The sequence below is a fragment of the Oncorhynchus kisutch genome, linkage group LG19, assembly GCF_002021735.2.
Source record: "Oncorhynchus kisutch isolate 150728-3 linkage group LG19, Okis_V2, whole genome shotgun sequence".
Taxonomy (NCBI): Eukaryota; Metazoa; Chordata; class Actinopteri; order Salmoniformes; family Salmonidae; genus Oncorhynchus; species Oncorhynchus kisutch.
Genome location: NC_034192.2, coordinates 9,093,644 through 9,237,088, shown reverse-complemented (window position 1 = coordinate 9,237,088; position 143,445 = coordinate 9,093,644). Strand labels below are relative to the sequence as shown.

Here is a 143,445-nt window from a genome sequence, read left to right as displayed (position 1 = left end):
GGAACTCATCAGACTGAGACTAATGCCGTGACTCCATGCGAGACTACCAACGTTCCACAGCTGCAACTTTAGACAGCACTGGGCCGAGAGCAGAGGACAGACAGAGAGGGACTATAAGGACACTGACAGACAGCTCTCTACCTCAGGAGTTGAACTAGTGCCTGTTTGTTCCTATATTTGAGCCATAACCTGGTCACATGGTGTGGTTGATAGATGATGTGTTCTATACAACCTGCTTAGATCAATACAACTGACTGTTAATCACTTTGAGGAGGCAGGCTATCACGTCAAGCTGTATTAAATCACTGTATTAAATCACAATTGGGAGAAGCAAAACAGTGAGCTAGTTCCCTTGTTCAGACATACTTGATCTTCTCTTTATCCAGCTCCTGTTACTATTTTTTGGGTGTCTCGAAAACCCCCTCAGACTAAGGACAAAATATAGCACAGGAGACAATTTCTTCCAGCAAGCCCAAGTCAGACAAAGGAGGAGATGGTTGGTAAATTACTCAGCACGATTTAATCAGCACATTCCCATCAAAGCCAGCAGGAGGGAACAACAAACAACTCATTCGGAAATACAATCGGATCCATTCAAAACACAGCAATTTAAAATCCATAATCAGCTTCAAATTATATCCACAGTAAAAAAACAAACATTAAAAGGACATTTAAAAAGCACTCTACAACATGCAGAGAAATATACACCAGAAAGTCCAATAGCACCAGCAGCAGTCGCTCCCTATGATGAAGACAATGATGAAGGTGACTGTAAGTGACTGAGGACTACAGCATGCCGTTGAGGAACTTGGGCTGCTCGTCACCTCGAGGCTTCAGCAGCTCCCCAGCTATCTCTGTGGACAGTAGTAGTCAAACCCGGGACCAATGGGAGAAGGAAGTGCTTTGGGTCCATCTGAAATCCAAACCCACTAAAACGCGACACTTACCTTCAACATGCCGTCTCTTTCCCATTTGAACAGGACACAGTTACGGCAATAGAGAACGCAGCATTAGCATATCTGATGAGCGCAGTAGCACATGACCTGCATTGTGTTTGAGAGTGTACGTGTCTCACCTGCAGTGTTTGTGTGGCAGGCGGTCCAGTGCGATGGCTCTCTGTCCACAGGGGCCCTTGAAGAAGCATTTGGTGGCGTCGAGCCACTGCAGCTCATGCTTCTCCTCCACACAGCGATCAGCAGGCTTGAAGTATGTGTACTTACACTAGAGACAAGACACAGATAAACACATACAGTGGGGCAATGTGGTGTGGCATTGTTGACCAGCACAGCGAAGGTGACCCGAGTCACACTCCTCCAGTTTCTCCCGGGCCAGGCGCTCAGGCAACTGGGAGAGCCGAATCAGCTTGCGGTCGGCCATCTTACAATCCATCTCCGTGGAGGACACACGTGGTCGCCTGAAACCAATGAAACATTCAGAATCCAGATCTGAGCTTCGGACAAGAAACCTTGGAGTGTTTGTGTGTGTTATAGGTAGATGAGTGCGTGTGCGAGAGAGGTGTGTGTGTGTGCTCTGAACTCAGCCGCAGTCCAGAGTACTTCTCGATGGCGATGTCTTTAGGGAGAGATGGAAGGGGATTGGCCTGTCGTACGGTGGACAGAGCTGCAGCCGCATTGGACTGGGAAGGCAGCGATGAACGTACCGTACTGTTGGTCCTACTATGGCTGCTTGCTATTGGCTGGAAGGAGCTGTGAGTCTTAATCTCCACCAGTGGACCTCTGGTGTCTGTAGCAGCTGCTGTAGTGCTGGGCTGGACCTGGTGAGCTGTCCTTTGACCTTTGCGTTTTGAACAGGTCAGCGTTGTTGAGCTGAGCGGTGAAGTCGGAGGACTCCTGTAGCTTGGTGCCGTCTCCTCGGTCTGGGGCAGACGAGGGCTTCCCCTCTGTCAAAAACAACAGATGAAGAGATTCCTTTAAAACACACATCCACCACCCTCACCTATTACACTTTACACAGATGCTCCTTACATGACATGGTGTCACCAGTGTTCCTGTATGGTCAGCCTTGACTTTGATGGGAATACATTCTGAAACTCAAATCAAATCAAATGTATTTATATAGCCCTTCGTACATCAGCTGATATCTCAAAGTGCTGTACAGAAACCCAGCCTAAAACCCCAAACAGCAAGTAATGCAGGTGTAGAAGCACGGTGGCTAGGAAAAACTCCCTAGAAAGGCCAATACCTAGGAAGAAACCTAGAGAGGAACCAGGCTATGTGGGGTGGCCAGTCCTCTTCTGGCTGTGCTGGGTGGAGATTATAACAGAACATGGCCAAGATGTTCAAATGTTCATAAATGACCAGCATGGTCGAATAATAATAAGGTCGAATAATAATAAGGCAGAACAGTTGAAACTGGAGCAGCAGCACAGTCAGGTGGAAGTTGAAACTGGAGCAGCAGCATGGCCAGGTGGACTGGGGACAGCAAGGAGTCATCATGTCAGGTAGTCCTGGGGCATGGTCCTAGGGCTCAGGTCAGTTGAAACTGGAACAGCAGCATGGCCAGGTGGACTGGGGACAGCAAGGAGTCATCATGTCAGGTAGTCCTGGGGCATGGTCCTAGGGCTCAGGTCCTCCGAGAGAGAGAAAGAAAGAGAGAAGGAGAGAATTAGAGAACGCACACTTAGATTCACACAGGACACCGAATAGGACAGGAGAAGTACTCCAGATATAACAAACTGACCCCAGCCCCCCGACACATAAACTACTGCAGCATAAATACTGGAGGCTGAGACAGGAGGGGTCAGGAGACACTGTGGCCCCATCCGAGGACACCCCCGGACAGGGCCAAACAGGAAGGATATAACCCCACACACTTTGCCAAAGCACAGCCCCCACACCACTAGAGGGATATCTTCAACCACCAACTTACCATCCTGAGACATGGCTGAGTATAGCCCACAAAGATCTCCGCCACGGCACAACCCAAGGGGGGGGCGCCAACCCAGACAGGATGACCACAACAGTGAATCAAACCACTCAGGTGACGCACCCCCTCCAGGGACGGCATGAGAGAGCCCCAGCAAGCCAGTGACTCAGCCCCTGTAATAGGGTTAGAGGCAGAGAATCCCAGTGGAAAGAGGGGAACCGGCCAGGCAGAGACAGCAAGGGCGGTTCGTTGCTCCAGAGCCTTTCCGTTCACCTTCCCACTCCTGGGCCAGACTACACTCAATCATATGACCCACTGAAGAGATGAGTCTTCAGTAAAAACTTAAAGGTTGAGACCGAGTTTGCGTCTCTGACATGGGTAGGCAGACCGTTCCATAAAAATGGAGCTCTATAGGAGAAAGCCCTGCCTCCAGCTGTTTGCTTAGAAATTCTAGGGACAATTAGGAGGCCTGCGTCTTGTGACCGTAGCGTACGTGTAGGTATGTACGGCAGGACCAAATCAGAGAGATAGGTAGGAGCAAGCCCATGTAATGCTTTGTAGGTTAGCAGTAAAACCTTGAAATCAGCCCTTGCTTTGACAGGAAGCCAGTGTAGAGAGGCTAGCACTGGAGTAATATGATCACATTTTTTGGTTCTAGTCAGGATTCTAGCAGCCGTATTTAGCACTAACTGAAGTTTATTTAGTGCTTTATCCGGGTAGCCGGAAAATAGAGCATTGCAGTAGTCTAACCTAGAAGTGACAAAGGCATGGATTAATTTTTCTGCATCATTTTTGGACAGAAAGTTTCTGATTTTTGCAATGTTACGTAGATGGAAAAAAGCTGTCCTCGAAATGGTCTTGATATGTTCTTCAAAAGAGAGATCAGGGTCCAGAGTAACGCCGAGGTCCTTCACAGTTTTATTTGAGACGACTGTACAACCATTAAGATTAATTGTCAGATTCAACAGAAGATCTCTTTGTTTCTTGGGACCTAGAACAAGCATCTCTGTTTTGTCCGAGTTTAATAGTAGAAAGTTTGCAGCCATCCACTTCCTTATGTCTGAAACACATGCTTCTAGCGAGGGCAATTTTGGGGCTTCACCATGTTTCATTGAAATGTACAGCTGTGTGTCATCCGCATAGCAGTGAATGTTTACATTATGTTTTCAAATAACATCCCCAAGAGGTAAAATATATAGTGAAAACAATAGTGGTCCTAAAACGGAACCTTGAGGAATACCGAAATTTACAGTTGATTTGTCAGAGGACAAACCATTCACAGAGACAAACTGATATCTTTCCGACAGATAAGATCTAAACCAGGCCAGAACATGTCCGTGTAGACCAATTTGGGTTTCCAATCTCTCCAAAAGAATGTGGTGATCGATGGAATCAAAAGCAGCACTAAGGTCTAGGAGCACGAGGACAGATGCAGAGCCTCGGTCCGATGCCATTAAAATGTCATTTACCACCTTCACAAGTGCCGTCTCAGTGCTATGATGGGGTCTAAAACCAGACTGAAGCATTTCGTATACATTGTTTGTCTTCAGGAAGGCAGTGAGTTGCTGCGCAACATCCTTCTCAAAATTTTTTGAGAGGAATGGAAGATTCGATATAGGCCGATAGTTTTTTATATTTTCTGGGTCAAGGTTTGGCTTTTTCAAGAGAGGCTTTATTACTGCCACTTTTAGTGAGTTTGGTACACATCCAGTGGATAGAGAGCCGTTTATTATGTTCAACATAGGAGGGCCAAGCACAGGAAGCAGCTCTTTCAGTAGTTTAGTTGGAATAGGGTCCAGTATGCAGCTTGAAGGTTTAGAGGCCATGATTATTTTCATCATTGTGTCAAGAGATATAGTACTAAAACACTTGAGCGTCTCTCTTGATCCTAGGTCCTGGCAGAGTTGTGCAGACTCAGGACAACTGAGGTTTGGAGGAATACGCAGGTTTAAAGAGGAGTCCGTAATTTGCTTTCTAATAATCATAATCTTTTCCTCAAAGAAGTTCATGAATTTATCACTGCTAAAGTGAAAGTCATCCTCTCTTGGGGAATGCTGCTTTTTAGTTAGCTTTGCGACAGTATCAAAAAGGAATTTCGGATTGTTCTTATTTTCCTCAATTAAGTTAGAAAAATAGGATGATCGAGCAGCAGTAAGGGCTCTACGGTACTGCACGGTACCGTCCTTCCAAGCTAGTCGGAAGACTTCCAGTTTGGTGTGGCGTCATTTCCGTTCCAATTTTCTGGAAGCTTGCTTCAGAGCTCGGGTATTTTCTGTGTACCAGGGAGCTAGTTTCTTATGAGAATTTATTTTAGTTTTTAGGGGTGCAACTGCATCTAGGGTATTGCGCAAGGTTAAATTGAGATCCTCAGTTAGGTGGTTAACTGATTTTTGTCCTCTGGCTTCCTTGGGTAGGCAGAGGGAGTCTGGAAGGGCATCAAGGAATCTTTGTGTTGTCTGTGAATTTATAGCACGACTTTGATGTTCCTTGGTTGGGGTCTGAGCAGATTATTTGTTACAATTGCAAACGTAATAAAATGGTGGTCCGATAGTCCAGGATTATGAGGAAAAACATTAAGATCCACCACATTTATTCCATGGGACAAAACTAGGTCCAGCGTATGACTGTGACAGTGAGTGGGTCCAGAGACATGTTGGACAAAACCCACTGAGTCGATGATGGCTCCGAAAGCCTTTTGGAGTGGGTCTGTGGACTTTTCCATGTGAATATTAAAGTCACCAAAGATTAGAATATTATCTGCTATGACTACAAGGTCCGATAGGAATTCAGGGAACTCAGTGAGAAACGCTGTATATGGCCCAGGAGGCCTGTAAACAGTAGCTATAAAAAGTGATTGAGTAGGCTGCATAGATTTCATGACTAGAAGCTCAAAAGACGAAAATGTCATTTTTTTTTTTTGTAAATTGAAATTTGCTATCGTAAATGTTAGCAACACCTCCGCCTTTGCGGGATGCACGGGGGATATGGTCACTAGTGTAGCCAGGAGGTGAGGCCTCATTTAAAACAGTAAATTCATCAGGCTTAAGCCATGTTTCAGTCAGGCCAATCACATCAAGATTATGATCAGTGATTAGTTCATTGACTATAATTGCCTTTGAAGTAAGGGATCTAACATTAAGTAGCCCTATTTTGAGATGTGAGGTATCATGATCTCTTTCAGTAATGACAGGAATGGAGGTGGTCTTTATCCTAGTGAGATTGCTAAGGCGAACACCGCCATGTTTAGTTTTGCCCAACCTAGGTCGAGGCACAGACACGGTCTCAATGGTGATAGCTGAGCTGACTACACTGACTGTGCTAGTGGCAGACTCCACTATGCTGGCAGGCTGGCTAACAGCCTGCTGCCTGGCCTGCACCCTATTTCATTGTGGAGCTAGAGCCCTGTCTATGTTGGTAGATAAGATGAGAGCACCCCTCCAGCTAGGATGGAGTCCGTCACTCCTCAGCAGGTCAGGCTTGGTCCTGTTTGTGGGTGAGTCCCAGAAAGAGGGCCAATTATCTACAAATTCTAACTTTTGGGAGGGGCAGAAAACAGTTTTCAACCAGCGATTGAGTTGTGAGACTCTGCTGTAGAGCTCATCACTCCCCCTAACTGGGAGGGGGCCAGAGACAATTACTCGATGCCGACATCTTTCTAGCTGATATGCACGCAGAAGCTATGTTGCGCTTGGTGATCTCTGACTGTTTCATCCTAACATCGTTGGTGCCGACGTGGATAACAATATCTCTATACTCTCTACACTCGCCAGTTTTAGCTTTAGCCAGCACCATCTTCAGATTAGCCATAACGTCGGTAGCCCTGCCCCCAGGTAAACAGTGTATGATCGCTGGATGATTCGCTTTAAGTCTAATACTGTGGGTAATGGAGTCGCCAATGACTAGAGTTTTCAATTTGTCAGAGCTAATGGTGGGAAGCTTCGGCGTCTCAGACCCCGTAACGGGAGGAGTAGAGACCAGAGAAGAATCGGCCTCTGACTCCGACCCGCTGCTTAATGGGGAAAACCGGTTGAAAGTTTCTGTCGGCTGAATGAGCGACACCGGTTGAGCGTTCCTACAGCATTTCCTTCCAGAAACCGTGAGAAAGTTGTCCGGCTGCGGGGACTGTGCCAGGGGATTTACACTACTATCTGTACTTACTGGTGGCACAGACGCTGTTTCATCCTTTCCTACACTGAAATTACCCTTGCCTAACGATTGCGTCTGAAGCTGGGCTTGCAGCACAGCTATCCTCGCCGTAAGGCGAGTACAGCGGCTGCAATTAGAAGGCATCATGTTAATGTTACTACTTAGCTTCGGCTGTTGGAGGTCCTGACGAATCGTGTCCAGATAAAGCGTCCGGAGTGAAAAAGTTGAGGAAAAAATAAATAAATATATGAACGGTAATTAAAAAGTGAAAACCGTAAAGTTGTCAGGTAGCAAAACAGGTTGGCAACAAAACGCACAGCAACTCGAAAACAAGCCTGCAAGTTGTGACCGGAAATGACGTCAAAAGAGGACTACGCCAAATGGAACTACCTGGGCTAAAAAAACGTATGAAAGTAATACCTGCTTGGTCTTCTGTGTGGGACGAACTGGCTTGGAGGAGCTCTGTTTGGGGGGACTCTGTGAGGGAGTGTTAGCTTTAGAAGGTGCCTTTGTTCCTGGGATGCTGTTTGGGGTAGAGGTGGCTGTAGAGCTCTTCTGGGAGGCCTCTAGCTGCTGCTGCAGCCTCTGCATCTGCCTCAGCTCCTCTGAGAACACACAGAAACACAACAAATATGATTACAATCAGAAAGCTGCCATGAATGAAACAGAAAACATTTACTGTATACATACTACAGGCGTTGATGCTACACTACAGCGCTATCATAATCATTTTGATGTACTGAACTCCTGCGGACAAACCTTGTAAATCGTCTTGGGATTTATTGAGGTTGTCTGGAGCCTTCCCTCCAGACGGCTGTGGTTCAACTTCCTCCTCCTCTTCGATGCCATCCGCATCTCCAAAGAGAGCAACGGCTCCATCCTCTTCCTCCCTGTCCTCACCGTCCCCCTCCAATACTCTTCATCATCGTTGTCAAACAGGTCATCTAGGTTGTCCTCTGCTTCCTGGCTAGCCTGCTGCTCCTCTCCAGCCTCGTTCTCAGCCAGCAGCTCTGTTAGGTCATTGTCATCATCACCTGACACACACACAGTGTTATAGAGTTTTGTTTTGATCAAAGCCATATATTTCCCACAATGCTTATACTCGCAACAAAGCGTACAACAAGCTAGCAAACAAATGATGCATATGATCAGCCTCCAGTATTTATGCTGCAGTAGTTTGTGTCGGGGGGCTGGGGTCAGTTTGTTATATCTGGAGTACTTCTCCTGTCCTATTCGGTGTCCTGTGTGAATCTAAGTGTGCGTTCTCTAATTCTCTCCTTCTCTCTTTCTTTCTCTCTCTTGGAGGACCTGAGCCCTAGGACCATGCCCCAGGACTACCTGACATGATGACTCCTTGCTGTCCCCAGTCCACCTGGCCATGCTGCTGTTCCAGTTTCAACTGACCTGAGCCCTAGGACCATGCCCCAGGACTACCTGACATGATGACTCCTTGCTGTCCCCAGTCCACCTGGCCATGCTGCTGCTCCAGTTTCAACTTCCACCTGACTGTGCTGCTGCTCCAGTTTAAACTGTTCTGCCTTATTATTATTCGACCATGCTGGTCATTTATGAACATTTGAACATCTTGGCCATGTTCTGATATAATCTCCACCCGGCACAGCCAGAAGAGGACTGGCCACCCCACATAGCCTGGTTCCTCTCTAGGTTTCTTCCTAGGTATTGGCCTTTCTAGGGAGTTTTTCCTAGCCACCGTGCTTCTACACCTGCATTGCTTGCTGTTTGGGGTTTTAGGCTGGGTTTCTGTACAGCACTTTGAGATATCAGCTGATGTACGAAGGGCTATATAAATACATTTGATTTGATTTGATATGATCACCACTCCAGGCAGTGCGAAATCCAGGGTAGCAACGTCAACGTAGCAAGCAGTGAGTGTGTGTCACACGGCAAGCAACAATGTTATTTTGAGGTAATGAAGGTCACTTCTGGTCAAATTACGTTTCGATTGTATACTTTTTGTGTAGTGACCAAGAAAACGACATTTTCTTGCAAATAATTATGTCGTTCATCTTATTTGATGGTTTCAGTCACTTCTCTAGGTAGCTATCTTCGTTTCTTCAAATTACTACGGAGAAAGAACTGAAATCTGGCGCCAAACGAAGGACCCCTATCAAATAGAATAGCGGCTACTATTTCGCCTGTCCAAAGAATTTGTGGTATAAGTTTCCTCTCACAGATCACCAGGGATGGAAAAACGACCCAAATGTCATACTTTAGTAAAAGTAAAGATACCTTAAGTATCGAAATCATTTCAAATTTCTTATATTAAGCAAACCAGGCGGTTTGCTTACATTTACAGATAATCAGGGTCACACTCCAACACTCAGACATGATTTACAAACAAAGCGTTTGTGTTTAGTGAGTTCACCAGATCAGAGGCAGTTGGGTTTACTAGGGATTTTCTCTTTAAGTGCGTGAATTAGACTATTTTCCTGTCCTTCTAAACATTCAAAATGTAACGAGTACTTTTGGATGTCAGGGAAAATGTATGGAGTAGAAAGTACATTATTTTCTTTAGTAATGTAGTGGAGTAAAAGTTCCCCCAAAAACTACTTTACACTGCTGCAAATTACTCGCATATCGCCAATAAAATCATAAATGTATCCCTAGTGTATACTTCATTTACATTTTTTGTAATTATTATCCACATTATTTTATACGTTTATTTCATTTTATTGACTGGTGTCTGTAAAGTAGGCATGGCTCATTTATATATAGGCAACAGCCGCTGTGCTAATATATACACAAAGGTGGTGAATGTCAACAAACATGGTTTGTGCTATCCGGGATCAAGACCATATTGAATTTGAATGGTGAAGGTAAGAGTTAAGAGGTCAGTTACGGTGAGTCCCAAAGAACCCGGATTGCATTGACGGAACAAACATCTGAAGATATTTAACCTTTACTTAACTAGGCAAGTCAGTTAAGAACAAATTCTTATTTACAGTGACGGCATTATATATATATATATATAAAAAGAGACAAAACAAGAGAGACAACACTACATGAAAAGAGATTTAAGACATCGCATGGCAGCAACACATAACACAACATGGCAGCAGGACATGGTAGCAGCACAAAACAGGTTATAAACATTGGACACAGACAACAGCACAACGGGTAAGAAGGTACAGACAATACATCACGCAAAACAGCCACAACTGTCAGTAAGTGTCCATGATTGGGTCTTTACGAGATTGAGATAAAACTGTCCAGTTTGAGTGTTTGTTGCAGCTCGAGCTGCTTTATCCCATAGATATAAAGCCGATTCTATATCCATGGTGGGTACTCTCATGTTGCATTTTTTCAGGTGGAATAAGAGTTTTATATTCTAGATGTGTGTGCAACAAAGAGACAGAAACAGCCTACTGTACCAATAACCTTTATTACATATGTTCATAATTATTTTACAGAATCACAGGATTTGTGAATCCATCTGGATACAGAAGTTAGTAGTTAGCTAAAGCAGTACACTCCCTTGCATAGGCATACATCCTGCAGGCTACATAGGTTTAATTATAAATGTACAAACCATGATGATGGATAAAATGTATGTGCAATATACATTTACAAAAAAAAAAAACTGTCTTGGGCATCCTTCCCTCCGTTGAATTTTTCAAAAGGAAATGTCTATGCTGTAATCATAATCTATTCATAACCTTCATCGAAACAGAATTACAGCTGGATTAAATTAAGCCACCCGAAAATACATAATAAGCATTTAATAAACCAAGTCGTTTCTTGCTAAAGAGTTCATTCTAAACTATGTGACAGACAGCTGTCATAAGAAAATAAACGAGATACCGAAATAAAAATACAAATTCCAGTTCTCCATTTATCACCTAACAGTATATTAAACGTGATACATTTTACAGGATGTTTTTCGCCCCTCTAACAAAAAAAATGGTGTCTAGTTGTGCACTGTAAGAATACATTTTATATTATAGTTATATGTTCTAAAACATAGACCAGAGCAACATAGCCGTGAACTGCAAAATAAATGCACTTTTTAGAGCATAAAGGCTGCATTTCACTCTGCCATAAATGGGATGATGATGATGAAGTAGAGGAAGAATCAGAGTTAGGTGCATCTGCGGCAGTTGTCTTTGTTGTTGCTGATGACTATCATGAAGGCTCAGATGATGCAGTCCATGATGTGAATCTGCAGGCTATCCAGGTCTGGTAGGATCTCGTTACACTTAGGGCAGACGTGCTCCGGTATATTCCCCTGCTGCTGCCAGTCCCTGGCATCACCACCTATCAGACACACAGTGGTATGGTAACGATATTCCCTTATATACAGTCGTGGCCAAAAGTTTTGAGAATGACACAAATATTAATTTTCACAAAGTCTACTGCCTCAGTTTGTATGATGGCAATTTGCATATACTTCAGAATGTTATGAAGAGTGGTCAGATGAATTGCAAAGTCCCTCTTTGCCATGCAAATGAACTGAATCCCCCAAACACATTTCCACTGCATTTCAGCTCTGCCACAAAAGGACCAGCTGACATGTCAGTGATTCTCTTGTTAACACAGGTGTGAGTGTTGACGAGGACAATGCTGGAGATCACTCTGTCATGCTGATTGAGTTTGAATAACAGACTGGAAGCTTCAAAAGGAGGGTGGTGCTTGGAATCATTGTTCTTTCTCTGTCAACCATGGTTACCTGCAAGGGAACACGTGCCATCATCATTGCTTTGCACAAAAAGGGCTTCACAGGCAAGGATATTGCTGCCAGTAAGATTGCACCTAAATCAACCATTTATCGGATCATCAAGAACTTCAAGGAGAGCGGTTAAATTGTTGTGAAGGCTTCAGGGCGCCCAAGAAAGTCCAGCCAGCACCAGAACTGTCTCCTAAAATTGATTAAGCTGCGGGATCGGGGCACCACCAGAACAGAGCTTGCTCAGGAATGGCAGCAGACAGGTGTGAGTGCAGATGCACTCACAGTGAGGCGAAGACTGAGGAAGTTCTGGTGTCAAGTAGGGCAGCAAAGAAACCACTTCTCTCCAGGAAAAACATAATTGACAGACTGATATTCTGCAAAATGTACAGGGATTGGACTGCTGAGGACTGGGGTAAAGTCATTTTCTCTGACGAATCCCCTTTCCGATTGTTGGGGCACCCGGAAAAAATATTGTCCGTAGAAGACAAGGTGAGCTCTACCATCAGTCCTGTGTCATGCCAACAGTAAAGCATGCGGAGACCATTCATGTGTGGGGTTGCTTCTCAGCCAAGGGAGTGGGCTCACTCACTAAGAACTAAGAACACAGCCATGAATAAAGAATCGTACCAACACATCCTTCGAGAGCAACTTCTCCCAACCATCCAGGAACAGTTTGGTGACGAACAATGCCTTTTCCAGCATGATGGAGCACCTTGCCATAAGCTAAAAGTGATAACTAAATGGCTCGGGGAACAACACATCAATATTTTGGGTCCATGGCCAGGAAACTCCCCAGACCTTAATCCCATTGAGAACTTGTGGTCAATCCTCAAGAGGCGTGTGGACAAACAAAAACCCACAAATTGTGACAAAGTCCAACCATTAATAATGCAAGAATGGGCTGCCATGTGCCCCAGAAGTTAATTGACAGCATGCCAGGGCGGATTGCAGAGGTCTTGAAAAAGAAGGGTCAACACTACAAATATTGACTCTCTGCGTCAACTTCCTGTAATTGTCAATAAAGCCTTTGGCACTTATGAAATGCTTGTAATTATACTTCAGTATTCCATAGTCACATCTGACAAACATATCTAAAGACACTGAAGCAGCAAACTTTGTGTCATTCTCAAAACTTTTGGCCCCAACTGTACACACACAGCATAAATTATGTCATTATCATTGTTGTAAATCATTTGATGGGGTGAAGAGGAGCAGAGTGTTTTCGTCATAAAATAAATACGAGAACATTTAATTGGCAGAAAACAATATGATGTGCCCTGGCTTGAGCCCTGCTCTCTCAGCAAGGTGAATGACTTAAAGCATTGTACGGTCCTGTACCTCTGGCTCCCTGCATGTTGCCTCCACGTGGCATGTGTCTTCTCTGCATATCGCTCAGAGATTGCCTACAGAAACCAGTTGTAGTCAGGCGGTGGATCCAAAATGGCAGTGAACGTCACCTAATATGACCAGTCTGTGGTCATATCACCAATATGTAATCTGATGCGCACCTGCCCAGTGAATCTATCTCGTCCTGTAGCTGAGTGTTCTGTTTCTTGACAAACTCCAGCTGAGCAAACAGACGTTCCTTCTCCTCGTGAATCTTCTCCCGAGCTGCTCGCTCCGCGTAGAAGTCAGAGGAGTACACCTCCGCCTGGACAAAAAAAATAAAATAAAAACACACGCACACAATACACATTATTAAAAATGACACATAATCACAGAAAAACATTTGTCTATACGTGTCAATGATTACAAGGTGTGGCTGTATTGTTGTACAGATTCATGTGAATGCCATCAACAGAATGTAGTGTTCATGTTCAATGTTTAAATTGTTGTAGAAGTATGGAAGCGCCAACCAATAAGCCCCTGGGGAATAAAATACATTTTTTAAACCATAAAGAGGGATAATTTATGAAAAATGTCAGTTTTGCAACATTTCTCAGAAACAAAACTTGGAATGATGCCAGCAATACAAACAACAATTACCAAAGTACATGGCCCAAGAACACTGCTTGGGTGTGGCTCTATAAATTGATCATTACCCTTGCTTGTGCTGTTGTGTTAAAAGACCACACGTCTCAGAGAAGCCATGAATTGACCCAATTTCTATATTCTGCTTCTTGCTGGTGTCTTGGTCAACGGGCAAGTTATGCTGTTGTTTTAAGTTGTAGGCTGAAGGAAGTGTTCATTTCTTTGTGTAAGAGGTTGGTTATCAGGAAAACATTTATAAATTGGCTTACAGCCGAAATACATGAAGAGTGAGTAACCAAAATGTCTAGGAGATGCAGACTACCATTACCATATGATTATGCCTTTTGCGTAATTTACATAATAACACGATTCAGTTATTGTGCCCTTGCTTGTGTGTTGCAGGCCTCCGATGGGAAAACCAATTTGACCAGCCCTTACATTTTAACTTCCCTTGTAGACAATCCATCTCTTATATAAAAAAGGTGAGAAAAGGCACTAAATTAGCCTACTATCAATATTCAACCAAAGTGGCCTTTCTTTTTGCATCAGCACTTTCACTGACTGATTCCCAAAATGAAACGTGTTCTCTAATCGTTAGTGCTGTTCTACTTTTCATCAATTATGAACAAAATGATCTCATTATGCTGCATAGACCAGTAAGTGCCAGTGTTGTGTTCAAGACCACCTAAAGCGAGACCGATTCAAGACATAAGGGAGGGTGGGCGAGAGAGTCAAGACCGGAAAAATGCGAGTCCAATTCAAGACCATGGTTGTAATTGTGTCAAATCACCACCACAAGAGTTCAAAATGTCCCGTATATCTGTGTTCATATTTCAGAACAACATATAGATTCTTTAGACATATAGAAAAGTTTTTTAAAAATGCATGCTGAGAGAAAATAGAGCCGCTCTACAAATATTACTAACCCAAACACATTGGAGAACAATGGCCTTCTAAGCCTTTAGACAAGGGCTAAGGATTTATAAAATAATAACATGATAATTATTATTTTCTAATTTAAATCTCTTCAATTTTTGTTGGAAAGGTTTAATACTAAATAGAAAAGATCCAATCTGGATTTTTCTTTGCTGGTCTCTAAGGGAGATCTAGCTAGCCAAGTCATCCATTCCTATGCCATCAGAAGCTAGATACCTGCATATACCCTGCACTACACCACTGGCCCTTCGTGGTTTATAAAAAGTCCACCCTCCTACATGAGTGCACTGATATTACAGTTGCTGTCCTTTCAGAATCACCTGTCACACACTGAAGACCTATAGGTTCACCACTGTACTAACCTGTCACTGAAGACCTATAGGTTCACCACTGTCACACACTGAAGGCCTATAGGTTCACCACTGAAGGCCTATAGGTTCACCACTGAAGGCCTATAGGTTCACCACTGAAGGCCTATAGGTTCACCACTGAAGGCCTATAGGTTCACCACTGAAGGCCTATAGGTTCACCACTGAAGGCCTATAGGTTCACCACTGAAGGCCTATAGGTTCACCACTGTACTAACCTGTCACACACTGAAGGTCTATAGGTTCACCACTGTCACACACTGAAGACCTATAGGTTCACCACTGTACTAACCTGTCACACACTGAAGATCTATAGGTTCACCACTGTACTAACCTGTCACACATTGAAGGCCTATAGGTTCACCACTGAAGGCCTATAGGGTCACCACTGTACTAACCTGTCACACACTGAAGACCTATAGGTTCACCACTGAAGGCCTATAGGGTCACCACTGTACTAACCTGTCACACACTGAAGACCTATAGGTTCACCACTGAAGGCCTATAGGGTCACCACTGTACTAACCTGTCACACACTGAAGACCTATAGGTTCACCACTGAAGGCCTATAGGGTCACCACTGTACTAACCTGTCACACACTGAAGACCTATAGGTTCACCACTGTCACACACTGAAGACCTATAGGTTCACCACTGTCACACACTGAAGATCAATAAGTTCACCACTGTACTAACCTGTCACACACTGAAGGTCTATAGGTTCACCACTGCAGAAACATGTCTATAATAGATATAAAGACTGTCTTAATGTTTCCAGAAAGGAATGTATATACACTGCTCAAAAAAATAAAGGCAACACTAAAATAACACATCCTAGATCTGAATGAATGAAATATTCTTATTAAATACTTTTTTCTTTACATAGTTGAATGTGCTGACAACAAAATCACACAAAAATTATCAATGGAAATCAAATTTATCAACCCATGGAGGTCTGGATTTGGAGTCACACTCAAAATTAAATCCAACTTTAATGTAATGTCCTTAAAACAAGTCAAACGAGGCTCAGTAGTGTGTGTGGCCTCCACGTGCCTGTATGACCTCCCTACAACGCCTGGGCATGCTCCTGATGAGGTGGCGGATGGTCTCCCGAGGGATCTCCTCCCAGACATGCACAACTAGATGGAGCACACACACACACAACTAGATGGAGCACACACACACACACACACACACACAAACTAGATGGAGCACACACACACACACAACTAGATGGAGCACACACACACACACACACACACAACTAGATGGAGCACACACACACAACTAGATGGAGCACACACACACACACCTAGATGGAGCGCACACACACACCTAGATGGAGCGCGCACACACACACACACACACAAACTAGATGGAGCACACACACAACTAGATGGAGCACACACACACAACTAGATGGAGCACACACACACAACTAGATGGAGCACACACACACAACTAGATGGAGCACACACACACACACACAACTAGATGGAGCACACACACATACACAACTAGATGGAGCACACACACACACACACACACACACACACACACACACACACACACACAACTAGATGGAGCACACACACACACACACACACACACACAAACACTAGATGGAGCACACACACACACAACTAGATGGAGCACACACACACACACAACTAGATGGAGCGCACACACACACACACACACACACAACTAGATGGAGCACACACACACACACACACAACTAGATGGAGCGCACACACACACACAACTAGATGGAGCACACACACACACACAACTAGATGGAGCACACACACACACACACACACACACACAACTAGATGGAGCACACACACACACACAACTAGATGGAGCACACACACACACACACACAACTAGATGGAGAACACACACAACTAGATGGAGAACACACACAACTAGATGGAGAACACACACAGAAAACCTACCTGAGCCTGGAACACAGAGATGGTCTCCAGTTCCTTCTCCTTCTGAAAGATCTCCTGCTTCATAACATCTATCTGCTGTTGCTTAGCAGCCAGGGCCTTCTCTGCTGCGTCCAGTCTGGTCTGCAGGTCTCCCACCTCCTTAGTGACCAGTGGCTGGAGGCCACACAGAGGGCAACGGTCAGATTCATCACCTTCACCATGCCATACCATTTTGACAAAGGACAAAACAGTGCAATGTGCCAAATTAGACTGATTTCTGTTTAACAGAGGCTAAGTAGTGTGGTCACCTCTCTGTTCTTGCTCTCTTGCTTCAACTCATTGTAGTCCTCAAATAGCTTGGTGTAGGCATCCTTCAGCTGGGTCAGGTTAGTCCTGAGGAGGGGAGGAGGGGCAATTGACTCATGACGACTAAGATATTATTTAGATATAGAAACTCATGGCCTGTGAAAACCGATAGGGGGGAGTGGGATGATTTCAAAAGAGGAGCAGGGAATTTATGTCCCAAGACCCCACCCAAGGGGCCCAATAGTGTCAGATGGAGTAGGCATATGTCAGAGTGTGTGCATGCTTGACTGCCGTCCCACCTCTCCTCTCCAGCCTTCCTCTGCTCTAGCTGGTTCTGGGCCTTCATACTGTCCACCTGCAGCTTCAGTCTGTCATTCTCACTCTGTACCTCCTGCTTCTCTACCAGCTGGGCTTTCAGAGTCACCACGTCACGCTCCACATCCCTACATCTATAGAGAGAGGGAGGGATGGGGAGATAGAGAAAGACAGAGGGATAGAGGCAAAGCGAAAGGGTGGTAGGGGGAAAGGGAATGAGCAAAGGTTAGCATAGTTTGCACATTTTCATTGTCTATGTAGCTCTCCCTCTCACCGTCTCGCTCACCTGTCCTGCAGGTTCATCTTCAAGCCCTCTGCCTCATCCAGTTTGCTCTGAGCCTGCTGTAGCTCATTAAACAGGGTCATCATCTGATCCTTCAGATCCTCCACCTCTGACGCAGCCTGACACAGAACAGGCAACAGTCCAACATACTGACAGTTCTGATCAAGAAGCTAAGGGTTAGGACATTGTAATGGGGAAATGTAGGATGAAAAGTTAATATCCAGTTAAGAGTAATTAACAATGCTAAGCATATTTATGTTCTCGTTTTGTAATACACATGATTTCCAGTGTTTTATTTGGGAAACTTTCTGGTTGGTGGTCACTAGACTTGATACTGAATGTCATGGATTGTTCATATCTGATAGTGATTGACACCAGACTGGAGGTATGAGGACAGGGGACGCTGATTGTTATTGTATTCTGGGACACTGACTCTGTAGCAGCTGATGTTGTGACTTCCTACAAGCCTCTCGGAGGGTGTTTACAGAACATTGGTGCTGTGAGATTAGAATATAAGGTCCTGCTTCTCTGCTTCTCTGCTGGAGGTGTCTCCCTGTTGCAACTTGTATTAAACCACATTGATTTACTTTCTCTGTAACTTCTTTAATTCACCTGGAAAATCCCTGTTACATATTGTACATTAATACATTTCAATCTCATTAACTTCCCTGTTCTTACAGGGTGAGAGACAGGCTGGGTAAGAGCTTATCTGTGTATCTACCTTATCCTTCCCAGAGTTCTGTTGGGGCTCCTCCTCTGGTTCTGGCTCAGTACCACATGCTGTGTTGGCTAGTGCTGGGGAAACCACCTCTGGCAGTAGTGAGGTCTGTGTGGAGCTCTCTGTGTTAATTTCTTTCTCCTCCAGCTCTGTGATTCTGAAAGACATAGGAACATCAGTCTTCGGTTCCACCCAAACATAAAGTCCAGGCAGAAATGCGGCCTACCTGGATCTGGTAGCCTGGAGCTCGATTTGTAGTCTCTCTACCCTCTGAGTCTCCTTCCTCAGGGACTGGAGCAGCTGGCTGACAGTCAGCTCCTCAGACTCCTGCCTGGATACACTCATGTCATACCTGGGGTCCCTTTCATTATGATACAGGTCCTTTCCAGTATCATCCCTCTATACACACACACACACACACACACACACACACACACACACACACACACACACACACACACACACACACACACACACACACACACACACACACACACACACACACACACACAGCAGTGCTAAAGTCAGGACACACACCCTTATAATATGGATGGATGGATGGAGTGAGTGTTACTCACAGCAATCCTGATCTCTATGAAGGAGTCGTCCTCTGACCCCTGACCTGTCTTGAGCTGGAGTTCAGAGTTCATGGCCACCAGGTCACTCTTCTCTGCCTGCAGACGCACCAGCTGGGCATGCAGCGCCTCCAGTTCTGCATTCTGATTGGTTGTCTCGGCCTGGAGGTGACACAGCACAGATAAGACAAAAGTCTGCCCAGCATTATACCCATACACACACACACACACCACACACACACGTGTTTGTACACACACACACGTAAATAAATCAACACTCCATTGTTATTTTCCAAGTCTCTTCTTTTGTTATACAAAATCTAGCTAAAACTACAGACAATCATTCATCCTCCAAACATTCATTTCTCTATTAATAAGCTGATGTCTGGTCTAGCCAGAGAACTAACCTTGTGAACATTAGCCTTCCCTTTCTCTCACCTGTCCCTTCCCTTCGCCCTCCAGCTCCTCCACCTTCATGCTAAGCTCCTGGTTGTGCGAGGAGAGGGCCTCCACACGGCCACGGGCCTCATCAAGCCTCTCCTCCAGGAACTCCTTCTCCTCCCTCTGCTTCTCCCTCCACACAGACAAACCCTCGAAGCGCTCCTTCATCGACATGTTGGTCTGCTTCAGTGCCTCTACAGGGGAAGATACACAGAGTACATTACTGTAAAAACACACAGAAACACACACGGACAGAGCAGTCAATAACATCATCCGCCATTGCAAGACAATCAGAACCTCATATGCCGTAACATCCTAATGTCTCCGACCCATACAATAGATTCTCAATGAGCTTTAAGGCTGAACCACATTCTGGTCCCCTCTCCATGCCTCACCCTTCAGGTCTCGGTTCTCCTGGATGAGGCGGTTCATCTGCTGCAGCGTTTCCTCCAGGGTGCCTGTGGTGGGGCTGTGGCCGGGGTGGGAGCTCGGACCACGGGAGACGTCCCCGTTCACCATGGGGGAGCTGGACGCCATCACTCTACAGCAAGGTGAGTCGGTGTGGAGACATGCAAGTGGACAACATATTCTCAGACCATGGAATACACTAGAATGAGAACAGGGACTCGGATTCGAGGGAAGGCCCATGCTAGGACAATCACGCTCTTGTCAGCAAACACCACACGCCTTGTCAGAGGTGTGAAGGAGTACTATTGCCCGATGAATCATGTACACTGGGCAATATCCGTTATTGAATCATCTTATCAGCAGCTGTCATGTGTTAGGCGGCTCCTCACAGCGCCAATCAGAGAGAGGCCTGCAGCCTGCCGGAGTTGGCTGGCCACTTTTCATGTAATTTAATAAATTGATTATCTATTGTTGCGATGTTAAAGCAACACCTAGCGAACTCTTCAAGAGGTTCAGACCTTTTGGTGTAACTCACCTGTTTTCCAACCTCGGTGGATGTGTTCGTTTCTGCCCTAGCACTACAGAACGGATTCAAATAATCAACTAATCATCAAGCTTGTGCACCCCTTTGGGTTCCAAGGATCGAGTTTGGGAAACACTGGTTGACTGTTAAGGCACGTGTCAAACTCATTCCCTGGAGGGCCGATTGTCTGCTGGTTTTCACTTCTCCCTTTTACTTGATGAATTAAGGTCACTGATTAGTTCGGAACTCCCATCACTTGGTTGTAGGTCTTAATTGCACACAAATTGAAAGGAGAAACCAAAATCCAGCAGTCACTCGGCCCTCCATGGAATGAGTTTGACACCCCTGTGTTCATGTTCTAATTTAAGAAATGAATCTCTCCAGAAATAAGTCTCTCACTGTTGCCGCCTGTTATAGACCCCCCCTCAGCTCCCAGCTGTGCCCTGGACACCATATGTGAATTGATTGCCCACCATCTATCTTCAGAGTTAATTCTGTTAGGTGACCTAAACTGGGATATGCTTAACACCCCAGCAGTCCTACAATCTAAGCTAGATGCCCTCAATCTCACACAAATTATCAAGGAACCCACCAGGTACAACCCTAAATCCGTAAACATGGGCACCCTCATAGATATTATCCTGACCAACTTGCCCTCCATATACACCTCTGCTGTTTTCAATCAGGATCTCAGCGATCACTGCCTCATTGCCTGCGTCCGCTATGGGTCCGCGGTCAAACCATCCCTCATCACTGTCAAACACTCCCAAAAAACACTCCTGCGAGCAGGCCTTTCTAATCGACCTTGCCCAGGTATCCTGGAAGGATATTGACTTCATCCCGTCAGTAGAGGATGCCTGGTTGTTCTTTAAAAGTAATTTCCTCACCATCTTAAATAAGCATGCCCCTTTCAAAAAAATGTAAAACTAAGAACAGATATAGCCCTTGGTTCACTCCAGACCTGACTGCCCTCAACCAGCACAAAAACATCCTGTGGCAGACTGCACTAGCATCGAATAGTCCCCACGATATGCAACTTTTCAGGGAAGTCAGGAACCAATACATGCAGTCAGTTAGGAAAGCAAAGGCTAGCTTTTTCAAACAGAAATTTGCATCCTGTAGCTCCAACTCCAAAAAGTTCTAGGACATTAAAGTTTATTTCCCCCTGGCTACCCCAACCCCAGCCAACCACTCCGCAACCCCCGCAGCTACGTGCCCAAGCCTCCCCAGCTTCTCCTTCACCTAAATCTAGATAGCAGATGTTCTGAAAGAGCTGCAAAACCTGGACCTGTAGAAATCAGCTGGGCTAGACAATCTGGACCCTCTCCTTCTAAAATTATCCCCCGCCATTGTTGCAACCCCTATTACCGGTCTGTTCAACCTCTCTTTCGTATCGTCCGAGATGCCTAAAGATTGGAAAGCTGCCGCAGTCATCCCCCTCTTCAAAGGGGGTGACACTCTAGACCCAAACTGTTACAGACCTCTATCCATCCTTCCCTGCCTTTCTAAAGTGTTCAAAAGCAAAGTTAACCATTTCGAATCCCACCGTACCTTCTCCACTGTGCAATCCGATTTCCGAGCTGGTCACGGGTGCACCTCAGCCACGCTCAAGGTACGAAACGATATCATAACCGCCATCGATAAAAGACAGTACTGTGCAGCAGTCTTCATCGACCTGGCCAAAGCTTTCGACTCTGTCAATCACCGTATTCTTAACGACAGACTCAACAGCCTCGGTTTCTCAAATGACTGCCTCGCCTGGTTCACCAACTACTTCTCAGACAGAGTTCAGTGTGTCAAATCGGAGGGTCTGTTGTCCGGACCTCTGGCAGTCTCTATGGGGGTACCAGAGGGATCAATTCTCAGACTCTTTTCTCTGTATATATCAACAATGCCGCTCTTGCTACGGGTGATTCCTTGAGCCACGTCTACGCAGATGACACCATTCTGTATACATCTGGCCCTTCTTTGGACACTGTGTTAACAAACCTCCAAACGAGCTTCAATGCCATACAACACTCCTTCCGTGGCCTCCAACTGCTCTTAAAACGCTAGTAAAACTAAATGCATACTTTTCAACCGATTGTTGCCCGCACCCACCTGCCCGACTAGATTCACTACTCTGGACGGTTCTGACTTAGGTATTTGTAGTTGTCTGGCTAGACTGTAACCTCTCCTTCCAGACTCATGTTAAACATCTTCAATCCAAAATGAAATCTAGAGTCGGCTTCCTATTTCGCAACAAAGCCTCCTTCACTCACGCTGCCAAACATACCCTCATAAAACGAACTATCCTACCGATCCTCGACTTCGGCGATGTAATTTACAAAATAGCCTCCAACACTCTTCTCAGAAAACCTGATGCAGTCTATCACAGTGCCATCCGTTTTGTCACCAAAGCCCCATATACCACCCACCACTGCGACCTGTATGCTCTAATCGGCTGGCCCCCGCTACATATTCATCACCAGACCCACTGGCTCCAGATCATCTAGAAGTCTTTGCTAGGTAAAGCCTCACCTTATCTCAGCTCACTGGTCACCATAACACCCACCCGTAGCACACGCTCCAGCAGGTATATCTCACTGGTCATCCCCAAAGCCAACACCCCCTTTGGCCGCCTTTCCTTCCAGTTCTCTGCTGCCAATGACTGGAACGAATTGCAAAAATCTCTGGAGTTGGAGACTAATATCTCCCTCACTAACTGATTGCTGCAGCTGTACACAGCTCATCTGTAAATAGACCATCCAATCTACCTACCTCATCCCCATATTGTTTTCATTTACTTTTTTGCACATCATCATCTGCACATCTATCACTCCAGTTTTAATTTGCTAAATTGTAATTACTTCGATACTATGGCCTATTTGTTGCCTTACCTCCCCACGCCATTTGCACACACTGTATATAGACTTTCATTTTTTTTCTTATTGTGTTATTGAGTGGACGTTTGTTTATTCCATGTGTAACTCTGTGTTGTTGTTGTTTGTGTCGCACTGCTTTGCGTCATCTTGGCCAGGTCACAGTTGTAAAATGAGACCTTGTTCTCAACTGGCCTACCTGGTTAAATAAAAAGGTAAAATTAAAAAAATGTTGTGGGGGCGAGGTCAAATCATGACGCCAGTGATCTTAAGGTTCGGGAATTCGGCGCTCTAGAAAGAGGCCCGAGTTCCCAACTCCCGAATTCTCCGTTGTCATGAAAGCGCTGAGTTCCCAGTTGGTTTGAACGAAGCATAATGTGTTGGCTTTCGCTGGACCTGGGTTTCAGTCCTAGTCGGGACTAAGCCCCAAATTCTCTAAAATAACGTGAACGATCAAAACAGGCTAGACTACCGACTCAGAACATGGGTTGACTGACATCTGACAAGGCTAACCTCCTTTTCTCATATTCCTTTCACATTTGACATTCTACCTACATTCGACAATAAAACAAGGTACCATATTTGGCTACTTCTTCAGCTAGCTTGGGTAAAAACAGGGTGAAAACGAAATCGTAGTTCCAGTGCGTCACATTACACCAGGGCCTAACAAATTAATCGTAATTTCAATACTCACATGTGATTAAAGTACACCTCGAAAGAACTCGGATACTTCTTGTTGAAGATCAGACCTTAACACTTCTGTATCGTTTTCTTCTGACTTGTTATTGGTTTACAGCATTTCCTTGTCTTAACGTCACAATAAAGTGTGTGTAAACATTGTATCACCTGCGGAAAGGATCAAATCTCCAATCAGATGGATGGGCTTACGGTGATTTTCCTTCAAAAGCCGTAGACGCATCTATATATTTTGCAAATCAGTGAATATGCTGCGTTAGTGACGTCCTCGAACTGGCCTACAAGAGCGTACAGAGCAGCTGACGGTGACGTCATGTAACTGCAATTCCAGCGGGTTTTCCCTTTGGGAGTGACCTTGCACTTTTGGGAAAGGAGTGACATTTGCCTGATAAACCCAATACATATGAGATCAGAAAGCCGACTCCCCAGTCATTTATTTAACAATTTCATTGGAGAATTGAGAATTTATTCAGCCTATATTGTAGACTATTTTCTCATCAGTCTAATCAAATAGAAAAACCTTTTGCCTAATTTCCCCACCATCCGCCTACCGCACTATGGCACTGTATCAAAATAAAAACACAGAAACTGAGTAGTAAAATGAGTGTATGATTATGAAGGATGAGCGGCTATATGGGCACCCCTGAATGAATAATACAGTGGGGTATAGTTGGCTTGCTTTGGACCACAAACTAATGTTTTTGGTTTGCAGGTCATTCACATGTCCACTAGATGGCAACATTAACTTGGAGAGAAAAAATGTGTATGGAATGTCCCTGCAGCAAAGTAGGCTCTTGTCTCTTGTGCGCCATGCGTTCATCCACGTGACATGGGTGTAAATCAGAGGAGACTGGTGGGAGGAGCTATAGGAGGACGGGCTCATTGTATGGCTGGAAGGGAATCAATGGAACGTATCAAACATATGGAAACCACATGTTTGACTCCGTTCAATGTATCCATTCCAGCCATTTCAATCCCCCTATAGCTCCCCCCCACCAGCCTCCTCTGGGTATGTATGTTTCGCCATATGATATTAAAAAGTAGGCCTACATTATGTCATTGGCTATTTATTAACAATCACATATTATCCGACTAATGCTTACACACATTTGGTCAAGCAAGCATTCCTACTATTCTTTGACAAAGACTTTAACGCACAACATAGACAAGAGTACATGCATTTGATTTGCCTAAGAAAGCACACAATGCTTGACGTGTCAAAATGAATAAACAAGCAACAACAACAACAGCAAAGGCTTTACGCAGACTCGAGCGCATGCCTGCATTCCTCCTCTCCATTACAAATATGTCTTTAATAAGCCTATAAAAACGTTGTTGTAGTAAAACCGGGCGGTTCAATGATTGGCTGTGTAAACTTTGGGTCAGTCTGATTGGTCGGAGAGATCTTTGCGAATGAAGGGGCTTTGAGGAGCCTTCGGGAATGTCTTTGAATGGGACTGGACTTGCGCTGCATCGGGCAAAAAAAAATGCACACTTAAACACGGGATCATAACATTGGATTATCTGTCTGTGGATATACTTGAAGTTCTCTGTCTTTAACGGAATTAACAGTTGACAAACGTATGCCACTGCTCAAGGAGACCCAGATTAAAAACCGGGAGCAGGTCTGTTTCGCTCTGTGTGTGATCTGTCAAATAGTTTTCATCCAACATTTTACTGGAACCAATGAAGTTTTAACTGACTACAATTCAACGGTACGATAACAGTGCCGTTATCATATGCCCCTATCACTGGATATAAATGAGCTGTACTTTTTATTGTAAAAAAAAGTATGATTTATTTATAGAATAGGTTTTAACGGATTTGTGCCCTAGAGGAGAAACGAATAACAGGAGTACCCAAAGTGAAAGACAATAATTACGTGCATACCAGACATGATGATCTTTGCGCCCTTGTTTCTCGCTCTTGGCTACATGGCGAGCTTTGCGCACGGGTGCCAACTGCCAACCGAGTGGCGTCCACTGAGTGAGAACTGCCGTGCGGAACTGGCGGAGATCATTGTGTACGCCAAGGTGCTGGCAATTCACCGGGAGCAGTACGGCGGGGCAGAGGGCCTCCACAACTCCCTGCCATTCCCGTACGGGTATGGTTATGAAGGCGCCGAGGAAGGGTTGCTCTACTCCGCAGAGGTGGAGCTCATGTGCGACCAGGCGTGGGGCAGCATGCTGGAGGTGCCGGCGGGCTCGCGCCTCAACCTGACAGGGCTGGGGTACCTGTCGTGCCAGTCTCACACCGTGATGGAGAACTACTCCTACATCTTCTTCCTCCGGTGAGTCAGGATGACCTGGTGAGTCAGGATGACCTAGTGACCGGGAACCTGTGTACAGCGCACAGAATCACAAATACATTAAAAAGAGCGTGATACATCATAAACACACACAAAAGCATGACAGATTTGATAGTATATTGGCCTACAATATTTAGCTCCTCTATGCTCTCCTTTCTGGATGTACTGGGTGATATAATACCGACTTGAGCCCCTTTAGCGGTCAGGTTTTGAACCTATAGGAAGCATGCACTCATTCACTCACAGTGTTTGTTTGTTTACCTCCTACAGGATGGATGAGAACTACAACATTCTGCCCCACGGGGTCAACTTCCAGGACGCCATCTTCCCAGACACCTTAGAGAACCGCCGTACGTTCTCCAGCCTGTTTCAGTTCTCCAACTGCTCCCACAGCCAACCCCTCCAGACCTTCTCCCCAGAATGGGACCCCCAGGAGGACAGCAGGGTAGGACTACTCAACACACTGTATCCACTGTACATAATGGGGGGTAGAGAAAGAGGCGGAAGGAGTGAGAAAGGAAGATAGAGGGAATATGGGTTTGAGAGGGATAAAGACAGAGAGAAAGGGAGAAAAGGGTAGATGAATGGAGTGGGCGAAAGAGAAAGAGATGAAAGATAGAGAAGGGAGATGAATAGAGAGATATGGAGAGAAAGGGTCAGGAAAAGAGAGATGAGAGGGCAGGGTAGTGTCCTCTGGGCCTGAACAGCTGGAAATATAAGTGCTACCTGCTTGTAAAATGGCAACAGACACCCACATGTGCACACACTCACACATACAGTTGTGTAGCAGAGCAGGGTTGTAACTAAGGCCGGCCATGGGAACATATTAAACTCTATGCTTTACAACCTTGTTGCCCCTGGATACAGCAGGTGCTCACATGTAGCTCCCCTCTCTGTGTACATCTGCAGCAATCATCTCACTGACCTTCACCTCTGAGCCACCATCATCCTCAGACACTACTCTGTTGTGTGAGGTGTATTGGCGTGTCTCCTTAGCTATAGAGACGCAGTTAAAGACCCCCCCCCCCCCACACGCAGTTTAAGAGTCAGACACAGAGACCGCACCAACACACAGACTGCCTGCCCAGCTAGCCGTGTGTTTGTGTGTGTCTAGGTCACGCTCCTTAACTAGACTTTAACTTGACTCTGAGATCAAAGCAGTCATCGATTAAGTCATGTGACCTCCTCTGATTCCCTAGGCATGATATTAATGTCAAAACACACTCAGCCATGCCCAATGGACCACAGACTGTCACTGACCTGGCCACATGCTCATAGTCATACCCCTTCAGTGTTCACAGGTGTTAGCAACATGCTAGTAGTTTCACGTGACCATATTTTCTATTTATTTAACTAGTTAACTAGTTAAGAACATATTCTTATTTACAATGGCCTACCGGGGAACAGTTGGTTAACTGCCTTGTTCAGGGGCAGAACGACAGATTTTTACATTGTCAGCTCAGGGATTTGATCCAGCAACCTTTTGGTTACTGGCCCAACGCTCTAACCACTAGGCTACCTGCTGCCCCATATATATGGCTTACACCTCCGTAGCCATTGTTTTCAGACCTGCAAACACTGAAATGGAACAGGTCTCTGGGAGACTGGAGAGGAGGGGTGATGCCATGTGAAACCTCAGAGGTACAGTGGTCAGGTCTTCTCCTCTTCCTGTCTCTATCCCAGAGAGCCTTACTACGTCGGGTGTCGGGTTTCTGATGGGTTAACAGGTTGAGAGGTTAGAGGTTAAGGGTTAAAGACACTCTGCGTGGCGTGAGCGCAGGTGCTGGCATGCAGGGTTTGCAACCTTAGGAGGGCTGTGTCCATGTGGAGGAGCAGATGTGTGTGTGTGTTGTCAGAGTTTACGCTATAGAAATATAGACAAAGTTAATAGGAGGAAAACAGGCTTAAAAATGACACTACAAACCCTGTGGGAACTGTACAATGGAACCAAAGCTCACACACACCCACACACACACGCAGTGGTGTAGTGGAGGGTAAACGCAACACACACACAACCTCTACATGTGTGTAACGTGTGACTGAGGCTCTCTCCAGTGATGTGTTGGGCAGATGGAGGTGGTTAGTTAGGGAATGGCTGGGAGAGGCTAGGATGATGAGGCTACAGTAGTCTGCTCTGGAGTTTTCCTGTGGGAACGCTGAGGTTGCAGATGGACATCCCATGCAGGCTGGCCCTGCTGGAGGGGAAGGAAAGATGAGAGCGCCTCCACTTACACCCAAACCCCCAATTAGCACTTGATTAAACCCCTTCTTATGCACCCCAGAGCGGTTCCGGAGCGCCAAAACGAATCCATGGACACTTTGTCCTCAGAATTCCTTCCCTCCTTCCCTCTCTTCAGACTTCTTCTCCTTTATTGTAGAGAAAAGCCTGCAGGGGTTGATAAATGAGAGATAAATGGCGACCAGTAGGAGAGAGAAAGAGGGAGGGAGGGAGGGAGGAAAAGATAAAGACAGATAGGAGAGAGAGAAAAGAGAGGGAGGGAGGGAGAGAGGGATAAAGAGACTGGAGTTATAGGGAGATGAAAGACAGCTGGGTCTCTGATATGAACAAATGCCCCGTACCTCAATGCTTCTCCAGCCTAAATGCCGCATCTTCATAACAGTCAGTGTGTTCTGTGAGTCAGCTCTGAGTCGCTACCTGATGTCAGGAACTGTAGTAACAATAGTGTAATAACCCTCCCTTTCTAACCCCTTTTAATGGAAGTTTAATTTAGTTGAATTCAGTCACAGCAATGGGAAATACTTTGTCATCTAATGCACCCTAGCCTTCTTCCCTAGGGCATGGAAATATCAAATTAGACCCCCCCCCCCCCACACACACACACAACTCCCCCACACATGCTCTCAGTGGAGTATTCACAGTGTGTACTCTGCCAAACAGAAGGACAGTGTTTGCTCCATACTGTGGCTGCTGCACTGTAACTCAAGCATGTATACATACCAACCAAGAACCAAGGTGAAATTTGACGTCCATCCAGGGAGCCAGGAAGTCGGGAGAGGGCTTAAAAACCTTCCACTAGGGGCAACGGTGAGCACCATTACCATGAAGTAGCTTGCGACTTGCTAGGGTGTTGTGGACGGGAGTAAACTGTGAGCTCTGGCTCCAAGGGTCGTGTGTTCAATCCCAGTGTAAACTGTGAGCTCTGGCTCCAAGGGTCGTGTGTTCAATCCCAGTGTAAACTGTGAGCTCTGGCTCCAAGGGTCGTGTGTTCAATCCCAGTGTAAACTGTGAGCTCTGGCTCCAAGGGTCGTGTGTTCAATCCCAGTGCAATCCTTAACTTAATCATTCGGAATGAATGCCTAAATGTAACTGTTGTTGTTTCTTTTGTGACTGTAACCCTATCCCAAACTTAACTGCCAAAATTTGACGTTTGGATACATTTCGAAGTGTTATGTTAGGAGAAACGGGAACAAACGTCGGAATCTGAAGTCAAATTGGTAAAACAGTGAGATCTTGTTGCACATTCAGTCTCACACACACACACACACACACACACACACACACACACACACACACACACACACACACACACACACACACACACACACACACACACACACACACACACACACACACACACACACACACACACACACACACACACAGTTGGATTACTCACACACACAGACGGTGTTTAGATGAAGGTTTTACAGCTGTTCAGAGACTGTAAGAAGGAGGACCTCAGTTCAGGTCAGAGGGGAGACTGCTGTGTATGTTTATGGGTTTGTGTGTTGCTCGGTGTGCGTGTGTTTCTGTGTGTGTCTGTGTGTGTGTCTGTGTGCTGGTGTGGCTGTTTCTCTAAGTGGTGTTTACACAGATGATCCTCCACAGCAGGTAGGTAACACCCGGATGTTTTGACAGCTGGTGCTGGGTATAGATGGGTGGATGGTTGGGAGTTAGCTTTGGATAATGTCCAAAAGTACCAGGTCTCTAGCCCCGCGACTAAGGTACACAGGGAGGGAGAGTCGGATTGCGTGGCCGTGCATCTCCTCCAGGACTGCCGCGCAGAAGAAATGCCAGACTGCACAGAGAAGCACTAGAACTTCACTGAGTTCACCCCATTAGTTTGCACTATATAGATCAACGATCATTCTGTGATCGAATCAACATTATATCAGCCCCTTTTCAATGAAACAAACCAAAACAAAACTAACTTTGTAAGACTGAGTCTGTTATCTTGTTGTAGGCAGAGGCAGAGCCAGAGCGCAACGAAGTAGAATTCTACTGGCAGGGGTAGCCCATGAGCGATCAGTTCAGATCAGAGCACAGAGCCATGGTGTGCACATTTGTTGATTCTTTGCTAGTTAGCGAGTTACTAGCCCAGTTATAGATGAGTATAGGTCAGCAATGGGGAGAACTTCTTCCTACAAGAGCACAAACGTGTGGGCTACATTTCAAGCTGTCTTTGAAAAGCAAGTTGGTAAAAAGCTTATGTCTTAATTAAAGGGCCAGTGTTGTATTTTGACACAGGCTTGAATATACACATAAGCCAATAGGCAGAGGGTTAGCTGACAATGTCTAATTCTCTGTATGGTAATAATAATGAATTTTATTTTGAAAGTTGTTTCTTGCATCATACAACACAATACAATGCAAGTTACAGCCATCTATTTGTCCCATGGTGTTACAGACCAAGTAGAGAAAAACAACTTGCACACTGCTCTTGCTAGTATCACTGCTCTTTTATTAAGCTTTGCGTATCGACCTGAAGGCCTTCGTCAGAGTCGAGGGAAAATAAACATGAAAACCTACTTGCTAGGTTGATGTCCTCGTTGAGGTTTTACGGACGTGTTTAATACGGTTTATGTACACACTTTATTTGAATACTTATGAAATGCACATTGTTCTATTTGGTAACACATGTTTATTTTCCCTCGACTCCCACCCCATTCAGATGCACTGAACGGATGTGGGTGGAGCAATGTCTACACAAGGGTGCAAATTAAAAACACTCACAAAGCTCTGACGAAGGCCACGAGTCCGATATATAAAGCTTAATAACAAGCAGTGATACTAGCAAGAGCAGTGTGCAGGTTTCTTATTTTTCTCTCATGTTATTCAACTGGTACCGTGCACCTGCAATAAAGACAGCTCGGACATGCGAGTGCCTTTTGAAATTTGAGTTACAGAGCAAGTAAAAATCATGAATTCATGTCAAGCACTTCATAATGTATAAACGTTTTTAAAAGTCTAATGCTATGTAGGCCTGAATTGAACACCACATATTAGGCTGTATCATAGAAATCACAAGCTATTTCCATGTTAACATGTTATGGGATTTGCTCCATTGGTATTGTTGGTAGGCCTACATTATAATCAAGTAGCCACAATAGCTTATTGGCTACTATCTAAAACTGTAAGGGTACTGTAAGTGTCCACTGTAAATGTGCGGCGGAAGTTGCAGAAAAATTCTCACAACGTTCAAGTTTCCGCTCACAAGACCAAAAATTTGCTCAGTGCCCCCAAAAATGTAAGGGAACATTGATTGGGTGGTTTAGTTTTTCTGAGGTAAACTATCACTACACTCTAAAAGAATGCTGTGTTGTTTGGTAACCCAGCGCTGGTTAAATATTGAACACATGCTGGGTTATCTTTACCCAGCCAGTTGGTTGGTGTGAATATCCCAACATGTTGTGCTGTTTGGATTACCCAAACATTGGTTAATTTAACCATCAGTTGGGTTTTTATTCAGTTTTATGCTGGGTTGACCCAGCAGCTGGGTATGCTATTTTCAGGAGGCGTGGCCTATTAGGGGTGTGTCTTTCAGGGTTCTTTTTTGGCCACCCGTGAGAGTAAATGTCATTACAGTTAAAATTTCAATGTTCCTTGAATATTTTTGCACATTATGTTCTAATATACAATTAACAACATTATTATTTACATATTGTAACAAAGTGGTAACTATACAACTATATAACTCATAGCTACAAAAGTGGCATTGTTCAACCTTAACATGTGATGACAATACAACAGATGAACCGGAATTACATTTACACTTACAGGTGGCCAAAAACAACTTCCTGAAAGCTACGCCCCTACTAAGCCATGCCTCCAGTGTTCTGATCTGACCAAATCGGTCATATCTCAATAACCCAGCATCAACAACCCAACTAAATGACCCAATACCTATAACCCAACATTTGGGTCATTCAAAACAACCCACATTTTTTTTAGATTGCACACTGTCCGCACATTTAACAGTCAGCACTCTAGTACTGGACATTAGGAGTAACAGTATAGAAGAGATAAATTATTTTAACTATTCTGTTTTTCCTTCCAGATACCACTCTATGTTTAAAGGGAGATGGGATGCTTGTTAGGGCAGAATGGGGCCCTCCACAATGCCGACCTGTAGCCTAACGTAGCATTAGGAAGGGAAGTCCCACAGAGAGGTCTCGCCCCGCCAATGAGCTGGAAAATTGTGGCCCCTCAGAGCTGTCATAACTTCGGGCGAGATGACAGGGTACTGTACTCGACAGAGGCTCCAATGCACCTTGATTCACTGGAGGGAGATAGGAGGAGGGGGGAGAAGAAAAGCACCAGCCAAGGAGAAGTAACTAAGGCAGTGGAGTTAAACGAACAAAAATAACACACACTGATGGGAAGATGATGTCACTGGGGCTCACACACTCTCCTCCTGATGCCAACCGACAACATACTAACTGGCATGCTTTATTCTGCCCCGTATTTTCTGAATAGCCTCAGCTCAATGTCCCTGTTGCGCTATGCTCAGATAAATACTCAGAGACTGATCTCACAAATTGAGTGTCATGCCTTTTGAAAAGGGCGGGACACAAGTATCATTGAGTTGTACACTAAAAAGTTCACCAGTTAGTGAACCCCATTTAAAATAATTAGGTGAATGACACTTCTGCTAATAGATATTCCAATCCAATGTTGATTTAATTTCTCTCTCTCTCTCTTTCCCTCTCATCCCCATCTCTTCTCTCTCTCACTCTCTTCCTCCTCCCTCCCCATCCCCTCCAGCTCTTGTGCTCCTCGGTGCAGGGGGCTCTGTTTGAGGAGGAGGAGAAGAGCAGGAAGCAGCAGGAGCGCCTGGGCCAGCTGGAGAGGAGGAACAGGCAGCTGAAGGAGCGCGTCCGGAAGGTGAAGCGCTCCCTCCGGAACGCCAGGAAGAGCCAGCGCCAAGCGGAGCAGGAGAGGCAAGGGCTGGAGGAGAGGCTGAGGTCAGCGGAGAGACGGGCTGGGCACCACCTCAATTCCATCACACAGGAGGCTACTCCCAGCAGATACCAGGAGACTGCGTTACACCGCACGCCACACACACCGCTTTAGTCTCTAGACGGGATGTTGTTAAAGACTGCTGGGCAGTCTCTCTAATTCCTGTTGTTCACAGGCACGCACGCATGCATCCACAAACACACACAATACTCATTTAGTGTCATATTCAGCCATACATACTGTAGCTCCTACACATATTACATAGAGAGGGCATCCAGTAGCCCTCGAATAGCAGACAGAGGGAATTAGTATTAGTGAATGATTAGAGAGAATGAGAGAGATATTGTGTATAGTTCCTATTAATACACAGCACTGTCATACAGCTGATGGCTAGACAGATGACATGAATTTAGAGTGAGTATATGATGAGTGAATGACTAGAGTGAATGAAGAAAGTGAGGTTACTTTCTGGTAGGTGTGTCTGTGGGCATTTGTGCCATGTGTTGTCTGTTGCTGTCCTCGTGCCAACACCACCAAAGAGAATGTCCATGAGGCATTGGGATCATTATATATGAATGTATTACTGAAGCTGCATATAAACTCTAATCAGGCATTACTAACGCTTGGGTGTTTTATTTCCAGATTACACAATGTGTTGTTTTTGGCCAAACAAACTAAACACACCAACTAAAATTCCATTCTCGGCAAAGAGAGAGGTAAAGAAAAGAGAGAGTGGGGGAAGAGAAAGAGAGAGAGTTGTGGGTTGCTGTTATGGGCTCTTCTTAATGGGTTTCCCTCTCTCATCCAGGCACTGCGGGACAAAGCCAGATGTGCCACCCCCACAGAGACACACACACACACACACAGAGTCTTTTCTCCCCTCCTCCTTTGCTGGAGTTCGTGTCCTAAGACTTGAACCTCATCACGAAGACCCCTACAGCCTCAGACTAATACCTGCAACTGTAGGGGACAACACACTCGACACATGCACAAACACAGATCCCCACTCTTCTATAGTCTGTCAGTCTATGCTAGGGACACAGAGCAGAATGGAATGTGCTTATGTGCTTTGCTGGGCAGGAGAGAGGGAGAGACAGCAGGACTTTATTGAAATATTTATTTCATTCTGCCTTCAAATAACCCCTGGATCGCTGTTGTTCTTTTTGATGCTCTATTAGACTCTGGACTGGCCCTGAGAAAAACACCAATGCCTCAGAGACAGAGAATATGGAGAGGAGAGAGTGACAGCAAAATTAATGAACAGAGTAATACGTTTCACAGATCGTCACCTGCATACCAGTTTAGATCCATCTACAGTTAATCAGATGGACCTGCTGCTCGCCATGTTCTAGAAACCAGAGATGAGGAAAGTGACAGAGACGAATGAGGAAAAGGATGAAGAGGTGAAAAAAGGCCCCCTATGGAGCCTATGTAGGAGAGAGTGGGAGGGATGAGGGGCTGTGTATCTGGGCACAGAGGAGAGAGAGAGGGAGGGAAACACTTTAAAAGGCAAAAATATCAGTGAACCCCAAACCTCGGTCAACTATCCACCCACACCATGACCACTCATCCAACAACAGCAGCCCCCCCACCCACACTTACCCCCACTGAGTGGCTCAACTCGCTCTGAGAATGTCACATTGTGCGTGTGTCTAAGTGTGTATGGTGCTTTGAGTTTGTTAACGTGTATGAGAGAATGATCTCCCTGAGCATTCCTCTGGCAAGCCCTGAGCACAAGACAGACGGAGATAGACGATGTAAACAAGAAGAATGGGGAGGAATTTGCACACTACTCAGAGTCCAGATCCATTGTACAGGTTCAAAGGTCAATAACTGTGAGAGAGGACAGAGGCTGACGTGCTGGGAGTGAGTATGAGTGGTGCTTAATGTGGCTGCAGTTTGAATTGGGCCCCAGTGCCAGAAGAACTTCAGGGCAATCTCAGACCACTTTCACCAATTAAGTCCCAACAGCACTTATCTGTAATTACTGTCATACCTTAACCCAGGAGCAGCTCAACAATGGAAAAAACAATTACAATCACGCTTTGCTATAAGTGGCGAGTTCTAAATATATTAGTGAATTAACAGTAATTTGCTATACAATTAGAAATAATGTGTATTGGGACAACAACGTTGATGTCTGAGGCAATTGTTCGTGGAATGTTTTATGATGTGATTATTATTATACGACCATGCTGGTCATTTATGAACATTTGAACATCTTGGCCATGTTCTGTTATAATCTCCACCCGGCACAGCCAGAAGAGGACTGGCCACCCCTCATAGCCTGGTTCCTCTCTAGGTTTCCTAGCCACCGTGCTTCTACACTGGCATTGCTTGCTGTTTGGGGTTTTAGGCTGGGTTTCTGTACAGCACTTTGAGATATCAGCTGATGTACGAAGGGCTATATAAATAAATTTGATTTGATTTTGTGAGCATGTAGATCAGGGTCTTCACATTCACTCAGACACAGTGTCATGGCTGGACCTGAAGTGGGTGTGTGAGAGTAACATCTGGCCCTACATCTGCTAAACGTCTGTCAAATGTGTCTGATGTCTGTTGAGCATCCGGGGTATGCGTCGTCTTTTTGAAGTCACGGTGTGTGTATGGAAGGGTTATGGAGGGACGCAACTCCTTTCTAATCTTTCTCTGGTTGAACGGAAACTGGTCAGGGGTCAGCAGACAAGCCAATTAGAAGTGGAAATCAATCTAAGTGCAAAAACAAACTTTGAATGGCTTAAAGTGTAGCAGTCCCTGCACACACAGACACACGGAGACGGTTGCTTTATGATCGTTCAGGATTTATTTCAGGAGAGAAAAAAACAACTCAGTCATTCTGGCTTCTGTCGTCGTCATGGTAACTGATATGTGCACATGATTGTCGAAGGCATCGGATATACAAGCCCCATAACAGAAGGTCATCACAGCACAGTAAGAGTGGCAGGGCAACTCACTCTGCCACACAAAATGGAAGGAGGTGTCTGCTTAACGAAGTAGGACGAAAGTTGCCCCTTACCACTGATACAAGGTCAGATATTTTCTCATCCCCCTAATGGCTTAGGTTCAGATCAAAGGAGGGTATTCTGATCCTAGATCTACGGTTGTAAGTATCTATTGATTAAGGTTCAGATTTAGGGAGGATATTTTGATCCAAGATCTATGTTTATGTTAGTATCTAACGGTTAAGGTTTAGATTAAGGGAGAGTTTTCTGATCCTAGATCTGTGGTTAAAGGGAACATCTACCAGGAGTCGTTAGTGAGAGACCGCCACACAAGATGGACGTTTGTTTTGGTCACATGCAGAGTAAATAAGGCCCATTCCCCGGGCTCTGGACCTCACAGGAACCCACAGGGAGATGCAGTGGTCCCCAACAATACTCTGCTCTCTATGGACACATTGATCTTCTTCTTTAGATACAGATACAAACATCATTCAATGGCATATAAAGTTAATGCAAACACTTGTGGAGGTGGATTTCTTTAAGCACTTTTCAACATGCTTTGCATTTCATCTTCAGAAAAACCTTGTGATGCATTGTGGGATTTTTTTTTCTCATGACAGTTGATCATGGGCATGTGTTTAGGTGTGTTGTGATGCCTGTTGCCGAAGTGTCAGTGAGCAAGAGGGAAAAGTGGACGACCGATGACTTAGGCAGATACGTGTATAAAAAAAAAGAGGAAAAAAAAGCACAGCTCCATAACAGTGGATGTCATATCAGTCAAAGCTTCAATGTTTACACACATTGCAAACTAAAGCCTGAGTTTACTTTTACATTTTATTTTATTTGATCAGATATTGTTTAGAATGCTGATGGCGTTATCTCCATGGTAACTCTGTAGATGGCAGTTACTGAGTGTTTGGTACAGTATGCTCTGAATATTGTGGTATCAAAGCCCAGTATGGTGTGGGATGGAGGGGTGAGGGGGGGCTGTAGCTCATTTAAAACACATTAAATATTCCAAAGAAAATACAATCAACCCCCCCACACACACGCCGGCACTGCACAACATTCGCAAAGGTTATCTTAAAAATTATCATTCACAATTTATTTACAAGACGTTTTCAACAAATATATTCATTCATATCAGAAAACAAAATGTTTGCCTCGATAAAAAATAAATAAATAAACAAAAACAGACCCCTAAAGTAAAGTCTACCCACCCCCTAAAAGAATCCAGTCCATGACATCACTCTTAATGATGGTTGACCCAGCACCACGAAGCCAGGTAATAATACTGCATTATGACCCCTAAATGTAGGCTATATGCATGCTGTGTCTGGCCATTGTCTGGTTAGGGGACCCTGGTGTCGTGAGCGTAACAGTCCCAATGTTGGGTGAAACTTCTACAGTATACAGTGAACTGGTCTTAAAGAAACTAGAAAGGAAAAGAGGGAGGGAGGGTGGGTGGGACAGAGAAGAAAGGAGAAGGCAAGGGGTAGAGACATCGAAAACATCTCGTCTTCGGTCATCTTTCTCCAGATTATCAGAGTTCAGCCCTTAAGTTTCAAAACAATCCATTTCTCAGTGGGGATCGGCCAGGGTTATAGGTCTAGCTCATAGCTAACCATCAGTTTTTAATCGGGTAAAATCAGTTTGTCCTCATGTTCTGTTTCAAGACTGCTTTGGCTAGACATTACAATGACATAAAGGGATCGTTGGACTTGCATTTAACAGAGGCAGACCACTGGACACTCTGTAGACAAATCTGTGCTCGCGAGCGGTTTCTACAGCAACAAGGGTCACCATGGCGCCCAGTCCAAATCCCTGAGAACTTGTGTACTGGGTGCCGATTGATGATGTCATCATGATGATGGCTCTTGTGGTGAGGTCATGGCTTTGTAAAAGGGATGGGGTTAGAGACAACAGCTCCACCATCTTGGATCGTGGGAAACTGATACTGTAGGTCAGGGGTTCCCATGCTTACACGACACTACAGAAATGGCTGCTCTTCTACATGGACTTTTTCTGAGGCCCATTTGGAAGTGCCTGGTTTCCTACCTGTAGCCCCTGATCTTTAGGGTGGGAAACCCCACATGTAACTGGTGATGGTTAAAACTAACAGCACTCTCCAACTCTATCCTAAACCTGCAGTGCGTTTCATAATATACTGTATATGCGTCCCCTATAGGATGGTCGTTATGAAAGTCTTCTAAAGTAAGACAATAATTAAACATTGTGCATGTTTCCCTTGACAAAGATGTTGTACAATGCTCTGACCCCATTTTGGGCATTTTACAGTTTACATTCTCTATTCTCTGTCTGATAAATTCACGTAGATGAGGAGTCTAACTTGGTGGCTGTACACACATTATCTACGTCTGAAACCGCGTCCAAACCTCATGTGCAAATAGATAAAGCGCTTACTCATGAAACATCACTCAACAGTCTTATGGTACTTTTAAAGCACGTCTTAAACATGGACGCAAACTAAGAGAAATCAACATGAACATGGAAAAAAAGCGCAAGAAAATAGAAATGAAAAATGATCCAGTTGGTAACTGTTAGCCCAGCGGATGAAATATAGAAAATAAACAGCATTTTAAAAACTCACAAGTAGAACCTTATAGAAGATGTAGGAAAAACTAGTGGGAAATTGAGTTTGACTGACATAGACAACACCCAATTCGACAGAAGCTTCTGAAAACACACCCACTTCACTCATCATGGTCTCTGACAGAAACAAACACTCAAAGGTAAACCAATCAGTAATGCTCTCGGAGTGGGTGTGGTTCCACAGAGTCGACACAATGGGCGTGTCCAAGGTGAGTATGGCATGTTGTTATTGGTGTAATGGGTTTAGAGTCCTCTGCTCTCCCAGTCCTCCCAGATGCAGCATGGGGGAGGGGCAGGGCAGGGGGCAGGCTGGGAGGGGGTAGTAGGGGCACGGTAAGGAAAGGGAGGGTGCGGTTTTCGCTCCGCTCTCTCTCTCACAGCGCCGTAGCCTCCCAGCTGGTCCCCCGCGGGACCTGGCGTCACTTAGTCTCTGTTAGTACTGTGGCAACAGTAGAGGGGTGGGGCCGGGTGAGCTCCGTCCCCCCGGAGGGGGAGGAGGAGGCTGCAGATGCCAGGCTGCAGGGGGTGGGAGTAGCTGGGGCACCTGGAGGGAAAACAGAAGCTATGAACACACAGTCAGAACTAACAAACTGGTAGTTGGTGTTTACTAGTTCATGGTTTGTGTGTGTGTGGATGCATACATGTCCACTTACAGTCCTTGTGAGGTGAGTCCACAGAAAAGCTCTTCATAATGGCTGCATTAGGGTTCTGGCTCCGAGTCTGGCTTGGACTCGGAGAGGGTTGAGTAGAGCTCTGGCTAGGGATCTGGTTGGGAGTCTGGTTGGCCTGGTTCTGGTTGGCCTGGTTCCTTTGGTTCTGCATCTGTGCGGCCCGGCTGTTAGGAGGGTGAGGGTGAGAGCTGTCCATGCTGTGGCCCATACTGCTGCTCAACTGCAGTCTCCTCATGTGTCGCACCACTGCAGTGGCATTGAAGGCTTGCTGGAGAAGGAGAAGAGAGAGAGAGAAAAAAGGGGAGAGAGAGAGAGAAAGAGAGAGAGAAAGGGAGAGAGAGAGAAAGGGAGAGAGAGAGAGAGAGAGAGAGAGAGCAAGGAAGAGAGAGAGAGAGAGAGAGCAAGGAAGAGAGAGAGAGAGAGAGAGAGCAAGGAAGAGAGAGAGAGAGAGAGAGCAAGGAAGAGAGAGAGAGAGAGAGAGAGCAAGGAAGAGAGAGAGAGAGAGAGAGCAAGGAAGAGAGAGAGAGAGAGCGACCAGTATATGATTTATAAAATCTACATGAAATAAGCAATCACTCAGACACTTGAATGACACTCAGACATTTATTACCATACATGCAAACGTACCCTCCATTTGCTCTTAGCAAAGTTTTTTCTGATCTGTCTGCTCACAGACTCGTGGATGTTCTTGCAGAGGGCTGTGTCCCCAGCGATCCTGAACACACACACACACACACACACACACTCATGTGGGTATTATGGGATGTTAATGTGTGTGTGTGTGCGCATTTACGATCAGTGTGTTCTCTCACCATGGGTGTCCGAGGGCCTGGTCACAGGTGAAACGCTTCGCCGGGTCTTTCTCCATCAGACTGCCGATAAAGTCTTTGGCTGTGAAAAACAGAACAGTTGCTCACACTCATCACATCATACACAAACAGTTTCCCACACTCCCTGGTCTGTGTACTGAATACCTGGACGAAGGCTCAGCTCTCTTTCCTGTAATAACTATTGTTGTTTTACGGTTTACTGGCAGGCAGGGGGAATGGTTAGACTGGTGCCAAACTGGAGAATATAAAGTTCACAGATCATGTCTGTGAAGAACTCTTAAAACACCCCTCCCCACCCACCTTTTGGCAAATCTGACCATGACTCCATCTTGTTGCTCCCCTCCTATAGGAAGAAACTAAAACGGGAAGCACCCGTGCTTAGGTCTATCCAACGCTGGTCTGACTAATCGGATTCCACGCTTGAAGTTTGCTTCGATCACGTGAACTGGGATATATTCCGGGTAGCCGCAGACAATAACATTGACGTATAGTCACTCGGTGAGCGAGTATATAAGGAAGTATATAGGAGATGTTGTGCCCACTGTGCCAACCTTCCATAACCAGAAACAGTGTATTGATGGCAGCATTCGCGCAAAACTGAAATAACGTACCACCACATTTAATCATGGCAAGGCGACTGGAAACATGACCGAATACAAACAGTGGAGATATTCCCTCCGCAAGGCAATCAAACAAGCAAAGCGTCATTAGAGACAAAGTGGAGTCGCAATTCAACGGCTCAAACACGGACGTATGTGCCATGGTCTACAGACAATCACGGATGACGACAAGAAAACCAGCCCCATCACGGACATCGACGTCTTGCATCCAGTCAAATTAAACAAATTCTTTGCACGATTCCAGGACAATACAGAGCCACCGACACGGCCCGCTACCAAAGACTGTGGGCTCTCCTTCTCCGTGGCCGACGTGAGTAAAACACTTAAACGTGTTAACCCTCGCAAGGCTGCCGGCAAAGACGGCATCCCAAGCCGCGTCCTCAGAGCATGCGCAGACCAGCTGGCTGGTGTGTTTACGGACATATCCAATCCATCCCTATACCAGTCTGCTGTCCCCACATGCTTCAATATGGCCACCATTGTTCCTGTTCCCAAGAAAGCTAAGGTAACTAAACTAAATGACTATCGCCCCGTAGCACTCACTTCGGTCATCATGAAGTGCTTTGAGAGACAAGTCAAGGATCATATCACCTCCACCCTACCTGATACCCTAGACCCACTCCAATTTGCTTACCGCCCCAATAGGTCCACAGATGATGCAATCACCATCACACTGCCCTATCCCATCTGGACAAGAGGCATACATACCTATCTAAGAATGCTGTTCATTGACTACAGCTCAGCATTCAACACCATAGTACCCTCCAAACTCATCATTAAGTTAGAGTCCCTGGGTCTTGACCCCGCCCTGTGCAACTGGGTCCTGGACTTCCTGACGGGACGCCCCCAGGTGGTGAGGGTAAGAAACAACATCACCACTCCGCTGTTTCTCAACACTGGGTCAATCAAGGGTGCGTTCTCAGCCCTCTCCTGTACTCCCTGTTCACCCACGACTGTGGCCATGCACGCCTCCAACACAATCATCAAGTTTGCAGATGACACTACAGTGGTAGGCACTACAATGGTAGGGTCATCAAGTTTGCACCCTTGTGGGACCCCAGTGTTGAGAAACAGCGGAGTGGTGATGTTGTTTCTTACCCTAACAACAACAACAACGAGACCCAATGTCACAGGAAGGCAAAAAAGATCAAGGACAATAACTATACGAGCCACTATCTACAGTTGAAGTCAGAAGTTTACATACACCTTAGCCAAATACATCTAAACTCAGTTTTTCCTGACATTTAATCCTAGTAAAAATTTCCTATCTTAGGTCAGTTAGGATCACCACTTTGTTTTAAGAATAGGACATGTCAGAATAATAGTAGAGAGAAAGATTTATTTCAGCTTTTATGTCTTTCATCACATTCCCAGTGGGTCAGAAGTTTACATACACTCAATTAGTATTTGGTAGCATTGCCTTTAAATTGTTTAACTTGGGTCAAATAGCTTCCAACACTCTACTCAGCAAACTGGATGCAGTTTATCACAGTGCCATCAGTTTTGTCACTAAAGCACCTTATACCACCCACCACTGCGACCTGTATGCTCTAGTCGGCTGGTCCTCGCTACATATTCGTCGCCAGACCCACTGGCTCCAGGACATCTACAAGTCCATGCTAGGTAAAGCTCCGCCTTATCCCAGTTCACTGGTCACGATGGCAACACCCATCCGTAGCACGCGCTCCAGAAGGTGTATCTCACTGATCATCCCTAAAGCCAACACCTCATTTGGCCGCCTTTCGTTCCAGTTCTCTGCTGCCTGTGACTGGAGCAAATTGCAAAAATCACTGAAGTTGGAGACTTTTATCTCCCTCACCAACTTCAAACATCTGCTATCTGAGCAGCTAACCGATCGCTGCAGCTGTACATAGTCTATCGGTAAATAGCCCACCCAATTTGACCTACCTCATCCCCATTCTGTTTTTATTTATTTACTGTCCTGCTCTTTTGCACACCAATATCTCTACCTGTACATGACCATCTGATCATTTATCACTCCAGTGTTAATCTGCAAAATTGTAATTATTCGCCTACCTCCTCATACCTTTTGCACACAATGTATATAGACTCTTTTTTTCTACTGTGTTATTGACTTGTTAATTGTTTTACTCCATGTGTAACTCTGTGTTGTCTGTTCATACTGCTATGCTTTATCTTGGCCAGGTCGCAGTTGCAAATGAGAACTTGTTCTCAACTAGCTTACCTGGTTAAATAAAGGTGAAATAAAAAAATAAAAAAATGTTTCAGGTAGCCTTCCACAAGCCTCCCACAATAAGTTTTGGCCCATTCCTCCTAATAGAGCTGGTGTAACTGAGTCAGGTTTTGAGGCCTCCTTGCTTGCACACGCTTTTTCAGTTCTGCCCACAAATTTTCAATAGGATTGAGGTCAGGGCTTTGTGATGGCCACTCCAATACTTTGACTTTGTTGTCCTTAAGCCATTTTGGAAGTATGCTTGGGGTCATTGTAAATTTGGAAGAACCATTTGCAACCAAGCTTTAACTTCCTGACTGATGTCTTGAGATGTTGCTTCAATATATCCACATAATTTTCCTACCTCACAATGCCATCTATTTTGTGTAGTGCACCAGTCCCTCCTGCAGCAAAGTACCCCCACAACATGATGCTGCCACCAATGTGCTTAACGGTTGGGATGATGTTCTTCGGCTTGCAAGCCTCCCCCTTTTTCCTCCAAACACAACGATGGTCATTATGACCAAACAGTTCTATTTTTGTGTCATCAGACCAGAGGACATTTCTCCAAAAAGTACGATCTTTGTCCCCATGTGAAGTTGCAAACCGTAGTCTGGCTTTTATGGCGGTTTTGGAGCAGTGGCTTCTTCCTTACTGAGCGGACTTTCACGTTATGTCGATATAGGACTTGTTTTACTGTGGATATAGATACTTTTGTACCGGTTTCCTCCAGAATCTTTACAAGGTCCTTTGCTGTTGTTCTGGGAATGATTTGCACTTTTCGTATGACGGCTGCGTGGTCCCATGGTGTTTATACTTGCGTACTATTGTTTGTACAGATGAACGTGGTACCTTCAGGCATTTGGAAATTGCTCCCAAGGATGAACCAGACTTGTGGAGGTCTACAATTTTTTTTCTGAGGTCTTGGCTGATTTCTTATGATTTTCAAATGATATCAAGCAAAGAGGCACTGAGTTTGAAGGTAGGCCTTGAAACACATCCACAGGTACAATTCTAATTGACTCAAATTATGTCAATTAGCCTAATTGAAGCTTTTAAAGCCATGACATAATTTTCTGGTATTTCCCAAGCTGTGTAAAAGCACAGTCAACTTAGTGTATGTAAACCTCTGACCCACTGGAATTGTGATACAGTGAAATAAACTGTCTGTAAACAATTGTTGGAAAAATGACTTGTGTCATGCACAAAGTAGATATCCTAACCGACTTGCCAAAACTATAGTTTGTTAACAAGACATTTGTGTAGTGGTTGATAAACGAGTTTTGATGAATCCAACCTAAGTTATGTAAACTTCCGACTTCAACTGTATCTATTCTTTACTATCTACTGCATCTTAGCTGCTCTGTCACTGCTCATCCATATAATTATATTCATATATTTATACTTATATACTCATCCCATTCCTTTACTAGATTGTATGTATTAGGTTTTGTTGTGGAATTGTTAGATATTACCTGTTAGATACTGCTGCACTGTCGGATCTAGAAGCATTTCGCTACACTCGCAATGTCATCTGCTACCCACGTGTATGTGACCAATAAAATGTGATTTGACAATACACAAATTGCAAGAGGACGACATCACAGCATAGAGAAAGTAGCCATGGTGGTGTGGTGTCCATATGTGCCAGGTGGGAGGTGGAAGAGGAGGAAGGTGCTCTGTCTGAAGGAGATCCTCACTCCATCACCCACAGCTTACCTGAATCAGATATGTCGTCCCAGTACGGTGCATCAAACTCGTAGTCTGCTTTGAGGATCTGCTCAAAGAGCTTGGAGTCATTTTCATCATAGAATGGAGGATAGCCACACAACCTGCAGACAGACAGGAAGTGAGCTCATAAAACACATGCATTCACTTCCTACTTCAAGAAATAGTTTACTTTTAAGATGATAATAGAATACCATGAGGATGAATGAGATAAATGCTTAAACAACTATTCAATTGATAACAATAAACTGACAAGGTTAATGTAATGTATCCTAAACCTTTTCTCTGTCTGCTCTCCTAACCTAATTCTGGATTAATTGAACTTCTTCAAGTGGCAAAACGATTTCCATAGAAAACATTAGCCGCCATTATGATCAAACCTCATTAAAATGCCTTTCTCCATCGAACTCTGTTCTGCCTGATGTGGTCGCAATAAGCTTTTTGTTTTTGTGCTTTCACATTTGGTTAAAAGACTTGAACGTCATTCCCCCGCAGGAGCCCGAGCGATTATTCCACCTGATTACCTGATGCGATCGCTTCACACCTGAGGAGAGACCCAACCAGGCATGCCAAGCCGGATTGTGTTGAGGTGCTCAGGATCGGCTAACGAGGTCCGAGGCCTGTTCTAATGGTGCTAATGGCTAAATGACAAGACGGGAGTAGCTCACTGATCACTGGGAACTCACTGTGGCAACATCAGGGGTCTACCATCCAGAACTGCATATTCTTGGATTTAATGTATTTACTTGAACTCTAAACACATATTTGGTCTAATTTAATATTGCCTAGGCTATTGACAAGGATGTTTGAGGACTACTTATTGAATATATACAAACATTGACAGTTTAATCCACCAGCTGGACTGACTGTGTGAACGCTGTTTCTCAGACCCTTATTTCTCCTCGCTCACATGTGTAGAGGTGAGGTGACAGGAGAGCACACACACACACACACACACACACACACACACACACACACACACACACACACACACACACACACACACACACCTCTAAGGACCCTAGTGACACCTAGTGATCCTTATATCCAAAGCTGTGTAAGCATGGAGAGTTACATAACAGCTACATCAATAAACAGACAGAGATGGATATAAACAGGTGAAAACAGAGAACAGAGGATGTCTGAGCAATTGGGGCGGGAGAAGGAACAAGGGGAGAGGGGAAGGATGAGAGAGAACCAGAGGGCAGAGCCTGCTTTGCACATCACAGAGCTCATCTTGCGACAAACCATTGAGAGCCAAGAACAACACAGAAAGGGAGAGAGGAGCAAAAATGAGGAACGTTTTCAGGGGATGAGGAAGATTTGCACTGATGCTCTAATGACTGAGGTAAGGCACACCTTTCTCTCGTTCTCACAGCCTTTATTGTTCTATTACCCCTATTCACCCTGTCTCTAACCCTGAACTCTAACCCCTAATCACACACATATGTCTGGAACTCAGTCAGCGAGAGCTGAAACACACACAACGCTAAATCTGCTCTGACTCAGAGGTTGTCCACACACAGACAGAGGGGTGAAAGACAAATGAAAAACAAAAGAGACATGTTGAAAAGTCTGTTTTTTCTCCTCAGAAGCACTATGTCCATACATGGTGACTGAGCAGAGCAGAGTGTAGCAGACTAACATCTGGGTCTGATGAAAGGAAAGAGAGAGGTATGATGTTGTGTCATTCTCCATTAATGGCCATTACAAAACACAAACATCCACACAATAAGTCAAACTTGTGTGAACTTGTGAAATGCATCTGCACTCTAGAAGACATGAAAATCACAGAGTGACCAGGCCCTCAATATAAAGCTGTGAATTCTTCCCTCATGGCATTGACTGGGTATGGGAACACATAGCATGTCTGTAGGAGTTGTACAATAGACTGTAAACACTTACAGGATGTATGCAATGACTCCAATGGACCAGCAGTCCACTGCCTTACTGTAGGGCTTCTGAGCAAGAACCTCTGGAGCTGAGAGAGAGACAGAGACAGAGAGAGATATGTGACTTTGATGACATAACTGGAGACAGTCAGAGATGGAGAGAGACGGACATAGAGACATGTTCTCCATCCTGGATTACCCTACTGTCGAGCCCAGAGCTGGAGCTCATCCTATCAGAGGCTGTGACACACCCCCCTCCGTGGGCGATTAGAGACATAGAAGCCTGTCCAGACTAATCAATGATAACGGCCCAGACAAAATAAAACTGATATCACCCAAACAGCCGCCAGACAGGACAAAATCAAAGATTGAGGTAAATACAGATTACGGAACAGGAAACACACACACAGTCACAAGCATAGACTCACACACACAGTCGGACACGCATAGATGCGTGTGCACTGAGAGGTTCAAATGTAATACTTAAAAAAAAACTTGTGCTGGGCTGAGTGTGTGTGGTACGTATCTCCTTTAACAATATGGCCAACGTGTGTGTGTGTGTGTGTGTGTGTGCGTGTACCCAGTATGTGTATGCGTGTGTCCACTCTGACGGTGGGCCTGTCCAAACCACAGAGTCTGGTCTTAATTCAGCCATCCCAGGCGCTAACCCTGGGCTATTCATACCTCAGGAATGCAGGCTTCTCAATGCAATCATCCAGGACCTGCTATATTTAGCAGCATTTCTAATGCAGCAACCATCACATTACAGCCTCTTAGAATGGAAAAGGCCTACAGCAGCCCACAGCAGATGGGGAGGGAGGGATGGAGGGACAAACTGCAGTGGCCTAATCTCCCAAGATTGTTGGATAGAGGGATGAGGAAGGAGAACAAAGGAGTGTCTGAGCATTTAAAGACAATGTCATGTGGATGGGACAGTTCCAATGTCATTAACTAGTACGGTGTTGTTTAGCTGGCCTACAGTACACCGGCTACAGTTCCCTATGGATAAGCTTAAACAAGTGTCTGCTAACTGACTTGCGTGTCGATGTAGGAGCGTGGATAGGACCCGGCAGATAAGACGTCAACATGATGAGTCTTCAGAGTGTCTGACTACCAGTGGCACCGTCCTACACGTCAACATGATGAGTCTTCAGAGTGTCTGACGACCAGAGGCACTGTCCTACACGTCAACATGATGAGTCTTCAGTGTGTCTGACTACCAGAGGCACCGTCCTACAAGTCAACATGAAGAGTCTTCAGTGTGTCTGACTACCAGAGGCACCGTCCTACACGTCAACATGATGAGTCTTCAGTGTGTCTGACTACCAGAGGCACCGTCCTACAAGTCAACATGATGAGTCTTCAGTGTGTCTGACTACCAGAGGTACCGTCCTACAAGTCAACATGAAAGGTTCTGTCATGGAAATAATGTAAAACATCTGTCTCTCACACACTCCGCTGAGATGAAAAATCACGCACGCACACACACACACACACACAGTGTCAGGGATGCAGTATATAAATCCCCATGTCTGACACAGGGATGGCAGTCGTCTGGCGCGTAGTTCACTGCAGTAGAGCGCCCCGCCATGTTGACTCTCTGACTCAGTCGCTCTGTTAAAAAGGGGAAAGCAGGCGACTGGGGGCAGGGTCTGTCAGCGTGTGATAAGAGCTTCTTACTCCAGAGGCAGGATGTCTGTGTGTGTGAGCGGCACACAGATGCACCCTCTCCCATTGCAGACACATAATTAAAGCAGTGTGATTTTTCCTACACTATACTATATTATAAAGTGTGTCACTGTGAAGCACAGTGATGGCATCACACTCAGTAAGAGTGAACACTTTTGGAAAGGATGGTAGCTTAAAAACCTGAAAGGCTTTCATTTGCTTCCAGTATTAACATTTCAGTAGCCAACGACACAAGGTATATTAACATGTGGCATTAACTTCTAAGTCAGGATATTTAAGATTAAGGGGTGGAGAGGCATCTCTTACCCACGTATCCCGGGGTGCCGCATGCGGTCGACATGACGTCCCCACTGCCCTCCATCTTGGACAGACCAAAGTCACTGATCATGATCTTAGACTCGTCCTGGGGGTTAAAATACAGCAGGTTCTCTGGCTGGGAAGAGAGGACGGAGGGAGAGAGAGAGAGATGGAGCAATAGATTGTGATTAACACTCTCCCTCTATCACTCAAACTGAGCTCTTCCATCCTTTGATCTGTTTACTTACATACATACATACCCTGAACAGACTGTAGATATAAAATCGTAATAATTCGTTAGTTAGGCTATAACCGACCACACAATACAGTTATGTTGCTGTCTGTTTTATGAAGCCGTATGACCGTACTCCTCTCTCTCAGGCGATTCCGCTCTGTGGTGTATTTCCCAGAAGCCACTGCGTGTTGTGACCCGCTGAGTGGCCTAAATCACAAATGCATGCTGCACCACATCACCGCAATGAATCATGGTCCATAAAACACAAGTGATCCGCACATGTCGAGATGCAGGGGAGAGTAGACAGGGTTTTTGTGTCTGTGTTTCAGTGTGTGTGTTTTTTCCTTGTGATTGTGTGTGTGTGATGGGAGAGAGGGAGGGGAGTGCAAGCTTGTGTGTCACCATCACCTTCAGGTCTCTGTGGACGATGCCCAACTTGTGGAGGTAGTCGACAGCGTCTAGCACTTGTCTAATGAGCGTACTGGCATCTTTCTCTGTGTAGAACCCCTTCTCCACGATACGGTCAAACAACTCACCTCCCGACACTCTGTAGACACAGACAGAGAGGCGGTCAGTAAACGAGGTAAGTAAAACAGATGTGCACACACGCAGACACACATCTGGAGGGAAGCTGTTATGAGACAGATCCACTGAGACTTCATTTATGAGCTACACGAATCTGCCTCCATTCAACCGTGTGTGTGTGTGTGTGTGTGTGTACCCCACAGTGGGGAGTGCTTTGACCCATTCCAACCCTCACTAAACTTATCCCTTCATGCTCTATACTATCACAACCAATCAAAGTGCACCATATAGTCTAAAACGAACTGTATAGGGAGAACTGTAGCAGAGAGACAGGACAGGAGATGGGAGGGATACAACATCTTAAAGAAACTGAGAAAAAGGTGCCTCATATTTCTCGGACCATAGATTCACACTGTGGAGGATAGTTAAGCTTCAGACTGTGTGTGTGTGTGTGTGTGTCAGACGGTGCCCTTGCTGTTTTACAGGTTTGTTTTAAAACTCTTAGCCAGATTATGGGGTTTTTAAAGTGCCAGAACAGCCACAGGCCATCAGCTGAACATCCCATAACTTTCCTCAGTTCTCTACAGCCAACTGGCACAGGGTAGTATAGATGGCTGCTAAGCACTGATCTAAGGACAGATTTGTAGTATGTCCGGCCGTCCCTTATGGTTATGGAAAGGGTAAACTGATCCTGGGTCTGCCACTAGTAGAACAGCTCAGTGCACTGGTCATTAGCTTAGTGGCACTCAGCTGTATGTGAGCAGGGTGTCATCACTTCGTTTCACTGCAGAGAACCCATGTAACACTGTAGGTCTGTCGGGGTAAAGCATCTTTCTGTCACATTCCACCACAAGGGGGAGTAGCCAACCACTCATCTCTAATAGTGCCACAGTCCGTAAAGACTAGTTCTGAGGGAGGAAGGGAGGAGATAGGGATACATTTTTAAAATGTTTAAGTCAAATGACTCTATATTAGGTTTAACATGCGTTAGAACAAAGAGATCCATTAAAATGCCTAGTATGTACGGTAAGAACATTAAAGAGGTAGAATCTGTCTCTTATGACTGTCTCTCTTGGTATTGACAAGCACAATATGGAAACAACGGAGGAAGGACATTTTGCATTTCCATAGGTACACAGCTCCCTCTCCTGGTTCCTGTATTGACCCCATCGACTGTTTCTGTTGTCTCGCGCTCTCATGTTTGACATGTCCCCTGAAGGCATCTGGCTGCAGTCCGTCTATAAACACTATATTGATAAACAGACAGCTGACCTTCAATAGAACGCCATGCCATGTCACACCAAGGACTACCAGGAATCAGCGGTGACAACAAGTACTGTTTTGATCCGCTGATGTTAGTGCTTTCATATTGACCCAATAAAGTCCCTCCTTCTCTCTCTGTGTATGGCGTTTGGGAGGCAGATGTACTGTGCCTTCTTCCTCAGTACTGAGTTGACAGATTCTGCAGCAGGAGCCTGAGGGGCTGCTCCTCTCCTCTGATCCCCATGGGGGAGCTGTAACCATGATCATTACTGGTATTCATATTAACCCACACACTGAACCTAAAACAGACGCAACTAGATCTCTTACTGTCTTCTAGTTACTCTCTCAACCTAAATACTGATCTTGGATCAGCTTAAATCAATCTCAATTCTAACCTTAACCGCCATAAGATACAAACATAACTATCAATATAAAATAATAACCTATATACTACACAAGAACAACCAGGTTCACTGCACCTCTCGTTGCTGCACTGAGGGAGATTGATGGAGAATGAGCATAGGGTCAAATATATTTCTCTCTAAAACTGCAGAGATTTGCATTGGATGAATATTGAATACACAAACAAAATAGCACATGCATACACACATTGGCGGAGTGAGTGTGAATCTGGGGGGCATCGTCACAGTGACAGATCAAATAAGAGCAGGAAGAAAGTTACATTCTAAGGAAGTCTCTGAAAAAAGGAGATAAGAAATTAATTGCTAATCCGCTCCGCTCTCTCTTGCCCTTTCTCTCCTTCCTCCCTCTCGCTCTCTCTATCCCCATGCTCCATCTCCATCTCTTCCCTCTCTATCCCCAAGCTCCATCTCCCTCTCTTCTCTCTATCCCCACGCTCCATCTCTCCCTTTCTCTTCTCTCTCTATCCCCACGCTCCATCTCCCTCTCTTCCCTCTCTATCCCCACGCTCCATCTCACCCTTCTCTCTCTATCCCCACACTCCATCTCTCCCTTTCTCTTCTCTCTCTATCCCCACACTCCATCTCTCCCTCTCTATCCCCAAGCTCCATCTCTCCCTTTCTCTTCCCTCTCTATCCCCACGCTCCATCTCTCCCTTTCTCTTCTCTCTCTATCCCCACGCTCCATCTCTCCCTTTCTCTTCTCTCTCTATCCCCACACTCCATCTCTCCCTTTCTCTTCCCTCTCTATCCCCACGCTCCATCTCTCCCTTTCTCTTCTCTCTCTCCCTTTCTCTTCTCTCACTCTCTCTCTCCTCTGCCAACAGTGACTTGTTTTTTCCAGCCGAGACGAGCGTGGCAGGGAATGACAAGCAAAAGGCTAAGCTGACAACACACACACGTTGGCTGGACATAACGGTGTGGTAGTGACGGAGGAGATGGGCCACCATCCTGCAGGGTTGCGTAACCATTTGCGTAGGGAGACCATGGCAATCAGACAGGAGCCAAATCTCCTTCCCTTTCAATACACACACGCACACCATACTGTAGGCACATACACACACACTAATTGTGCACACATACACTCACACACACTATTGTCTTTCCATTTGGTCTCACTCGCTTCTGTATTACTCTTCCTTGCCATCTCTGTCCCGTTCTCCATCCCTTTCTCTTCCTTTGCCCCCCCCCCCCCTAATTTTTGTCGTAGAGGATGGTCGGGGGGCCGAAACATAATTATAATAATTGATGCACTGCAAATGAACCAAGCTCTAAGCTCAAAAAAATAGATTATTACGATAAAATAACAATACTTTCATACCTTGATTACATTGAGACACGATCTCCTTAATTTGTGGGAATACACATTTTTAGCTGAATTCCTGGTGAGTTTACAGTATTTGTTTGACCAAAAACTAAAATCCCGCGGGCCCCTTGTTGCTAACCCTGCTGTAGTGGTTCCTACAGTAAGGTCGTGGTGTGAAGGTGTTGTTGACCCCTGCTGTAGTGGTTCCTACAGTAAGGTAGTGGTGTGAAGGTGTTGCTGACCCTGCTGTAGTGGTTCCTACAGTAAGGTAGTGATGTGAAGGTGTTGCTGACCCTGCTGTAGTGGTTCCTACAGTAAGGTAGTGGTGTGAAGGTGTTGCTGACCCTGCTGTAGTGGTTCCTACAGTAAGGTAGTGGTGTGAAGGTGTTGCTGACCCTGCTGTAGTGGTTCCTGCCATAAGGTAGTGGTGTGAAGGTGTTGTTGACCCTGCTGTAGTGGTTCCTACAGTAAGGTAGTGGTGTTGCTGACCCTGCTGTAGTGGTTCCTACAGTAAGGTAGTGGTGTTGCTGACCCTGCTGTAGTGGTTCCTACAGTAAGGTAGTGGTGTTGCTGACCCTGCTGTAGTGGTTCCTACCGTAAGGTAGTGGTGTGAAGGTGTTGTTGACCCTGCTCTAGTGGTTCCTACAGTAAGGTAGTGGTGTTGTTGACCCTGCTGTAGTGGTTCCTACAGTAAGGTAGTGGTGTTGCTGACCCTGCTGTAGTGGTTCCTACAGTAAGGTAGTGGTGTGAAGGTGTTGTTGACCCTGCTGTAGTGGTTCCTACAGTAAGGTAGTGGTGTGAAGGTGTTGCTGACCCTGCTGTAGTGGTTCCTACAGTAAGGTAGTGGTGTTGCTGACCCTGCTGTAGTGGTTCCTACAGTAAGGTAGTGGTGTTGCTGACCCTGCTGTAGTGGTTCCTACCGTAAGGTAGTGGTGTGAAGGTGTTGTTGACCCTGCTGTAGTGGTTCCTACAGTAAGGTAGTGGTGTTGTTGACCCTGCTGTAGTGGTTCCTACAGTAAGGTAGTGGTGTTGCTGACCCTGCTGTAGTGGTTCCTACAGTAAGGTAGTGGTGTGAAGGTGTTGTTGACCCCTGCTGTAGTGGTTCCTACAGTAAGGTAGTGGTGTTGCTGACCCTGCTGTAGTGGTTCCTACCATAAGGTAGTGGTGTGAAGGTGTTGTTGCTGTAGTGGTTCCTACAGTAAGGTAGTGATGTGAAGGTGTTGCTGACCCTGCTGTAGTGGGTCCTACAGTAAGGTAGTGGTGTTGCTGACCCCTGCTGTAGTGGTTCCTACAGTAAGGTAGTGGTGTGAAGGTGTTGTTGCTGTAGTGGTTCCTACAGTAAGGTAGTGATGTGAAGGTGTTGCTGACCCTGCTGTAGTGGTTCCTACAGTAAGGTAGTGGTGTGAAGGTGTTGCTGACCCCTGCTGTAGTGGTTCCTACAGTAAGGTAGTGATGTGAAGGTGTTGTTGACCCTGCTGTAGTGGTTCCTACAGTAAGGTAGTGATGTGAAGGTGTTGCTGACCCTGCTGTAGTGGTTCCTACAGTAAGGTTGTGGTGTTGCTGACCCCTGCTGTAGTGGTTCCTACAGTAAGGTAGTGGTGTGAAGGTGTTGCTGACCCTGCTGTAGTGGTTCCTACAGTAAGGTAGTGATGTGAAGGTGTTGCTGACCCCTGCTGTAGTGGTTCCTACAGTAAGGTAGTGGTGTGAAGGTGTTGCTGACCCCTGCTGTAGTGGTTCCTACAGTAAGGTAGTGGTGTGAAGGTGTTGCTGACCCCTGCTGTAGTGGTTCCTACAGTAAGGTAGTGGTGTGAAGGTGTTGTTGCTGTAGTGGTTCCTACAGTAAGGTAGTGGTGTTGCTGACCCTGCTGTAGTGGTTCCTACGGTAAGGTAGTGGTGTTGCTGACCCTGCTGTAGTGGTTCCTACAGTAAGGTAGTGGTGTTGCTGACCCTGCTGTAGTGGTTCCTACAGTAAGGTAGTGGTGTTGCTGACCCTGCTGTAGTGGTTCCTACAGTAAGGTAGTGGTGTGAAGGTGTTGCTGACCCCTGCTGTAGTGGTTCCTACAGTAAGGTAGTGGTGTGAAGGTGTTGCTGACCCCTGCTGTAGTGGTTCCTACAGTAAGGTAGTGGTGTTGCTGACCCTGCTGTAGTGGTTCCTACAGTAAGGTAGTGGTGATGCTGACCCTGCTGTAGTGGTTCCTACAGTAAGGTAGTGGTGTTGCTGACCCTGCTGTAGTGGTTCCTACCGTAAGGTAGTGGTGTGAAGGTGTTGTTGACCCTGCTGTAGTGGTTCCTACAGTAAGGTAGTGGTGTTGCTGACCCTGCTGTAGTGGTTCCTACAGTAAGGTAGTGGTGTGAAGGTGTTGTTGACCCTGCTGTAGTGGTTCCTACAGTAAGGTAGTGGTGTGAAGGTGTTGCTGACCCTGCTGTAGTGGTACCTACAGTAAGGTAGTGGTGTGAAGGTGTTGCTGACCCCTGCTGTAGTGGTTCCTACAGTAAGGTAGTGGTGTGAAGGTGTTGTTGACCCTGCTGTAGTGGTTCCTACAGTAAGGTAGTGGTGTTGCTGACCCTGCTGTAGTGGTTCCTACAGTAAGGTAGTGGTGTGAAGGTGTTGTTGACCCTGCTGTAGTGGTTCCTACAGTAAGGTAGTGGTGTTGCTGACCCTGCTGTAGTGGTTCCTACCGTAAGGTAGTGGTGTGAAGGTGTTGTTGCTGTAGTGGTTCCTACAGTAAGGTAGTGATGTGAAGGTGTTGCTGACCCTGCTGTAGTGGTTCCTACAGTAAGGTAGTGGTGTGAAGGTGTTGTTGCTGTAGTGGTTCCTACAGTAAGGTAGTGATGTGAAGGTGTTGCTGACCCTGCTGTAGTGGTTCCTACAGTAAGGTAGTGGTGTGAAGGTGTTGCTGACCTCTGCTGTAGTGGTTCCTACAGTAAGGTAGTGATGTGAAGGTGTTGCTGACCCTGCTGTAGTGGTTCCTACAGTAAGGTTGTGGTGTTGCTGACCCCTGCTGTAGTGGTTCCTACAGTAAGGTAGTGGTGTGAAGGTGTTGCTGACCCCTGCTGTAGTGGTTCCTACAGTAAGGTAGTAGTGTGAAGGTGTTGCTGACCCCTGCTGTAGTGGTTCCTACAGTAAGGTCGTGGTGTGAAGGTGTTGTTGACCCCTGCTGTAGTGGTTCCTACAGTAAGGTAGTGGTGTGAAGGTGTTGCTGACCCTGCTGTAGTGGTTCCTACAGTAAGGTAGTGGTGTGAAGGTGTTGTTGACCCTGCTGTAGTGGTTCCTACAGTAAGGTAGTGGTGTTGCTGACCCTGCTGTAGTGGTTCCTACAGTAAGGTAGTGGTGTTGCTGACCCTGCTGTAGTGGTTCCTACAGTAAGGTAGTGGTGTTGCTGACCCTGCTGTAGTGGTTCCTACAGTAAGGTAGTGGTGTGAAGGTGTTGCTGACCCCTGCTGTAGTGGTTCCTACAGTAAGGTAGTGGTGTGAAGGTGTTGCTGACCCCTGCTGTAGTGGTTCCTACAGTAAGGTAGTGGTGTGAAGGTGTTGCTGACCCTGCTGTAGTGGTACCTACAGTAAGGTAGTGGTGTGAAGGTGTTGTTGACCCTGCTGTAGTGGTTCCTACAGTAAGGTAGTGGTGTTGCTGACCCTGCTGTAGTGGTTCCTACAGTAAGGTAGTGGTGTGAAGGTGTTGTTGACCCTGCTGTAGTGGTTCCTACAGTAAGGTAGTGGTGTGAAGGTGTTGCTGACCCTGCTGTAGTGGTACCTACAGTAAGGTAGTGGTGTGAAGGTGTTGCTGACCCCTGCTGTAGTGGTTCCTACAGTAAGGTAGTGGTGTGAAGGTGTTGTTGACCCTGCTGTAGTGGTTCCTACAGTAAGGTAGTGGTGTTGCTGACCCTGCTGTAGTGGTTCCTACAGTAAGGTAGTGGTGTGAAGGTGTTGTTGACCCTGCTGTAGTGGTTCCTACAGTAAGGTAGTGGTGTTGCTGACCCTGCTGTAGTGGTTCCTACAGTAAGGTAGTGGTGTGAAGGTGTTGTTGACCCCTGCTGTAGTGGTTCCTACAGTAAGGTAGTGGTGTTGCTGACCCTGCTGTAGTGGTTCCTACCATAAGGTAGTGGTGTGAAGGTGTTGTTGCTGTAGTGGTTCCTACAGTAAGGTAGTGATGTGAAGGTGTTGCTGACCCTGCTGTAGTGGGTCCTACAGTAAGGTAGTGGTGTTGCTGACCCCTGCTGTAGTGGTTCCTACAGTAAGGTAGTGGTGTGAAGGTGTTGCTGACCCTGCTGTAGTGGGTCCTACAGTAAGGTAGTGGTGTTGTTGACCCTGCTGTAGTGGTTCCTACAGTAAGGTAGTGGTGTTGCTGACCCTGCTGTAGTGGTTCCTACAGTAAGGTAGTGGTGTGAAGGTGTTGTTGACCCCTGCTGTAGTGGTTCCTACAGTAAGGTAGTGGTGTTGCTGACCCTGCTGTAGTGGTTCCTACCATAAGGTAGTGGTGTGAAGGTGTTGTTGCTGTAGTGGTTCCTACAGTAAGGTAGTGATGTGAAGGTGTTGCTGACCCTGCTGTAGTGGGTCCTACAGTAAGGTAGTGGTGTTGCTGACCCCTGCTGTAGTGGTTCCTACAGTAAGGTAGTGGTGTGAAGGTGTTGTTGCTGTAGTGGTTCCTACAGTAAGGTAGTGATGTGAAGGTGTTGCTGACCTTGCTGTAGTGGTTCCTACAGTAAGGTAGTGGTGTGAAGGTGTTGCTGACCCCTGCTGTAGTGGTTCCTACAGTAAGGTAGTGATGTGAAGGTGTTGTTGACCCTGCTGTAGTGGTTCCTACAGTAAGGTAGTGATGTGAAGGTGTTGCTGACCCTGCTGTAGTGGTTCCTACAGTAAGGTTGTGGTGTTGCTGACCCCTGCTGTAGTGGTTCCTACAGTAAGGTAGTGGTGTGAAGGTGTTGCTGACCCTGCTGTAGTGGTTCCTACAGTAAGGTAGTGATGTGAAGGTGTTGCTGACCCCTGCTGTAGTGGTTCCTACAGTAAGGTAGTGGTGTGAAGGTGTTGCTGACCCCTGCTGTAGTGGTTCCTACAGTAAGGTAGTGGTGTGAAGGTGTTGTTGCTGTAGTGGTTCCTACAGTAAGGTAGTGGTGTGAAGGTGTTGCTGACCCTGCTGTAGTGGTTCCTACAGTAAGGTAGTGGTGTGAAGGTGTTGTTGATGTAGTGGCTCCTACAGTAAGGTAGTGGTGTGAAGGTGTTGACCCTGCTGTAGTGGTTCCTACAGTAAGGTAGTGGTGTGAAGGTGTTGCTGACCCTGCTGTAGTGGTTCCTACAGTAAGGTAGTGGTGTGAAGGTGTTGTTGACCCTGCTGTAGTGGTTCCTACAGTAAGGTAGTGGTGTTGCTGACCCTGCTGTAGTGGTTCCTACAGTAAGGTAGTGGTGTTGCTGACCCTGCTGTAGTGGTTCCTACAGTAAGGTAGTGGTGTTGCTGACCCCTGCTGTAGTGGTTCCTACAGTAAGGTCGTGGTGTGAAGGTGTTGTTGACCCCTGCTGTAGTGGTTCCTACAGTAAGGTAGTGGTGTGAAGGTGTTGCTGACCCTGCTGTAGTGGTTCCTACAGTAAGGTAGTGATGTGAAGGTGTTGCTGACCCTGCTGTAGTGGTTCCTACAGTAAGGTAGTGGTGTGAAGGTGTTGCTGACCCTGCTGTAGTGGTTCCTACAGTAAGGTAGTGATGTGAAGGTGTTGCTGACCCTGCTGTAGTGGTTCCTACAGTAAGGTAGTGGTGTGAAGGTGTTGCTGACCCTGCTGTAGTGGTTCCTACAGTAAGGTAGTGGTGTGAAGGTGTTGCTGACCCTGCTGTAGTGGTTCCTGCCATAAGGTAGTGGTGTGAAGGTGTTGTTGACCCTGCTGTAGTGGTTCCTACAGTAAGGTAGTGGTGTTGCTGACCCTGCTGTAGTGGTTCCTACAGTAAGGTAGTGGTGTTGCTGACCCTGCTGTAGTGGTTCCTACAGTAAGGTAGTGGTGTTGCTGACCCTGCTGTAGTGGTTCCTACCGTAAGGTAGTGGTGTGAAGGTGTTGTTGACCCTTCTCTAGTGGTTCCTACAGTAAGGTAGTGGTGTTGTTGACCCTGCTGTAGTGGTTCCTACAGTAAGGTAGTGGTGTTGCTGACCCTGCTGTAGTGGTTCCTACAGTAAGGTAGTGGTGTGAAGGTGTTGTTGACCCTGCTGTAGTGGTTCCTACAGTAAGGTAGTGGTGTGAAGGTGTTGCTGACCCTGCTGTAGTGGTTCCTACAGTAAGGTAGTGGTGTTGCTGACCCTGCTGTAGTGGTTCCTACAGTAAGGTAGTGGTGTTGCTGACCCTGCTGTAGTGGTTCCTACAGTAAGGTAGTGGTGTTGCTGACCCTGCTGTAGTGGTTCCTACCGTAAGGTAGTGGTGTGAAGGTGTTGTTGACCCTGCTGTAGTGGTTCCTACAGTAAGGTAGTGGTGTGAAGGTGTTGCTGACCCTGCTGTAGTGGTTCCTACAGTAAGGTAGTGGTGTGAAGGTGTTGCTGACCCTGCTGTAGTGGTTCCTGCCATAAGGTAGTGGTGTGAAGGTGTTGTTGACCCTGCTGTAGTGGTTCCTACAGTAAGGTAGTGGTGTTGCTGACCCTGCTGTAGTGGTTCCTACAGTAAGGTAGTGGTGTTGCTGACCCTGCTGTAGTGGTTCCTACAGTAAGGTAGTGGTGTTGCTGACCCTGCTGTAGTGGTTCCTACCGTAAGGTAGTGGTGTGAAGGTGTTGTTGACCCTTCTCTAGTGGTTCCTACAGTAAGGTAGTGGTGTTGTTGACCCTGCTGTAGTGGTTCCTACAGTAAGGTAGTGGTGTTGCTGACCCTGCTGTAGTGGTTCCTACAGTAAGGTAGTGGTGTGAAGGTGTTGTTGACCCTGCTGTAGTGGTTCCTACAGTAAGGTAGTGGTGTGAAGGTGTTGCTGACCCTGCTGTAGTGGTTCCTACAGTAAGGTAGTGGTGTTGCTGACCCTGCTGTAGTGGTTCCTACAGTAAGGTAGTGGTGTTGCTGACCCTGCTGTAGTGGTTCCTACAGTAAGGTAGTGGTGTTGCTGACCCTGCTGTAGTGGTTCCTACCGTAAGGTAGTGGTGTGAAGGTGTTGTTGACCCTGCTGTAGTGGTTCCTACAGTAAGGTAGTGGTGTTGTTGACCCTGCTGTAGTGGTTCCTACAGTAAGGTAGTGGTGTTGCTGACCCTGCTGTAGTGGTTCCTACAGTAAGGTAGTGGTGTGAAGGTGTTGTTGACCCCTGCTGTAGTGGTTCCTACAGTAAGGTAGTGGTGTTGCTGACCCTGCTGTAGTGGTTCCTACCATAAGGTAGTGGTGTGAAGGTGTTGTTGCTGTAGTGGTTCCTACAGTAAGGTAGTGATGTGAAGGTGTTGCTGACCCTGCTGTAGTGGGTCCTACAGTAAGGTAGTGGTGTTGCTGACCCCTGCTGTAGTGGTTCCTACAGTAAGGTAGTGGTGTGAAGGTGTTGCTGACCCTGCTGTAGTGGGTCCTACAGTAAGGTAGTGGTGTTGTTGACCCTGCTGTAGTGGTTCCTACAGTAAGGTAGTGGTGTTGCTGACCCTGCTGTAGTGGTTCCTACAGTAAGGTAGTGGTGTGAAGGTGTTGTTGACCCCTGCTGTAGTGGTTCCTACAGTAAGGTAGTGGTGTTGCTGACCCTGCTGTAGTGGTTCCTACCATAAGGTAGTGGTGTGAAGGTGTTGTTGCTGTAGTGGTTCCTACAGTAAGGTAGTGATGTGAAGGTGTTGCTGACCCTGCTGTAGTGGGTCCTACAGTAAGGTAGTGGTGTTGCTGACCCCTGCTGTAGTGGTTCCCACAGTAAGGTAGTGGTGTGAAGGTGTTGTTGCTGTAGTGGTTCCTACAGTAAGGTAGTGATGTGAAGGTGTTGCTGACCTTGCTGTAGTGGTTCCTACAGTAAGGTAGTGGTGTGAAGGTGTTGCTGACCCCTGCTGTAGTGGTTCCTACAGTAAGGTAGTGATGTGAAGGTGTTGTTGACCCTGCTGTAGTGGTTCCTACAGTAAGGTAGTGATGTGAAGGTGTTGCTGACCCTGCTGTAGTGGTTCCTACAGTAAGGTTGTGGTGTTGCTGACCCCTGCTGTAGTGGTTCCTACAGTAAGGTAGTGGTGTGAAGGTGTTGCTGACCCTGCTGTAGTGGTTCCTACAGTAAGGTAGTGATGTGAAGGTGTTGCTGACCCCTGCTGTAGTGGTTCCTACAGTAAGATAGTGGTGTGAAGGTGTTGCTGACCCCTGCTGTAGTGGTTCCTACAGTAAGGTAGTGGTGTGAAGGTGTTGTTGCTGTAGTGGTTCCTACAGTAAGGTAGTGGTGTGAAGGTGTTGCTGACCCTGCTGTAGTGGTTCCTACAGTAAGGTAGTGGTGTGAAGGTGTTGTTGATGTAGTGGCTCCTACAGTAAGGTAGTGGTGTGAAGGTGTTGACCCTGCTGTAGTGGTTCCTACAGTAAGGTAGTGGTGTGAAGGTGTTGCTGACCCTGCTGTAGTGGTTCCTACAGTAAGGTAGTGGTGTGAAGGTGTTGTTGACCCTGCTGTAGTGGTTCCTACAGTAAGGTAGTGGTGTTGCTGACCCTGCTGTAGTGGTTCCTACAGTAAGGTAGTGGTGTTGCTGACCCTGCTGTAGTGGTTCCTACAGTAAGGTAGTGGTGTTGCTGACCCTGCTGTAGTGGTTCCTACAGTAAGGTAGTGGTGTGAAGGTGTTGCTGACCCCTGCTGTAGTGGTTCCTACAGTAAGGTAGTGGTGTGAAGGTGTTGCTGACCCCTGCTGTAGTGGTTCCTACAGTAAGGTAGTGGTGTTGCTGACCCTGCTGTAGTGGTTCCTACAGTAAGGTAGTGGTGATGCTGACCCTGCTGTAGTGGTTCCTACAGTAAGGTAGTGGTGTTGCTGACCCTGCTGTAGTGGTTCCTACCGTAAGGTAGTGGTGTGAAGGTGTTGTTGACCCTGCTGTAGTGGTTCCTACAGTAAGGTAGTGGTGTTGCTGACCCTGCTGTAGTGGTTCCTACAGTAAGGTAGTGGTGTGAAGGTGTTGTTGACCCTGCTGTAGTGGTTCCTACAGTAAGGTAGTGGTGTGAAGGTGTTGCTGACCCTGCTGTAGTGGTACCTACAGTAAGGTAGTGGTGTGAAGGTGTTGCTGACCCCTGCTGTAGTGGTTCCTACAGTAAGGTAGTGGTGTGAAGGTGTTGTTGACCCTGCTGTAGTGGTTCCTACAGTAAGGTAGTGGTGTTGCTGACCCTGCTGTAGTGGTTCCTACAGTAAGGTAGTGGTGTGAAGGTGTTGTTGACCCTGCTGTAGTGGTTCCTACAGTAAGGTAGTGGTGTTGCTGACCCTGCTGTAGTGGTTCCTACAGTAAGGTAGTGGTGTGAAGGTGTTGTTGACCCTGCTGTAGTGGTTCCTACAGTAAGGTAGTGGTGTTGCTGACCCTGCTGTAGTGGTTCCTACCGTAAGGTAGTGGTGTGAAGGTGTTGTTGCTGTAGTGGTTCCTACAGTAAGGTAGTGATGTGAAGGTGTTGCTGACCCTGCTGTAGTGGTTCCTACAGTAAGGTAGTGGTGTGAAGGTGTTGTTGCTGTAGTGGTTCCTACAGTAAGGTAGTGATGTGAAGGTGTTGCTGACCCTGCTGTAGTGGTTCCTACAGTAAGGTAGTGGTGTGAAGGTGTTGCTGACCTCTGCTGTAGTGGTTCCTACAGTAAGGTAGTGATGTGAAGGTGTTGCTGACCCTGCTGTAGTGGTTCCTACAGTAAGGTTGTGGTGTTGCTGACCCCTGCTGTAGTGGTTCCTACAGTAAGGTAGTGGTGTGAAGGTGTTGCTGACCCCTGCTGTAGTGGTTCCTACAGTAAGGTAGTAGTGTGAAGGTGTTGCTGACCCCTGCTGTAGTGGTTCCTACAGTAAGGTAGTGGTGTGAAGGTGTTGTTGCTGTAGTGGCTCCTACAGTAAGGTAGTGGTGTGAAGGTGTTGTTGACCCTGCTGTAGTGGTTCCTACAGTAAGGTAGTGGTGTGAAGGTGTTGCTGACCCTGCTGTAGTGGTTCCTACAGTAAGGTAGTGGTGTGAAGGTGTTGCTGACCCCTGCTGTAGTGGTTCCTACAGTAAGGTAGTGGTGTGAAGGTGTTGTTGCTGTAGTGGTTCCTACAGTAAGGTAGTGGTGTGAGGGAGTTTTAACAGTAACACTCACAAGCCTCTCACAAGCCTGTGTTACAAACCTGCTGCTTCCGTAGAACAGATCTGACTGTACAACGGTTTGGTTTGTTTAACTCACATGGTTTCAGTGTTGTTGGGGAGAAGAGAGAAAAAACATAGCCGTGTTTGTATTTTCTGTAAAACACTACGCACTTTTACAACCCTTTTCATTCATCACTAATTAGCCACCGACTGAGTCGAAAAGGTTCAAGCTTTGCTCTACTCTAGATTCGTTTTTCGCTCTCTGTCTTCTGCCTGCTTGCTTTCTCTTTGTCTCCCCCTTCAAATCCCCTCTTGTTCTTGGCTTCACTTTCTCAGTTTTGGCTTTCACTCATATACCAAATTCATCCTAAAGAAATCTCCTTGATACATTGACCCACTGAGTATATTCTGAATCCAATCTCATTCTCTCTCCCCCTCTCTCTCTCTCCTTCCCTCCCTCATCACACTTCCATCTGCCTCTCATACCATTCCCTCTCTCCCTCATTTATTTGAACAGGATTGGATGTATCAGCCATGTGGTGATGACATGGTTGTAGATCGCTGTAGACAGCAGCTCTTCATCCAACCAGAGATGGAAGCATCACACCAGACCCAACTAACTAATCACAGCTAGATCGAACGACATGACAACCTCCGAGCACAGATGCCGTTAAACCAAACCCGACTTATCAAATTCAGAGCCAAGTTAAATCAGATATGTCAAACTCCGAGAGAGTACAGGTATATCAGACCTGACATGTCAAACTCAGAGCAAAGTTAAATCAGACCTGACGTGTCAAAATCACATCAAATCTAAATTAAACTCCGAGCACAGGTACTGTATATCAGACCTGACGTGTCAAACTCAGAGAAAAGTTTAATCAGACCAAACCTGACAACCTCTGAGGATGATTCATATCCAGGCAGGATCACAGGGGGCTGGTAAAGACGGCAGACCTGGTCCAACGTTTCTACTCGGAGGTGACACTTGATACACGGATGATAGGTACCGACTCAGAGCTCAGATGAGTACTGCGATCCCTAACTGCTGAGGTGTTATTCCTGGTTCTACCAAGTTAAGCCAATGTCATAAGTGGAGTGAGGTGACCTTTCACCTCTGTATCCGTGGTAACAGAGCCTGATATGAGAAGGTGCCTTGCTGCAGAAGAGACAGGGGAGAATCATTTCACACCTGCTGCAGGTGAAGGGAGAGGTAAGGGGTAAAGGTGAGAGGAGAGGTGGGGAGGAGAGATGAGGTGTGAGGGGGGAGGAGAACAAGGGTGAGATGGAAGAAAAGAGAAGAGCGATGAGGGGAGGATGAGAGGCAGAAGACTGAAGTGAAAGATGGTTCTGATGGGTGGGTGTTTTTCTCCTCTCTTCTCAATTCAACAGCCTGTTAGCACTGAAACTAATAACATTACGTGTGCCGTGACTCAGCAATAAACACAATTATCAAACTTAAGAACTGCTCTACTTTCCTGCACACACACATAACTCACAACACATTTAAATCCATAACTCACACGCCCTCCTTCGACAGACTGATATAACTCCAGCTGATTAATTTGGCCAGGACTGCATAGTGGCACGTTGGCCTTGCTGTAACGTTAGAGTAACATTATGTAAACGTTAGCTGAACGCTACGAGCCAGGTCCCATTCCCTCTCCTGTCGTCCGTCTTAATGGAAGTCTAATTGGAGTAATGAGGGCTTATAACGTGTGTGAGTGTGTAAGCTAAAACAGTCACCCCCTGCCCCATTCCTCAGTGCTGAGTCAGTCTGAGGGTACGGCAGGTCAGGTCAGTGAGCGAGACAGACAGTCAAAGAGAGAGACAGAAGGAGAGAGAAGAGACACAAAGAGGGTGATAAGAAGAGACAGTAAGAAGTAGAAGGGGGGAAAGAGAATGACAGGAATTAAGATCAAGAAATAAGACTAGATGAATGGAGGAGAGAGAGAGAGAGAGAGAGAGAACTTACAGCTGCATGATCAGGTAGAGGTGGTTGGAACTCTCATAGATGTCTTCCAAAGCTACTATGTTCTCATGCTTGATTCTGGAGGGACAGAAAACACAGACAATGTTAGTATATTAGTCATGTACAACTATAACCCTTTAAACAGATCCCAGACCATCTGCATCCCCCTTTACCTCCGCTCTAGAGTCATCTCAAACATTTACTAAACATAGGCTCTCTCCCTCCGTCTCTCCCTCCCTCCAACACCATACTCAGGCCTTGCCATGGTAACTGCTCCATGGTGAAAGTGTATAATGTGTACACATGGGACATGCTTGTGCTGCTGTGGTGGTGGTCAGTGTGTGTGTGTGTGTGTGTATGCATGTGTGCCTCATGACCCATTTGCCGATGATGTTATTGCAAAGGGGAATAGGGGTGGCAGGGTAGCCTAGTGGTTAGAGCGTTGGACTAGTAACCGGAAGGTTGCAAGTTCAAACCCCTGAGCTCACAAAGTACAAATCTGTCGTTCTGCCCCTGAACAAGCAGTTAACCCACTGTTCCTAGGCCGTCATTGAAAATAAGAATTTGTTCTTAACTGACTTGCCTAGTTAAATAAAGGTAAAATAAAAAATAATACTGTACACACCTGTCGCGCACACACACAGGAAGCGTGAGCAGGTGGGGAGTTCAGTACGTACATTAGGAGTGTGTGAGATCTCTGAGCTCGTAGCGAGCGGTGGAGAGTAGAGATATGAGTCATAGACAGTCTGAGGAAAGATGGCTGAGATGAGATCACCAGGGAGGAGAATGTGTTTAAAGTCTCTCTGGGATCGTGGAAGGGTAAAGCAGATATGAACCTAAGAGTAGAGATAGAGGATTCCTGATCCCCTTTCATTACATGACAAATCCTTCCACAGTTAATGCCTTATTATTTGACAACTGATTATTTGTGTCTTAGAGAAGGCTGTGTGTGTGTGTGTGTGTGTATGTGAATCCCTGTTGAGCGGCAGAATCCAAATAAACTAGTAGGCGACAGAGTGGGCAGAGACTGTGGCACGACACTATACCCCAACTTAACATAAAGCGAGAGAGCCTGATTATAGCTTTGTGAATGTGTGTGTACTAGTTCTCTATTTTTGACGCATGTGTGTTTCTGAATGTGTGTACACACATGACCACTTTTAGTGTATACATATATATTACAAAAGTATGTGGACACTTGCTCGTCAAACATTTCCTTCCAAAATGATGGGCATTAATATGGAGTTGGTCCCCCCTTTGCTGCTATAACAGCCTCCACTCTTCTGGGAAGACTTTCCACTAGATGTTGGTACATTGCTGCGGGGACTTGCTTCCATCCAGCCACAAGAGCATTAGTGAGGTTGGGCATGGATGTTGGGCGATTAGGCCTGGCTCGCAGTTGGTGTTCCAATTCATCCCAAATGTGTTCGATGGTGTTGAGGTCAGGGCTCTGTGCAGGCCAGTCAAGTTCTTCCACACCGATCGACAAACCATTTCTGTATGGATCTCGCTTTGTGCACGGGGTCATTGTCATGCTGAAACAGGGAAGGTCCTTCTTCAAACTGTTGCCACAAAGTTGGAAGCACAGAATAATCTAGAATGCTTATGCTGTAGCATTAAGATTAATCCTTCACTGGAACTAAGAGGCCTAGCCGAACCATGACAAAACAGCTCAGGCCATTATTCCTCCTCCACCAAATTTTACAGTTGACACTATGAATTGGGGCAGGTAGTGTTCTCCTGGCATCCACCAATCCCAGATTACTCCGTCGGACTGACAGATGGTGAAGCGTGATTCAACACTCCAGGGAACGCGTTTCCACTGCTCCAGATCTCAATGGCGGCGAGCTTTACACCACTCCAGCCGAAGCTTGGCATTGCGCATGGTGATGTTGTTATGTTTGTGTGAGGCTGCTCTGCCATGGAAACCCATTTCATGAAGCTTCCGACAAACCGTTCTTGTGCTGATGTTGCCGCCAGAGGCAGTTTGGAACTCGGTAGGGAGTATTGCAACCGAGGACAGACGATTTCCACACGCTACGCGCTTCAGCACTCGCCGGCCCCATTCTGTGAGCTTGTGTGGCCTACCACTTGGCTGCTGAGACGTTTCTGCTCCTAGACATTTCCACTTCACAATAACAGCATTTACAGTTGACCGAGGCAGCTCTAGCAGGGCGGAAATTTTACGAACTGACATGTTGGAAATGTGGCATCCTATGACGGTGCCACATTGAAGTTGACCGAGTTCTTCAGTAAGGCCATTCTACTGCCAATGTTTGTCTATGGAGATTGCATGGCGGTGTGCTTGATCTTACGCACCTGTCAGCAACGCGTGTGGCTGAAACAGACAAATCCACTCATTTGAAGGGATGTCCACACACTTTTGTATAAATAGTACACATGTGAATGACAATGTTTGGATACAAAGCATTGACCCTGAGGAGGTGTGTCTTGTGACCTATGCAGGCCATATTAGTCTGTCAATCAGCTGGTTGCCAGGAGATGCTGAGAGTGGCAAAAACCCGACGATCAAACATGGAAGGCGTCAGAGGCTAGGAAACACCCCCCCTCCACTGACTGGATCACTGTGACAACACTTATCCCGCATGAATATTGTCAGGGTCAGTGGTGTCTCTCCTGTCCCTAGGGAACAAGCATGGTATACTGCAATAATAACACCAACACATACTGTAGCTGCCTACTTCTGGACAGTGAGTGACTGAGTGAGTGAAACCTTGTGGAACTACTGAGCATTGGGCCAGATCCAAGGTGATATCTGAACACACACACACACGTCCAAGTCCAAGTCCAAGTCCAAGCAGTGGAGAGGGATTACTGTTTATCCAGTGACGTGGAGATGCATATCTTTGGTTTTATCCCCTGGTGTGTGTGTGTGTGTGTTCATACAGGTCTCTACTCAGCTACCTGACAATATGTTTGAATAATATGTGTAAAATACATAATGTGTTCCTCACTGAAAGAAAAGATTAGAAGGTACATTCAGTTCAGTATCAGTGCTTAGGACACAAGGTCGCTAAGCAAAGAAATAGAAGACAGAGAGGGTGTTTTCTATAGTCGCTACCTACCTTAATCTCCTGTTCTGTCAGTGTGAGACTGTGGACGGTGACCTAAAGATAACAGTGAATGGGGAGTAGTGGGAGGGATGCGAGCGTGATGCGCGGTGGTGAAGGGTGGCAGTGTTTCCGTTCGGTCGCCAGGGTAACAGGTGTTAGGGAGGAGAAGGTAGGTGGGAGACTTACTTGCGGAGCACGTTGATCTCGTTCTCGATGCTGCTCTCTTTCCCCTTCAGGGCCTTCTTGGGGATACACTTCACAGCAAACATCTTCCCTGTAGACCTCTCCTGGGCCAACAACACCTCAGAGAACGCCCCGCTAAAGAGAGAGAGAAAGAAAATATTTGATTAATCAATTAGCAAATTGTGTAAGACAGTTCAACACAAGTACAGATACTAAACACATACATGAAACAGCAAAACAAGTTAACAATCTTTCCATGAGAGAGCGAGAGAGGTGGCAGAGGGGAGCTAGAGAGATTTATGAAGCGTAGTTCATTAATGCAGTCTCAGCTCCATGAATCTCATTGTTCTCTGTCCAGCTCATCTGAAACCCTCCAAACCACTCACTCACTATATCACCATCTCCAACACACTTCACAGCCACTCAGCTATCCCTCTTTCGCTCTCTCCATCGCTGTCTCCCCCTCTCTCGTTTCTCTTTATTTATCACTCTCTCGTTGTCCTTCACTCATTGTTTCATGTTCAATCGCTCTATAATATGCTTGATCTCCTCCTTATCCTTTGTCCCAGTTCCCTTGGTCTCTCTCGCTCTCCCTTTCTCCGCAGTTCATGTTTATTCTTACTATGTTCTCTCCTCCATATATCGGCTCCCTTCTTCCCACTTCCTCTCCTTCTCTCCCTGCCCCTCCCTCACCTTGTTTTCCTGCTGCGTTCTTCTTGTTAGCTCGGTAGGAAATCAAATTTCATATCTGGTTTGCTTTCATTCATCAGCTGACTAATGGTCCATGCTGCTATGTCAATCAGCAATGAAGGAACGAGGGGAGAGACAGGGTACACATCCTCCCTCTTCCTCTCCACTATTATTCTACTCTTCCGTTCTCCGCCTCTCCTCTTCCCGCTCTCGTCGCTCCTGCCTTTGGGACATGGTACTGGTTATGAATTAATTCATACTTCCTTTCCTCCCTCCTTTCTGTCCTTCTATTTCACTCTGCTGATGGCCTTTACATAAGGCACAACAAGCATGACAACGGCCCTTCTTTGGACACTGTTAACAACCCTCCAGGCAAGCTTCAATGCCATACAACTCTCCTTCCGTGGCCTCCAATTGCTCTTAAATACAAGTAAAACTAAATTAATGCTCTTCAACCGATCGCTACCTGCACCTACCCGCCTGTCCAACATCACTACTCTGGACGGCTCTGACTTAGAATACGTGGACAACTACAAATACTTAGGTCTCTGGTTAGACTGTAAACTCTCCTTCCAGACCCATATCAAACATCTCCAATCCAAAGTTAAATCTAGAATTGGCTTCCTATTTCGCAACAAAGCATCCTTCACTCATGCTGCCAAACATACCCTTGTAAAACTGACCATCCTACCAATCCTCGACTTTGGCGATGTCATTTACAAAATAGCCTCCAATACCCTACTCAACAAATTGGATGCAGTCTATCACAGTGCAATCCGTTTTGTCACCAAAGCCCCATATACTACCCACCATTGCGACCTGTACGCTCTTGTTGGCTGGCCCTCGCTTCATACTCGTCGCCAAACCCACTGGCTCCATGTAAGACCCTGCTAGGTAAAGTCCCCCATTATCTCAGCTCGCTGGTCACCATAGCATCTCCCACCTGTAGCACGCGCTCCAGCAGGTATATCTCTCTAGTCAACCCCAAAACCAATTCTTTCTTTGGCCGCCTCTCCTTCCAGTTCTCTGCTGCCAATGACTGGAACGAACTACAAAAAAATCTCTGAAACTGGAAACACTTATCTCCCTCACTAGCTTTAAGCACCAACTGTCAGAGCAGCTCACAGATTACTGCACCTGTACATAGCCCACCTATAATTTAGCCCAAACAACTACCTCTTTCCCAACTGTATTTAATTAAATTATTTATTTTGCTCCTTTGCACCCCATTATTTTTATTTCTACTTTGCACATTCTTCCATTGCAAAACTACCATTCCAGTGTTTTACTTGCTATATTGTATTTACTTTGCCACCATGGCCTTTTTTGCCTTTACCTCCCTTTACCTCATTTGCTCACATTGTATATAGACTTGTTTATACTGTATTATTGACTGTATGTTTGTTTTACTCCATGTGTAACTCTGTGTCGTTGTATCTGTCGAACTGCTTTGCTTTATCTTGGTCAGGTCGCAATTGTAAATGAGAACTTGTTCTCAACTTGCCTACCTGGTTAAATAAAGGTGTTCTCAACTTGCCTACCTGGTTAAATAAAGGTGTTCTCAACTTGCCTACCTGGTTAAATAAAGGTGTTCTCAACTTGCCTACCTGGTTAAATAAAGGTGTTCTCAACTTGCCTACCTGGTTAAATAAAGGTGTTCTCAACTAGCCTACCTGGTTAAATAAAGGTGTTCTCAACTTGCCTACCTGGTTAAATAAAGGTGTTCTCAACTTGCCTACCTGGTTAAATAAAGGTGTTCTCAACTTGCCTACCTGGTTAAATAAAGGTTAAATAAAAAATAAAAAAACATTTTTTGGAAAGTGTACAATTTTAGTAATACAACCGTGGTAATATTCAACCTGTGTGTGTGTGTGTGTGTTTAGTGCTATAGTCCAGATAGCCCTAGCGCCATTTAGAAGCCCCCATTTGTTGATGACCACCGACTCCAAAACATCACCATTTGACACAACATTGAAAAGCTCTAAAAACACTGACGCAGAGATAAAACAGCAATGCAGGCCTGTCGCCATGCTGCACACACACACACTCCCTTTCATTTGTGATTCGCAAATACAAACTGGATAGTTCTGGTCCCACTTGATGGTTGGTCGATTATTCACAAAATCATGGTCTCAGAGTGTTCGCTCGGTATCGCACACGTTTCAATTACTATTGCAGCGACATAACAGCCAGGCATTGTTCTGGGAACGCACACATGATTCTCATACATCTCCCTCCTCAGTCTTTCGCTTTCCTTCCTTTCTCCTAGCCTCCATCGCCATCCTCTCTTCCTCCATTTCTCTCTGCTGGAATTCTTCTTCTCCCTTATATTTCTTCTCACGTTTATCACCAAAAGATGATTCCCTTCTCCACCCCTCACCTCCTCTTCTCACTCCCTCTGCCCTTTCGCTGAGTTGCTCACACATCTGTCACACTGGCAGCTGATCTTATCGGGTGTTCAGGTCTCTTCATGTGAAGAAGGTTTATTCTCAATGGAAACTAGTAACAGACCCATTGAAGTTAATCAAAGCACGCACAGCCTTATAAAATACTGTAAACACATTAAAACAAGTGATCTGTGATTAAGCTGGGTGCTGGTCGTCACTTTTACTCAGTGCATGAATTAATGAAGCGAGAGCACACACCTGCTACACACCTTACAGAGGGGTCTGAACTGAGCTCCCTAATCCTACCAGCATGACCTGGGAGTACACATACACAGGCAACCCCTCTTACCCAGGGCGAGGTCACCCAGCCTCCACCCATCTCCCTGGGCTGCAAGAGCCAGCTGGTCCCCCACCCACTCACTAACTCGCTGGTCTGTGTAAACAGCAGTGCCATTAGGAAGGCTAGGACTGGGTCAACATCTCTTTATACTATGAATGTGGATTTAGTCACTGCCCAGGGAGAAGGAAAGAGACTGACCACATACCGTGAAACCAAAAGGCCACAAAAGACAGGGAAGGAGAGAGAAGAGGAAACAGGAGATAGACATATACAGTAGAAATGGTAGAGAAGAGAGGGAGGCATGCGTGGGTGAATCCTGTAATTGATAGAGAGAGAGAGAGAGAATCCTATGTGTGGGTTTGAGACATTAAAGACCTGTATGTGTGAATGAGACCAATAAGAGAAAAGCTGAACGGCGGTGGTACAGTACAACAAAGACGACCTTTAAAGCATTCACACAGAACAGAGATAGAAGCGAGTTGAATAGAGCCACCACATGGTACATACAGTACCAACCCCGTCGATTGGCTGGAAATCTCTTTTTCTAAATTTTTTTGGACAGGGAGCAGAGGGATAGTGTAATACAGCATCTCCCCAGCTGTGTTCACACGCAAAGGGGCTTTGAGTGTGTGTGTGTGTGTGTGTGTGTGGGTGGTTATTGGGGATTGACTAGGGGTTATGCAGTTCAAGTTTGGCCCTGCTGCTATTGCAGTTGATGGCGACATTGGGCGATTGCTTTTCCTCAGGTGTATAAACCTGGGTAATTGTCTCAGCGAGGCTCCAGTGGGTCTGTGATTGCATTGAATGGAAACTACATGGGCAGCCTGCAGCCAGTGTAGAGTGTGAGTGTCACTCAGACTGATATCCATTGTGGCAGGTCCTCTTGGTTAACGGGGGCCCAATTGAATAATGCTGGCGCTAAGTGATCTCTCCTACAGAGACAAAGATAAGCTCTCATATGGGAGAAGCACGCACAGACAGACATGCACACAGATGCATGTGTGAGTGTGTGTGAATATTTTCCCAAGGGAAAAGTTGTCAAAATCAGACACAAATCCTGGGTTTCTCCTCTAAAGAGAGAGAGTCTTTGTCTCAGAGAGAGAGAGAGAAGAACAATAGACTCACAAGGTGACAGTGACACAATAACACTGATACAGACATGCAAGATTAGTGGCTTCCCCATTAAATACAGTGGCTTTAGGGGGCCCGATTGAGTGGCTGCTTTAACCTTCCTGTGACTACACTACCTAGAAGCCTCTATTGTCATTCCATTCCATGCCTCAGCTGCAAGCTGTAATGCTTGGTTTCCTCTGAACAAGTGTCAGAAGCGTTTTGTATTTTTAGATGATCATTGATTTTCTCTTTATTTTATTTTTGTACCTTTATTTATAGATACAAATATAACGAAAACAGTACAACCACAACCCCTCATTCTCCCATCCATCCATCCATCCATCAAGGCATCTATAAAAGTAAGTTAAATAGGAAAGAAAAACAGAAACAAACAGTAAGAAACAAAAAACAATGGGAAAAAAAGTTCTACAAAAATTCTTTACAGCACAAATGGCCACTAGAACAGACATGACTGCTTACCAAAACTACACAAGTTACACAAAGTAAAAGACAGGCTTTCCATGTATTGTATTAATGGGGATCCATTTTTTTCCCAATTTAAAGTTTTATTAAGTTTTCTTGTTTTTCAAATCAACCAACACATTCCACAGTCACAGATGTGACAGGCTTTAAAAACACATTCCACAGTCACAGATGTGACAGGCTTTAAAAACACATTCCACAGTCACAGATGTGACAGGCTTTAAAAACACATTCCACAGTCACAGATGTGACAGGCTTTAAAAACACATTCCACAGTCACAGATGTGACAGGCTTTAAAAACACATTCCACAGTCACAGATGTGACAGGCTTTAAAAACACATTCCACAGTCACAGATGTGACAGGCTTTAAAAACACATTCCACAGTCACAGATGTGACAGGCTTTAAAAACACATTCCACAGTCACAGATGTGACAGGCTTTAAAAACACATTCCACAGTCACAGATGTGACAGGCTTTAAAAACACATTCCACAGTCACAGATGTGACAGGCTTTAAAAACACATTCCACAGTCACAGATGTGACAGGCTTTAAAAACACATTCCACAGTCACAGATGTGACAGGCTTTAAAAAAAAGATTAATAATAATAAGTTATTTTTTACATGCATACATACATCACACATATCCTACATACATGTACAAACACACACAAAAATAAACATACATACACTGCTCAAAAAAATAAAGGGAACACTAAAATAACACATCCTAGATCTGAATGAATAAAATATTCTTATTAAATACTTTTTTCTTTACATAGTTGAATGTGCTGACAACAAAATCACACAAATTATCAATAGAAATCAAATTTATCAAACCATGGAGGTCTGGATTTGGAGTCACACTCAAAATTAAAGTGGAAAACCATACTACAGGCTGATCCAACTTTGATGTAATGTCCTTAAAACAAGTCAAAATGAGGCTCAGTAGTGTGTGTGGCCTCCACGTGCCTTTATGACCTCCCTACAACGCCTGGGCATGCTCCTGATGAGGTGGCGGATGGTCTCCTGAGGGATCTCCTCCCAGACCTGGACTAAAGCATCCGCCAACTCCTGGACAGTCTGTGGTGAAACGTGGCGTTGGTGGATGGAGCGAGACATGATGTCCCAGATGTGCTCAATTGGATTCAGGTCTGGGGAACGGGCGGGCCAGTCCATAGCATCAATGCCTTCCTCTTGCAGGAACTGCTGACACACTCCAGCCACATGAGGTCTAGCATTGTCTTGCATTAGGAGGAACCCAGGGCCAACCGCACCAGCATATGGTCTCACAAGGGGTCTGAGGATCTCATCTCGGTACCTAATGGCAGTCAGGCTATCTCTGGCGAGCGCATGGAGGGCTGTGCGGCCCCCCAAAGAAATGCCACCCCACACCATGACTGACCCACCACCAAACCGGTCATGCTGGAGGATGTTGCAGGCAGCAGAACGTTCTCCACCGTGTGTCCAGACTCTGTCACGTCTGTCACGTACTCATTTTGAAGCTGCTTTCATCTGTGAAGAGCACAGGGCGCCAGTGGCGAATTTGCCAATCTTGGTGTTCTCTGGGCAAATGCCAAACGTCCTGCACGGTGTTGCGCTGTAAGCACAACCCCCACCTGTGGACGTCGGGCCCTCATACCACCCTCATGGAGTCTGTTTCTGACCGTTTGTTGGGACCCATGCACTATGTACCTAACCTTCTCCAGAGGCAGTGATGAGATCACCTCCTTAACCCACTGCATAAAGGAGGGAGGCTTTGCAGACTTCCAGGTAAAGAGGACAAGGTGGCGAGCTAGCAGCTATCGCATTTGCCTGATGCGTGGTAGCATTCTAGTCTAGGAGAAGTACACCAAAAATGTCAGTGACAGGTTGGGCCTAACTGTTGTATTACACACATGAGAATGCCTCAAAAATGGGGTCCCAGAGGCCACTCAAAGATTGGCATGACCAAAACATATGTCCCACAGTCGCTGGACTCTGGTGGCATCTCAAACACTTGGGGTCAACATTTGGGTTTATTTTTGCCAACCTGTCATTTGAGTAATGGAGACTTAAACTGAATCAGCCCATGCCTTATGCAAAATTATGTGTGGATATGTTCAATACATCGTCGGGGACATTGCCACCTATGTCTTGCTCCCATGCAGATTTTGTATTTGCAAAGGAAGGCGGATTCATGGCCTGTATTATGCCGTATAATGTGGAGATTGGGCCCTTCAGATAAGGGTTAAGATCTAAGCACCTCTCGACTGGACATTTAGTAGGCTCGAGTGGAAATGAAGGGAAATGCTTTTTTGGCAAAGCTGCGAGTTTGCAGGTATCTAAAAAAGTGGGTATTGGGAATATTATGGTCAACCCTCACAGTATCAAATGAGACAAATGTGTTGTCAACAAATAGGTCACAAAAAAAACAGCAGACCGTTCCTATGCCAGAACTGGAATGCCGTGTCAATCTGTGACGCTGGGAAGAGATGATTAGATGTTAATGGAGAGAAGCCGCTCTCACTTGTTTAAGGCTAAAGTGACTTCGGAATTGGACCCAAATTTTAAGGGAGTTCTTAACAATGTGGTTCAAAACATGGGTGCCAAGGTTCATGGGCATTGGAGAGCACAGGAGTGAGACCGGAGAAGTTGGAAGGCCAAATTGGGCCATCCGTGTTTTCAAATGTAGAAACACAATAAACACATTTAGATATATTTGCTGACCAGTAGTAGTGTAAAAATGTAAAAATTCTCTCTAGATATACCTTTCTCATTTGAGAAAGTTGGAAATGCAGCTGTCCAGTTGTTTGAACATCAACAAAAAAATAGAATAATTTTGAATAAGTAGAAAAACCTAGGTAGTACAATCATCTTAACAGAATTCATGTGAACTGTTAATGAAATGGAAAGAGACGACTACCTTATGAAATCCTGCTTAGTGCGCTCCAGGAGGGTTTTGAAGTTCTGTTTAAACAGAGCCTTAAATGAGTGTGACCTTTATCCACAAATAAGTAAAGACCTAATGCTCCACCTTAAATGGAAAATTGGCATACCCAATTCCTTCTGCAAACGGATTAATGGGGAGCACACTTTTTGTTAGGTTTAACTTAACCAGAGAATGTCCCAAAACCTTGTAGCATGTCCAAGAGATAGGGTATAGACTCCACATGGTTAGAGATGTATAAAACATTGTCTGCATATAAGGACACCTTGAGAGTTATGTTGCCCCTTAGTATTCCCTTAATCCTCTCCTCCGCCCGCAGGGCGATAGCAAGAGGCTCAATAGCCAAATCAAATAGGAAAGGGGATAAACAGCAACCCTGCCTGTCCCCCCTGTGGAGAGGGAAGTGGCTACGGTAACATTGTTGGTGCGAACAGAAGCCACTGGGGACAAAATCTTAATCCAGGAAAGGAAAGGAATGACGGGCCAAACCTAACTCTCTCTAGTACTGTAAATAGATATTCCCACTCAACCCAGTCGAAAGCCTTTTCAGCATCAAGAGAGATGACAACCTCTCCTCTGGCTGTTGAGTTGAGTGGGCAGTATAAAGAACAATAAAATAGCCGCCGCATATTATAGAAAGATTACCTACCTGAGAGAAATACGGTTTGGTTAGAGTTAATTATATTAGGCATCACTGTTTCTAAACGGCATGAAATTACCTCAGTGAGAATTTTATAAAATCCAGCGCAAAAAGGCTTACAGGGCGGTATGAACCACAATCTAGGGAATTCTAGTCTTTTTTAAGCAAAACCGAAATAGTCGCCTGGGTTAGTGTCTGTGGCTGTTTCTGACTAGAAATGATTTCATTGTACATTGAGCTGAGGATAGAGGATAATTTAAAGGAAGCAGGGGCTTTACCGCTCTGCATGGACTGGATTGCCAGAGTAGCTTCATGATCACTTAATGAGCCGTCCATGTTGGTTTGTTCATTTGAATTGAGACAGGGGATGTCCAGATAGTCTAGAAATGCAGGCATACGAGGAGTGTCAGGAAGAGCCTCTGAAGAGTAAAGAGTAGAATTGCTTAAATTGATTGTTGATTTCCTTGGGATTGGTAGAAGTTAAATCAGCTGCAACACAGATTTCAGGTATGGCGCTACTAGCAGCGGATTGTCAAAGATGGTGAGAACTTGACAGCTTTCCTTTAGTGTTCATAGAATTTTTGCCTCGACTTAAACAGAAGCTGCTCTGTTTGTTTGGTGGAAAGATTGATACACGAATCGGAATTTGACAGTTTCTCTTTGTAGAGTTCAGGAGTCGGAGAAGAGGCATATCTGTTGTCCACATTTAGAATCAGTTGAGATAGCTCGGGTAAGTGTTTGGTGCGCTGTTTGTTGTCATACGCTGTGTATGAAATCATTTGGCCCCTTAGATAAGCTTTTAACAACTCCCACACAGTGAGACACATCAGGGGTGAGGTTGATCTGTAAAAGACAACAATGTGAGTCGATATGTATTTTTTTAAACACACCACAGGATAGTAGTAGTGGCACAGTACTGTCCGGAAAGCGGATATCTAGCTGGACAGGGCTATGGTCAGAGATGACGATGCTATGATATTGGCTATTAGTTCCAAAAGGAACAATTCTATTGTCCAGCAGGAAAAAATAAATCCTAGTGTATAAGCGGTGGACTGGAGTGGAAAAAAAGGAGTACTGTTTAGCAGTGGGACTGCGCCTCCTCGATGGATCAGACAAATTATAGGATTCTAGAAATGAGTTTTGCCTGATTTTGAAATTACATTGTTGGGCTTCGGTCTGGATCCGTCTAGACTTTGATGCGATACACAATTAAAATCTCCGCCCAATATCAAATGATGAGAGTTAAGGTTGGGAAATGTTGCGATGAGGTCAGATAGAAATTGAGCGTCATCCCAATTAGGACCATAGAGGTTAGTCAGAATAACCTGTGTGCTAAACCATTTCTCCATCCCTATATCTGCCATTAGTATCTGAAATTACTTTGGAGGAGACAAACGGGGTGCCTTTTCTGATAAGGATGGCTGCCCCTCTGGCCTTAGCACCTAAGTTGGAGTGAAGTATTTGGTCTACCCATCCTCTCTTTAGTTTATCATGGTCGCTGGCCCGGAGATGGGTCTCTTGGAGAAAAACAATGTCCGGACTTAAGATGAGCATACACTCGGCTACACTTGACCACCTGGTTAATTCCTTTCACGTACCAGCTGATAAAGCATGTGGAGCCTAGAGTATGTGAATTAGGCATAGTCGTAGTAATCAGAAATGAATGTTATTACGATCACATGGCCAGTGTGCTGAAAGGCTAGAGTAATAAAACATAAATAAAAGAAAAAAAACTGCTAAAAACTACAAAATACCCAGAAGAAAACCTTGGACCCCTATGCTGGCTTTCCCCCTGTTGGAAGGCTGCATTCTACCTCTCCTAGACTAGAGCAAAATGCTACCTTTCATGTTAAACTGAACCTCGGTAGAACTCTATCCAGGGCGAACATAATAAGTTTACACCTATGGAAGAGATTCTGGCCGTGGTGGGTGATGGGAGCCTCTCGTGCTGCCTTACGGAAGACATCCTCCTTCTCCTGAAGGAAGTGGAATTTAACTTCTATGGGTCTGGGCAGCTCTCCATTCTTCGGTGTGGACTGTATGCTTCTGTGTGCACGGTCAATGTTGTGGGCGTCTTGAGTCCCTCTCTCATGCCAAAAATGTGATAGTTCCCCCGGCGCTGTCTGTTCTCGAGATCCTCAACCTTGGAAGTAAGTTTGGCGACATCTGATGATAGCCGGGTGACTTGCTCTTCCAGTGTCACCACTTTGTCGAAGTAAATATTTGCACCATCCTCCAGGCTATTCAGACAGGTGTCATGTCTCGCCAAGTCTTCACTAACTTCTATTAACTTCTTCTGCTATTGAGTAGCTTGGATAATAAGGTGCCCAGAGTAAACTGCCTGCTACTCAGGCCCAAAAGCTAGAATATGCATATAATTAGTAGATTTGGATATAAAACCCTCTGAAGTTTCTAAAACTATTTGAATGATGTCTGTGAGTATAACAGAACTCATATGGCAGGCAAAAACCTGAGAAATAAATCCAACTAGGAAGTGGGAAATCTGAGGTTTGTAGTTTTTCAAGTCATTGCCTATTGAATATACAGTGTCTATGGGGTCATACTGCAATTCCTAAGGCTTCCACTAGATGTCAGCAGTCTTTAGAACCTTGTTTGATGCTTCTACTGTGAAGGGGGAGCAAATAAGAGATGTTTGAGTCAGGTGTCTGGCAGAATGCCATGAGCTCAGTCTCACGCGCACCCGTGAGAGTTAGCTGCATTCCTTTTCCTTTCTAAAAGGAATTGTCCGGTTGAAACATTATTGAAGATTTATGATAAAAACATCCTAAAGATTGATTCTATAAACTTTTTGGACTTTGTCTGAACTTTCGCCTGGACTTGCCCGCGCCTCGTGAGTTTGGATTTGTGAACTAAACGTGCAAACAAAAAGGAGGTATTTGGACATGAATGATGGACTTTATCGAACAAAACACACATTTATTGTGTAACATGAAGTCATGTGAGTGCCATCTGATGAAGATCAGAGGTTCATGATTAATTTAAAATCGGTATTTCTGACTTTTGTGAGGGCTCTCCTTGGCTGGAAAATGCCTTTATGGTTTGCTGTGACTAGGTGCTGACCTAACATAATCGTTTGGTGTGCTTTCGCCGTAAAGCCGATTTGAAATCGGACACTGTAGCTGGATTTACAGGAAGTTTATCTTTAAAATGATGTAAAATACTAGAATGTTTGAGGAATTTTAATTATGGGATTTCTGTTGTTTTGAATTTGGCTACCAGCAATTTCACTGGCTGTTGGCGAGATATAAAACGGAGATATATGGTTCTTCGGTTGAAGGGTTCAGTTGTTAGTGTACAGCTGACTACACAGACTGGTGGCAATTCCATGGGAACGCAATTACACTTTTACTCAGTTCTCTCACTTTAAAACAGATGTCAAACAATAACCATTGATTTCAAAAGTTTAACATACAATACACATCTATCTATCTACAAGGACTACTTTAAACAATTTCCACTGAACATTTTACAAAAACGAATTTAGTGGAAGAACTGTGCAGAGGCTAACTTTAGTAACGGAATTTATCTCCAGTTTCAATTCAACCAAGTTCTCCAAAATCTAACACACTTGCTCCAAATTAAGATTCAAATATGTCTGCAGAAAGAATGGATTGTCAGATATGACATGCTACCTTGAATTTGAACAAATCTCTTTTGGTTATTGAACTATAGTAAGTGAAGTAGATTTTACACCCGGTAACGGAATAACACCTAAAGTCCATTGTTGTAGGAAGCTGCTATAGACCAAGTGCTAACAGTCAGTATCTGGATAATATGTGTGAAATGCTTAATAGTGTAAATGATATCAACAGAGAGGTATATTTTCTGGGTGATTTAAATATTGACTGGCTTTCATCAAGCTGCCCACTTAAGAAAAAGCGTCAAACTGTAACCAGTGCCTGCAACCTGGTTCAGGTTATCAGTCAACCTACCAGGGTAGTTACAAACAGGAATGAAATCATAAACATGTTTTGATCACATCCGTACTAATGCTGCAGACATTTGCTTTGAAGCAGTATCCAAATCCATAGGATGTAGTGATCACAATATAGTAGCCATATCAAGGAAAACCAAAGTTCCAAAGGCTGGGCCTAATATAGTGTATAAGAGGTCATACAAGAAGTTTTGTTGTGATTCATAGGTTGATGTAAAGAATATTTGCTGGTCTGTGGTGTGTAATGAGGAGCAACCAGACGCTGCACTTGACAGATTTATGAAATTGCTTGTTCCAGTTACTAATAAGCATGCAAACATAAAGACAATTACTGTAAAACCTGTTAAATCCCTGTGGATTGATGAGGAATGGAAAAATGTTATGGTTGAGAGGATACCACTAAAAGAAATGGCAAATAAATCTGTCTGCAAACTGATTGGCAAACGTACTGCAAATTGAGAAATCATGTGACTAAACTGAATAAAAAGGAACTATTCCATGAAACAAAGATAAAATATATAAAGAACGATAGTAAAAAGCTTTGGAGCACCTACAATGAAATTATGGACAAAAGGCAAACTCAGCTGCATCATTCAGATGCCTCATTAAAATCACAAAACCCACTAATTGGCAATATTAGCATTTGTTGCTGGCATGTCATGCCTAACACTACACATTCAAGTATAACTGATACAATTATGAAAGACAAGCATTGTAATTTTGAATTCTGTAAATTGAATGTGGAAGAGGTGAAAAAATGGTCTATCAACAATGACAAGTCACTGGGGTCTGACAACTTGGGTGGAAAATTACTGAGAATAACAGTGAACATTTGCCACTCCTATTTTCCATATCCTCAAACCTAAGCCTACTAAAAAGTGTGTGACCTCAGGCCTGGAGGGAAGCAAAAGTCATTCCTCTACCCAAGAATAGTAAAGCCCCCTTTACTGGCTCAAATAGCCCGTTACCAAACCTTAGTAAAGTTTGAAAAAAATGGTGTTTGACCAGATAAAGCTATTTACTGTAAACAAATTGACAACAGACTTTCAGCACACTTATAGGGAAGGACATTCAACAAGCAGGGCACTTACACAAATGAGTGATGATTGGCTGAGAGACATTATTGCAAAATATTGTGGGGGCTGTTTTGTTAGACTTCAGTGGGGGTTTTGACATTATCGATTATAGTTTGCTGCTGGAAAAACATATGTGTCATGGCTTTACATCCCCTGCTATATTGTGGATAGAGTTACATGTCTAAAGAACACAGAGGGTGTTCTTTAATGGAAGCCGTGCCAACATAATCCAGGTAGAATCAGGAATTCCCCAGGGTAGCTGTTTAGGTCCCTTGCTTTTTTTCAATCTTTACTAATGACATGCCACTGACTTTGAGTAATGATGACTCAACACTATTCACTACAGCGAGTAAAATCACTGCAACACTTAATAAAGAGCTGCAGTTAGTTTCAGAATTGGTGGCAAAGAATAAGTCAAGGACAAATCATTCACAAAACCTCAACTAAATCTTGTAATGAATAATGTGGAAATTGAGAAAGTTAAAGTGACTAAACTGCTTGGAGTAACCCTGGATTGTAAACTGTTATGGTCAAAACATGTTGATACAACAGTAGCTAAGATGGGGAGAAGTCTGCCCATAATAAAGCACTGCTCTGCCTTAACACTATCAACAAGGCAGGTCCCCCAGGCCTTAGTTGTCGCACCTGGACTACTGTTCAGTCATGTGGTCAGGTGCCACAAAAAAGGACTTAGGAAAATTGCAATTGGCTCAGAACAGGGCAGCACGGCTGGCCCTTTAAAGTACATGGAAAGATAACAATAATATTCATGTAAATCTCTCATGGCTCAAAATGGAGGAGAGATTGACTTCACTAACTTTTGTAAGAAGTGGTGACATGCTGAATGCATCAAGGACTCTCCTTAAACTACTAGCACACAGCTCGGACATCCATGCATACCCCACAAGACATACCACCAGAGGTCTCTTCACAAGTCAAGAACAGACTTTGGGAGGCGCACAGTACTGCATAGAGCAATAACTACATGGAGCTCAATTCCACATCAGGTCACTGATGTAAGCAGTAGAATCAGATATAAAAAAACAGCTTATGGAAGAGCGGGGACTGTGAAGAGATACACAGGAACAGACACACACATGGTAGCACACGCACTCACACTGTCATATTGTTGTTTGGCGGTATTATACATATGTAGTGGTGTAATAATGTTATATGACGTACGGTTTTAGATTTTGTTTTATGTGTGATGTGCCTTAATGTGTTTGGACCCCAGGAAGAGTAGCTGCTGCCTTGGCAGGAACTAATGGGGATCCCTAATAAATGCAAAAATACATGTGTCCTAGATCTGTACTACACAGAAATGCATAATTACGGATATGAATGTCATTCTCCTCGTGTTTCACAAGTTTGGACATCACAGCACAGTACATTACAGTAAAGTAGAGTACAGTACACTATATTCTACTGTACTATACTTTTCTTTACTGCACTGTATTGTACTGTGTTCTAATGACTGTACTGTACTATCCAAACTTCTGAAACATACAGTACGCCTACGAGGTTTAGATTTGTTCCAGTCCGGTCAGTCTGTGGACGCTAAAATCAAGGCCAAGGTGGACTGAACAAATGGACTACTTTTCAGCGTACAGTGTCGGTGTTCAGTGGGTGAGGCTGTTGGTTACAGTAAATGGAAAGCGAGGAGGGTCATGGGTCGGTGTCAGTAAGGGCTGGGAGAGGTGACATTAACTAGAGAATGAAAAAGAGAGGAGATAGAGAGGGAGGGGTTGTCCAGACTCAGACTGTTTTAAGATCCTTGGTTTGACCACAAGACGATTGGAAATAAAAAATATATTTTAAAGATATGTGGGTTTTTGGTAACGGAATTACAAGGCACAAGGCAAGATGTCTTACATTTACAGAAGATAAACAATCTCTCCAAAATGAAATACAAGTGTTGATATAAGTTGGCAGGGCTCTTTACTGCAACATTACTGTGTATTTATGATGCCTTTTAAGACTTCCTGGTAGATGTTTACTAAGACCCCTTTTCAATCTGTTTGAACAGAAATCAAAGACAGTACTTTTGCCAAATCTTTAAGATGGAAAATGGTTGAAAAATGTATGTATGCCTTCATTTCCCAAAAATATAGACGCTTAGTTTTTATAGGAGCATGTCAAATGAAAGCTATGAATGTTGGTGCTCATGGATCTTTTTTGATGGAAATGGCCCTGACAAAACAACCATCTACAATTAAATCCTGATTGCAAGGGAGGCATGCTGATGACAACTGCTGCTGAAATACATTCACAAGAGACAACTTCAAAAAGCCAGAATGATATTTGTTGGGTTCTAACCTTTCCCATAAGGTACTGGGAGTATGAACGTGAAGAGCCTGTATGGAAGCGCTACAACACTTCAGAAGTGCAACTTGGCTTTGTCTGATGTTTGCCTGCCATTACACTAGCCCTGTACGCACAACATACCTGACGTGTAGACTTCAGATCCATCTAGAGAACCACTCACTGTGTGACAAAGGGACCAACCACTGTTGCAAGGTGTAAGGTGTCTGATGGGAGGGGCTCGGGGCAATAAATTACATTTAGACTGAACGCCTTCCCTTTTGTGTTACTGGGTAAGGCTGAGAGCTGAGGCACACCCACACACACAGAGAAAGAAGGGGATAATTGAATCTCTCCGGCTGTTGGTTTGGTGGGTGAAAGACGTCTGTTCAATTCCATTTCAATCAAACAGGGCACTGCAGAACAGAAATGTCTCTTTAGACTGTGACTGGACTCCATGCTCCATGTTAGAAACAGACAGACACAGACAGACAGACAGACAGACAGACAGACAGACAGACAGACAGACAGACAGACAGACAGACAGACAGACAGACAGACAGACAGACAGACAGACAGAGACAATTATACACCGCCGAACTACCGTCATCACTGCCAAGCTCCACACTAACACCACACACACACAAATTCAAAGAGAGCTGGGATGGAGAGAGTGAGAGAGGAAGGCGAGAGAGAGGGACGCGGTGAGAGAAAAACAGAAATTAAGCGGCCAAGAACGAGCATGTGTGTGTGTGTGTGCGTGCGTGTGAGAATGTGCTAGTATTACGACAGTGAGAGAGAAGGAGAGATAGAAAAAGAGAAGGATGAGATTGAATGCAGATGAGATGGAGCTCTTGGCCGGTCTGATATAGAACAGCTCCTGTATGGTCTCATATAGCTAACTGGCTAATTGTATCACACACGGCTCAGATAGAGATGCATCATTATACAGGCATTGCGCAGATAGGAGGTGGGAGTTAGAACAGGTGCTGGAGAGGAGGGGGGTACGGAGAAGAATGGTGCGTGATTAAATGACTTCAAAAAGAAGGAGAAGCTAAATCTACAAAGCTGCTCTCATTAGAGTTGATTAAATGTACCATGTTTTAGGACTTACGGGATGGAGACTATCAGCCAGACTCTCTAGAGTTTTTCTTTCTCCCTTTCGCTCTCCTTCTCGCTCCCTCTTTCCTCTAGAGTCATAAACTTTGCTATGAGGTTAATGTAGCATCTTCATTTTAAATGGAGTTTAACAGCTTTTTAGCATTCAGGACAAAACATCTCAGAATTAGCGAACTGCAACTAAAGTGTGAATAAAAAGGTCTTGCATCGAAATGCAGAATGTGTTCTACTTAGACAAAACAAATGCATTGCATTACACACACACACACACGTTTGGTTTTCTATGCCAGCATCATCATTCCAATTCCCAAAACTGAGATTAAACACAGCCCAGATTACCAGGGCCTCTCATATAAAATTAATCTCCAATCTCCCTGGCCTGCATTGTCCTCCCAGCAGAAACTGTTCTGTTCCCAATGTCCCCATGCACAAATCTCTGCTCTGACCTCAGCACACAAAACATCCCTCCATCAAATACATTCACTGTGGAAGATAGCCCATCAGCCCTCCCATCCTCCCATCAAGGTGCCCACGATCAGCCCTCCCATCAAGGTGCCCACGATCAGCCCTCCCATCAAGGTGCCCACGATCAGCCCTCCCATCAAGGTGCCCACGATCAGCCCTCCCATCAAGGTGCCCACGATCAGCCCTCCCATCAAGGTGCCCACGATCAGCCCTCCCATCAAGGTGCCCACGATCAGCCCTCCCATCAAGGTGCCCACGATCAGCTCTCCCATCAAGGTGCCCACGATCAGCTCTCCCATCAAGGTGCCCACGATCAGCTCTCCCATCAAGGTGCCCACGATCAGCTCTCCCATCAAGGTGCCCACGATCAGCTCTCCCATCAAGGTGCCCACGATCAGCTCTCCCATCAAGGTGCCCACGATCAGCCCTCCCATCAAGGTGCCCACGATCAGCCCTCCCATCAAGGTGCCCACGATCAGCCCTCCCATCAAGGTGCCCACGATCAGCCCTCCCATCAAGGTGCCCACGATCAGCTTTCCCATCAAGGTGCCCACGATCAGCTCTCCCATCAAGGTGCCCACGATCAGCTCTCCCATCAAGGTGCCCACGATCAGCTCTCCCATCAAGGTGCCCACGATCAGCTCTATAACAGAAATCCCTATACTCATATCGCAATTACAGCTCCACCCTAAAATATCACTATACCGCACAATACTGTATGCTACAATATTATCTACAGAAGTTGCATTGAAAATGGTGTGCAATCATGAAGACTGGCATTGGCACATGCTAACAGTTCGTAAGATATAGGTTGGATGGTTGAGCCTATTCAATTCTGAACGGTCAAGTCCCGTGAGAATATACATAGTGTACAAAACATTAGGAACACCTTCCAAATATTGAGTTGCACCCCCTTTTGCCGTCAGACAGCCTCAATTTACTGGGGCGTGGACTCTACAAAAAGGGGTCGAAAGTGTTCCACAAGGATGCTGGCCCATGTTGACTCCAATGCTTCCCACAGTTGTGTGAAGTTGGCTGGATGTCCTTTGGGTGGTGGACCATTCTTGATACACACGGGTAAATGTTGAGCATGAAAAACCCAGCAGCGTTGCAGTTCTTGACACAAACCGGTGCGTCTGGCACCTACTACCATATCCCATTCAAAGGCACTTCAATCTTTTTTCTTGCTCATTCACCCTCTGAATGGCACACATACACAATCCTTGTCTCTATAGAGTACCACAGTATGAGTCACAATACCCATAAAATCTAGAGGTCAAACAGGGAAATGGTGCCAATCGTTTTTCCACCATTTATTTTCCCCATAGGGGGTTTTAGAATAAGGGCTGTGTTTAGTGTAGGCTTACCCTGGCGTGACATTTTGATAACCGTGTAAATTTCTCTAGGACAAGGTCATGCCAGAGTAAGCCTACACAAAACACAGCCCTTATTTTAAGTGTTTATAAAATCCCCTATGGGAAAGATTTATGGTGGATAAACAATTGGAACCATTTCCCTGTTTGACAGCTAGGTTTTATGGGTATTATGACAGCTCCACTGTGGGGCTCCATTGTCTCAAGGCTTAAAAACCCTTCTTTATCCAGTCTCCTCCCCTTCATCTAAACTGACTGAAGAGGATTTAACAGGTGACATCAATAAGGGATCATATCTTTCACCTGCATTCACCTGGTCAGTCAATGTCGTGGAAAGAGACTGTTTTTTTACACTCAGTGTATGTCTGTCTGAAAGCACTGGAGAGCAGTGAATGCCAGTGATTCAGCCCCAGAGGCCTAGTGTTGTGTGATGCGTGTTTAACCAGGCGACCAACCCTCTCGTCACAATGCTTTGTGCCGGGCTTATATTTTTAAAATAGCGCCGTTACCACAGCAGCAATTATCTGCCAATTATGGTTTGCATTCGTGTTCTACGAGTGGATCTACACGCGGACGACTGTGTGATTGTGAAAGCTTTGTCAGAGAGAGAGTGAGCGCGAGAGAGAGAGAGAGAGAGAGAGTGAGCGCGAGAGAGAGAGAGCGAGAGAGAGAGAGCGAGAGAGCGAGAGAGCGAGAGAGCGAGAGAGAGAGAGAGGGGAATGGGTGTGCATTTGTTATGCCTACATATACGTGCCTGTATGTGTGTATACAGTGTCTCTCAAGTTCAAACAAACAGACCGAGACAAGAGAACCTCAAAGAGAAAGCAGCAATCACGAGCCAAAACTGGTCCCTGAGAATTGCGTACTACGTCACATATACCGAGTGTACAAAACATTAGTATTTAGTTGCACCCACTTTTTCCCTCAGGACAGCCTCAATTCGTCAGGGAATGGCCCACGAGTCGAAATGTGTAAATAGTTAAAGTACAAAATGGAAAATAAACATAAATATGGATTGTATTCTTGTGGCAACAAGTCACACAGCTTGCTGTTGTGATGGCACACTGGTATTTCACCCAATGGATATGGGAGTTTATCAAAATTGGGTTTGTTTTCAAATTCTTTGTGGGTCTGTGTAATCTAAGGGAAATATGGGTCTCTAATATTGTCATACATTTGGCAGGAGGTTAGGAAGTGCAGTACAGCGCCGTTTTCACCTCATTTTGTGGGCAGTGTGCATATATCGGCTTTCGTCGATTCCGGAGCAAACATCAATTATTCCGGAGCTAGCCAGCTCCGTCAATCACTCCTGAGTTCCATCAATCACTCCTGGGCTGCAGTCACCTATCCGGACCCGTTTTACTGCCTACGCGGAGCCCCACCGGGCCTTCACAACTGGACTGCCGACGTTATCTACCCGAAGGAGTTATCCGGCTGGCTCCTCCGTCGCGACTTTACCTGAAGCCCATCTGCGGCCTGCTAACCGTTAGCTGTCTTATCGGCTGCTATCTGAATAGACAATAGGACAATTTATTTATTTATTTTTATTATTATTATGTTTTCTTCTTGGGCCTCTATAACTATATCTATTGCTTTTATTTTTGTTGTTGTGTGATTTGGATTAATCCCCTCTACCACACGGAACCCCACTAATCTACTGACGGAACGCAAGAGGTGGCTAATAACAGACCTCCATCCTATGCTAGCTTGCTACCGATGGCCGGGCTAGCTGTCTAAATCGCCGTGACCCCCAACCAACCTCTCCACTCACCGGACCCTTTTGATCACTCGACTAAGCATGCGTATCCTTAATGTCAATATGCCTTGTCCATTGCTGTTCTGGTTAGTATTTATTGGCTTATTTCACTGTAGAGCCTCTAGTCCTGCTCACTATACCTTATCCAACCTATTAGTTCCACCACCCACACATGCAATGACATCTCCTGGTTTCAATGATGTTTCTAGAGACAATATCTCTCTCTTCATCACTCAATACCTAGGTTTACCTCCACTGTATTCACATCCTACCATACCTTTGTCTGTACATTATACCTTGATGCTATTTTATCGCCCCCAGAAACCTCCTTTTACTCTCTGTTCCAGACGTTCTAGACGACCAATTCTTATTGCTTTTAGCCGCACCCTTATTCTACTCCTCCTATGTTCCTCTGGCGATGTAGAGGTGAATCCAGGCCGGCCCTGCAGTGCCTAGCTCCACTCCTATTCCCCAGGCGCTCTCTTTTGACGACTTCTGTAACCGTAATAGCCTTGGTTTCATGCATGTTAACATTAGAAGCCTCCTCCCTAAGTTTGTTCTATTCACTGCTTTAGCACACTCTGCCAACCCGGATGTTCTAGCTGTGTCTGAATCCTGGCTTAGGAAGACCACCAAAAATTCTGAAATTTTAATTCCAAACTACAACATTTTCAGACAAGATAGAACTGCCAAAGGGGGCGGTGTTGCAATCTACTGCAGAGTTCTGTCCTACTATCCAGGTCTGTACCCAAACAATTTGAACTTCTACTTTTAAAAATCCACCTCCCTAAAAACAAGTCTCTCACCGTTGCCACCTGCTATAGACCACCCTCTGCCCCCAGCTGTGCTCTGGACACCATATGTGAACTGATTGCCCCCCATCTATCTTCAGAGCTCGTGCTGCTAGGCGACCTAAACTGGAACATGCTTAACACCCCAGCCATCCTACAATCTAAACTTGATGCCCTCAATCTCACACAAATAATCAATGAACCTACCAGGTACCTCCCCAAAACCTTAAACACGGGAACCCTCATAGATATCATCCTAACCAACTTGCCCTCTAAATACACCTCTGCTGTCTTCAACCAAGATCTCAGCGATCACTGCCTCATTGCCTGCATCCGTAATGGGTCAGCGGTCAAACGACCTCCACTCATCACTGTAAAACGCTCCCTGAAACACTTCAGCGAGCAGGCCTTTCTAATCGACCTGGCCGGGGTATCCTGGAAGGATATTGATCTCATCCCGTCAGTAGAGGATGCCTGGATATTCTTTAAAAATGCCTTCCTAACCATCTTAAATAAACATGCCCCATTCAAGAAATTTAGAACCAGGAACAGATATAGTCCTTGGTTCTCCCCAGACCTTACTGCCCTTAACCAACACAAAAACATCCTATGGCGTTCTGCATTAGCATCGAACAGCCCCCGTGATATGCAGCTGTTCAGGGAAGCTAGAAACCATTATACACAGGCAGTTAGAAAAGCCAAGGCTAGCTTTTTCAAGCAGAAATTTGCTTCCTGCAACACTAACTCAAAAATGTTCTGGGACACTAAAGTCCATGGAGAATAAGAACACCTCCTACCAGCTGCCCACTGCACTGAAGATAGGAAACACTGTCCCCACTGATAAATCCACCATAATTGAGAATTTCAATAAGCATTTTTCTACGGCTGGTCATGCTTTCCACCTGGCTACTCCTACCCCGGTCAACAGCACTGCACCCCCAACAGCAACTCGCCCAAGCCTTCTCCATTTCTCCTTCTCCCAAATCCGTTCAGCTGATGTTCTGAAAGAGCTGCAAAATCTGGACCCCTACAAATCAGCCGGGCTAGACAATCTGGACCCTTTCTTTCTAAAATTATCTGCCGAAATTGTTGCCACCCCGATTACTAGCCTGTTCAACCTCTCTTTCGTGTCGTCTGAGATTCCCAAAGATTGGAAAGCAGCTGCGGTCATCCCCCTCTTCAAAGGGGGGGACACTCTTGACCCAAACTGCTACAGACCTATATCTATCCTACCATGCCTTTCTAAGGTCTTCGAAATCCAAGTCAAGAAACAGATTACCGACCATTTCGAATCTCACCATACCTTCTCTGCTATGCAATCTGGTTTCAGAGCTGGTCATGGGTGCACCTCAGCCACGCTCAAGGTCCTAAACGATATCTTAACCGCCATCGATAAGAAACATTACTGTGCAGCTGTATTCATTGATCTGGCCAAGCCTTTCGACTCTGTCAATCACCACATCCTCATCGGCAGACTCGACAGCCTTGTTTTCTCAAATGATTGCCTCGCCTGGTTCACCAACTACTTCTCTGATAGAAGTGTGTCAAATCGGAGGGTCTGCTGTCCGGACCTCTGGCAGTCTCTATGGGGGTGCCACAGGGTTCAATTCTTGGACCAACTCTCTTCTCTGTATACATCAATGATGTCGCTCTTGCTGCTGGTGAGTCTCTGATCCACCTCTACGCAGACAACATCATTCTGTATACTTCCGGCCCTTCTTTGGACACTGTGTTAACAACCCTCCAGGCAAGCTTCAATGCCATACAACTCTCCTTCCGTGGCCTCCAATTGCTCTTAAATACAAGTAAAACTAAATGCATGCTCTTCAACCGATCGCTACCTGCACCTACCCGCCTGTCCAACATCACTACTCTGGACGGCTCTGACTTAGAATACGTGGACAACTACAAATACTTAGGTGTCTGGTTAGACTGTAAACTCTCCTTCCAGACCCATATCAAACATCTCCAATCCAAAGTTAAATCTAGAATTGGCTTCCTATTTCGCAACAAAGCACCCTTCACTCATGCTGACAAACATACCCTTGTAAAACTGACCATCCTACCAATCCTCGACTTTGGCGATGTCATTTACAAAATAGCCTCCAATACCCTACTCAACAAATTGGATGCAGTCTATCACAGTGCAATCCGTTTTGTCACCAAAGCCCCATATACTACCCACCATTGCGACCTGTACGCTCTTGTTGGCTGGCCCTCGCTTCATACTCGTCGCCAAACCCACTGGCTCCATGTAAGACCCTGCTAGGTAAAGTCCCCCCTTATCTCAGCTCGCTGGTCACCATAGCATCTCCCACCTGTAGCACACGCTCCAGCAGGTATATCTCTCTAGTCACCCCCAAAACCAATTCTTTCTTTGGCCGCCTCTCCTTCCAGTTCTCTGCTGCCAATGACTGGAACGAACTACAAAAATCTCTGAAACTGGAAACACTTACCTCCCTCACTAGCTTTAAGCACCAACTGTCAGAGCAGCTCACAAATTACTGCACCTGTACATAGCCCACCTATAATTTAGCCCAAACAACTACCACTTTCCCAACTGTATTTAATTTATTTATTTTGCTCCTTTGCACCCCATTATTTTTATTTCTACTTTGCACATTCTTCCATTGCAAAACTACCATTCCAGTGTTTTACTTGCTATATTGTATTTACTTTGCCACCATGGCCTTTTTTGCCTTTACCTCCCTTCTCACCTCATTTGCTCACATTGTATATAGACTTGTTTATACTGTATTATTTACTGTATGTTTGCTTTACTCCATGTGTAACTCTGTGTCGTTGTATCTGTCGAACTGCTTTGCTTTATCTTGGCCAGGTCGCAATTGTAAATGAGAACTTGTTCTCAACTTGCCTACCTGGTTAAATAAAGGTTAAATAAAAAAATAAAAAATATCCTGTCTTCTCGAGGACCAGGTCTGCCTACGGCGGCCTCTCTCATTAGCACGTCTATGCTCACTGAGTCTGTACATAGTCAAAGCTTTCCTTAATTTTGGGTCAGTCACTCTGCCACTGTGTACTCTCTGTTTAGGGCCAAATAGCATTCCAGTTTGCTCAGTGTTTTTGGTTAATTCTTTCCAATGGGTCAAGTAATAATCTTTTTGTTTTATCATGATTTGGTTGGGTCTAATTGTGTTGCTGATCTCTCCCTCTCTGGTGTGGCCACTGAGCTGTTGGGCCCACCTTGCAACCACATTGATTAACACTGGGCAGACATCTTGCTAGCTGTCACTCAAATGCGAGGGGCTGAAGCTCATTGGCTATAACTTAAATTGCTAGGGGGCCGGCCCATGTTTGGGAAAATGGCAAAGCATAGCTTCAAGAAAAGTCGCTTTCAAACCAGGGATTACTGTCTTAATTGAGTTAAGACAGTAATTCGACTCATATATTATGCATGTATGAACTACACATTGACACAACCAGCCCAAAGTGGGAGGTTTAAAAAATACTTTTCGTCGCCAGAGTACGTCTTTAAGTGTAGTTCTTCCAGTAGACAGCAGTGAGATAATAGAAGATGGTTACTCTGTAAAAGGTAATTACACAACAGAACAGAGTTGAATGCAGACATGGCGATAACACCCAAGCTACTATAAAGAAATAAATACTAGTTCTATATCCTCAGATCAAGAAAGCTTACACCTTCTGTATCCTGTGCATGTGACAAATAAAGATTTTATTTGTAGTGTGCGTTTACCAGAGATGGTAATGTGAAGAACATGACCTGCATCAAAGTCAGATTAGAATATAGGCCAAGGACTAGATAGTGTAGTGAACAACCACAGATTTCAAGACTAAAAGTGGTGAAATTAGTACAAAAAAGTAGTAGTAAAAAAACACTATCTTAAATCACTCTGTTCAGCCCATAGCTTCACATGTGTATCCTTAAAGAGATTGGTGGAGCTAAGGCTTAAGAGGGTGTGAACGATGATGAATGGGTGGAGACAAAGAAGAGCTCTCCAGTAGGTTTACCAAAACATTCACGGCCCATTTTCTCAAAAGTGGGGTTACAAGTTTATCAACTTTCAAAGCAGAATTACTTTCCAATTGTTCCTCAACTGCAATGTATGATATACAATTTTCTAGCTCTGTCTACTTTTAATCAATGTAAAAAACTATTTAAAATGTTGCTACATAGGACTGATTCCAGGTGGTGGGTCACATATCAATCTCTGTCGCCAACATAATGCTATAAACTCTGGGAAAAACAAGCCTGTGTTTTGCATTCCCCTGTTCCTGATGTTAGCAACAGAGCGGCGGTGTTGCTAAGGAGCTTACCAGCCTATCAGAGTGAGTAATGGCTTATTGATGATTAGATACAGGGGATTGAACCTGCCTTTTCCAACAGCATGGGCCACTATATTGACCCTCACGCAGAGAGGGGGGGGGGGGTGCGAGCAGTCAGCCCTTTCTACAGCCCAAAAGGACAGTCATACTGTCTTATTGCCTCAGCTTCCCTCATCCGGACTCTTTCCATTCCAGTAAACACCGACTATTCAACGCAGACAAGCAGAACAGACAGCGAGGGAGAGAAAAAAAAGAGCAAGAGAAAGGGATGGAGAGAGAGAGAGAGAAAAAGGAAAGGAGCGAGAGAGATTATGGAAAAAGGTAGACAGAAAAGAAAGATGTTCAGGAGAGAGGGCGAGGGAGGGAGAGAAAGAGGAGAGGGAGAGAGAAACAGGAGTGATGGTTTATAATCATAAGGATAACGTGTGGTTGTTTAATTCAATGAAAAATGGCCTGTTTGAGTAGTAATGAAGAGAGGACACGTATCATTTTGTGTCCACCACTACATCACAAAATGAAAATAAAGATCTCTACCAGTCTGGGACTGGGATCCTAACTGCGTTTTCTCCTATTTGTCCTCTTCAATCTGCCTTCAAAATGCTACAACCTATTGTTGAATGGGTGGAAATCAGAAATGAACATATCCCTCTCTCTCTCTCTTACATCTATAATGTATACATACAAACTGGGAGGTGTAGAGGTTTTCAAACCACAAAGGATACATTCACCATGGTAACGGCTAGTGGCCATTAGAAGCTGGTACCGTCACGGCCGGCCCGCTCATTAGGTGGCCGCCTATGGTTGCAGATTGACGAGGGCAGCATTTTCTGAGCTAAACTAACCAAGACGCACTTCCAACAACAAATCAAACCTCACAAAATTCTGCCCAAAAACAATGACAATTTCTCTCAAACATATATGGGAGTTTTAGGTGAAGGCTGATGCCGCCCTGTGATAAGCAGTGCCCACTTTGTCAAAGGCAGGGTTGCAAAATATTTTGCTGGTCCATTCCCAGCGTGCCTCTCCAGGGTGTTGTTGGAGAGATGCATCCACCAACGTTCCGTCAAACATCACATAGCAGATATAGTCTATGGTAGAACGAGTATGCAGCCTTTTCTGTAGCCTACAGGCTGGAGATAAAATGTATGACAATGTAATCTGAGACAGACACTTTTTAAAATCATGCAGGTTTCTCCCATCAAATAACCTAAATTGTGCTAAAATATATATATTTTTAAATAAAATAATTCTCATGTCAACAAATAACATATCCTAAAAACAGTACAAGTCAAATGGACAATATGGAAGGGACAATCACTGTTGTTCAGTAGTGTCACCCCATTGACAGTGGGTTCAAGTTTGTATCTGTCCATTTTTGACAAACTGATCACTGTGAAAAATAAAATAATCCTGCGTCTCCTGCTGTGTAAACACATTGCAAATAGGCTCACGATAACTCCTGATAAAGTTGAGTAGCTGATATTCAGAGCTCAAATAGCCAAATTGATTCGTCACAGGAATCCGGATTAATAAAGCCAATGGCAACAGCCTGTTCCACAAATGTTAGCCCTACAATATAAATGGGCATTCATAACATTCCATTGCAGCCGACATAGTAGGCTGCACCCCAGTAAGCACGAGCCAACATCTTTTGGATGTCCTTTTTTGGTCCTGTCCAGACATGTTTTTTTTGCGTTTTACAAACAGTAGGCTTACCACATAGATGTGCATTCATCAAATTAAATTTCAAGGTACACTGTAGGCTACAACTCAGTAAGCACGGACCGACACCTTCTGGATGTTTGGTTTTTTGGTGCAATCCCGACCGGCCTTGATTTCCACATTCACTGATTTTTGGTCCCGTCCGGACTAAATCTTAACCAATCATAGACGTCTATGTTTGGTTCAGATTTTGTCCGGTCTGGACCAGCCTTGATTTGATCCAAACATAGATGTCTATAAATGACTTCTTTTCAACTTTCATTCAGAACCAAAAATTTGCCTGATTTCAACACCTAGAATTTTTTTTTCAACATCCGGAAAAGATGCGTTTTCAACTTCCTGGAAAATACATATTTTAAAAACATACTACCATGGCAACCACTGGTTAACCTTTGGGCCGCAGCCAACAGAGGACTGGCTCAGCCCTGTTAGGAACTTAACAGTCAGTCAACCACAGTGCAAAAATCAATATGACCTGTGTGTTTGTGGTTAATCTATTACGCCAACAGCAGCTCTCTGCTCTGTATGTTGAGAGGTGAGAGAGAGCTGTTGTGATGACAGACCAGAGACTCGCTGATGCCAGTGGAGTTTAGAAGGTGACTCAGCAGTTCATCTTTATCATGACCTTGCAGATTTCCTATTTACTCTTAGAGAGAAGAGGGATAGCCTAGCATCAGCAGACCCTGTACCGTGTGTTCCCTTGATAGGAGGGCTCACAAACACACCTAATGGACCACTGGGCATTATGCTCAGCTTTCTCGCTATACATACACCTGCTGAGAGGCACGTGGTCAGACACAGCCACGCGGTGTGCTAACAAAGAGAGTGAATGCTGCTACACCAACTCCTGCTAGCACACCACATGGTGTCAGAGGAAGGCTGGGGTTAAATGGAGAGTCCTCGTCAAATCACAGACACGGCTTCCTTTTAGCTTGTTAGCATGCTAGTCTCATTCTGCTCACATCTGCAATTAGAGAGAGATATTTAAAGAAATGTTCCCCTTCAGTGCTCCTCTGTCACGACTTCCGCCGAAGTCGGTCCCTCTTCTTGTTCGGGCAGCGTTCGACGTCACCGTCCTTCTAGCCATTGCCGATCCACTTTTAATTTTCCATTTGTTTTGTCTTTGTTTTACACACCTGGTTTCAATTCCCCAATTACATGTTCATTATTTAACCCTCTGTTTTCCCCATGGTTTTTGTGTGTGATTGTTTTATGTATGTTTGGTCCGTTATTGTGGGCTCGGTATGTTATTACGACATGTTATTGGAATATTTGAGTAAAGTTACTTGTGTTACCGTCATTTCTGGACTATTAAGCGCACCTGAATATAAACCGCACCCACTGAATTATTAAAAAATATGTATTTTGTACATAAATAAGCCGCACATGTCTAAGCCTGCCGGTACATTGAAACAAACGAACTTTATACAGCCTTTAAACGAAACACGGCTTGTAACAAAAATAAATAGGCTTTAACGAAACACGGCTTGTAACAAAAATTAGACAGTAGCCTACCAAGAAAGTCATTGGTCACTATCTTCCTCCTCCTGTGCACTGAAACCACTGAAGTCATCTCCTTCGGTGTCGGAGTTGAATAGCCTCAGAATTGCTTCATCCGATGTTGGATCGTTTTCATTGTCGCTCTCGTCACTTTCATCCGGAGGCAAATTCCCCGCTGAGCTCATGCTGCCCCTTCAACACGCAGCAGTCCAGCCTTTGGAAACCGTTGATGATAGTGGATTTTTTGACAATGCTCCACGCTGTCAGGACCCACTGGCAGACTTGACCATAAGGTGCTCTTCGCATGCGGCCTGTTTTAGTGAAGGATTTCTCCCCACTTGTCATCCAAGCCTCCCACTGAACAAGGAGCGCCACCTTAAATGCACGATTTACACTGATGTCGAGTGGCTGCAAATACTTTGGGCCATCTGCTTTTCTTCCCTCTGAAAGCTTTTGTTGTCTTTTTGCACTGAGTCAGTTCCTCACGCTGCTGTTTCCAACGTCTTATCATCGACTCATTAAGGCCAAGCTCCCGTGCAGCAGCTCTATTTCCTTTTCCAACAGCCAGATCGATCACCTTCAACTTGAAAGCTGCATCATATGCATTTCTCCGTGTCTTTGCCATGATGAGGGTGACAAAATTACTACCGTAATCAGAATGATGGGAAGTTTGAGCGCGCTCGATTTACGTCACATTATGTGACGGTGCTCAGTTTTTTGGCGGCATGAATCTTGTGAAAGTGGGAAAAATCCATAAATTAGCCGCGTCATTGTATAAACCGCGAGGTTCAAAGTAGCGGCTTATAGTCCGGAAATTACGGTACTCATCATTGCTGTCCTGCGCCTGACTCCTCTGCACCAGCAAAACCCAGACCATTACATCCTCTTCTTTAATAGCAGAAGAACAGTGCACACACACATACAGGTGTTCACAGGAAAGCAGGCCGGGGTACAGTTTGACACAGCATTACAGTGATTAAACAACATCTCCACTAATTTAAATTACCATTAATGTCACATTAGTCACACACTCACTCAGTCATTCACTTCATCACACACACACAAGATTGCATGATTGTGCCTCGTTCGGGTGTTGCCTAACCTTAGTCATAGTAGAAGCTGATTGTAAGAGCTGTTGGACCAGCCTTACCAACAACACAACTGTTTGTCAGCAAGCTTATTAGCATAGTCATTGATTAGCTACATTATCTCCAGCACTGCCTCATTACAATGACAAGAACGTGTGAGGGAGGGGATGGAAAAAGAGAGGGAGAGGAGGGGCAGTGTAGACTCTAGAGGGAGGGAGAGAGAGAAGGGGGGCTTGGATGTAGTAGGATGCTGTTATGAGTGTACCCGCAGCTCCAACAAAAGCCCAAATGTATTTAAAAAACAGACCTGTTTTTCTGACATAGCTAATAACCACTAGCAATTACGCTAACAATACAATTATGGAGATGTTTAGGAGCTGCCGTTTGAATTCCCCTATCTGTAGTTCCATTGTACCTGAGCACACAGTGTGTTAAGAGGAAGCAAGAGGGGGGAGGGATGCAGCCAGGATCGACTTCGAAATTGGACGTCTGTACATGTCCCGAGGACGTCGGGAGATGCCTTCAAAACCGGCCACTAGGGGCAACAGTGAGCGCTATTACCATGAAGTAAGCTTGGGTTTTGCAAGGGAGCTGTGGCAAATAGTCGTTTTCACATTTTATAGATTTAACCTTATCCGAACAATTCAGAATGAATGCCTTAACTTAATGTTTTGACCCTATCCCAAACCCTAGCCCTTGACTCTTTGGAATCACTTCGAAATTTGACATTTGGAGAAATGTCCGAATCTGAAGTCAAATTGGTAAAACCGGGAGATCTTGATGTGATGCTCAGAGTCTGCCTTCACGCACACAGACACACACACACACACACGTCTGTGATATGGGAACATGATACGTCAATGTAATAAGTACATAAAGCAGTCTTGCTTTGTGTCCCGTCTTTCTGGGTACACTGCATTTCAGTGTGTGTGTAGTCTCAGTGTTTGGCTTCAAGCGAATCAAAAGGACAGGCAGCGGGGGAAATGTGATCAGTGGCACACATCAAAACAAAATCAAATCAAATCAAATCAAATGTATTTATATAGCCCTTCGTACATCAGCTGATATCTCAAAGTGCTGTACAGAAACCCAGCCTAAAACCCCAAACAGCAAGCAATGCAGGTGTAGAAGCACGTGGTGAGAGTGCTCCTCAGACACAGGGACACACGCGCATGCACGGCACTGGGTGGCGTTACCTACTAGACGAGCGACCGTCATCCCACCTCCACACTTCACTCTCTCATATAGAGTGGTTTTGAAGCTACAAGGGCATGTATCAGGGTAGAGTCTTCTTATCTACACCCGCTCTCTCACCCTCACCTCTCCCTCGCTCACTCCCAAAGGCATGTCTTACAGACATGGATAGGTAGTTTTATAATGGTGTTAAATCTGAAAAATGTAGTTATAGAGTCTGGCTCTGGGATCTGAGCTGACTCGAGAACACCATTCTGACAGGAGGAGGTGGAGAAAGAGAGAGCGAGATACGGAGGGAGGGGGAGATGGAAAGAGGGAAAGAGAGTTCTTTAGGGATTGAGGGACGGAGCACAGTGCATGGAAAATCCTGGATGAGGATACCTACTGAATAGTGTGTGTGTGTGCGTGCATGTGTACATTGTGAGCATTACTGCAACCATGGTGGTGACCAAGACTGCATTATGTGCACGTACGTGTGTGATAGCAGCGGTTTCTGGCTGGCCAGACAGAGCCAGTCTGAGCGCAGCCTTGAGTACCGTTTAAGGACAACGCTAGCCAAGCTATAACAAACACACACACTAACAGATCATGAATCAAGATGCAGTGCAACACAGCAAGGGCTTTGACATTCTTTAAAATATGACTCACAGACACACACACTGCTTCTAAAGAGAAATAAGGTAATGGACCTGAGGTAAGTGTCACCTATAAAACAGAGAAATGTGTGTGTATATAGTGTGTGTACTGTGAGTATGTTTATAGAGGTTCTACACATATGTGTGCTTTCATGCATTTGTGCCTTTCTGCTTGTGTGCGCTTAAATTGCCTGTCTGGAAGACAAATTGTCCTACTATATACGCCAAACGTTATTTGGACTTTGGTCTTTCTGGAGATGAGATATTATTCCAATGTTCCTCTGTCTCCATATGAGTTTGCCAATGCACTGATTCCATTACCTCTAATCACTTACTACTGGACAGGATATACCGTTCTTTAATTACCAAGACCATGGCCGATTTCCTCCGATTTTTTATTTATTACAATTTGCACATAAACACACATACTATACGTTACCCACACACACACACACAATTGCTTTCCCACAGTAAGGTGTGACAGTGTTGACTCGGGGAGAGAGAGGTTCATTGTAAGGAGAACTGGAGAGAAACTGTAGCTGCTACCTAACTATAGCACTGGAGAGAGAGCGAGAGAGAGAACGAGAGAGAGAGCAGGACAGAGAAAACAGAAGATGATAGGAAAGAAGAAGGATGTTAGAGATGCTTTAGCTAAAGACTTAAAGCTGGCAGGGTTAGGGGGTCAGAGGTAAGAAGTCGCAAAAAGTTTTGTTGTTTGGATGAGACATTTCCTCCCACCAATCTGAAGGTTTACCATCAGCCATGCTATTGTGACAGAGACACTTGGCAAAAATAGAGAATGACAAGAGAAATCTCTTTTACGTCCTCATATCCCTCAACTCACCCTCTCTAGGCCTATATTTTCCTTCCCTTAAATCCGCCTCCCTTCCACTCATCAGTTGGGGTGATAGGATTGGCCCTCAGAGAGCAGGAAGTGGAGGTGAGAGGAACACACCGTTGATAAGTTGAGAAAGGGCAGGGAGCAACAGGATCCATGGTAACAGCAGTCAGGTCTCATCCCATCAAGGCTATAGCGTTTAACCCCATGTAACTAAGGGAAGGTTCCTTGGCTCAAAGCCATCCATTCATAGCCTGTAGATGCCCTACATGAACAAAAGTATGTGGACACCTGCTGGTCGAACTTCTTTGTCCAAAATTATGGGCATTAATATAGAGTTGGTCCTCCCCGCCATGACGTTGCCCTCTTTGGGTACAGCGAGCACCCCCCCCCCCCCCCCCCCCCCCCGTCTCCTCCACTCAGGCTGCTGCGACCTCAGGTCGTAAATTCCTGGAGGAGATTATCTCCTCATGGCCACAGTATAGAGAGAGAGTGAGTTTTCATAGAGAGAACAAAGGAATTTCTTCCCACTCACAGAACTGGAGGTCAAAAAAGTATTTATGTTCTGGAGAACGTATAAAAGATCGGTGAAGAATCCAGCTACGAACTGGTCAGTTTGGTACAATTTTTGAAACTCATGAGAGACAATACGGCTACATTACCATAACGCTGTTTATACAATAGCCTCAGATATGAGGCTTACATCTAATTGTTGTATAAGAGGAATGAGTGAGGATGATACTGCTTGTGAAATTGTGTAATGTGATTTTGGACTATTTAATGAAGTAAACTCCAATTCCCTTTGGAGAATAACTAAATCAGAGGACCGCCCATGAGCACAGTTATGGTCTGGCGTCCTGGGACAGCCCCTTTTCTGCTCTTATGAATAAAACCCCCACCTGGGTTCTGTCACCAGACCGAGCTTACCTCAATTTCGAGGGGGCTAAGGGTTGAGAGGAGACCAGCTTCCCTTGATAACGAGAGGCCAAGTTTTGAGAGGAGACCATAAACCTAAGATTTGAGTAGATGGCTGAATCTTTTAACCATACCACGTGGTTAAACTCTTAGACTATAGATACCGACAGAATAAGAACAAGTCTTTGATATTAATTATTAGTCTGCAGCTAGGAATTCGGTATCATTGAAAGTGAAGACCGACAACCGCCGAAACATCTATTCTATAAATACATGAAAGAATGTCACTCTGAACTATCCATTCTAACCACGACAGAGTGGGGGGACAGACTCACCAACATCCCGACGACACACTGAGCGTAAATATATATATTGATTGTAATTATTCCCGAATGAGTGAGCGTTCATGTGCAAAGAATTAGAATTTCAATTGTTATAATTATCAACTTTGTAGTGTCTCATCTCAGTTGACCCCCACTTCCCTTTGTGTCCACCAAGCCGCGATACCGATTTATCCCACTAGGGAAACTCCATTATCCTTTCCTTGTAACTATCTACTGTTTGTTTATGCATTTCTGTGAATTACTTAGTAAATAAATGATTTAAGACAATTGATGTATGGACGACTCATAGTGAAGACTGAGTTCGTGCAGATAACCAACAATTTACGACGTTTGGAATGAGACTAACATGAGGTAAATAATAATTAATTCATTCGAAGACTAAGTGATATTCAAATATCTGAAAGTTATATTAGGAAAATTCTAACTTTATAATCTGAATATTTTCCTTGGTGCCCCGACTTCCTAGTTAATTACAGTTACATGATTAATCAGTTTAATCGCGTAATAATAATTACAGAGAGTTATTTGATAAATAAGCCTTCTGTTTTAATGATGCCAAAGACACGACATCCCTTTGCTGCTACAACAGCCTCCACTCTTCTGCGAAGGCTTCCCACCAGATGGTAAAACATTGCTGCGGGGACTTCCATTCAGCCACAAGAACATTAGTGAGGTCGGGTACTGATGTTGGGCGATTAGGCCTGGCTCGCAGTCGGCGTTCCAATTCACCCCAACAGTGTTCGATGTGGTTTAGGTCAGGGCTTTGTGTAGGCCAGTCAAGTTCTTCCACACAGATCTCAACAAACCATTTCTAAATGGACCTTGCTTTGTGCACGGGGGCATTGTCATGCTGAAACAGAAAAGGGCCTTCCCCAAACTGTTGCCACAAAGTTGGAAGCACAGAATCGTCTAGAATGTCATTGTATGCTGTAGCATTACGATTTTCTCTTCACTGGAAATAAGGGGCCTAGCCCGAACCATGAAAAAACAGCCCCAGACCATTATTCCTCCTATGTATTGGGGCAGGTAGCGTTCTCCTGGCGTCCACTAAACCCAGATTCGCCTGTCGGACTGCCAGATTGTGAAGCGTGATTCATCACTCCAGAGAACGCGTTTCCACTGCTCCAGAGTCCAAAGGTGGTGAGCTTTACATCACTCCAGCCGACGCTGCATTGCGCATGGTGATCTTAGGCTTGTGTGCTGCTCGACCATGGAAACCCATTTCATGAAGCTCACGACAAACAGTTCTTGTGCTGACGTTGCTTCCAGATATTGCATGGCTGTGTGCTTGATTTCATACACTTGTTCGCAACAGGTGTGGCTGATATAGCTGAATCCACTCATTTGAAGGCATGTCCACATACTTTTGTATATATAGTACATCTGGAATCCCACCAATGCTGTTAACCCTTTGAGGAGTATTTATATACAGTACCAGTCAAACGTTTGGACACACTCATTCAAGGGTTTTTCTTTATTTTTACTACATTGTAGAATAATAGTGAAGACATCAAAACTATGAAATAACACATATGGGATCATGAAGTTTCCAAAAAAGTGTTGAACAAATTTGAGATTCTGCAAAGTAGCCACCCTTTGCCTTGATGACAGCTTTGCACGCTAAAATATTGGTTACTACATGATTCCATATGTGTTATTTCATAGTTTTGATGTCTTCACTAATATTCTACATAGAAAATAGTAAAAATAAAGAAAAACCCTGGAATGAGTAGATGTCCTAACTTTTGACTGGCACTGTATGTTGTTATACATTCTAACCAGCCGAGCTTAAATATTAATGTACGTACACACACCTGCATGCAGGTACTTTCTCGCCCTCTCTTTTCCCTACTTTTAACAGCCATTGTCCTTTCTCAAACTTCTGATGCTATGGGACAAATTCATCATGTTACAGGTATGATCCCAATATCCATACAGGATCCTCCTCTAACAAGCCTCTGATAGGCTGTGTGTGAGGAGAGCCTGGTCAATAGAGGGCCTGTTAATCTGCTGTGGGAGAGGTCCTATGGATCTCCGGGAAACACACAGACATCCCTGACAGATCAGATCACAGGCAGTCTGACTCCAGCCTTGCTTATCTCACTGATACGCTGACAGTTTAAAACAGAGATATGAGTATTATTAGGTCTGCTTTATTTGATATGGTGGGGACTGGTGATGCAATCTGCCGTAAATGCCATGGGATTGCCATGTAAGAATGTGGTAAGTGTGTGTGTGTAATCTAATGACTTTTCTATATACACCGCACCACCACTTAAACCTCTCCTAGTGAAAGGTCTGTTATGGAGGCCTTTTTCTTTTGTGTTCGCAAAACAAGACTGTTCCCACACCCTGTATGGCCCTGAAAACTGGGCTGCTTTAGAAGGGTAGACTTCAGTAATGCCGCAGCATTAAAACACATCCCAGAAGACACAGAGGAACCACTTAACATGTAGCTTCATGTCATGCTCCAGATCTGATGCGGCCGTGACATTAATTTGGTGGCCATTAGAGTTTCTCCCCGCGAGCTCCTCTCACGCGTCTCATCAGTCTCCGATTGCAGAGCACGAGCAGCAGATGAGACTGGAGACGCTAACATGGAGATGAGGTAGTGTGTGAAATCTGAAAGCACACACCCTCACACAAACATGCTCTGTGCCTGACCAACTACAAAACAGAGTCATATAGGAACTAGGCCATGAGGTGTATGAAACCAAAGTCATTCGGTATGACTGGTCTATACAAATCTACACAGAATCATCGTGACTAATCTGTATAGGCCTAGCTGGAATAAACCAGCTACTATCAAAAACAACTTAGAGTAAGTAAGACTTAGGTCTCCCTCGCCTTATACCAATCCCATTCCAACGCAATGGCCATTTGGAGTATCTAAATAGGGCTTTGATCCGATAATGGACTGGTGTTGATGATCATTATTACTCAATAGTCTGTACAGTCACTCGTCATGGAACCTCCCCAAGAGGGAGTGTTGTACACGTAATGATGCACACACCTTCGTTTCAGCCAATTGTGGTGAAGTCAGTGCGGCTCGCTTAATCTTTTGAGCAAAGTGAACACTCAAAAGGAACTGACAACCCCCAAAATAGCCCCCGAAACAAACTGAACTGAGAACATCTCGTGTGGTGGTCGGAGTTCGGTGCGCTTGAATTCAGTGGTCCAGTTCCCTTTTTTAGGGAAATGTGAACACAAAGCTCCCCAGGTTCGCTTGTCATTATTCCAGCACCCAACACTAGACTACTGCAACCCTGTTTCCCCTGCCATAACCCCTCCACATTGGTGACACAAAAAGGAGAAGATGAGTTGACACCTACTCACCTGTGGATGTATTTCAAGGCCTACCTTCAAACTCAGTGCCTCTGTTTTGACATGGGAAAATCTAAAGAAATCAGCCAAGACCTCAGAAAAAAATTGTAGACCTCCACAAGTCTGGTTCATCCTTGGGAGCAATTTCCAAACGCCTGAAAGTACCACGTTCATCTGTACAAACAATAGTACGCAAGTATAAACACCAAGGGACCACGCAGCCGTCATACCGCTCTGGAAGTAGACGTGTTCTGTCTCCTAGAGATTAACGTACTGTTGTGCGAAAAGTGCAAATCAATCCCAGAACAACAGCAAATGACACTGTGAAGATGCTGGAGGAAACAGGTACAAAAGTATCTATATCCACAGTAAAAATGAGTCCTATATCGACATAACCTGAAAGGCCGCTCAGCAAGGAAGAAGCCACTGCTCCAAGACCGCCATCAAAAAGCCAGACTACGGTTTGCAACTGCACATGGGGACAAAGATCATACTTTTTGGAGAAATGTCCTCTGGTCTGATGAAACAAAAATAGAACTGTTTGGCCATAATGACCATCGTTATGTTTGGAGGAAAAAGGGGGAGTCTTGCAAGCCGAAGAACACCATCCCAACCATGAAGCACGGGGGTGGCAGCATCATGTTGTGGGGGTGCTTTGCTGCAGGAGGGACTGGTGTACTTCACAAAATAAATGACACCATGAGAAAGGAAAATTATTTGGATATATTGAAGCAACATCAAGACATCAGTTGGGAAGTTAAAGCTTGGTCGCAAATGGACAATGAGCTGAAGCATACTTCCAAAGTTGTGGCAAAATTGCTTAAGTACAACAAAGTCAAGGTATTGGAGTGGCCATCACAAAGCCCTGACCTCAATGCCATATAACATTTTTGAAACATTTGACCCAAGTGAACAATTTAAAGGCAATGCTACTAAATACTAATTGAGTGTAAGTAAACTTCTGACCCACTGGGAATGTGATGAAAGAAATAAAAGCTGAAATAAATAATTCTCTCTACTATTATTCTGACATTTCACATTCTTAAAATAAAGTGGTGATCCTAAATGACCTAAGACAGGGAATTGTTACTAGGATTAAATGTCAGGAATTGTGAAAAACAGTTTAAATGTATTTAGCTAAGTAAACTTACGACTTCAACTGTAGCTGCCCGATAACCAGTAAGCTACTCTGAAAATATTTTATTTAACTAGGCAAGTCAGTTAAGAACAAATTCTTAGTTACAATGACGGCCTACCCCGGCCAAACCCTAAAAACGCTGGGTCAATTGCGCGCCGCCCTTTGGGACTCCCAAATATGGACAGTTGTGATACAGCCCGGAATCGAACCAGGGTCTGTTGTGATGCCACTAGCACTGAGATGCAGTGCCTTAGACCGCTGTGCCACTCGGGAGCCCTATATAAAGTATATATACAGAGTAGGTTTCCAAGCTACCAATTACTTCACACTGGAAGAAGTTAAACTACACTAAAGCTACCCTTAATAAATAAAGAAGTTCACTACATTCAAACTACTACGTGAAAACTTATCTAAATATGAAATGCCAGACTACAAAATAACAGAACAGATCACCCTGGAGTCAGATGTTAACAGAATGTGCAATTTAGCCCATTAAAACAAAATGAGGAATTAGGCAGGTCTGCTGTCGAAAAAAAAAGTGTAGTTCCAGTAGTTAGCTAAACTGTTAAAAGGCAAAAAAATAAGTAATTAACTACTGAAAACATTATCAAGATCTAAATGTAGTTCTACTACCACCAAGCAACTGTAAAATGTAGTTACATTTCTAGTTGAACTACCTGTACTTCACTAACCCAACACTGCTGATCTCATGGTATGGCTTGTCCTTGTTTCCTTTCTAAACATAACAATGTGAATGCAAAGAAGACTAGAACCACTTAATAGGTGAAGTGAACTGGCAAAATAGTTGAGTCCTCATTCAAAGTCAAGGGCAGTATGAATACAAAGACAATATTTGCTTTGCTTTTTCTTTTTTTACTCCAGAGTTCACTTTAAAGAGGACTGAGATCAGTTATTTTAAAAAGGACTATGTGAAAACACCCTTAAGTTTACTAGAGCACTTCTGAACATGGTTGTATACGTCTTGATAATACAAACAAGTGTGTATTCGAGTCTGGATACACTCCCGCTCAAAAAAATCTGTTTTGCCATCTGGAAAGACATTACATTTTAATTTTATAGATTTAAAAAAATATATTAATGACAATAATATGGTGAGGAAAAGGTGACTTAGATTTTACCCTGTAGCCAGGGACCACTGTTTTGGATGGATGTTTCCCAGGCCCTCTATATACAGTGTGTGTATGTCATCTAGATCAGAATGAGCTCACTGTGGTATAACAATACTGTCAAAACAAATTGAGATGAGTCCACTCAGACATAATCTAGGATTGAATCCCAGGAACTAAATGAGGCCACGCACCGGGAGTCACACATAACAAGAACAACGAGCAAAAATAACCATCACTGAAGAAAAACCTGAAGAAAAGAAGAGGGAACAGCTGATGGAACAAGGACAGATTAAAAGAGTGGAGAGATAATGATTGGGGGAAAGAGGTGAGAGGGATGGATGGATAATCCGTGTCTCTTCCTATAATGAAGATGCCCGATTACAGTCTACCCTTAATCCATTAGGCCCAAATGCGTGCACACACACACACACACACACACACACACACACACACACACTGATCACAATACAAAAATGCTGTATGCTTTCTGTATACTTGTTATACTCCTGAGACACAGTGCTAAACTATCAAGGCTGGCTTTCAAAGTTGCATACACTTCATCTGAGACAGCAAGGTCGGATAATAGGGACAGCTACGCAGAAAGAGAGAGGGGGGAGAGAGAGAGATAACTGCAGTCCCAGAAAGAGGACAATGCCAGGAGCCAGGAAGTAGAGCATTCAATTAAGGGCATCGTGGCCTAGATGGTACACTCCCACAATGCATCTCTGCTTTGCCCTCTGTCCCTTCTCCCTCTCTTTGCCCTACTGTCTCTCAGTTCAGCAGTGAGAGGTGTGGCATACCTGAAAAACACCCGTCTGCAGCATCATGTGAACACCTGGGCCCCCCAGGTGCTCACAGTGTTTAATAATTCAACAACAGCATGCTGCAGAAAAACACGCACACACAAGTACAGCAAAATAGGACACCAGGGACGAACACATGCACACGGACTAAAGCTTCCCTATGCTCCACTTGGAGACATTACTCTGGTGCTCTGAAAGTGTTGTGTCAGCCTTCGGGTAAAGCTGGAACACAGGACACCAGGCCAGACAAAGCCCTGTGGCTCTATGGCCGCTATAGTGCTTAACTCCCAGCAGCTACCTTTACATGACTTACAGTCGTGGCCAAAAGTTTTGAGAATGACACAAATATTAATTTCCATAAAGTTTGCTGCTTCAGTGTCTTTAGATATTTTTGTCAGATGTGACTATGGAATACTGAAGTATAATTACAAGCATTTCATACGTGTCAAAGGCTTTAATTGACAATTACATGAAGTTGATGCAAAGAGTCAATATTTGCAGTGTTGACCCTTCTTTTTCAAGACCTCTGCAATCCGCCCTGGCATGCTGTCAATTAACTTCTGGGGCAGCTGACTGATGGCAGCCCATTCTTGCATAATTAATGCTTGGAGTTTGTCAGAATTTGTGGGTTTTTGTTTGTCCAACCGCCTCTTGAGGATTGACCACAAGTTCTCAATGGGATTAAGGTCTGGGGGGTTTCCTGGCCATGGACCCAAAATATTCAGGTTTTGTTCCCAGAGCCATTTAGTTATCACTTTTGCCTTATGGCAAGGTGCTCCATCATAAGGCATTGTTCGTCACCAAACCGTTCCTGGATGGTTGGGAGAAGTTGCTCTCGGAGGATGTGTTGGTACCATTCTTTATTCATGGCTGTGTTCTTAGGCAACATTGTGAGTGAGCCCACTCCCTTGGCTGAGAAGCAACCCCACACATGAATGGTCTCAGGATGCTTTACTGTTGGCATGACACAGGACTGATGGTAGCGATCACCTTGTCTTCTCCGGAAAATGCACTCACACCTGCCTGCTGCCATTCCTGAGCAAGCTCTGTACTGGTGGTGCCCCGATCCCGCAGCCAAATCAACTTTAGGAGACGGTCCTGGCGCTTGCTGGACTTTCTTGGGCACCCCGAAGCCTTCTTCACAACAATTGAACCGCTCTCCATGAAGTTCTTGATGATCCGATAAATGGTTGATTTAGGTGCAATCTTACTGGCAGCAATATCCTTGCCTGTGAAGTCCTTTTTGTGCAAAGCTATGATGACGGCACGTGTTTCCTTGCAGGTAACCATGGTTGACAGAGAAAGAACAATGATTCCAAGCACCACCCTCATTTTGAAGCTTCCAGTCTGTTATTCAAACTCAATCAGCATGACAGAGTGATCTTCAGCCTTGTCCTCGTCAACACTCACACCTGTGTTAACGAGAGAATCACTGACATGATGTCAGCTAGTCCTTTTGTGGCAGGGCTGAAATACAGTGGAAATGTTTTTGGGGGATTCAGTTCATTTGCATGGCAAAGAGGGACTTTGCAATTAATTGCAATTCATCTGACCACTCTTCATAACATTCTGGAGTATATGCAAATTGCCATTATTCAAAATGAGGCAGCAGACTTTGTGAAAATTCATATTTGTGTCATTCTCAAAACTTTTGGCCACGACTGTACATGAACTACTCATAGTAGCTCTATGGATCCAAGCTATAGCCTACAGAGTGGCTTGTGTGACTGATCCAATTGATAGAGAAATGTCTCCGGACTGACATTTTAAAACCGGCAGCAGCAATCAACCCATTTGACTTTATGGAGTGAGACCAAATTAATCTGTTTCTTCTACATTACACAGGAAGCGATGCAGGTCCTAATCCAGGCACTTGTCATCTCCCGTCTGGACTACTGCAACTCACTGTTGGCTGGGCTCCCCACTTGTGCCGTCAAACCCTTGCAACTTATCCAGAACACTGCAGTCCGCCTGGTGTTCAACCTTCATACATTCTCCCATGTCACCCCACTCCTTCGTACACTCCACTGGCTTCCAGTAGAAGCTTGCATCTACTACAAGACCATGGTGTTTACCTATAGAGCAGCCCCTCCCTAACATCAGGCTATAAGCAAACCCTACATCTCAATCCAAGTACTCTGTTCTGCCTCCTCTGGTCTCTTGGCCCTCCCACCTTTATGGGAGGGCAGCTCCTGCTTAACTCAGTCCAAACTCTTCTCGGTCCTGGCATCCCAACGATAGAACCAACTTCCCCCTGAAGCTAGAACAGCAGAGTCCCTGCCCATCTTACGAAAACATCCGAAACCCTACCTCTTCAAAGAGTATCACATCCCCTCCTCACCACCCCCCCCCCCCCCCCCCCCACACAAAAAAAACCCACTTGGATTTGACTTTTTCCTCCTGCTAGCTCAGACTTTGCTGATAGCTACTTTAGAGGAAAAATGTACTTACTATGACTGAGATATGTGCTTGTCAAACCTAGCTAACTGCAAGTCATTCTAGATAAGAGCATCTGCTAAATGACTCAAATGTCAAAAGGGGTCAAAAGACGTGACATTCTGCTTGACTTGAAGCACCGTCTTATGAAGTGTTAATATTGCCTTATAAACATGCATACATCTTACAAATGCAGTCATATAGCATTATGACACGGTATAGCAAAGCAACAAGGCACAAAAGACCAACGTGACTGGTGCCATGTGACAGGCTCTGTCCATCTTTTTACAAGGTGAATAAAAATGTTCATCTCTCATCCAATTTCTAAAGACTAGCTCATAATGTGTCAGAGCAACATGTTGTGGTAACTCAGCCCCAACTCTTACCTAACCCCTAATCAATGTAACAGTATTTCTCCTCCAAACCTCTCCTATTCACTTCTGTCCTCATCTCCTTTCTTATCTATTCCTCTCCTCTTCCAATTCCTTCTCTACTCTCAACCCCTCTCTCCATTCCCTCTCAGTGTTGAAAACAAGACTCCAATGGTCAAGAGACTGGGGCAAGATAATAGACTACACGGTCAATGTCCCTGACTCTCTGCTGTCTTTCTTCCCTTCCTCTCTCCCTCCCTCCTCTCCCCTTATTTTTCTGCTGATAGAGAATTAAAAAGGGAAAACACCCGACATCAGCAGGAGCGAGGTCAAAGGCTGAGGCTGAGTACAACTCTGGTTAATGTGTTGCTATGGCGTTAACATGAAATGTCTGAGTAATATTTTTAGGGCAGAGAATTTTTTCCTGACAAAGAAAAATTCCAGGTCATACTTATAACCTGAGGCCAAGTGTGTGTGTGTGTGTGCCCAGATGGCCCCTTTGTGTTCCAGAGACCGAAGCACAACGCGCTGGCCAGAGACCAGACGGGAGGACAGGTCCCCAAGCCCCGCCCCTGAGGAAACAGAGAAGATGTCTCCACCAGGAAGGAATCTGGAGGATCAGGACCCAGTGAACAACAGAGGTGTGCTGAAAACCTGTCTTCAGTACCAGTGTGGTGCGCGTGTGAAGGGGATGAACAGCACCTCTGGAAATCCTTTGTAAATAACCCCAATCAGTGTCTTTGTCACGCTGTGAATTTATTTAACCTTTATTTAACTAGGCAAGTCAGTTAAGAACAAATTCCTATTTACAATGACGGCCTACCCCGGCCAAACCCTAACCCGGGCGACACTGGGCCAATTGTGTGCCGCCCTACGGGACTCCCAATCACGTCCGTTTGTGATACAGCCCGGAATCTAACCAGGGTCTGTGGTGACGCCTCTAGCTTTGAGATGCATTGCCTTAGACCGCTGCGCCATACAGCCCACTGAATGGTGCTAGGACATAGACACCATGGTAACAGAGGGGAGACTTGCGCTATAAGCTGAGAAACTGAGTGGCCCCTCATTAGTCCATCTGTAAAAGACACACACCCAAAATGCACCTGTCCATACTTCCATCTGTTATGTGAATTCCAGGCACACGGTAGAAATTCCGATCTCCTCTTTGTTGATTTGAGTGAAACTGATGTTGCCTTATGAAAAACAAAGATCAGACATGACCTTTGAGCCTAATTTATGCACTCTCTGCTCCAAATGGGCATACCTGGAATTCTGCAAAGGCCATCATGCACACACAGTGCAGAACCATGGTTCAACACTCCACAACCTTATTAATATACTCAATAACTACGACACATTGCCCACTGAAATGATCTGTTGAAAACTTGTAATAATGATCATTTATTACCATCACTGTTATGCAACATGTCTGAACTGTTACAGTGGCCTATTCCAGGACTAGGAGGTTTTCCATGGCCAGCTAATCCGCTTTAATCCAACCGTCCTCCCTCGATTCTGCCTGTCCAGTCAACAAACTGTTCCTCTGTGCCAAACAGAATGAAGTAACAGGCCAGAGAGAAAAATCTGCTATAGCCTCCAGCACCGCACCGTCCGGTCGGCATTACGGTCTTCAAGAAGAGGCTGGGGTATTTGGCCAAGCATTTCATCTGAACAAGCTGTTCAAATGGGTTGCAAATGAACCGTTATGATGCTGTCAAACCAAAACCAGTCGTTCATGTATGAGGTTAGTTACACGGTAGGCCTAATACGCCTAGTGATAAATAGGATTAAACATTGAACGATAAATCATTCTGGATGAGATAAACACAGAAAACCATGATAACCACTCACCAATGGTCATATATATTTTTTACAAGGTTGGAGACTCAATTGTTATCAGTGTTTAACTGCCTGCGTCTCCAAAAGGTCATTCCTATGATAGATAGCAGCACAACTGGAGCTGTCAGAGCGGTGGGCCGGGAAGAGAGGGAGGATGAATGTAGTAGGCTAACCTAAACAATAGCCAGGACGGCATAAAACCAACAGAGACAACGGAACAAGACATGCGTAACCGGTTGTAAAATAGTTTACTAAAACACACAAACCCCCCTTATTAAGGCACAGGCTACGGTCTAGGTTTTTCTACAAACAGTTCCTACATAGTTTAACCTACAAATAGGCCTCATAGTAATTTGTAATGACATAGGCTAGCCTACAAAAAGTGACATTCGATATTTCTCTATCATAGCGTATCCAACAAACACTCGTCTCATCAAACCAGGCATGGCCTCACGCTACAGTCTACCTCGTCATAGATAACCTAACAGCTCTGCTGGCTTCCAGATAAACCGGGAGTTTAACGGTCATTAAACCGAAACGGATACAAAGTCTCCAGCGCGAGCGTCCCACTACATTCGGCAACAAAGTTATCAAAGGCCTACCGCGGTTTACCAATGTAAATTCATACCCAATTAGCATTCACAACAATAGGGCTTGTTTTGAAAATGGTATTAAGTAATAACACACTCACGTTCCGAGGATCTCCTTCAATTCAAATATTTTCTTGATATCGTCGACTTGCTTTTTCCACGTTCCTTTCCCGGACTCTCCATTCTCCCGATCCATGGTGGAACAGGGGAAAACCGGGGCAAACGATGCCAGTGAGTCTCAGCAGCCCCCCGCGATAACGCAGCTTTCCCACGCTTCGAGTTACACGTCCTGCTCGTGGGGAGCAGACCCACGCGCATAGAACGAGCTAGGCAGAAAACCTTTTCGAGCTCGTGGCTTTCCCGCTGTCGAAATATCTCCGCAGCTCTCTAGAACAGGTCTCCTGTTTTCTTCGCTTCTTTTTCTGTCTACAGCGTTCCGTTTGACCGACAATGAGCTTTCAGCGGTTGCACCTGCAGGGTTCAACTGGTCTAGATTATCTTGACGTAAATTGTTTGGGTCTACGAGTTACCTTTGCGCGATCGCCTTGTCTCTCTCTCCCAAAAAAAAATCCCGTTTTAATGAAGTCCTCTGTTGAGCCGTGTGGTGCGTAATGCAAGGACCGAGGAGTATTATTTCATCTAACCATGCTGATTGTGCCATCGGTTGTTATGGCAATGAGGGAGGCTAGGATGCTGCTCATCGCTCGATTTGACAGCGTTGCGCACAAGTGTGTGTGTGTGACTGGATGTCTAGAGATAATTCGCATTGCACCAAAGATACGTTCACGAAACCAGAGTATTTGCAAACCATCAAAAACGGACAAACCTGTTTCTAAATAAGTAAATTATTTTATATTGGCCAATGTTTATTATGATGGATGTTGGGCTATTCCAGGTCAGATGATGGAGTCTACATTGGGACCCATGCAACTTGCTGTGAAGTTTGAGAAAGGGTGTCTCCAGATAAAATATGAAAACTTGCCATATTACTATATCTTGATCAAAACAGTGTTGACAGGTGATGCAATGAAATGCAATTCATGGGTCCTACACAAGTTTAATATCTTAGACACTATAATGGTCATATTATATTCTGATGTACTAATAAATACATTTGAGTTTGGGTGTTAATATTTAGATGGTTAAATACTCCCATCTCCAGCAAAGCAGTCTTGACTGCAGTGTCTTATCTGAAGGCGCTGTAATCCACCTAAAAACACACACGGAATAGTATCCTCCAGTCGTGAAGAGCATAACTGCAGACTTTTTTCATCTGACAGGCCTACCAAAGGTTGTGTATAGGAGAAAAGAGTGTGTGAGAGAGGGGCCAAGAGTGTGTCTGCGCGTGTGCTCTAGACGCTCATGAGTATTCCAGCTGCAAACTACTGCAGTTCCCTCTCAGCTCAAGAAAATCTATTCCCCACTTACCCTAACTCTCCCTTTCTCCCTCCTTTGATCTCCAGCTCTCTCAAGTTAGACTTTCACATATCTGCCTCCCTCCCTCCCTCACAGAAGGATGATTAGTCAACCCAGGCTGAAATGTAGGCTAGGATTTATGTCCATCTTGGCACACTGAAGAGGAGGAGAGAGCGAGGGGGAATTGAAAAGGGAGGTAGGAGGATGATGGATGTGTAGTAGTCTCTTCTTTCTATCAGCAGTCTGGCACCCACCTTCCCTCAGATGGGTGTGGCATCACCCATCATTGATCTTTTTGCAACCCCCCCCCCACCCCCACATGCAGGGGCAGTGTGCTGAAAACACAAGCCCCCGCCTCCAGGCTCAGATAATACAACACTGCAGCTCTCTGAACAATGCACTGCATCTGTATACAGGCTAGGATCTATTGGTTAACCAGCAATATCCTATCCCAACAATGCTTTGCTATCGCATTTTACTTACTAGGCTATACACTAGTGGTAACTATTCAAGACAAAACAGAACATCCAGGCATTCCATCCAAATGGAAATGCGTTTCACGTGAATGGTGATGTTGTTATCCCAGACCACTGTCTCTGCCCAGGACAGCTCACCATCTCCGATGGTTCTCATTTTAGGTAAACAACTCCCCCAAGTGGACCCTAATAAAAATGCACTACTCTCTTTCTCAACCTGCTGGTCTAGTCATTGGTGGAAAATCTACACAAAAACAGATTGACAACAAAGAGCACACACCAGCAATTTATTACCCAATCAGAACACCTCTCTTTGCCAGCACATAGAAAATAAACCAATGATAAGAATCAAAACTAATTCTACAATAACATAGATAGAACTATAATGACCAGAGAGAGTAAGTAAGGAACTGGAATGTTTGAAATACTGTTTCACAGAGACTTCATGAGTAAACCTTTGTATTGCTATTACATACAGATGTGTGTCTAACGAAACCATCAGAAAGCACATGGAAAAGTGTGCATTTGGTGTGTGTGAAGAGAGAAAGTCCAGTGGATTAAGTCAGAAAACTCTGACCCTTTGGGTATCTCCCTCAGAAATTGCAATCCCATGATGTACCTGCTATACACACAAACTAAGACACGTCTCTTCCCCAGGACTGTATTATACATTTGAGCATTCTTTATTCCTATACAGACTCCTGTAACAGATTCCCCTTTACACAATGTTAAGTTACAGTATTTATATTTACATTAGACACACCGGGCCAATAGAACAGGGGCACTGCTTAGAACTCCCCTCTTATATACACACAACCATGAGATTTAATGGGACTTTTACAGTGTTGCAGGTAGAAATTTACCGCATAGAGCGGTCATGATGCTTTTCTCCTCATTATGGTTTGTTGTTTGTTCTATTCAAAACATTTCTATCTGCAGCATTCTGGATTGGTCTAAGATGATGACCAAAAGTGTATGGATTCCATCAGAAGATTCAAGAGCTGATGACAAACCTCCATGTGTATAGTGGTTTCTGTGCTAACCGCTAACCTTACAGTTTTAGGGTTATTGTTATGCTAGGCTAACAGTCTGAGGGAACAGTCACCGTGTAGAGACCCTGCTCCTCAGGGGCTGTCACTGTCGTACCTCTTCCTCCACCTCTTCCTCAGAGTCCTCTTGCTGGCGTTTCTTCTGCAGCAAAGAGGGAAAGTTTGAGATTATAAAAACTAATGCCGGGCTCCCGAGTGGCGCAACGGTCTAAAGCACTGCATCTCAGTGGTTGAGGCGTCACTACAGACACCCTTGTTCGAATCCAGGCTGTATCACAACCGGCCATGATTGGGAGTCCCAGAGGGCGGCATACAATTGGCCCAGCGTCATCTGGGTTTGGGCGATGTAGGCCGTCATTATAAATAAGAATTGGTTCTTAACTGACTTGCCTCGTTAAATAAAGGTTAAATACAACATTTTAATTGTAAGATGGTTGTGGAGATTGCCACAGGGTTGTTATAAGACAATCTTAAATTGTGTGAACACCACTGCACTGGTTCTCACCAGTTTGAGGAAGTCGATGAGTTTGTATGCGTCCTCGCCAGTGGAGAGGTCCACAAAGTCCCTAGGGATCCGGTAGCTCAGACAGGGACTGGGCTGCACCGTCACATCACTGGTGGTGTAGCGGAACACAGGAGCTTCCTACAGATACAGACACCACAAACTGGTGTTAACACAGGGCCTTCCTACAGATACAGACGTACCACAAACTGGTGTTAACACAGGGCCTTCCTACAGATACAGACGTACCACAAACTGGTGTTAAAGGGATAATAAGCGCAGAAAGACTTTCACACATGAACAAACATACACATGCATATGCACAACAAAGCCACAGCCTGTGTCACATATTTCTCACTGACCTGCTGGGCTGTGTCACCCTCCTCTTGATTGGCTGACAGGCTGTTCCCGGAGGTAAGCTCCTCCCACGTGAACAGCAGTGAATCTGTCACCTCACCAAAGGGGTTGAGATCGATCAGCCACACCTTCCCCTGTCAAACACACACACAGGGTCAAAGATGCCCATACTCATAGAAAAGCCTTGGCTACAACCAAACAGAGGCAGGAAATAATGTCTGGAAAAGTAAATGACAAAAGACTTACCCAGCTATCTCTGTAGACATCCAACACAACTGTAAAACAGAAAATATATTGCATTACTCTTATTACAATATATTCTAATTATCACACCACACTGAATCCCACTCACAGTCCTCATCCAGGAACTGATACTGGACGTGTTGGCTGAAGAACTCCTGGATGGAGTGGCAGATCTGGGCTTCCTGCTTAGAGATGTGGTGGTAGTATTGGGTATAGTCTCTCTGGGAGATCCCTGAAGAACACACACACAGCTCTCAGAACAGATCTTCAGTCCACACAACAGCCCTAACGCTTGCCACACTGTCTTGGGAACAGTGCAAGTGAACACAGGCTCTCTGAATGTGGCTGAGGGAGGGTGAGAGTAAATGTGAATGGTGTGTTAACCTCGTCATACAGTACTTACCAATCAGCTTGTTCTCTTTGATGAAACACCTGAACTCCCCACCAGGTAGCAGCTCACTCCACTTCCTCAGGACCAGCTGAACTCAGGGGTATAACACAACACTATTAAATAGTGGGAAGGTGTGTGTGTGTGTGTGTGTGGAAAAGAGAGTGAATGCAGGTGAGTGCGTGTTAAATACCTCATAGTTTATGGCTGGATTTGGAGAATCCTCGTCACTGCTGTGAAGGAATCTGTAGAGCGAGATTGGAACAGTGACCATTTGGTTCTAGACTCACATTAAACTCACACACACTTGCATTCACACAAATACAAGCGCTTCACACACATGCACACTTAACAAATGCTCCTCATTGGCCCCTTCACAATTGAAAGTTCAGTACTAAATCAAGGCTGACTCACTGCCTGCAGTGTTTTCCACAGCGGGTAGAAAACCCATCTGTACTGAACAAAAATATAAAACGCTACCATTTCAAAGATTTTGTTGAGTTACAGTTCATATAAGGATTTAAATATATTGAAATAAATTCCTTATGCCCTAATCTATGGATTTCACATGACCGGGCAGGGGCGCAGCCATGGGGGGGCCTAGGATGGCATAGGATGTGGAGGTCCTGGGCTGGTGTGGCTACACATGGTCTGCGGTTGTGAAGCCGGATGGACGTGCTGCCAAATTCTCTAATATGACGTTGGAGGCGGCTTATGGTAGATAAATGAACATAAAATCATCTGGCAAAAGCTTTGGTGGACATTCCAATTGTATGCTCCCTCAAAACTTGAGACATCTGTGACACTGTGTTGTGTGACAAAACTGCACATTTTAGAGCAGCCCTTTATTGTCCCCAGCACAAGGTTCACCTGTGTAATAATCATGCTGTTTAATAATCTTGATATGCCACACCTGTCAGGTAGCTGGATTACCTTGACAAAGGATAAAATGCCCACTAACAGGGGAGCAAACAAATTTGTACACACAATTTGAGAAAAGCTTTTAGTGCACATGGAACCATCACAATAAATCCATTATTTATTTTAGGCAGGTCTAAAGAAACATTATGATATGAAGAAAATGTGTATCTCAGAAGAACAGAATATGAGTCAGCTATCTAGCTATGCACCATGACATACGTTGCTAGTTCATTTAGCAGACAAGATATGCTTATAAGTCTTGTGCCATTATTTTAAGTATGAAGAATATAATTTTACTTAGCTGAATAAAATAGAAAGGACATTTTTACCAAGGACGCATATAAAGTGTCTGTGAGCGTAAAAGTGAACATTTGAAACAGGCCCTATACACTAGATTTACAGTTATTTGGCAACTTTAGTTGTGAATGACACAAACCTTAAAATGTCTTAGAAATCAAAACAAATATGGGCTCCATGATGCGACTATAGGCTATTGATGTGAGAAAGTAGCAAAAAGCTTGCCTCAGGCTGCACACGCTGTTCTCTCATCCAGTATCATCATATTTTCACCCATCAAATCCAACTTTATTGGTCGCGTACACATATTTTGCAGATATTATCGCGGGTGTAGCAAAATGCTTACAGTTAAAGTCTGAAGTTTAGATAAACTTGGGTTGGAGTCATTAAAACTTGTTTTTCAACCACTCCATTAAACTATAGTTTTGGCAAGTCGGTTAGGATATCTACTTTGTAAATGACACAAGTCATCTTTACGAGCAATTGTTTACAGACAGATTATTTCACTGTATCACAATTCCAGTGGGTCAGAAGTTTACATACACTAAGTTGACTGTGCCTTTAAACAGCTTGGACAATTCCAGAAAACGAGATCATGGCTTTAGAAGCCTCTGATAGGTTTATTGACATAATTTGAGTCAACTGGATGTGTACCTGTGGATGTATTTCAAGGCCTACCTTCAAACTCAGTGCCTCTTTGCTTGACATCATGGGAAAATCAAAAGAAATCAGCCAAGACCTCAGAAAAAAAATTGTAGACCTCAACAAGTCTGGTTCATCCTTGGGAGCATTTTCCAAATGCCTGAAGGTACCACGTTCGTCTGTACTAACAATAGTACGCAACTATAAACACCATGGGACCACGCAGCCGTCATACTGCTCAGGAAGGAGACGCGTTCTGTCTCCTAGAGATTAACGTACTTTGGTGCGAAAAGTGCAAATCAATCCCAGAACAACAGCAAAGGACCTTGTGAAGATGCTGAAGGAAACAGGTACAAAGGTATCTGTATCCACAGTAACGAGTCCTATATAGACATAACCTGAAAGGCCAATCAGCAAGGAAGACACTGCTCCAAAACCACCAAAGCCGAAATCACAAGCCTGCTATTCAGTGGAAAGGGTGTATTTAAGGGTCTGGGTTTAAGGGTTTAAGGGTCTCTTTTCCATGCTTTGGTGTCCTTTCTAATGTTGAATACACTGGCCATACTGTCAATCCAGCATGATTTCTGCCACTTTCAAAACAACTGGGAAATCTCAAACTTCAGTGAGTTCAAGACAACTGGGAAGTCTGGGGGAAAAAATGTGTTCCGACTGGGAAGATAAGTTTTGAATGGTCTCTTTCTAGAGTTCCGACCTGAAGATCACTGACGTCATGATACAGCCTTGTTTATCCCCCCCCCCCAGAGTTCCCAGTTGTCTTGAAAGCACCATATATCCAGAATTGCAGACTTTGATGACAAAGTTTGATGACATAATTTGCCCACAAGAAGGACCATTGACCTTCTTATTCAAGTGAGCACAGCACAACAAGGTGTCCCAAAATGTCTTATATGCCGCTGCTGAATAAATGATGTAATATTCCAGGGAGATAGGTATACTGTAGCATACAGTATACCTATCTCCCACTTAATACTAAGTGTATGTTGTGTAGTAAGCTGTTAGTAGCCCATGTGCCTCACATGCTAATAATTAGGTCCTTTTTCCAAATTATTCAAAGTAAAGGTACACTTGTATTTGGGGAGTTTCTCCCATTCTTCTCTGCAAATCCTCTCAAGCTCTGTCAGGTTGGATGGGGAGCATCACTGCACAGTATTTTCAGGTCTCTCCAGAGATGTTTCATTGGGTTCAAATCCAGGTTCTGGCTAGGCCACTCAAGGACAAATCAAATCAAATTTTATTTGTCACATACACATGGTTAGCAGATGTTAATGCGAGTGTAGCGAAATGCTTGTGCTTCTAGTTCCGACAATGCAGTAATAACGAACAAGTAATCTAACTAACAATTCCAAAAAAACTACTGTCTTATACACAGTGTAAGGGGATAAGGAATATGTACATAAGGATATATGAATGAGTGATGGTACAGAGCAGCATAGGCAAGATACAGTAGATGATATCGAGTACAGTATAACATATGAGATGAGTATGTAAACAAAGTGGCATAGTTAAAGTGGCTAGTGATACATGTATTACATAAGGATGCAGTCGATGATATAGAGTACAGTATATACGTATGCATATGAGATGAATAATGTAGGGTAAGTAACATTATATAAGGTAGCATTGTTTAAAGTGGCTAGTGATATATTTACATCATTTCCCATCAATTCCCATTATTAAAGTGGCTGGAGTTGAGTCAGTGTCATTGACAGTGTGTTGGCAGCAGCCACTCAATGTTAGTGGTGGCTGTTTAACAGTCTGATGGCCTTGAGATAGAAGCTGTTTTTCAGTCTCTCGGTCCCAGCTTTGATGCACCTGTACTGACCTCGCCTTCTGGATGACAGCGGGGTGAACAGGCAGTGGCTCGGGTGGTTGATGTCCTTGATGATCTTTATGGCCTTCCTGTAGCATCAGGTGGTGTAGGTGTCCTGGAGGGCAGGTAGTTTGCCCCCGGTGATGCGTTGTGCAGACCTCACTACCCTCTGGAGAGCCTTACGGTTGAGGGCGGTGCAGTTGCCATACCAGGCGGTGATACAGCCCGCCAGGATGCTCTCGATTGTGCATCTGTAGAAGTTTGTGAGTGCTTTTGGTGACAAGCCGAATTTCTTCAGCCTCCTGAGGTTGAAGAGGCGCTGCTGCGCCTTCTTCACGATGCTGTCTGTGTGAGTGGACCAATTCAGTTTGTCTGTGATGTGTATGCCAAGGAACTTAAAACTTGCTACCCTCTCCACTACTGTTCCATCGATGTGGATAGGGGGGTGTTCCCTCTGCTGTTTCCTGAAGTCCACAATCATCTCCTTAGTTTTGTTGACGTTGAGTGTGAGGTTATTTTCCTGACACCACACTCCGAGGGCCCTCACCTCCTCCCTGTAGGCCGTCTCGTCGTTGTTGGTAATCAAGCCTACCACTGTTGTGTCGTCCGCAAACTTGATGATTGAGTTGGAGGCGTGCGTGGCCACGCAGTCGTGGGTAAACAGGGAGTACAGGAGAGGGCTCAGAACGCACCCTTGTGGGGCCCCAGTGTTGAGGATCAGAGGGGTGGAGATGTTGTTGCCTACCCTCACCACTTGGGGGCGGCCCGTCAGGAAGTCCAGTACCCAGTTGCACAGGGCGGGGTCGAGACCCAGGGTCTCGAGCTTGATGACGAGCTTGGAGGGTACTATGGTGTTGAATGCCGAGCTGTAGTCGATAAACAGCATTCTCACATAGGTATTCCTCTTGTCCAGATGGGTTAGGGCAGTGTGGTTGAGATTTCATCGTCTGTGGACCTATTTGGGCGGTAAGCAAATTGGAGTGGGTCTAGGGTGTCAGGTAGGGTGGAGGTGATATGGTCCTTGACTAGTCTCTCAAAGCACTTCATGATGACGGATGTGAGTGCTACGGGGCGGTAGTCGTTTAGCTCAGTTACCTTAGCTTTCTTGGGAACAGGAACAATGGTGGCCCTCTTGAAGCATGTGGGAACAGCAGACTGGTATAGGGATTGATTGAATATGTTCGTAAACACACCGGCCAGCTGGTCTGCGCATGCTCTGAGGGCGCGGCTGGGGATGCCGTCTGGGCCTGCAGCCTTGCGAGGGTTAACACGTTTAAATGTCTTACTCACCTCGGCTGCAGTGAAGGAGAGACCGCATGTTTTCGTTGCAGGCCGTGTCAGTGGCACAGTATTGTCCTCAAAGCGGGCAAAAAAGTTATTTAGTCTGCCTGGGAGCAAGACATCCTGGTCCGTGACTGGGCTGGATTTCTTCCTGTAGTCCGTGATTGACTGTAGACCCTGCCACATGCCTCTTGTGTCTGAGCTGTTGAATTGAGATTCTACTTTGTCTCTGTACTGGCGCTTAGCTTGTTTGATAGCCTTGCGGAGGGAATAGCTGCACTGTTTGTATTCGGTCATGTTACCAGACACCTTGCCCTGATTAAAAGCAGTGGTTCGCGCTTTCAGTTTCACACGAATGCTGCCATCAATCCACGGTTTCTGGTTAGGGAATGTTTTAATCGTTGCTATGGGAACGACATCTTCAACGCACGTTCTAATGAACTCGCACACCGAATCAGCGTATTCGTCAATGTTGTTATCTGACGCAATACGAAACATCTCCCAGTCCACGTGATGGAAGCAGTCTTGGAATGTGGAGTCAGCTTGGTCGGACCAGCGTTGGACAGACCTCAGCGTGGGAGCCTCTTGTTTTAGTTTCTGTCTGTAGGCAGGGATCAACAAAATGGAGTCGTGTTCAGCTTTTCCGAAAGGGGGGCGGGGCAGGGCCTTATATGCGTCGCGGAAGTTAGAGTAACAATGATCCAAGGTCTTTCCACCCCTGGTTGTGCAATCGATATGCTGATAAAATTTAGGGAGTCTTGTTTTCAGATTAGCCTTGTTAAAATCCCCAGCTACAATGAATGCAGCCTCCGGATAAATTGTTTCCAGTTTGCAGAGAGTTAAATAAAGTTCGTTCAGAGCCATCGATGTGTCTGCTTGGGGGGGGATATATACGGCTGTGATTATAATCGAAGAGAATTCTCTTGGCAGATAATGCGGTCTACATTTGCTTGTGAGGAATTCTAAATCAGGTGAACAGAAGGATTTGAGTTCCTGTATGTTTCTTTCATCACACCATGTCACGTTGGCCATAAGGCATACGCCCCCACCCCTCTTCTTACCAGAAAGATGTTTGTTTCTGTCGGCGCGATGCGTGGAGAAACCCGTTGGCTGGACAATCAGAGACTTGTCCTGAAGCCACTCCTGCGTTGTCGTGGCTCTGTGGTTTGGGTCGTTCTCCTGTTGGAAGGTGAACCTTCACCCCAGTCTGAGGTCCTGAGCGCTCTGGGGCAGGTTTTCATCAAGGATCTCTCTGTACTTTTCTGCATTCATCTTTCCCTCGATCCTGACTAGTCTCCCAGTCCCTGTCGCTGAAAAACATCCCCAAGGCGTGACGCTGCCACCACCATGCTTCCCCATAGGGATGGTGCCAGGTTTCCTCCAGAAGTGATGCTTGGCACTCAGGCCAAAGAGTTCAATCTTGGTTTCATCAAACCAGAGAAACTCTGGAGCTCTCTCAGAGTAGCAATCGGGTTCTTGGTTACCTGCCTGACCAAGGCCCTTCTCCCCCGATTGCTCAGTTTGGCCGGGTGGCCAGCTCTAGGAAGAGTCTTGGTGGTTCCAAACTTCTTCCATTTAAGAATGATGGAGACCACTTTGTTTCCAATGGTGCAGATATTTTTTGGTACCCTTCCCCAGATCTGTGCCTCGACACAATCCTGTCTCAGAGCTCTAAGGACAATTCCTTTCAACCTCATGGCTTGGTTTTTACTCTGTCATGCACTGTCGACTGTGGGACCTTATAAAGACAGGGGTGTGCCTTTTGAAATCATGTCCAATCAATTGAATTTACCACAGGTGGACTCCAATCAAGTTGTAGAAACATCTCAAGGATGATCAATGGAAACAGGATGCACCTGAGCTCAATTTTGACGCTCATAGGAAAGGGTCTGAATACTTATGTAAATGTGATCTGTTTTTTGTTTTTTTAATACATTTGCAAAAATGTCTAAAAACCTGTTTTCACTTTGTCATTATGGGTTACTGTGTGTAGATTGATGAGTATTTCTATTTATTGAATCAATTTTATAATAAGGCTGTAATGTGACAAAATGTTGAAAAAGTCAAGGGCGCTGAATACACTGTATATAGGATGAGCCTTAACTAGAATACAGTATATACACATATGAAGAGGGTAAAACAGTATGTAAACAATTACTCTCAATTTAATCATGTCTTTACTAATATGTCAAATTTGTTTTGATTTAGAATGGCCCATTATAAAATGGGTAGGAACAGGGGCAGGGGGAAAAGAAGTAATCCGTATGCACTCGAATAGCGAATAGAGGCCACTTTCCCATGGTTCGTTTTTCAATTATGCGTGTAGGCTACTCCTGTTTTATAGCGGAGCATGTGCTTCATATTAGCAGCTGAGAAATAAATATAGTAGCAGCTGGAATCCTCCTCTTTTTAGTGCCAACCATCAAAACTCCACACATCAACCACTGTTTGAGGAGCATTCAGCCTCTCACTGCACGACAGGTGATATTCCACCCAAACTGAAATTTGTTCGGGGAACATCGATAGTAACATGTTTTCCCAACTAAAAATATTGAATTAAACTGTTTATGCCCTATCTCTCTGCGCGATTGAGAAAGGAAGGAGAGAGAAAGAAAAGGCACACGGTGGTGAGATATTCTGTAGTTAAAGGTATAAAAAAATATAAAAATTCCCCATTATTCAAAATCAAATTCACTATAATTGTAGGCTACCTCTGTAAGTCGCCCTGCACAATCAGTGGCCTATATGTTCTCGCCCAGACTCATGGAAAGAAAGTTTGGAGAATAGCATAAGGTCCATTCAGTAGGCATAATAATACAGTCCACACTCAAAAGCATAACTAGAATTTGTTTAATTTTCTAGGCTAGACCTATTATGCAACAAAGACATTAAAAATGTTATAGTGCGTAATATGCGGTAGGCTATTAGACTATGTATTGTATAAAAAGCACAAACATTTTAATTCATTTTTTGGGGGGAGCTTGGGCTCATATATATATGGGTGTTTCGAATGAATCATCACCTTAGAAAGCGCTGTCCATTTTGTGATCATTACAGTGAGGTGAGTTTTAAAAGCACATATTGTTTTGATAAGTGTTTGATGTGATTTTCGGTTGTATTTGCATTGATGTCAGAGTGGTTAGAGGAACAATAGAGGACTGAGTACCAGTCAATTAGGACCTGATGGAGGGACAATAGAGCCCTGAGTACTAGACCATTAGGACCTGGTGGATGGACAATAGAGCCCTGAGTACCAGACCATTAGAACCTGATGGAGGACCAATAGAGCCCTGAGTACCAGACCATTAGAACCTGATGGAGGGACAATAGAGCCCTAAGTACCAGACCATTAGAACCTGATGGAGGGACAATAGAGCCCTGAGTACCAGACCATTAGAACCTGATGGAGGACCAATAGAGCCCTGAGTACCAGACCATTAGAACCTGATGGAGGGACAATAGAGCCCTAAGTACCAGACCATTAGAACCTGATGGAGGGACAATAGAGCCCTAAGTACCAGACCATTAGAACCTGGTGGAGGGACAATAGAGCCCTGAGTACCAGACCATTAGAACCTGATGGAGGACCAATAGAGCCCTGAGTACCAGACCATTAGAACCCGATGGAGGGACAATAGAGCCCTAAGTACCAGACCATTAGAACCTGATGGAGGGACAATAGAGCCCTGAGTACCAGACCATTAGAACCTGATGGAGGGACAATAGAGCCCTGAGTACCAGACCATTAGAACCTGGTGGAGGGACAATAGAGCCCTGAGTACCAGACCATTAGAACCTGATGGAGGGACAATAGAGCCCTGAGTACCAGACCATTAGAACCTGATGGAGGACCAATAGAGCCCTGAGTACCAGACTATTAGAACCTGATGGAGGGACAATAGAACCCTGAGTACCAGACCATTAGAACCTGATGGAGGGACAATAGAGCCCTGAGTACCAGACCATTAGAACCTGATGGAGGGACAATAGAACCCTGAGTACCAGACCATTAGAACCTGATGGAGGGACAATAGAGCCCTGAGTACCAGACCATTAGAACCTGATGGAGGGACAATAGAGCCCTGAGTACCAGATCATTAGAATCTGATGGAGGGACAATAGAGCCCTGAGTACCAGACCATTAGAACCTGGTGGAGGGACAATAGAGCCCTGAGTACCAGACCATTAGGACCTGGTGGAGGGACAATAAATCCCTGAGTACCAGACCATTTGGACCTGGTGGAGGGACAATAGAGCCCTGAGTACCAGACCATTCATAACTGATGGAGGGACAATAGATTCCTGAGGACCAGACCATTACAACCTGATGGAGGGACAATAGAGCCCTGAGTACCAGGCCATTAGCGAGCTGATGGAGGGACAATAGAGTCCTGAGTACCAGGTCATTAGGACCGGATGGTCGTTAGTGAGTTGGGTACTATCAACGCATGTCCAGAGTGCATAATAGGAAATTACTGTGACTCAACGGTCACGTGGAATTTGATAATGCGGTCACCGCAACAGCCCAAGTGAGAATGTGAGAGTGTGAGTGAGTGGAGGGGATTCTTACGGCTGTGTGAGGTCATGGGTGATGAAGTCAGAGCTCTTGAAGAGCAGGAAAATATCACTCAGACTCTGACACTGCAGGGAGCTGTTCAGAGCAATCCAGTTAGCATCCTGCAAGAGAGAAGGAAACACACACACACACTTATTCACTTAAAATTACCACTCAGACAGACACACTGTGGACAGTATTTTAACCTTATATTGGTGGCGTTAGAGGGTTGTGTCTCTCACCCGCGGTGCACTCCAGTTCAGTTTGGGAAAGACACATCCACCTAGGGTGTTGATGGCCTTCAGCACTTTAGAGTTGAATTCTGGAAACTCTGGAGCCTGGAAAACAAAGCATCACAACAGTTCTTCACTGTATGCATATCATTTTACAAACTTGACAAAACTTATATGCAGATGGGTTGATCATATTTCACATTATCTACATTACTTACCGTTACAGTGGTGGTTGTCTCATCATCTGACCACTAATTTTGTTGAGAGAAGAAAATATAATCAATCAGTAAATCAAACAGCCAAGCACTGAGCATAAAGTCTGCCTTCTCAGTCTCTAATTTACTAGAGAGCCGAGATGGAGTGCACCTCTGTCTGGAGCAAAATTACCTGAACGTCTTCCTCCTCTGAGTCACTGTTGTTAGTCTGATTATGCTGAGTGTTGTTGTCCCTGGTATGAGGAGAGATTTTATCAGGGAGTATAAGGGCAATTCCATGGTATCGGAATTACGCTGAGACTAAGATTTTTAATTTTAAAATGTATACCAAACAAGAACCATTGATTTCTATCGTTTTTCAAAAACTTTGAACTCTATACACAAGGACTACTTTCAACAATTTCCATTAAAAATTCTACAAAAACACATTTACAGGAAGAACTATGCAGATACAAAGTTTGGCAACAGAATAAAACTTAGGGAGATTTTACCAAAACTATGCTACCACTTTGCATCGGCAGTTAATTTTTTTTACTGTGTAAATTGTTCAAAGTAGTCATCGTGCATAACGTTTTATGATTTGTTCAACTTTGAAAATCCGTTTTTTTGTTTGTTTTGGGTATACATTTTAATTTTAAAATTGGTGTCTCTGAGTAATTCCGTTAGCAGGGCAATTGCCCATAAATTATAGTGTATGGGAATAGATACAGGACACTAGATGTATGTGCTTTAAGGGTAAGTATGCTTACCCTCCAGAAACTACTAGTGTTCCATCGTCCAGCAAATAATCTATTACATTCTGAGGCAGTGGGAGAATCAAACTGAAACAAGATAACACCAAACATTAGGCCTACATAACAAACTATCAAGACTAGTATTGACAAAAGATAAGAGACCTGAAAACAAACAGTCTCAAAGGTAGAGAGATTGATCTGATGCAATATCAATGACAATATCATCACAGAAGCATTTACACCTGGCACTTCTAACATATTCAAATGTTTAATAACAGTAAAGGACAGGTGTGGTTTGTGAGAATTGACAATTAGCTGATAAAAGTACAGTTTGGCTGTGTTACAATATCAGACGCACACGGGTATCACACACACAAGTGATATCATATTGGCTAACACAGCTTGCTAGCTAAACAGACAACTATACGTTAGCTACTCAAATTATAGCACAACCAGTGTTTATTTGATAGTGACGAGATCAACAACATATCTGAGACTGTGCTGGTCAAGTTAAGGAGTTCACCTTTTGATAGTATGCTTCTTAAATATCGGATACCAGACCGAAAACTGACAATTTACAACTTGCTCCTTCTTCATACTGCAAATGATTTACCGGAAGTGAGTCCAACCACATAATAGTTCCCCTCAGAAAAAGGCCATTAATATTGGTTTCATGTAGTTTTCAACCTTTCCATAACACTAAAATTATAATAGCTTGTATTTATTATCGAGTTTTAATTTAATTATATTTCAGGTTAGGTTATCTGGAATGGTTGTAGACCTTCTCTAATGTATTGTAATATTTTACAGAAGAGGGAGATTATTTGTGCGTTGCACACGTAGGCGTGATCAATGCTTTATTTATTTTTTACTTCTTTAACTTGACTTGTGACTAAAACCACTTCATGTGAGTACTGCACATGTATCCAATTTATAAGTAACTATGTTTTTTATTTTATTTTAATATATTGATATGTTGTAAAAATAGTTACATAACAGCATGCATGTGGGTTTTGCTAGGAATGAGCTAGCAGACTATGCTCCTCTCCATGGTGAAGGAAGTTTGAAGTTCATCAGAAACTTCCTTCACCATAGAGTGCAGTCTAGTTTAGTCCGCTAGAAATTAGCTTGGTAGCTAGCTAATTTAGTTGTCTGATTAATCGGGCTGTAATAGACAAATACTTGGTATAGTATATAGCTAACTAGTTAGCAAAATTACAGCCTCAAACGAATGCCTACAAAATAGCCAGAATGTTGAATATAATTACATTAACTTGCTATACCGGTTTTCTGTGCGGTTTGTCAAAACTATTGTTTACCCGACATTTTACTGAGCTGGTAGTTGGTTCGGTTCAGCATCGAGATAAAGTTCGTTTTATGTGGGATATTAGGTTCTCTCGTCTAACTATTTAACCAAGCATGCCATGAAATGTGTGTATTCCGAATCTAAAAAAAATGTTAAGATTGAAATTCGAATTAAAAAATGAAACAATGAAACTTTTTAGTGTGTGAAGTTATGTAAATATTCTCCATCCACCCCGATTCAGAATGACCCATGTAAAATGACCTAGGTGCCAAACCGAACCATATAGAGGACACAGTATAAATCATAATACCCATAAAACCTTGCAGTCAAAAGGGAAATGGTTCGTTTTTCTGCCATTCATTTTTCCCATAGGGTTTTTGAGAAACACTTAAAATAAGGGCTGTGTTTTGTGTAGGCCTACCCAGGCGTGACGTTTTGATAACTGTTTAAATCTCTCTCCGACAAGATGACTTTTATCAATATAAAGGATTTGTAGTCTTGCAAGAAGTCTACTTTGACTTTAACTAGCATTTTTTAATCTGAAAGTAAATAGATCCGAATACATTAATAGTCACCTTGTCCGTGAGAGATTTGCATGTTTATCAAAACGTCATGCCAGGTTAAGCCTACATGAAACACAGGCCTTATTTTAAGGGATTCTAAAATGAATGGTGGAAAAAAGATAGGTACTATTTCCGCAGACAACAGGTAGAGTACGTTTTTAAATGTAATTTTATTTAACATTCTGGCTTGTAAGGAACATTTACACATTTTTTCCAGGCATTTGTTTCAGGTTGTATATACCAATTACCTGTGTATTACAGCCTGATGAATCAGATTAGTTAGCTAGCTGTTTCAGCCAATGCTGCTAGCAACTTTCTTGTGTTGGACAATAAAAGTTGGTAAAACTGGCCTGCGATGAAGTTTATATGCATGCCTTAAAACTATCAGCATTGTACAAAGCTCTATTAATTATGAACTCTTGCATGTAATCATTTTTTTTCTGGATTTGGGCATACAAACTAAATTTTCCTGAGAACAGTACTGGAAAGATGAGCAGCCCTCCCAAACCGACAACCATACCTCACATTGTAAAAGAGGAGGTAGATATGATACAATATCATGCACATTGTGTGGTGTAAATGACAATATTACAAGAGTCTCTTGGTTTAGCTATATCGCAGTACTCAATGATATTCTCTTCAGGTCATTGCATCTGGGAAATGGTTGAAACTTGAGAAGACCACCTATGTGGACCCTGTTGGAAACACAAGGTATGGAACAGCTCAATGAGTTCCATAAGCGACTTTTGATAAACACTTTTTCCCCTTCTCCATTTTACTTTTTTTTTTCTTTCAATAGAACTTGGGAGACTACGAAAAGGACAACCAGACAGGCCAATGCAGCAGATGGTGTGTGTACATACATTTCATACTGATGGATAAGCAGTGACATTATAGAAATTGATTCCTGAGTTATATTCCAGGTGTCGGGATCATCGCCCTCCTGAAGAGGACCCTCCACAAAGACTGCGTTGTCATGGTGAAGCAGTTCCGTCCACCAATGGGGTGCTGTACCCTAGAGTTCCCTGCAGGTGACATGGGTTTACGGTCACATCTCGAGACTCTGTTCAGACACAGTGTATATATGCCTGTCATTGCTGTATTTTTCCTGCTGTGTTCTGATATCCATGTTTGCTGTCTGTGTGTGTTTTTGCTGTTGCTCAGGTCTGATTGACGAGGGTGAGAGTGCAGAGATTGCTGCTCTGCGGGAGCTGAAGGAGGAGACTGGTTACAAGGGGGAGGTGGTAGGAGTCACCCCAGGTAAGGTCTTATGAACACACACACACTCTCAAAACACAGGGCAGATTATGTCCATGTACCAGTTCCATCAGCGAAGACAAATTCAATATGCCTGTGATCTTCTGAGTGGCCAGTTTTACCAATGGGAATGTGAGAGTGCAGTATGATGTCAGTGACTAGTGGGGCAGTAACACACAGCAGATTGCAAGTTTGAACTCCCCTTCATCCCCCCTTTCCTCTCCTCCTGACCTCGCAGTGACCTGCTTGGACCCTGGCCTCTCTAACTGCACCACACAGATCGTCATGGTTAACATCAATGGAGACGACCTCGAAAACACCAACCCCACACAACAGCTGGGTAAGTTAGGGGTCACACTCTTGGAATGTTATGAATCTAGAACATGTTTTTTTTTATTGTCAAGCTGACATGTATTGTACATGTTTTTCCTGAACTTGTTCTTATTTCTCTGCTTTCCTCTCTCTTTTACCTTGTTTCCAGGTGATGGAGGTAAATATTATTTTCTTTATCACATTTTGTTATTTCACTATTAGAAAAACATTGAACTAAATCTTATTATGGCATGTTTTACTTCCAGAATTTGTTGAAGTTCTTCTTCTACCTCTTGATGAATTCCAGAGGGAAATTGATGGTGAGCAACAATTTGAAGTTTCTTCTTCACAATAACACAATTTTTAAGTCATAATGGAATCCAATTTGAGACAGAAAAGCATATTATTACTGTTGTTATATTCTGCTAGTGATTAGCTGAAGAGATCATATTTGCATGATCCCCCCTCCTCATACAGACCTGATGAAGAAGGAGAAGATTGTGGTGGACTCTAAGGTTTACATCTACGGCATGGGGATGTCCCAGGCCTTCTTTAAACCCAATGAACTCCGAGTGCTCAAACAGTGAGAGAAGGATGGGAGAGAAAGTCAAGTGGAGAGAGTAGACTAGATGGATGGGAATAGAGGGAGAGGGTATTAGGCTGCCGACTCCTTTTTTTTTGTAGTCTCTCTGTTACACTACGAATATGGACTAAGCCAGGGACGAAACTGTCAACAGGGTGGCCATTTTGTGGCTTTAAGCTGTCATCTTGGGGATCAGGCCATGAGATGTATGGAGTGTTACCCTACAGCTTGTATTATCCAAGACCCACCGCCTTTATCCGTATCCTCTCTTTATATTGAGGTATGCGCCATACGTCCATGCACCTTTACCTGTGTGGATATTCATAATTAGATACCATATTTGTGGTTAATGTCATATTACAAGCTGTCTGATAATATAAATTCTTACACTGATTGGAATAGAATTTCTAAATGATAACTGTGATTACATACTGGAACATTCCCAACTTTCACTAACTCGACTGACTGAGCTTCACTGTAAAATAACTTTTAAAAGGTACTGTTATAATAATGTGCCTTGAAAGATGTTACTCGCAACGGCAATACTTTTGTGCATGTCGGTGCATTTATGTTGACACCCATTAGTTCACACCAATGCTCTGTTAGACCAAGGTACAGGTGTAGATGTCTCCTTACTGGTATAAAGCTGACATGCAGCTGATCCTCACATTTTATTGAGCAATTAACAGTAATTGAATTAACTTGATGTCAATAAACATGTTATTCTTAAAGCAACATGTGGGGCCTACTTTTCTTTTGACTCTTTTGCTATTCTCCTACTGACAAATAGGTGGCGCTGTACAAGCAAAAACACATTGAACTTGATCCTAAGTAAATTCACCAAAGAAGAAGTAGCCAATCATGGCTTAGCTAGCTGTGTTATCAACAACAATGAATGCTAGACATCATATCGGTAATATGCAATAGTATTTAAAAAGGGAATGTCTTCCAGCTAAATCCACAAGTGAAATTACGGGCTAGAGTTGTTTGGGTACTCACGCTAGCATGTAGCATATACGCTTACATTTAGAGAACTTTATTTCTTTCGAAAAAGCAGGAAACGAATGATTGGACATGAGCAGGTTTTTCAAATAATTTTTTTATTATGAACACCACAAATACAGAAATATACCAACAAGAGTACATAAACCTTACAGACAGGTGTATTACATATCAAGATTAATTTTCAATTTGTTAAATACTTTTTATGGTGCGTATTGCTTTTTTGTTTGTACAGTTAACATTTCAGTTCTATCTTAAATAATGTGAAAAGGGGTTTGTTCTCTGCCCACTTCATTTTATGGATAAAGAATCTACCGTGAAAGATAAACAAATGAACAATGGAAGTTAAATCAGGGTCCATATAATTTGGATCAAAATAAAACACGATATCAGAGTCTCTTAGATTAACATTAATAGTCGTTTCTTTTCAAATAGATTCTAACTCACTCCAAAATCTTCTGACATAAGAACAGTCCCAAAATAAATGGTCAAGAGTTTCTGGGTCACAACCACAAAATACACATTTGTTAACAATAGCTATTTTAAATCTGTGTATAATAAAGGTCTTTACAGGGTAGATTCTATGAATGAGTTTATGATACTTATTTCACCTTATTAGATATACAATATTTACCAGACAACAACGAAACTTTGTTCCAGTTCACTTGTCCTAGGGCTGCATTCCAGTACATTTTAGCAGAGGGAATAGTTACACATTGACATAGTTTCCTTATATACATGTTATTACATTTATAGTTTAAAATGTCAATTCCTTCTAATTGTATTGAGGCTACAAAATCCTAAACAGTTGTACTTGGAGTATTGTTATATTCTCATAAAAGAAGAATAGCACCTTTTAGGGACAACTCTAATAACAATTTGATTCTCAGGAGTGAATGTAACATTGTGTGTTCTCATAAATTCTGGATAATCATATAGTTGTCCATCATTATTCAATAATTGTTTAACCCAAATAATGTTGTCAAACCAGTTCTGGAAAATTAAAGACTTGTTTTTGTATTTTTGGACATCAGCAGGTGTTCTTGAAACATGATGGAGTCGTCCACTAAATGTAATGCTGCTTGGGCAAGGATGGTAAATGACCATTGCTAGCTAGCCAACTACTGTAACTTGCTAATCCATGTCACCCATCTGTAAACTTAACTGTACGTTAATCGGTACGCATTAACCTCAGTACTGACCTAAAACACAGGACTTGTGTCATGAAGTTGTGTGTGAGAGTGTAGCATTGATGTAGAGATGTACTCACGGCCCTGGTGATGTTTCAGGAAAAGCCAAGCGAAGGCACCTGAGCTTAGATGAGTTTCGTGAAATTAGTAGGAGGCCAGAGGGCAGCCAACACCTCACACAGACCCACTCTGTCACTCGCAGGCACAGCAACTCAGACCCCAACCCAGGGGTTGTACCCCAGAACACCCACAAAGAGAAAGAGAGGTACTGTACATTTGTGTATTTTCGTTTTTTTTTTACTCATGAGACCTGAAGTGATGTAACATTTTGTACACATATCATTTACCTTGTCATCCTCTCCCTTTGCTCCCTCTTCTCCTCTCTTCCCTAGATCTCAGATGCGAGTGATGACCAGCAGCAGGGGATCACTCAGTTTTCCCCTGTAATCAGTGTGGTCAGAGTGTTCAGTCCTCAGAAAGCAGCCCTGTCCCAGGGCTCAGGTTCCATAACACCGAGGGACTCAATGGAGAGCTCCTCCCCTAAATGGAGACTGAGGAGGCACTAGCCACCCCTATGAAGGAGGAACCTGAGGATGAGAAGGTGGACTATCTGGAGGGGCTGACAACGGACATGTTTGGGGACGACAATGAGTTTGAGCGCTGTTGGTCAGATCCAGACCCAGCCTTTATGAATCACCATGAGGAGGCGGAGGCCCTGCCTGACGCCCTTTACTGCCTCTTGGGAAGCAGCAGAGGCCTGTCCCATCCCCAGGGTTTCGTGGACATCCTCCCAGAGGAGGTGCTGATGCTGGTTTTGAGCCTCCTGCCTGCTGAGGACCTCTACTGTAATGTCAGCCTGGTCTGCCAACGCTGGAGGAACATTATCACCCAGTCACTGGTGAGAGCCTGGGACAGGTGGAGGACGTTAGGGTTAAAGTTATGAAGATAAGCTAGTGTAAACATTTGAATAGATGTGCTGTATACATTATTTTGGGTTCGGTTGTGTCTTTGGGCCCTGGAAGAAGCTGTATTACCGCTACACGAAGAAGGAGATTGACGCTGTGAAGGAGATCAACGCCATCCTGGAAAACCATAGAATCATAAAGGACGACCAGGAGAGCATCCTCCATATGGTTGAGTAAGGACTCTTTACTTTAAACTGTTCCTTTGGGCCATTTTTGTTCATTTCTGATCTATTCTCTGTGTGTGTGTGAGTGTTTTTATTTGATTTTTTTCCAGGTTCATGGCCCATATAAGCCCAGTCAGAGGGTGAAGCCTGGGGCAGTGTTACAGAGTGTGAGGACACATTGTCTGTTCCCTCAGGCTGAGGCCTGCATTACACAGACTCCCCAAAAATGGAGGGTATCGAGGGAGTATGCGCTCCCTTCAGCGATCACAGAGTACCTCAGCGCCATGGCAACCATGCTGCTCGCCGTGAGGAGGAATGACATCAACATCAGCAACAGGTAAAGATGGAAGTTATATAGAGATGGAAAGATGGACATGTACAAACAGATTGATAGACAGGCGGACATTAACGGTCTCTCTCTCCACCTCTGTTCTCCTTCCTCCATTCCAGGTTGCACTACATCTTCTACGTCCTCCACCTGATGCAGAACGCCCTGCCCACAGCAATAACCAATCAGAGTGGGTGAGGACTGATCTTTCTGGAAGGAAGTATTTTGAATGAATCAGTCATAACCCGTGTCTCATGCCCAGTCCTCTTTCTCTCAGGAGAGTCCAGGTTCAGCTGACCCACAAACAGCAGATCCTCAACCACGACATCCATAGAGACCACGTACCGCCAGACCGCTACTACCAACATCATGCCACAGCTGTGTTTTTACAGAAAACAAGTTAGATATAGGGTTGGTACTTTTGCTAGCATTCTCTGAATTGTCGCTAGAGGGCACCCTCTCCCTGTCAGTTCAGCTCAGTCTGTGATTCATCAGTTCAGGATGAGGATACTCTTTCTATATCGTGACAATTGTCAAATCAAACTTTGTCACATGCGCCGAATACAACAAGTGTAGACTTGACCATGAAATGCTTAGTTACAAGCCCTTAACCAGCAGTGCAGTTCAAGAAGAAGAAAATATTTACCAAGTAGGCTAAAATAAAAAGTAATAATAAAAAGTAATACAATAAGAATAACAATAACGAGGCTATATACAGGGGGCACCGGTACCGAGTCAGTGTGCGAGGGTACAGGCTAGTTGAGGTAATCTGTACATGTAGGTGGGGGTGAAATGACTATGCATAGGTAACAAATAAACAGCGAATAGCAGCAGTGTTCGGGAGGCGTCAATGTAAATTGTCCGGTAAAATATCCATGGTGTTCCATGACTACTGTGTTCTTATTTTGTTCATTTCGTTCTGTTTAGATCAGTTTGTTTTAAAGGGAATATTGCAGAATTAAGATGCTATTAAAGGTTCTGATTTGTTTCATCCTTCAAACAAAGTCACAATAAAACATCACGTTACATTTGTATTTTTTTATTTTTATATTTAGATATGTCGGAAAAGTGACCTAAAAGGGGAGCACTACACGAGTAGGTGTGAAGCCACTGTTCACATAAGACGGTGAAGACCGACATCATACGGATGAGTCCTATTGTGTTACAATAGGAGGAGAGTAATTTCCTTACTTTTGTGACTAGAGTCAAATACTTTCTATAGAACAAACTAGACGTTATTAAACATAGAGGTACGGGCGACATGGACAGCCGCCCAGGGCGGCATCTTGCCGGGGGCGGGCGCTGAATGGGGGTTCGCCCAGGGTGCCATACAAGCTAGAACCACCATATACACTTAAAATGTAAAACAAATAGCCAAACCGAAAACTACTAAGATCAGTGTAATGTAGGCTAAACTGACAACGGAGTAATGGTCAGAAATCTCAACTAGCAAGCAAGTCGCAGCATTGAAGAACGCGAAGGGGGGTGGACAATTCTGTCGGGGAGATTTAAGGCACAACACCGGTAAACAGCGGTTGTCGTTCACTGCCGCCACCACCAGGCTGTTCCATTCTTGACATCAAAGATGCAATATATTGTTGGTATGAGTTTTTGATCAATGTAATTCAAATGGAGAAAATAGTGTGTGTGTATAACATTTTTGTATACATTTTTGCATAAAGACCCCCCCCCACACACACAATGTGTTTGGGTCTTGTGTAAGACATTTATTTTCCACTCCAGGGGGTAAAGAATTTTGGGCTGAACAGAATCATGGACATTTGGGTTCTGATGCAGCCAGAATACAACCGCTCCTGAGGTGAGTAGCGCAACACACTGCCCCTTGCCTCAGTTCCGCAATTCTAATACAAGTATATTAGTATGTTGTACCTGTGTGATATATATATCTGTTTTTGGTAAGCCAGTATCCTGCAGTGGCTCTCTCATTGCTCATTATTTTATTGGTAGGGTCTTTTGTATCAATAGATTTAGCTCTACCCTGCAGTGTAACTACCTTTCTCCCTTTTTAAACATGCTCCCTTCTCTCTCTGTTCTCTAGGCATCAAGGACAGATTCATCCGTAGGTTCACCCAGCAGAGTCTGAAGAGTTATGCTAAAAAACAGAGGACCTTGAGTTGGAGGGCAAACTCTCCATGGTGGAGAAATACAATAGCCACATCCCTGAGCTGGTGGAACGCCTCTACGGCTGCACACAGAGAGAGGTCCAACACGCAGGTACACACACAGTTACATACTGTACACACATACATAAACATACACACAAGTACAGTACATGCCACCACACACACACAGAGTTATGAATTGCTGTATTTGTATTTGAGAGTCTGATCTTTCTCATTTGTCTCAACTCTCCCCTGCTCTTTCTCAGATTTTATCCTGGGGACAGTCCATAAGTCAAAGGGTCTGGAGTTTGACATGGTGGTGATCACTGATGATTTTGCTAAGGTCCCCTGTGCCGCCCACAATTTACCCAGACTTTCCAGCTGCTCAGGAGCTGTGTGTGTGTGCAATCATTAGGAAGTTGGGAAACCATATCCAAATACCAACTATGATCTAAGCCCAATGACTGTTTGCATTGGTCCACGGCCTACGCCCAATCAGAACATTGGTTGATGTATTACAGTCCAGATTATAGTACCAATGTTTGCCAGTGGCTGACTCCACTGTTTTCTCCCTCGTCCTCGGGGTGACATCCCAGACGATGAGTGGAACCTGCTGTATGTGGAGGTGACACAGGCCAAGAGCTCTCTGGTCATCACCAAGAACATCCTCACACTGACTGGGGTGAGAGCACTGATCACTGGAGGCTGGTGAGTGGAGGACGGCTCATAATAATGGCTGGAATGGAGTGTAATGGAATGGTTTCAAACACCTGGAAACCATGTTTGATTCCATTCAGGCCATTTATTATGAGTCGTCCTCCCCTCAGCAGCCTCGACTGGCACGGAACCTCTCCACTACACTCGATCCCTCTTCACTTGTCTCTCTCTCTCTATTCTTCCACTCCACCCCCTCTACCCCTCCATCACTCTAACACACTCCTTCGCTATACTTAACTCCTATTTCCAGTCTCTTTCTTTTATGTGTGTTCTTTCTCAAACACCGTCTCAGATTACAGAGAAATGTACAAGTTGTTCATTGAAGCAGGAAGTTGTGGTCATGTTATTCTGAGAAAGCCTCATTCCTCTTTAGGTGACGCAAATGAGCACGTCACTGTGCAAGTGAATGTGTTCCAATTTAATTTGTGTTCTGTGAAAGCCTCCTCCCATAGCCTGGTGGTCTAGTCTGTGTTGTTAGCCAACCCTCTGTGTGTATGGCTTGACAGTGATTGGAAAGTAGGAAACACTACAGCACGTACAGTATGGGACCAAGGCTCAAAAAGCTTCTCAGAGCAGGAGTGCTGATCTAGGGCCAGGTTCCACCTGTCCATATCATTATTTTCTGTCCGGGACCAGGCTAACTCCTCCCATGGTTAACCCTTTAGCTTCCTGTTGTTCCACAGGAGTACTTCCTGAGGACAGAGTTAACCAGCGCCCTGCTGACCGAGGGCGATTCCACCTCCCTCCCCTGCTGCTCCATGCGGGAGTATCATAACCACATCATGTCCGACTGGCCCCTCGCCATGTGCAAGCTGCCACTCAAATACGTCAGGCCCCGCTTCCTCCTCCCCGCCACAATACCACATTCTGATTTGCAATGTCTCTCAAACAGACCTGCTAATTTCCGATAGGTGTGTGTGCAGGAGTTCTAGAAAAATTGCCCACATTCTGCGAACAGCTAACCAGTCAGGCCTGTTAGCCAACTGTAATACCTAGTCAGTCAGTCAGAGGGCACTTACAGGGAAATCATGTTATCCCTGTTATATTTAGTGTGCCTGAGGCGGTAAATTTTAAGTCATAAAAGGGATTCAGTACATACAGCTGATTGTAGTTGAGATGGTTAACTCCTTTTCATTCACAAAGCGGCAGGGTAGCCTAGTGGCTTTAGAGCGGTGGACTTGTAACCGGAAGGTTGCAAGTTCAAATCCCCGAGCTGACAAGGTACAAATCTGTCGTTCTGCCCCTGAACAGGCAGTTAACCCACTGTTCCTAGTCTCTAAAAGCCTTGATGTTCTTCAGTCCAAGGTAAGACAAACATGACTTGCAAGAGCACAGCACAGAATGCTCAATGAGGTTAAGAAGAATCCTTGTGTCAGCTAAAGACTTGAAGAAATCTCTGGAACATGCTAACATCTCTGACGAGTCAACGATACGTAAAACACTAAACAAGAATGGTGTTCATGGGAGGACATGGAAGAAGCCTCTGCTGTCGAAAAAAACATTGCTGCACGTCTGAAGTTTGCAAAAGTGCACCCGGATGCTCCACAGCGCTACTGTGGAACCTTCTGACAGTTGTGCAGGTCTGATCTGCAACTACAGAAAATGATTGGTTGAGGTTATTGTTGCCAAAGGAGGGGCAACCAGTTATTAAATCCAAGGGTTCACATACTTTTCCCACCCTGCACTGTGAACGTTTACACAGTGTGTTCAATAAAGACATAAACACGTATAATTGTTTGTGTGTCATTCGTTTAAGCAGACTGTGTTTGTCTATTGTTGTGACCTAGAAGATCAGATCAAAATGTATCACCAGTTTATGCAGAAATCTAGTTATTTCGAAAAGGTTCATACTTTTTCTTGCCACTGTAGATCATCACGCACATTCCAACTCATGTCATTAAATCAAGGTTGTTTGGTATGTTTCAGTGTGATCATATTTGTGCAAGAATACACTGTACAAACAAGCAGGAAGCCACTGTCACCACTAAATGTTTATTAGGGAAAGGTGCAATCTTCCCAATTTTACATTTTCAACCTCTTAGCACTGTACACAAATATAGCCCAAACTGTAATTTTCTCACATTTGCACGTACATGGATGTAACTACAAATCTTAAGTGTCCAAATTAAAAAACAAAGCAACTGTAATATGGCAACTACTGTCTAATAATAAAACATTCAACTTACATAATACAAATAAAAAACAAACATTATGTGCCCATATTTGTATATTAACAGTTTGTTCTTAACATTTGAAAAAGAGTTTTCTTAAATTCACTCATTTTAATGCCCTGATTTCTACAGGTAAATTATTCCAGCCAGTTGGGCCTTTTGTATCTGAAAGAAAGATACAAAAGGCCAGTTAAACAACCCTACCTTGTCACAACACAACTGATTGGCTTAAACAGATTAAGAAGGAAATAAATTCCACAAAGTAACTTAACAAGGCACACCTGTTAATTGAAATGCATTCCAGGTGACTACTTCATGAAGCTGGTTGAGAGAATGCCAAGAGTGCAAAGCTGTCATCAAGGCAAAGGGTAGCTACTTTGCAGAATCTCAAATATAAAATATATTTTGATTTGATGAACACTATTTTGGTTACTACATGATTCCATATGTGTTATTTCATAGTTTTGATGTCTTCACTATTATTCTACAATGTAGAAAATAGTAAAAAGAAAGAAACCCTGGAATGAGTAGGTGTGAGCATTTTTGGCTGGTAATGTATAAACAAGGAAATGTAAGTTAAAACATTTAAAAAATAAATTGGTACCAATGCAGATGTCTTCTGTTTGGGAGTGACAGACAATTTAGTGATTAATACGAGGTGCAATGTTGTGTCTTATAATAACATCTAATTCATTTAATAACATTTAATTCACAAAGTAAGGTCTTGGTTGTGTTTTGATAGATGTTACCATCATCATGGACAGAAAGCAACAGTTGGGTTTCTATGGTCTTTGTAATGGATACAGTAAAACAATTGTTAGATCTGTATAGTAACCCAAGTTATACAGTGCATTTGGAAATGGTTCACTTCACTTATTCCACTTTTTTTTTTTTTAGGTTACAGACTTATTCTAAAATGGATTAAACAATTTTTTTCCCCTCATCAATCTACACACAAAGGAAAAACAGGTTTAGACATTTTTGCAAATGTATAAAAAAACTAAAATACCTTATTTACAGAAGTATTCAGACCCTTTGCTATGAGACTCGAAATTGAGCTCAGGTGCATCCTGTTTCCATTGATCATCCTTGAGCTGTTTCTACAACTTGATTGGAGTCCCCCTGTGGTACATTCAATTGATAGGACATGAATTGTAAAAGGAACACACCTGTCTATATAATGTCACACAGTTGACAGTGCATGTCAGAGCAAAAACCAAGTCATGAGGTCGAAGAAATTGTCCGTAGAGCTCAGAGACAGGATTGTGTCGAGGCACAGATCTGGGGAAGGGTATCAAAAAATGTCTGCAGCATTGAAGGTCCCCAAGAACACAGTGGCTTCATCATTCTTAAATGGAAGAAGTTTGGAACCACCATGACTCTTCCTAGAGCTGGTCGCTCGGCCAAACTGAGCAATCGGGAGAAGGGCCTTGGTCAGGGAGGTGCCCAAGAACCCGAGGGTCCCTCTGACAGAGCTCTAGAGTTCCTCTATGGAGATGGGAGAAACTTCCAGGACAACCATCTCTGCAGCACTCCACCAATCAGGCCTTTATAGAAACAAGATTCCCTGGTCTGATGAAACCAAGATTGAACTCTTTGGCCTGAATGCCAAGCGTCACATTTGGAGGAAACCAGGTACCGCTCATCACCTGGCCAATCCCATTCCTACTGTGAAGCATGGCGGTGGCAGCATCATGCTGTGGGGATGTTTTTCAGTGGCAGGGGCTGGGACACTAGTTAGGATTGAGGGAAAGATGAACAGAGTAAAGTACAGAGAGATCCTTGATGAAAACCTGCACCAGAGCGCCTAGGACCTCAGACTGGGACGAAGGTTCAC

The 143,445-nt window shown here is 44.5% G+C and overlaps 6 protein-coding genes and 1 pseudogene across 10 annotated transcripts; 3 read left to right on the top strand and 4 right to left on the bottom strand.

Annotated features, from left to right (window-relative positions):
• Window positions 1-501: 501 nt before the first annotated feature.
• LOC116355056 (protein MCM10 homolog) lies at window positions 502-8,112 on the bottom strand (annotated as a pseudogene).
• Window positions 8,113-10,416: 2,304 nt separating this feature from the next.
• Window positions 10,417-24,187, bottom strand: LOC109910358 (optineurin-like). 2 transcript variants are annotated; one of them, XM_020509536.2, is made up of 13 exons: window positions 24,059-24,186; window positions 19,968-20,113; window positions 19,570-19,766; window positions 19,135-19,293; window positions 18,783-18,955; window positions 18,560-18,713; window positions 17,842-17,957; window positions 17,540-17,689; window positions 17,243-17,327; window positions 16,956-17,108; window positions 13,228-13,370; window positions 13,058-13,122; window positions 10,417-11,307 (listed from the first exon to the last, which is right to left on the bottom strand). In XM_020509536.2, exons 2-13 carry the CDS (start codon window positions 20,107-20,109, stop codon window positions 11,186-11,188), a joined length of 1,659 nt encoding a protein of 552 aa, XP_020365125.1. In that variant the 5' UTR covers window positions 20,110-20,113; window positions 24,059-24,186; the 3' UTR covers window positions 10,417-11,185. The 2 variants fall into 2 exon arrangements, with proteins under 2 accessions (XP_020365125.1, XP_020365126.1); XM_020509537.2 differs by lacking the exon at window positions 13,058-13,122 and having other exon boundaries at window positions 24,059-24,187.
• Window positions 24,188-25,400: 1,213 nt separating this feature from the next.
• Window positions 25,401-34,185, top strand: LOC109910275 (coiled-coil domain-containing protein 3-like). Its single transcript, XM_020509412.2, has 3 exons — window positions 25,401-26,350; window positions 26,639-26,813; window positions 33,375-34,185. Exons 1-3 carry the CDS (start codon window positions 25,956-25,958, stop codon window positions 33,681-33,683), a joined length of 879 nt encoding a protein of 292 aa, XP_020365001.1. The 5' UTR covers window positions 25,401-25,955; the 3' UTR covers window positions 33,684-34,185.
• A 2,167-nt stretch (window positions 34,186-36,352) lies between these two features.
• On the bottom strand, window positions 36,353-114,532 carry LOC109864506 (calcium/calmodulin-dependent protein kinase type 1D). Its single transcript, XM_020452354.2, has 11 exons — window positions 113,889-114,532; window positions 68,198-68,329; window positions 64,941-65,015; window positions 49,689-49,827; window positions 49,055-49,181; window positions 47,073-47,148; window positions 45,159-45,271; window positions 40,608-40,686; window positions 40,423-40,510; window positions 39,778-40,063; window positions 36,353-39,668 (listed from the first exon to the last, which is right to left on the bottom strand). Exons 1-11 carry the CDS (start codon window positions 113,981-113,983, stop codon window positions 39,544-39,546), a joined length of 1,335 nt encoding a protein of 444 aa, XP_020307943.1. The 5' UTR covers window positions 113,984-114,532; the 3' UTR covers window positions 36,353-39,543.
• A 1,417-nt stretch (window positions 114,533-115,949) lies between these two features.
• On the bottom strand, window positions 115,950-130,501 carry LOC109910354 (cell division cycle protein 123 homolog). The gene is made up of 13 exons (XM_020509530.2): window positions 129,451-130,501; window positions 128,943-129,014; window positions 128,366-128,426; window positions 128,197-128,229; window positions 127,988-128,083; window positions 127,761-127,867; window positions 118,412-118,463; window positions 118,234-118,309; window positions 117,940-118,062; window positions 117,834-117,862; window positions 117,593-117,721; window positions 117,234-117,371; window positions 115,950-116,870 (listed from the first exon to the last, which is right to left on the bottom strand). Exons 1-13 carry the CDS (start codon window positions 129,522-129,524, stop codon window positions 116,814-116,816), a joined length of 1,047 nt encoding a protein of 348 aa, XP_020365119.1. The 5' UTR covers window positions 129,525-130,501; the 3' UTR covers window positions 115,950-116,813.
• Window positions 129,740-133,683, top strand: LOC109910356 (ADP-sugar pyrophosphatase-like). 3 transcript variants are annotated; one of them, XM_020509533.2, is made up of 10 exons: window positions 129,740-129,834; window positions 131,276-131,336; window positions 131,440-131,507; window positions 131,596-131,645; window positions 131,720-131,827; window positions 131,961-132,056; window positions 132,292-132,393; window positions 132,535-132,543; window positions 132,632-132,685; window positions 132,843-133,683. In XM_020509533.2, the coding sequence occupies exons 2-10, from the start codon at window positions 131,286-131,288 to the stop codon at window positions 132,950-132,952; spliced, it is 648 nt and encodes a 215-aa protein (XP_020365122.1). In that variant the 5' UTR covers window positions 129,740-129,834; window positions 131,276-131,285; the 3' UTR covers window positions 132,953-133,683. The 3 variants fall into 3 exon arrangements, with proteins under 3 accessions (XP_020365122.1, XP_020365121.1, XP_020365120.1); XM_020509532.2 differs by lacking the exon at window positions 129,740-129,834 and adding an exon at window positions 129,842-129,864; XM_020509531.2 differs by lacking the exon at window positions 129,740-129,834 and adding an exon at window positions 130,520-130,941.
• A 124-nt stretch (window positions 133,684-133,807) lies between these two features.
• Window positions 133,808-137,625, top strand: LOC109910031 (F-box DNA helicase 1-like). 2 transcript variants are annotated; one of them, XM_031797531.1, is made up of 6 exons: window positions 133,808-135,405; window positions 135,533-136,038; window positions 136,163-136,278; window positions 136,380-136,606; window positions 136,720-136,791; window positions 136,875-137,625. In XM_031797531.1, the coding sequence occupies exons 2-4, from the start codon at window positions 135,685-135,687 to the stop codon at window positions 136,411-136,413; spliced, it is 504 nt and encodes a 167-aa protein (XP_031653391.1). In that variant the 5' UTR covers window positions 133,808-135,405; window positions 135,533-135,684; the 3' UTR covers window positions 136,414-136,606; window positions 136,720-136,791; window positions 136,875-137,625. The 2 variants fall into 2 exon arrangements, with proteins under 2 accessions (XP_031653391.1, XP_020364763.1); XM_020509174.2 differs by having other exon boundaries at window positions 136,720-136,787; window positions 136,875-137,225.
• Window positions 137,626-143,445: the final 5,820 nt, after the last annotated feature.

Excerpts from the sequence above, each read along its gene's own strand:
- LOC109910354 (XM_020509530.2), bottom strand. The coding sequence starts at position 129,524 with ATGAAGAAGGAGCAAGTTGTAAATTGTCAGTTTTCGGTCTGGTATCCG. Across the intron at positions 129,015-129,450 it reads AAGAAGCATACTATCAAAAG|TTTGATTCTCCCACTGCCTC; the intron begins GTGAACTCCTTA and ends ATCTTGTTTCAG. Across the intron at positions 127,868-127,987 it reads TGAACTGGAGTGCACCGCGG|GATGCTAACTGGATTGCTCT; the intron begins GTGAGAGACACA and ends TCTCTCTTGCAG.
- LOC109864506 (XM_020452354.2), bottom strand. The coding sequence starts at position 113,983 with ATGGATCGGGAGAATGGAGAGTCCGGGAAAGGAACGTGGAAAAAGCAA. Across the intron at positions 47,149-49,054 it reads CGGCACCCCGGGATACGTGG|CTCCAGAGGTTCTTGCTCAG; the intron begins GTAAGAGATGCC and ends TCTCTCTCTCAG. Across the intron at positions 39,669-39,777 it reads GGACTCACCTCACAAGGACT|GTGCCCCAGCTACTCCCACC; the intron begins GTAAGTGGACAT and ends TTTTCCCTCCAG.
- LOC109910031 (XM_031797531.1), top strand. The coding sequence starts at position 135,685 with ATGGAGACTGAGGAGGCACTAGCCACCCCTATGAAGGAGGAACCTGAG. Across the intron at positions 136,039-136,162 it reads ACATTATCACCCAGTCACTG|AAGCTGTATTACCGCTACAC; the intron begins GTGAGAGCCTGG and ends GGGCCCTGGAAG. Across the intron at positions 136,279-136,379 it reads AGCATCCTCCATATGGTTGA|GTTCATGGCCCATATAAGCC; the intron begins GTAAGGACTCTT and ends ATTTTTTTCCAG.
- LOC109910275 (XM_020509412.2), top strand. The coding sequence starts at position 25,956 with ATGATGATCTTTGCGCCCTTGTTTCTCGCTCTTGGCTACATGGCGAGC. Across the intron at positions 26,351-26,638 it reads TCCTACATCTTCTTCCTCCG|GATGGATGAGAACTACAACA; the intron begins GTGAGTCAGGAT and ends TACCTCCTACAG. Across the intron at positions 26,814-33,374 it reads ACCCCCAGGAGGACAGCAGG|CTCTTGTGCTCCTCGGTGCA; the intron begins GTAGGACTACTC and ends CATCCCCTCCAG.
- LOC109910356 (XM_020509531.2), top strand. The coding sequence starts at position 130,898 with ATGAATGGTGGAAAAAAGATAGGTACTATTTCCGCAGACAACAG. Across the intron at positions 130,942-131,275 it reads ACTATTTCCGCAGACAACAG|TACTGGAAAGATGAGCAGCC; the intron begins GTAGAGTACGTT and ends TCCTGAGAACAG. Across the intron at positions 131,646-131,719 it reads ACAGGCCAATGCAGCAGATG|GTGTCGGGATCATCGCCCTC; the intron begins GTGTGTGTACAT and ends GTTATATTCCAG.
- LOC109910358 (XM_020509536.2), bottom strand. The coding sequence starts at position 20,109 with ATGGCGTCCAGCTCCCCCATGGTGAACGGGGACGTCTCCCGTGGTCCG. Across the intron at positions 19,294-19,569 it reads AGGGCGAAGGGAAGGGACAG|GCCGAGACAACCAATCAGAA; the intron begins GTGAGAGAAAGG and ends TGTCACCTCCAG. Across the intron at positions 17,328-17,539 it reads AGGAAGGCTGGAGAGGAGAG|GACTAACCTGACCCAGCTGA; the intron begins GTGGGACGGCAG and ends TCCCCTCCTCAG.